General features: G+C 43.3%; 10 protein-coding genes across 12 annotated transcripts; 2 read left to right on the top strand and 8 right to left on the bottom strand.

The window, feature by feature from the left end:
- Window positions 1-1,718: 1,718 nt before the first annotated feature.
- arid6 (AT-rich interaction domain 6) lies at window positions 1,719-6,477 on the bottom strand. Its single transcript, XM_086135706.1, has 6 exons — window positions 6,122-6,477; window positions 4,954-5,116; window positions 4,599-4,651; window positions 4,428-4,525; window positions 4,182-4,341; window positions 1,719-3,170 (listed from the first exon to the last, which is right to left on the bottom strand). Exons 1-6 carry the CDS (start codon window positions 6,131-6,133, stop codon window positions 1,869-1,871), a joined length of 1,788 nt encoding a protein of 595 aa, XP_085991832.1. The 5' UTR covers window positions 6,134-6,477; the 3' UTR covers window positions 1,719-1,868.
- An 11,968-nt stretch (window positions 6,478-18,445) lies between these two features.
- LOC147192134 (histone H2B-like) lies at window positions 18,446-19,058 on the top strand. The gene has a single exon (XM_086135583.1). The coding sequence runs from the start codon at window positions 18,452-18,454 to the stop codon at window positions 18,824-18,826; it is 375 nt and encodes a 124-aa protein (XP_085991709.1). The 5' UTR covers window positions 18,446-18,451; the 3' UTR covers window positions 18,827-19,058.
- Window positions 19,059-20,091: 1,033 nt separating this feature from the next.
- Window positions 20,092-20,951, bottom strand: LOC147192133 (histone H4). Its single transcript, XM_086135584.1, has one exon. It carries the CDS (start codon window positions 20,598-20,600, stop codon window positions 20,289-20,291), a length of 312 nt encoding a protein of 103 aa, XP_085991710.1. The 5' UTR covers window positions 20,601-20,951; the 3' UTR covers window positions 20,092-20,288.
- Window positions 20,952-22,781: 1,830 nt separating this feature from the next.
- On the bottom strand, window positions 22,782-23,860 carry LOC147192132 (histone H4-like). Its single transcript, XM_086135101.1, is given in 2 exon segments — window positions 22,782-23,394; window positions 23,397-23,860. Coding segments are annotated over 2 exon segments (306 nt in total). The 5' UTR covers window positions 23,629-23,860; the 3' UTR covers window positions 22,782-23,320.
- A 616-nt stretch (window positions 23,861-24,476) lies between these two features.
- On the bottom strand, window positions 24,477-24,994 carry LOC147192131 (histone H2A-like). Its single transcript, XM_086134663.1, has one exon. The coding sequence runs from the start codon at window positions 24,969-24,971 to the stop codon at window positions 24,585-24,587; it is 387 nt and encodes a 128-aa protein (XP_085990789.1). The 5' UTR covers window positions 24,972-24,994; the 3' UTR covers window positions 24,477-24,584.
- A 1,934-nt stretch (window positions 24,995-26,928) lies between these two features.
- On the bottom strand, window positions 26,929-27,940 carry LOC147192130 (histone H2B 1/2). The gene has a single exon (XM_086135750.1). It carries the CDS (start codon window positions 27,920-27,922, stop codon window positions 27,548-27,550), a length of 375 nt encoding a protein of 124 aa, XP_085991876.1. The 5' UTR covers window positions 27,923-27,940; the 3' UTR covers window positions 26,929-27,547.
- Window positions 27,941-28,952: 1,012 nt separating this feature from the next.
- Window positions 28,953-34,897, bottom strand: LOC147192129 (bile salt-activated lipase-like). The gene is made up of 11 exons (XM_086135752.1): window positions 34,822-34,897; window positions 34,167-34,314; window positions 33,897-34,016; window positions 33,549-33,746; window positions 33,116-33,246; window positions 32,198-32,305; window positions 32,004-32,118; window positions 31,122-31,308; window positions 30,561-30,764; window positions 29,420-29,629; window positions 28,953-29,321 (listed from the first exon to the last, which is right to left on the bottom strand). The coding sequence occupies exons 1-11, from the start codon at window positions 34,885-34,887 to the stop codon at window positions 29,141-29,143; spliced, it is 1,668 nt and encodes a 555-aa protein (XP_085991878.1). The 5' UTR covers window positions 34,888-34,897; the 3' UTR covers window positions 28,953-29,140.
- A 2,166-nt stretch (window positions 34,898-37,063) lies between these two features.
- On the bottom strand, window positions 37,064-46,515 carry gtf3c5 (general transcription factor IIIC, polypeptide 5). The gene is made up of 11 exons (XM_086135207.1): window positions 46,206-46,515; window positions 45,616-45,814; window positions 45,049-45,247; window positions 44,681-44,867; window positions 43,055-43,159; window positions 41,870-41,984; window positions 40,264-40,344; window positions 40,094-40,182; window positions 39,800-39,882; window positions 38,125-38,267; window positions 37,064-37,386 (listed from the first exon to the last, which is right to left on the bottom strand). Exons 1-11 carry the CDS (start codon window positions 46,407-46,409, stop codon window positions 37,217-37,219), a joined length of 1,575 nt encoding a protein of 524 aa, XP_085991333.1. The 5' UTR covers window positions 46,410-46,515; the 3' UTR covers window positions 37,064-37,216.
- Window positions 46,516-51,496: 4,981 nt separating this feature from the next.
- gfi1b (growth factor independent 1B transcription repressor) lies at window positions 51,497-58,329 on the bottom strand. 2 transcript variants are annotated; one of them, XM_086135209.1, is made up of 8 exons: window positions 58,062-58,329; window positions 57,700-57,782; window positions 57,313-57,486; window positions 56,481-56,701; window positions 55,719-55,856; window positions 53,655-53,820; window positions 53,155-53,288; window positions 51,497-53,068 (listed from the first exon to the last, which is right to left on the bottom strand). In XM_086135209.1, exons 2-8 carry the CDS (start codon window positions 57,773-57,775, stop codon window positions 53,057-53,059), a joined length of 921 nt encoding a protein of 306 aa, XP_085991335.1. In that variant the 5' UTR covers window positions 57,776-57,782; window positions 58,062-58,329; the 3' UTR covers window positions 51,497-53,056. The 2 variants fall into 2 exon arrangements, with proteins under 2 accessions (XP_085991335.1, XP_085991334.1); XM_086135208.1 differs by having other exon boundaries at window positions 51,497-53,288; window positions 58,062-58,328.
- Window positions 58,330-59,530: 1,201 nt separating this feature from the next.
- Window positions 59,531-86,534, top strand: tsc1b (TSC complex subunit 1b). Of its 2 annotated transcripts, none has more exons than XM_086135035.1 (22): window positions 59,531-59,791; window positions 69,635-69,855; window positions 69,941-70,044; window positions 70,366-70,518; window positions 71,099-71,243; window positions 71,433-71,587; window positions 71,679-71,752; window positions 71,843-72,021; window positions 73,520-73,638; window positions 74,535-74,700; window positions 74,867-74,988; window positions 75,395-75,482; window positions 76,043-76,150; window positions 76,361-77,000; window positions 77,749-77,792; window positions 79,445-79,611; window positions 80,003-80,185; window positions 80,268-80,378; window positions 80,914-81,036; window positions 81,150-81,352; window positions 81,522-81,692; window positions 84,884-86,534. In XM_086135035.1, exons 2-22 carry the CDS (start codon window positions 69,747-69,749, stop codon window positions 85,557-85,559), a joined length of 3,840 nt encoding a protein of 1,279 aa, XP_085991161.1. In that variant the 5' UTR covers window positions 59,531-59,791; window positions 69,635-69,746; the 3' UTR covers window positions 85,560-86,534. The 2 variants fall into 2 exon arrangements, with proteins under 2 accessions (XP_085991161.1, XP_085991160.1); XM_086135034.1 differs by having other exon boundaries at window positions 84,881-86,534.
- The last annotated feature ends 34,870 nt before the right edge of the window (window positions 86,535-121,404 follow it).

Raw genomic sequence — 121,404 nt, 5'->3', positions numbered from 1 at the left:
TTGTCTGTTTCAGTGTCAGACCGTCCACTCCTGGTCCGCATATACAGTAGTCCTAAATTTGTGATACTGTATTTTGTTCGTATACTGCAGCTTTTGTGTTATAAAAAGTGTTTGGAGCATATATTTTTGCATTTCATTGCTTGTGTTGTTACACATGCATTTTGTACACATACTTGCATGTTCATAAAGGACACGTACCAAGCTCATTTCCCACATAAGGAAATTCTGTTATAAGGAAGGATTGGACAGCACAAATATGATTCCTTACAAGAGAATATTTACTGTATTTTTACCCATTAACTTTTGTTTTGACATACAAGGAAGGTCCTTTTCAGTGCGACAGATAGGGCCAAGTTGGGGCGCTACATTCATGCGCCCTGCAGCTCGGGCTCCATGTCTATGCGTACACAAGCAATATATTAGTGTAGAACTGCTGATCGCATCTTGAGCGGCACCTTTAGCGACACCCGCAAGCAGGTATTATCATAGATACCATTTCCATGACATCCAAAGACGCCTTCTTGAGTACGTCCACGCCGCAGCTGTATTGGATATGGTAAAGTGAAGCAAATTGTGAAGATGCTTCCTCCTTGGAGATGTATCGTCAAGCACAAACTCGCTGGATTAAAACGGAATTATTGCTTTTGATTGAATGATGTTATTTTTGCTCAGTTTTATGATATTGATTGATGTTATTTTTTGAGGTTTTTACAGAACACAGGCAAGTTGTATTTAGACTTGCTCATGCTAGTTGTTGCCACAGAGGAGAGATTATCTGCCTGTGAGTATTGTTTTATACCATTTGTGTGCCTTGCTTCTCCATACGTTTGAAAGCAGCAGTAGTTCTGAACTACTTAACTTAGTTCTTAAGATCTATGTTAACATACATTAACCCGCCAGTCAGGTTTCACAATATATGTTCATATTAATCGCACTTTTGTTCAACAAAATTGTTTTGGTTGAACATTGTGATGTTTGAATCCACAAGGCATGAATTTATTGTCCATGGCAAATTACTTAAAGCAAGCACGTTGCCTCTTATTTGGAGAACTGTGCAAGGGACGGTGTTTGGTCCCAGTGGCCCTTGTACATCCCATCCTGTAGACTTGGGGCCACCTGGCTCTTTATCTTAAGTCAACAGTCTCAAACTTGGGTCTTAAACTGGACAGTAATCTTAAATTGGACCGGCAAATTGGTGCCCTTGTTAAATCTAGCTTCTTTCATCTTAGGCAGCTGGATAAAGTCAAGCCTCTCCTTTTACATGAGCACTTTGAAACAGTCATCCATGCCTTCATCACATCCTGGCTGGATTACTGGAATGCACTTTACTTTGGAGTGAACCAATTCTCCATGAAGCGTTTCCAGTTGGTCCAGGATGCTGCTGCTCGCCTATTGACTGGTACTCATAAGAGGGAGCACAAAACTCCTACTGGCATCCCTTCACTGGCTCCCCATACATTTTAGAGTTCTTTTTAAGATCCTATTATTTGTTTTCAAATCTCTAAATGGCCTTGCTCCACCTTACCTCTCTCTGCTCCTCTGCCCTACGCACCTGCCCGTTGCCTCAAGTCTGCCGACCAGACACTACCCAGAACTGAGCGGAGGCACAGATTGTTTGTTTAAAGTACTCTATTAATACAGTTGAGTTGAGTTTCCTAAATGATATGGAATTGATTGTTTCCCTTTTCTTGACAGTGACAGAGGCAGGTGCAAAGGAATACTTGAAAGTGTGTTTAATTCGTTTCAATGTGTCTCGTAGGGTTAAAAAAATACAAACATTTTTTTTTCTTTTATGGTGTCTTGTATCCCCCGTGATAAAGGGGTGTTGTCAGTACTATATTTACACAGTCTTTACACTCATGTGAGTGTCACGTGGAGTTGGAGATGATTTTCTTGAGCTTCATCAGCTCCTCGCTGGTGAGCTGCAGCATAGAAGCGGCCGAGCTGGAATTCATCAGCAGCAAAGACGAGTCTATCTCCGGAGCCTTCCAACTCGGCTCGGTGTCTCTCTGGTGGCTCCTTGTCACCGTGAGATCATGTGGAACTGGACCGGGGCTCTGTTGCCCGTCCTTCGGTTGCCTGTCTTTCGAGGAGGCCTCCCAGTAAGACAGAGGTTTGGGGCCGCTTGATGGCGTCCTTTCTGTCTGGCAAAACTGAGTAGCGTCCTGACCGGTGCTGGGTTTCTGAGTGTTGTTGGAAGAAGAAGGTCCGGTGTAGCTGGTGAAATGATTCTGGATGGGGATGTGGTGCATACTGGACGTTTGGATGGTTGCGCTTGGGCTTGGCGTTTTTCTGCCAGGCATCCTGGGGTCTTCGATGCTGATGCTCCGTTGATGGGAGATGGGGTGAAATGGTAACGGTCCCGAGGGCATGTCTTTGCTCCTTTGGACCGCCTCCTGCAAGAGGCGAGGTAGCTGCTTGGCATCATAGGTCGCACCCGGGGGACCGTACATCCGCAGCCAGTTGTGGAACACCGACAGGGGTATCTCGATCTCCATTTTGTCATCGTTTTCGGGAGGCGGGCAAGGGTGGACGTGGCTGATGTTGCGCCTCTTCGCCGCTGGACCCTCCTCTTGCAATTCTGTCAGGTTCCGCTTTGCTACGCAGATCCCACTGTCGGTCCTCATTGTAAAGGCGGCGTCAAACTCTGGAGTACTGCTGGAGGTGAGGTCGACCACGGAGTCCTCTCTGGCCCTGGCGAGGTAGGGCATCGCTCCCACTGTGGCCGCCTCGACCGGCTTCTTGGTGCCATCCTTCCTCACTACCTGTGAGTACAGCCGCGTGTACAGCGAAGACGGTGTGTTCAGAAACTTTGGGTTCTTGCTGGCCAAGGGTGGGGAGAATGACGATTTTGGATTCCTCTCCACTCTCTGACTCTCGGCTTTAATGCTCAGGTTGAGAGGTTCACTCAGTCCGGAAGACGACTTGTACTGCTCGGCTAGGAAGCGCAAGTGCTCCAGAGGCCTCACTCGTTCTGTCAGGCCCGGACCACATGGGGGTAAGGTGAATTTGGGTGGGGGAGCTGTCTGCGGGCTGTGTGAAGTCATCATGGAAGCCGACATGGGGACATAAGGGGGCAGAATGGTGTGGCCTGAGTGGTAGTAGTGAGGGGGTTGCATTTGGAGAGGAAAGACGGTGCGAAGGGGGCCTGGGTGGAGGTTGGGATGATTCTGTTGGAGATAAAAGTGGTTAGTTGGGTGGGCCTTGAGCCCCTTGAACACATCATCGTCCTCTGATTCCACCAAACAGGAACTAGAAACCCAACCACAAACATACTCAACAGTCTAACCCAGGGGTCGAAAGAGCCATATTAAAGGACAAAAAAAATGCCCAAATATGTCTGGAGCCGCAAAAAAATAAAAGCCTTCTATAAAACATACAATGAAGGAAACCCATGCTGTATGTATGTAGGAGACTGGACTGTCTCAGAATTGTTTTTTTTATAAATTGTTTGTTATTCAGAATTTATTTTGTGGTTTTCTCACTTGATGTTTTGTTTTGGTGCATTATTTTCGCTTTTCTTAGTGTCAGTGAAGTGATAATTAATTTCCGTTTTTCGGAGGCTGTCTTTGAACGCCTCTCGAGTTGAACGAGAAGAGAGAAGGCACGGAGTCGGACGCAGACGTTTCTGTGTTTGTCGAGACTGTTAAAAGCATAAATAAAGTGTACGTTTTAAAAATCCAACATCACAGCTCTCCTTTTTTGGAGCCGCAACATGTATCTATATCTATTTGAGGTATATTAGCCTACTATCAAAATCTTTTTCCATTTTCAAAATTTTTTATAAAGCTCCAGGGAGCCACTAGATGTCGCTAAACAGCCGCATGCGGCTCTGGAGCCGCGTGTTGCCGACCCCCGGTCTAACCAGTCATTAGTATGAAGCATGTGGGTATGACCAGTTCTGGTTGTTAAAACGTCACACTCTAGACATGTCCCCTTTCCCACAGGCGGAATTCTTCCTTGTCTGGTCGATTCTCAGACACCTATAAGCACTCAGAAGCTACATTTGAAGCCCGCAGAGAGTGAGCCATGAAAAAGATGGCTTTGATGGCTAGTGTGAAAGGCGCTTAAAAGGTAGACCAGTCAATCATGTCCTCTCCCTGCCCTGACAGGAAATTGGCACTCCTGTAAACTAGCTTTCAACATCTTTCATCTCACCAGAAAGACACAACTTGACCAACCTGGTGGTGCAGCGGCAGTGACATCATCTTGCGTTTGACTGATCGTGGACCGTCCATGTCCTCCACGCCGTAGCCGTGATAGCGGTAGTGCTCGACCACATGCGGCGACACCACGTTCATTGACATTCCCTTCAGGTGGCACTCGTACGGCAGCAGCAACCTTGGAAAGTTGCCGATATGTTGGTGTCAAGTTAGTCTGACACATAACTGACAGCCCCTCGTTCCCTCATCTCCCCGGTGACTCACTTCTCGTAATGGCGGCGGGTACAAGTGGCTGCGCTCGTGCTGCGAGGGTTCCCCCCCAGCGAGTTGTAGACCTGCTTCCAGAGCTGCTGAGCTGTCACCTGTCCAGACAAAAGCTAGATCAGTCGTCTCCAGGCCACAAAGCTTTATTTTCAAACCTCTACAAGAACTTACCTGGTGGTAACCCCCCAAGTCTCTGACTGTCTTAAACATCACAAACAGATCAACTGGAAGGAAAGAACAATGACGTTTGAACGATTTGAATCATTTTCTTGAAAAACTGTCACCAGATTGATGTCATCAGACTAAAGCAGTGGCGGGAAGTGTCCAACCTCTGTTTGCCCAAAAACTATCAGACTGTAGACTCTTTATTAATTCCCAACATTTTTCCTCATTTCACAGTGTTCCTCTTCGCTGCATTGCCTCTAGTACATATATGTGGATACCAGTTTTTTTTTTTTGTCCAATTAGAGTTCCGCCGCTGAGTTGACAGATCAATCTAATGACAACTCCAAAACAACTCACGTACTTTGTTTGAAGCCCAGATGAGGGATCCTCTCGATGGGGGTATCTCGCTTCTTCATGAAAAGGTAGAGATTCGTCAGGAAAGCCTCCTCACTCATGCCCATCAACTCCCTACGATGCTGCTCTTGGACCCCTGGGACACCGAGGTGAGCCTTCGCCGCGTGTGCCTGGGAACGCCAAGAACGACAACAAGCGTTTGACAAAAGGCTCCCTGTTCTCATTTCTTATTGACGAACGGTCGTCAAACACGTAAATCAAATCTGAGCCATTGTGGCATCAATGCATCCTTTCAGGAAATTATCTGTTCACATAACCGCTTATTTGACTCCTACATGCCAACACCCGTTTTCAACCCACAAGCTACACCTTCACCCGAAATGAAGCCTAACCTACTCCCAACTGCAGCTGCAATGCCGACATGTAACCCTCATCCTTAACTTCACACCCTGATCCTATTTTAACCTGAAACCCAACCGCATGCTTAAAAGACCTGCCGCACCCTGAGTGACATCGTGGAGTATGACCGAACAGGTCAGTCGCCAACAAATTACAGCTGACTCACAAATGACTCACAACTGGCAAATGACCATCACAGTTGTGCAATATTGTTGACAGACTCCCCAATGCTTTGATTTTTGTAGTCCTAGTAGCGGACGTTACCTCATTGATAAAAAAGCAGTTCTAGAACCGCACATAGTACAGAATCCAAGCTCCTTACCCCAAATCCCAAGCCTGAACCTGCAGCCTTAACCACTATGCTACCCCAAAATCCTTGCCCCAACCTGAAAATTTCACTCTAATCCTAATCCCAACCCTCAACTCTCACCCTTGACTCCAAATCCTAATCCCAAACCCAAATCCTAACATGCAACTCTAAACCTACCCTAGACCACAATTTTTATCCCAAATTCTTGCCCCATGTTAAGATTTAAGAGTCGAGTTGCCTCAATTCAACCTTTTGTAAATTATCAATACATCGAATTGAAAAATGAATCTCGCAAACACATTGATCTTTCTTTTTTTTTTTAACTGTAATTGTGACAGAAAAGAGAAAAATGACTGCTAATGAAATCCTCACCTTAACCTGAAGCCCTATCCCTCCTCTATCCTAACCCTTCAAGTATTCCATGTTCAACTGACCAAAAGTCATGAAAACTACTTCCTGTACTCACCACTTCCATCATGAGTGCAAATGAGGGCGCTGATCAATTGGCGCCGGGCGCCATCCAAAACCACTGTAGCACACTAACACCCACAAGTTCGCAGAAACGCGTACGTCCCGGCAGCTGTTTGCAAATATTTGACAGCACGACAGAGGCTGCCTATTTCAACGTCTCACTGATGAGATTTGGACGGTCCAACTGGTCTGACCAGCTCTCGAACAACTGCAGCGCCGAAATCAACCGCACGGCACAATTTGGAATGAGAAGTCACCCAGCTAGCTCCAGTCGTGTCCCGAGCCTTGTTCAACAGGTCACTTTATGATCAGATTTTCACAGATGCGCGTGAGGATTTGATGAATTGTGAAGATAGTTCACTGAGCAAAAAAAAAAAAAAAAAAAAAAAAGACAGATTGCCACGCTAATATGTAAGCACTGCATGTCATGTCATGTCGTCATATTAACGATGACAATTATCTGCACGCGAACAGGAAATGTAACATTTCAACGGCTCCCCGTCTATTTTTGGCTCTCAGAGGTTATATTGTAGATGACGTTTCTCTTTCAAGTTTTAATTTGTTACAGGATTGTCTTTGCAAACCTGTTGTAAATGCTTTTTTGTTGCTTAAAAAAAAAGAAATTCATACATTATTTACACATACACAAAGGTTTAATTGTATTTGCCAACCACCCAACCATTTTCTGATCTGCTTTATCCTCACAAGGATCGTGGGGCACTCTGGAGCCTATCCCAGCTGCCTTCGGGCAGCAGGCAGGGGGGCACCCTGAACCAGTCACCAGCCAATCGCATGGCACACACAAACAACCATCTCTCCTCACACTCACACCTAGGGACAATGTAGAGAGTTCCATCCAACTGCCATGTGTGTTTGTGGAATGTGGGAGGAAACCGGAGTACCCGGAGAAAACCCATGCAGGCACAGGGAGAACATGCAAACTCCCCACAGGAAGGCCGGAGACAGAATCGACCCAGAAACCTCTGGACCGTGAGGCCGACGTGCTGCCACAAGGTGTTATATTGTTGCTTCATATGCTGTTATGTGATGTGAGAATGAAAACATTTCAAAACCCCCAAGAAAACCCCAACAGAAAATCAACAAAAAAATAATATTAAAACAATATTAGAAATAAAACACTAAAAGACAAAAATAAATTACATAAGCAGCCAACCATCCAACCATTTTCTGATCTGCTTTATCCTCACAAGGGTCGTGGGGCACTCTAGAGCCTATCCCAGCTGCCTTCGGGCAGCAGGCGGGGGGCACCCTGAACCGGTCACCAGCCAATCGCATGGCACACACAAACAACAATCTGTGCTCACACTCACACCTAGGGACAATTTAGTGTATTCAATCAGCCTGCCATGTATGTTTTTGGAATGCGGGAGGAAACCGGAGTACCCGGAGAAAACCCACGCAGGCCCGGGGAGAACATGGAAACTCCACACAGGAAGGCCGGAGACGGAATCGAACCCTGCACCTCTGCACTGTGAGGCCCAGGCACTAGCTAGGCGACCACCGGGCCACCCTTAAATTGAAATAAAAAAAGTAAAAAATAGCCGATGTCTTTTTTTTTTAAGTAACACAAACAACTGATATATAAATTAAATAGAAAGAATCAAATGTTGATTTTTCTGATTCTTTTTGGGCTCAAAGTTCTGCAGAAGCTGAACTAAGTCACACAGATACTACAGTAGGGTTAGAGTCAAAGTTGCCAAATATCAGCAGACGTCTATTTTTGTACATCTACGGGTAAGAATAGTTGGAGAGCGCACCATTGCTTCACTGGATGACGGATGAGCTGATATTTATCTATCGTCAGACGAAGATATGGAGATGCAATTTCATCTAATGTGGCTCAGCTGGTTTGACAGGAAGGAGATTCGGCAAGCGTCAATCAGATACAATAGAAAGACGCTCCATTCGACTGACATGATAATTACAAAGGCATGCTTCAACTTGGAGTAAATAGACATTCATTCAGCGCCTCTTCAAGGGCCTTTTGGAAAGAGTTACTTTCTTTTCCCACTCGGACCACAAAACTATTTCTCGGTTGTTATTATACAATACAATACAATACAATACAATACATGCTGATTTATATAGCATTACAGTTAATAAATGGTGAAAATAACACACAAACAGTCTCATTTTAAGAACAAGAAAGCTTTTTCTCGGGGCAAGAAAAGTAAAAAGTCAAGAAGTCAAAAGTAAAGCAGCCAAACAAAAATCTTAATAAATACCCCCCAAAAATGGAGAGAAAAAAATAACAAGGAAAAAGTCCAAAACAGAAGTAAAACTGTGAAAATTTAGAAATTAAATATGTAAGAAAATAACATTAAAAAATGAACACTAAAAAAGAAAATGGAAAAATAAAAAGTAAAAAATGAGAATCACCGAATAAAGTAGAACCTAAAAAGTAGATGTATAGAAAAAAAGAAAAAAGTACAAACTAAAAATGTATGACGGAAATTCCCCAAAATTAAAAAAGGAAAAAGGCAAAATTTAGAAGCATAACAAATATAAACAAAATAGGTAAGAACAGAGCAATAAATGCAAAAAATAATTTAAAATTTTTAAATATAAAAGTTAAAAAGTACAGAATTAAAAATAAGCCAAAGGCAACAACAAGTCAAAGTTTATTTTTCAATTGAGTAAATACAAAAAAAAATGTCAAAACCAAGTGAAAAAATGAAAAAGTAAAAGTTGATATGAAAATTATTTTAAAAATTCAAATTTACAATGATAATGAAGTTGAAACGAAAAAAGAAAACTAACATTAAATCCATTGTCGCAGCCTGTTATTTACGCAGGGCGGGTGGTAGTCAAGTTAAATTGAGGAGGGCCATCCGGTGCTGCTCTGGCACCTCAAAGTTCCTTTAAAAAAAAAAAAAAATTGAGGTCAAACTTTATTCACCAGTTCTTCACAGAATTACTTGTGGTTATGCAAGTGTGTCTTTGTTGACTGTAACCGCCTCTCAGCAAAACAAAGGCCACATTGGTACAGAAGGAAGTCCCAACGTGAAAGTCACGCTTAACCGTCTTCAGCTTTGGTTGCCACAGGAATCTTATATTGGGAAAGGGAGACGGCGTACTTCTAGCTGTCAGTCACAGCCTATTTTTATGATAAAACATCCTCACAAAAAGCCTGGGATATTAGGCTTCTGGGTGAAATTTTAGCTAAAATGAACTCTCAGCTTGACAGGTGACCTTTATATTGACCTTCTGTGAACTCTTGAATGTTTAGCTGTTCACCGGTTCAGTCCTTTTTGCACAACTTTGCTGTTCTCTAACAAGGAGCTCAGTGGTGAAATTCACACATCATTTTACAACCAATGCGTTATCGCGCAGAAATGAGAAGCCCCAATGGCTCTGATGCTGATAGAAAAAGTCTACACACCCCTGTTCAAATGCCAGGTGTTTATGACCTCCATCCAATATACCACAGATTCAAATTCGGCAGCCCTGTCCAACTCAAGTAGAACCCCCCCCCCCCCACTCCCCCCCCCCCCCCCCCACCAAAAAATTATGGTCAGAATCTTCCAAAAGTTCTTCCAGTTCCAAGGTTTGTAGCATTTTTAAAAAACAAATATTATATCTGAGGCTGCTATGACTTTTTTGTTTGTTACCTTGTTTGGTTTTGCTTGTGGTAAAACAACCGTGTGAATTAGAGCCCTGAAGCTAAGAGTATGTTAGCTCGCTTGCTAGTACTTTATGTTAATGTTTGAAACAAACACAATCATTAGTTCGCACTAATGAATAGCATCGGTGTCTCCATATTGTAACCCTTTCAGTACGGCTAGGATTGTTGCGACCCAAACTTGGGGCCACATAGAGAGAGCGATTGCGAAACTCTTACCAAAAGTCCCAACTTGTGACATTTGGAAACAGCGCACAGCCCCAAGCGTCAAATCCAGATATGGAATGCCATGGTGACAGCAAATACGACATTCGTAACCCAAGTGGAATAGCCGGCTTCAGCGCACAAAAGCTCTCGCATCGTCTGGGTGGTGACAATGTCAAGAATGGTGTCGGCCTGCGTGCTGATTTCACATGTGAAGATTCCTGTTACCGCACCATCATCAACATGTGTGGCACCTCTTTGAATTCTTTGTAAAGGGCATGCCTTTAATTGTTCCATACGTCTCATTTTAGTAGTCACCTTGTTTTTTTTTTAAGGCAACGGTTGTATCTTGGCACAGACTGAATACATTTGTATTATATGGATACAAATGTATTTGTACAAGAAAATGCATATGTGCATCTCGTCAAAGAAATTAGTTGTGTGCTTCTCCTGCTGTGCTCCTCACTCTGATATTTTCCTGGCATGAACATTCACTAACTGTCAGGGGTCCATGCTAAGGAATTTCTCTGCAGCTGATACACTAAAAACATTTCAAGTTTAACAAAAAGTCCAAAATGAAAAGTTGAAACTGAAGATCTAAAGTAAAAAAATAAAATAAAATAAAAAACGTAAAAAAAAATAGCAACAGAAAAGGCAAAAAATAATAAAAAGTAGTCGAAATTGAAAATGTTAAAACTAAAAAGCAACAAAAAAAAAAGTTAAGCGTCACAACAACAAGTTGAACAGTAAAGTGAAATTGAAAGTGAGTGAAAGCGAAAAGCTGAGATGAAAAAATGAAAAACAAAAGGGACAAACAAACAGAAAAGGAAAAGTAATCAAAATAAAGTCCAAATTATTATTTTTATCTATATAACGGCATTTAAACTGTTCTCAGGCCTAGAGATTGGGAGTTTGGGGTTGTTATAAAACAACAACATTCAAGGAAGCTGGCAGGATAAATGCTTCTATGAAGATGATGGAAAGCTGTCAAAAGATGATTACCGTGTCAAAAAGAAAAAGAAAAGAAAACCTTTATTAGTCTCGCAATGGAGAAATTCCCAATTCACAGCAGCAAAGTTATGAAAGGAAGAAGTAGAACAACAAAATATAGGAGCTGCTGGAAAGGCAGCCACTCTCGCGGCGCCATTTTGAAGTCAAAATAACAAAAATAACACAACACAACACAACACATAGGACACAGACAGTCGTGCAATCTTCACCAATTTTCTTCATACAGAAGAAAAATGAAAGACTGAGAAACAAAAAACTGAACGCCATCCATCCATTATCTGAGCCCGTATCCTCACGAGGGTCGCGGGTGTGCTGGAGCCTATCCCAGCTGTCTTCGGGCAGTAGGTGGGTTTACACAGAACTGGTCGCCAGCCAATCACGGGGCACACATAGACCAACAACCATTCCCGCTCACACTCGCATTGAGGGACAATTTGGAGTCTTCCATTAGCCCGCCACGCCCATTTTTGGAATGTGGGAGGAAACCGCAAGAAAAGCCAAGCAGGCAAACCCCACACAGAAAGGCAGGGGACCTGAATCGAATACACGACCGTTGCATTGTGAGGCCGACGTGCTAACCAGTCAAACACCGTGCCGCCAAACTGAAACATATAAAGGTGAAAAATGTAACGCCAGAGTAAAGAAAAGTTAAAAACACAAGAAAAATGTGAAAATTCAAAAAGGCAAATGGCGCCGCGAGAGTGGCTGCCTTTCCAGCAGCTCCTATATTTTGTTGTTCTACTTTTTCCTTTCATAACTTTGCTGCTGTGAATTGGGAATTTCTCCATTGCGAGACTAATAAAGGTTTTCTTATCTTCTTATCTTAAAAAAAATGTAATGAAAAAGATCAAAGAAACGCACAAAAAGGAAAAAAGTGAAACACAACAAAAAGAGAAAATTTTGAAATACTGAGAAAAAAAACCCTGCCAATTTAAAAAGGGGAAAAAATCTGAAAAACTCTGAAAATATACTGTATATATGAACAAAAATATAGGAAACAGAGTTTAAAAAGACCAAATGTCAAAGGTTGAAAATAATTTCTCCATCAAACTTTATTTATATTGCGCTTTTACAACCGCTGCAAAAGTGTAAACCCTTCATCAAAAATAAACAAGGAAACAAAAGTGCAAAATAAAAAAGCTGAAATTAAGGCAATTTCCTGGCAACAATGCCCCCCCCCACCCCTGACTTCCTTCCTACATGATGAAGTTAATGCTAATTTCCCTCTAATTAACACATTTAACCAAGAGTACAGTTGGTTCTGATTACCTGCCGAATGTCGGCCACACCTGAGCACAAACTAATGACAACGCTGTCTTTTCACCGCGCCTTTTGTCTGGCGCTAGCGTCAAACCTCCACGGGGTTCTTGAACCAATTACCCAAATTTCTCTTGTATTCCGTTTCACTGGACCAAATGTGACGGTGCAACTGTTGATTTCACAGAATATGATGATTGGGTGTTCTGGTCCCCATTGTGTCGGCAGTTCTTGTTTTCCTCATGATGCAGCTGATTGAGATTTTTGGGAGGGGTTTTCATCACATGGAGGATGGGGACGGATTACTAAGTGATGAATAGCAAATCACCATGTAATTGATGATTTGCTAAATTACATGTGTGACAAAAAGACGCCGTCAAGCCACATTCTTGGTATGGTAAAATTAGGGCGTCGGGAGCGGAGTCATTACATTGGCCCATTTCTGCCCGGAGGGGGCATCTGTGAATTATTTTGAAGGCGGGGCCTTCCTCTCACGGTGAGAAAGAGTGAATGCTCATTGGTTGTGCTCGACAGGTTCTATAGTAAAACCACAATAAGTGAAAATGTGTGATTATAGAAAGAAACCATGTAAAAAAACATTTTTTTTTCCCCCCCATGTCTTTTCAGCTACGGGTTTTTGAGACTTTTTTGCTGGTCTACTTATGATAGACATTTACCGTATTTCACATTACTTAATGAAACTGGCTTTGGTAGCTGATCCCCCCCCCCCCCCCCCCTGAAAAAATGGATAGAATTCCAAGAGCCCAAATGACAGAGTTCTTTCGTCTTTTCAGGCATGACTTGTTCAGCATTTTTTGTGGGTCTATTCATGATAGACACACTTACCATTTTTTATGTTGCTAAGGAAAATTGGTTTTGAACGCTGAACTTTACAAGATTCTACAAGAGTCAAAATAACTACTTGAGGCATGACCTCTTAAGATTTTTTTGTGGGTCTACTCATGATATACAAGATATGTTTAGTAAATTTCATGTTGCTAAGCAACACTGGCTTTGGTAGTTGCCCCCCCGCCCCCTAAAAATCTAGTTGGTAGAACTACAACAGCCAAAATGGCAGATTCTGTGTCTTTTCAGTCATGGCCTCCTCAGCATTTTTTGTGGATCTACTCATAATAGACATGTGTACCAAATCTCATGACATAAGTAAAACTGGTTTTGAGGGCTGATTTATTTATTTTGAATGTGGGCGGCGCTAGTGGAGCCAAAATGACTGCTTTTAACCCCAAATGGCAGACTTCCTGTTTGTTTTCAGGCATGACCGTCAACCAGCACCTGAGAGAGATTGTCACAATAAGATTGGTTATGATGCCAACATGTAAATTTCTTCAGCTGCAGGAACTGAGGTGAGTTACATCTTGATCTAATGACAGACAAATAGCTGCCGAAGGTGTGGCCACACATCCTCTTAAAAAAAAAAGTTTTAATTGTCCTCTTGTAATAAGTACAGTCTTTTGTCATAATAGCTGTGTGCTACATTCAGGCTCATCTGGTGTCATTACACCACTCCCAATTCCAAAGATACATAACTGCCTCAGCCAATTCAGCATTTCACACGTGGGCTTCGACCCCTCCTATATATGTTATTACTTATTTTAATAAGTATTGTCAAATCTAGAAAAGATATACTGTATGTGTAAAAGACATATAAGAGTATATGTAGTGCAGGACATCTAAATGTTGCGAACATTAGGACCACTGTTGTTTTTCTAGAGGGGTCGAAAGACTCACTAAGTTGGTAACACCGCAGACGAGTCGTAGCTCTCTCTCGCTACCCCTCTCGTACTTTGGTCTATGTCAGGGAGCTGTTCGGGAGTGCCGGATGTGACTCCTGGGCTGTACTTTGTCCAGCATTGTTTTAGTATGTTTGCCAGTGGTTTCGATTGCTTTTTGTAGTGTCGTTCATAGTGTAGTAAGTTTTAAATGGGACTTGACAAACAGTGACAGCTCCATCACTGGACTCCACAAGTGGGTTTTCCTGACTTGGTCTGTAAAAAATAAAGATTTGTCATGAAAATACATATATTCACTAATATTTATAATAAATTGGCAGCACAGTGGTCTGCTAGTTGGCACGTCCACCTCACAGTGCAGAGGTCATGGGTTCGATTCCAGGCCCCGGCCTGTCTGTGTGGAGTTTTCATGTTCTCCCTGTGCCTGCATGGGTTTTCTCCAGGTGCACCTGTTTCCTCCCACATTCCAAAAACGTCCATGGTAGTTTGGTTGAACGCTCTAAATTATCCCCACGCGTGACTGTGAGCGTGAACAGCTGTTTTGTCTGTGTGCCCTGGGATAGGCTCCAGTACGCTCACGACCCTGGTGAGGATAAGCGGCTCAGTTAATGGATGGATGCAAAAAAAAATGAAAAAGTTAAAGAAGAGTTGAAAGAGGAAAAAAAGCTAACATAATTCTAAAATAAGCATAAAAAAAAAAAATAAAGGAAATAAAATAGGCTCCAGCAACCCCCGCGACCCGAGTGAGGATGAAGCGGTTCGGAAGATGAATGAATGAATGAATGAATAAAAGAAAATGTCAAAAGTCAAGAAAATATGAGACCCAAACCAAAAGAGTCAAAAATCTACATTTACTAACGAAATGTGCATGGGTTTAAAGCCATCATTTTCCTAATGGGTTCTATAGAGAAGTAAATTTCCATCCATCCATCCATCTTCTACCGCTTATCCGGGGCCGGGTCGCGGGGGCAACAGCTTTAGCAGGGAAGCCCAGACTTCCCTCTCCCTAGCTACTTCTTCCAGCTCTCCCCGGGGGAACCCGAGGCGTTCCCAGGCCAGCTGGGTGACATAGTCTCTCCAGCGTGTCCTGGGTCTTCCTCGGGGTCTCCTCCCGGTGGGACATGCCTGGAACACCTCACCAGGGAGGCGTTGAGGAGTCATCCGAATCAGATGCCCAAGCCACCTCATCTGGCTCCTCTCGATGTGGAGGAGAAGCGGCTCGACTCTGAGCCCCTCCCGGATGACCGAGCTTCTCACCTTATCTCTAAGGGAGAGCCCGGACACCCTGCGGAGAAAACTCATTTCGGCTGCTTGTATCCGGGATCTCGTTCTTTCGGTCACGACCCATAGCTCGTGACCATAGATGAGGGTTGGAACGTAGATCGACCGGTAAATTGAGAGCTTCGCCCTTTGGCTCAGCTCCTTCTTTACCACGACAGACCGATACAACGTCCGCATCACAGCAGACGCTGCGCCGATCCGCCTGTCGATCTCTCGCTCCCTCCTGCCCTCACTCGTGAACAAGACCCCAAGATACTTAAACTCCTCCACTTGCGGCAAGATCTCCTCACCGACCCGGAGGGGCACTCCACCCGTTTCCGGCTGAGGACCATTGTTTCAGGTTTGGAGGTGCTGATTTTCATCCCAAGCACTTCACACTCGGCTGCGAAACGCTCCAGTGAGAGTTGGAGAGCCCTGCTTGAAGGAGCCAACAGTACCACATCATCTGCAAAAAGCAGAGATGCAATACTGAGGCCACCAAAACAGAACCCCTCAACGCTTCGGCTGCGCCTAGAAATTCTGTCCATAAAGGTTATGAACAGAATCGGCGACAAAGGGCAGCCTTGGCGGAGTCCTACCCTCACTGGAAACGATTCCGACTTACTGCCGGCAATGCGAACCAAACTCTGACATCGGTGGTATAGTGACCGAACAGCCCGTATCAGGGGGTTCGGTACCCCATACCCACGAAGCACCCCCGACAGAAGTCCCAGAGGGACACGGTCAAACGCCTTCTCCAAGTCCACAAAACACATGTAGACTGGTTGGGCGAATTCCCACATACCCTCAAGGACCCTGCTAAGGGTGTAGAGCTGGTCCACTGTTCCATGGCCGGGACGAAAACCACACTGCTCCTCCTCAATCTGAGGCTCGACTTCCTGACGGTCCCTCCTCTCCAGCACCCCTGAATAGACCTTAACAGGGAGGCTGAGGAGTGTGATCCCTCTGTAGTTGGAATACACCCTCCGGTCCCCCTTTTTAAAAAGAGGGACTACCACCCCGGTCTGCCAATCCAGAGGCACTCTCCCCGTTGACCACGCAATGTTGCAGAGGCGTATCAACCAGGACAGCCCCACAACATCCAGAGCCTTGAGGAACTCCGGGCGGCTCTCATCCACCCCTGGGGCCTTGCCACGAGGAGCTTTTTAACCACATCGGTGACTTCAACCACAGAGATAGGAGAGCCCACCTCAGGATCCTCAGACTCTGCTTCCTCCGAGGAAGGCGTGTGGTGGAGTTGAGGAGGTCTTCGAAGTACTCTGCCCACCGGTTCACAATGTCCCGAGTCGAAGTCAGCAGCGCCCCATCCCCACTATACACAGTGTTAGTGGTGCACTGCTTCCCCCTCCTGAGACGTCTGAAGGTGGACCAGAATTTCCTCGAAGCCGTCCGGAAGTCGGCTTCCATGGCCTCACCGAACTCTTCCCACGCCCGAGTTTTTGCCTCGGCGACCACCGAAGCTGCGTTACGCTTGGCCAGTCGATACCCGTCAGCTGCCTCTGGGGTCCCACAGGCCATAAAGGCCCGATAGGATTCCTTCTTCAGCTTGACGGCATCCCTTACTGCTGGTGTCCACCAGCGAGTACGGGGGTTGCCGCCACGACAGGCACCAACCACCTTACGTCCACAACTCAGATTGGCCGCCTCAACAATAGAGGCACGGAACATGGTCCATTCAGACTCAATGTCCCCCGCATCCCCCGGGACATGGGAAAAGCTCTGCCGGAGGTGGGAGTTGAAACTCTTTCTGACAGGGGATTCTGCCAGACGCTCCCAACAAACCCTCACAATACGTTTGGGTCTGCCAGGACGGACCGGCATCTTCCCCCACCATCGGAGCCTACTCACCACCAGGTGGTGATCAGTTGACAGCTCCGCCCCTCTCTTCACCCGAGTGTCCAAAACTTGCGGCCGCAAATCCGATGATACAACCACAAAGTCAATCATCGAACTGCGGCCTAGGGTGTCCTGGTGCCAAGTGCACATATGGACACCCTTATGTTTGAACAAGGTGTTCGTTATGGACAATCCGTGACGAGCACCGAGGCAACCCTCTCGTCTACCAGTGTGAACCCGAATGTACAGGCACTGAGCCGGGGGGCAATGAGTATGCCCACACCTGCTCTGCGCCTCTCACCGTGAGCAACTCCAGAGTGGAAGAGAGTGCAACCCCTCTCGAGAGAACTGGTACCAGAACCCAGGCTGTGTGTGGAGGCAAGTCCGACTATATCCAGTCAGAACTTCTCTGCCTTGCACACCAGCTCGGGCTCCTTCCCTGCCAGAGAGGCGACATTCCATGTCCCAAGAGCTAGCTTCTGCAGCCGAGGATCGGACTGCCAGAGTCCCCGCCTTTGGCTGCCGCCCAGCTCACATTGCACCCGACCCCTTTGGCCCCTCCCATGGGTTGTGAGACCATGAGAAGAGAAGTAAATTTATTCAATGAAATTACGGTACTCTAGAGAATGACAAAAACATAATTGTAAATGTCGTTTATAAAATAACAGTTAAATCCAAAAGCAAACAGAAAGAAAATAAAGGGTAACATAAAAAAAGAAAAACAACTTAAAATGATGGAAAGATTCTTAATTTAAAAAAAATGCAAAAATATATAAAAAGTCAAAATTAATTAAAATACACTTCAAAAATAACCCACAAAAAGCAAGAAAATAAGAATGAATCTGTAAAAAATGCAAAATAAATGCATTGACATGAAAAAAAGGAAAGTCGAGAGTAAAACATTTTTTTATGGGTGACGTTTGACCATCAGTGGCTGGTTCTTTGACGCCAAGCTGTTGTACACGTGATTTCCACTAAGTGGCGTTAAAGCCACGACTTAAATGCAACCGTAGCCATACTTGAAACATAATATGCCTTTATATCCGTACCAACCTCAACTAAATCAAGTGTTGTATTTCATACACGTGAATTTAAGTCTATAATAATTCTTTAAAAATATATAATTGTCTTCCATACATCCTCGTAAAATGTACGGTAGCTTGGAAATGCTTCGCATGTCAAACCACGTGATCACAAACCGCTATTTTAATTTGACCTGAAAACCTCACAGTGAGCGTCCAGATTCTAGCCAATCACGGAGTTGGCGTTCGCACAGTGAAATTTGCATGACATAGTGTATAAGATTACTGGCTCCTCCATTTTGTCCTCATTCGACCCCAACATGCCCGAGCCAGCAAAGTCTGCCCCTAAGAAGGGCTCCAAGAAAGCTGTCACCAAATCCACTGGGAAGCCCAACAAGAGGAGAAAGAAGGGGAGGAGAGAGAGCTACGCCATCTACGTGTACAAGGTGCTGAAGCAGGTGCACCCCGACACCGGCATCTCATCCAAGGCCATGAGCATCATGAACTCGTTCGTCAACGACATCTTCGAGCGAATCGCCTCCGAGGCTTCCCGCCTGGCTCATTACAACAAACGCTCGACCATCTCATCTAGGGAGATACAGACCGCCGTGCGGCTCCTTCTGCCGGGTGAGCTGGCCAAGCACGCAGTGTCTGAAGGCACAAAGGCGGTTACCAAATACACCAGCTCCAAGTAACCTACCCCGGTATCACCGTAACCCAAAGGCTCTTTTAAGAGCCATCCAAACCCTCAAGAGTCGGTCTTCCTAGGCGCTATTGGTGAAAGTTGTACGTTACAATTAAAGAAGCGATTTCTTTGAGGCTTGTAGTTGAAGAAATCTCAAATATTGTAGGCAAGAGTTATAATACATTTAATATCTAAGCGCCTTTCAAAACACTCAAGGACACCTTACAATCAAAACAAGAAAAATAAAACCGCAGAAAAAAATTTAATAAAAGGAGATGAATTTAAACTGAGTATGCGATTTTAAATAAGTGGGGTTTGAGATGTGATTTGAATGTGGGAAGAGAATCATTATTTCGGATCTTGGGTGGGAGTGAGTTCCAGAGTTTGGGGGCAGAGCGGCTGAAAGCACTGCACCCCATCGTGCTGAGACGGGCCGAGGGTACACAGAGGTGGAGGGAGGATGAAGACGGTCTTTGAGGATATCCTGGACAAGACAACCCCTCCCAGCAAGCGAACGAATGTCAAACAGTCCGAAGTCGACGCCGGCTACATCGCTGCCGTGAGGAGTATTAGCCGACCTAGGCAGACCGGCTTACACGCTGTGGTCCGTGGACCGGCCGCAGCCTCCGCCGCTGCCCCTGCGCGGCCGGCGGGAGGACGACCAAAAGGAGGCGATGCCCCCGGAGCCACCGAGGTGGAAGCCCCGACGAGACCCGCGGTGGATACACCTCCGGGAAGGACGAGGAGCGATGCCCGGAAAGTGGTGTAGCGCAGGTGGGGAGCCACCGAGCACTGCAGCAGACCCTCCGGGCAGACGGAGGAGCGACAGGACGGTCCACAGCAGCACGGCTCAGACACGGGCGCAGAGGGGCGGAGAAGACACGGGGGCCCGTCCGACAGCCGAACAGGCGACCGACGGCCCAAAACCACAATGAATTGTGACAGGAGTGTAGGGTTTTTCTTATGACGAAAGTAAACCGTAAAAACGCTTAAATTGCGGGTGAGCAGCGCCAGCGTTCACTCAACCCAGAAGTTATCCTCAAACCGGTGTCCCCTCCATATTCAAAGTTTCCTTTTTTTTCTAAACTAATGCTTATGTTAAATTGTTTTTTTTAAATTTTTGAACATTATATTATTTTATGTTATAGTTATATAAATTATATTGTTTAATAATTGTTGAAACATTCTTATGTTGCTTGCGTCTGCTTGGCTAAAGAGAAGCAGGAAGTGTTCTCGTTCATCCGTTCGGAGGTGCAGACGTTTTTTTCTTTCTCCTTTTAATAAACTGCATTAAAGGATTCCATCTCCCCTTTTGTCATTCGTAAAGAAGAGCCATCCACTGAAAAACAACGAAGCCCTCAACTTACACTTAAATTAATACTCATCACCAAAGTAAAAATGTTCTCTTAGAATGAGTTTAGTGGCCCTTAAAAGGGCCTTTGGGTTGGATCACCAATGGACGGCTTAAGCGTTTAACCGCCGAAGCCGTAGAGAGTGCGCCCTTGTCTCTTGAGAGCGTACACCACATCCATGGCAGTCACGGTCTTCCTTTTTGCGTGCTCAGTATAGGTGACGGCGTCACGAATGACGTTCTCCAGAAAAACTTTGAGCACACCGCGCGTCTCCTCGTAGATGAGTCCGGAGATTCGCTTGACCCCACCGCGCCGAGCCAGACGGCGGATGGCGGGCTTGGTGATGCCCTGGATATTGTCACGGAGAACTTTGCGGTGACGCTTAGCTCCTCCTTTCCCGAGACCTTTGCCTCCCTTTCCTCTGCCAGACATATTTCTTTAGTCGCTCAAAATAATCAACATAAACAACTGACTTGGGCGAAGTGGACTTTGTATTGCAGGACTGCGGACCTGAGAGAGGACAGTGAACAATTTATCTCGGGAAGGAGGGTTGGGGGAGGACCGTCACTCGGCAGCCTGCCCCCACCACTTCAGTCACCACACTACTTCCTTCCTTGAACATTTACATTAGAATATATTCGAACATTAGACGTTACATTAGAACAAGTTGTACTTTTTATCGTTTATGAGGGCATGGCAAAAGTTGACACTGCTTATCCTTGGTGGATGGCTGCTCGGTGATGTCGGCGATTGGCAATCTGAAGCGGGGAAACGGTTGACCAATCAGCGAAGAGATGTTAACACCGTGCTCTGATTTTGGTTGTTTCACATTTTACTGCTCTTGTTTGCTTTCAAAGGAGAGTCGTCAGCGTTGATGTGATCGTTCGAATTTCTCTTTGAGGGATTATAATGAGAATATTCTAATTTTTAAAATAATTTACACAAGAGTAGTCTGGAGCTTTGATACATACCATTCCGATAGATATTTGAAATACTTGTGAATATGCTATGCCAATTTTCAGGTCAGGGCGAGGGGGGGGGGGGTGGGTCACATACAGCAGCCAAGTTTGATATCAAGTATACTGAATCGGCAAAATAATAGGATAATTAATAAATACAAAGCCAGATGCTGGCAAGTGTATGGCCACTAAGATGCTATATTCAGCCTATTCAGCCTTGAACATGTATACTGTATACAGAAGTTACAAGTGCAGCAATCCCTTGTTTATCGCGGTTAATGGGGACCAAAACCACCCGCGATAAACGAAAATCCGCGAAATAGTGACCAATTAACATACAGTTAAAAAAAATAAAAGAATTTAAGTCCGCAAAAAGTCCGTGAGAAGCAGCAACACAACAGCGAGTCACATAGAGCAACATATACAGTACTGTACTCCATGCATAGGGACAAAAATTATGAATGTTTGAAAAAATCTGCGATGCACAGAATCCGCGATAAATGAACCACGAAATAGCGAGGGATCACTGTGTTTCATTTTTTTCTTCCTCTTAAAGTTAAGCTGCCGCCAATTGTAACATTTTCAGCACTTTATATGCTTTTTAATTTAAGTATTGTCCTCTTTCAGTAAAAGTTTCCCCGAGAGGCTTTGTTTCAGTTACAGCACTTTATATGGATACAATCCAGTAAGCCAGATCTATATGCTCAGGTTCAGGTTATTAAGTGTTTCATAAAGTTCATGTGGACAAACTTTGTGCTACTAACACACGACTCAACATACAACAGCAAAAGTTGATCATACTCAAATTATTTAAAACACTTTGTAAATTCAATTGAAGACCATCGGAAAATATTCAGCCTTCACCAAGACGAACAATGCTATGATTTTGTCTGTAGCATGTTGTGATAAACCTGTTGTGTGATGTACTTTTCACCTGTCGGAATCAAATGGTGTGTCGTTCGAAATAAGTTGCCACCCCTCCTGTTCTCAATAGAACATTGATGACTGTGCTCAATAAAGCTTTGGAAACACATAGACATTACATAAAGTGCATTGAACTGCTTTTTAAAAATGCTGCTGCTCATTTTTTTTACAAATGCATCAGGCATCCTTGGATGACATTGCTTCAAAATTGTGCTTCGGCGGTTGTAATCGTTCTGCTAATGTCACGTGACCAATTACGTTCGAGGCATTTGCGTCAGTTTGATGACCGTAAATGTTATTTGGTGCCCGCTGAGTAATCGCCAAACTATTAATTAGTGTGTTGTAGTAACTTCTATATTCATAATTCACCACCAACTGCAAACGTGTGAATGCAATGTTTTCATATGCTTGTCAGAGAGTTCATGATCATTTGGTAACGGGGTAGAAATAATTGCAGTCCCTTTAAGGACCGCCATGTTAGTCTGTTTGTTTCTATGGAAACCGACTTTCGGCGGGTCTCGTTTTGCGAGGGGAGTTTTTTTGGTGTGCTAATAAAAAAAAAAAAGAAAAAACGGCGGCCCGGTAGTCCAGTGGTTAGCACGTCGGCTTCACAGTGCAGAGGTACCGGGTTCGATTCCAGCTCCAGCCTCCCTGTGTGGAGTTTGCATGTTCTCCCCGGGCCTGCGTGGGTTTTCTCCGGGTGCTCCGGTTTCCTCCCACATTCCAAAAACATGCATGTCAGGCTGATTGGACGCTCTAAATTGTCCCTAGGTGTGAGTGTGGGCGTGGATGGTTGTTCGTCTCTGTGTGCCCTGCGATTGGCTGGCAACTGATTCAGGGTGTTCCCCGCCTACTGCCCGGAGATGGCTGGGATATGCTCCAGCACCCCCCGCGACCCTAGTGAGGATCAAGCGGTTCGGAAAATGGATGGTTGGATGGATAAAAAAAACGGAGTGCGAACGTGAGAAATTGTCGCTTTCTTCAAGTCTACAATTTCCAGTGTACGCTTTAATAACGACCAGTGAAAGGAACGCACAAAGTTAGCAGTCATTTTGATTTTATACCAGAGTAAGGTTGGCTTAAAGTGGCTTGCAGCATCTAAGATCGTACGGGCATTCAAATTGAGCCACAAAGTATCTATAATCAATACATCATTAATCTCGCCCTGTTCTGGGTAACTTGGGTAGAAACGTGAAAACGGAGGTGTGTGTGTGTGTGTGTGTGGTCCTCAAAAGGACCTTTGACCGTTTAAGATGCGGATTGGACACTTTAACCGCCGAAGCCATAGAGAGTGCGTCCTTGTCTTTTGAGAGCGTCCACCACATCCGCAGTAACGGTCTTCTTTTGGCGTGCTTGGTATACGTGACGGCATCACGGATTACATTTTCCCAGAAGACCTTGAGTACACCGCGGGTCTCCTCGTAGATGCGTCTCGAAATTCGTTTTACTCCCCCACGGCGAGCGAGACGGCGAATGGCGGGCTTGATAATTCCCTGGATATTGTCATGGAGGATTTTGCGGTGAAGTTTAGCGCCTCCTTTTCCGAGACCTTTGCCTCCCTTGTCTCTGCCAGGCATCGTGGATATTCTTGATAAATCGCCCTATGATGCATCCCGCTTTATCAGCCCTTTTTTATAAAGCAAGACTGCGGACCTGAAAGAGGACATCTGACCCAATTCAGTCCGAGTAAATTTAGCAGCCCTTCCCCCGCCTTGACCGAACTGAAATTGACCTTTCTCAGTAGTGAGTCGCTGATGGACTCAGTGACGATATGAAATGAGGGTGTGTATGGTTATTCGTATGCAAACAATCCCCAAGTAAAACAATTCTGCCACTCCATTCAGAACAAAGGCTGGTTTATGCTTTTATGAGCCATTCTGACGAGCTGCTCCGTATTTCAGTGAATGCGTGCATGTGTGCTGGTGGCTGGGCAGATACTAGGCAGTGGTCTGCTTGCTGCCAAGTTATTATGGAAGATGGCACAACACAGGAGGGGAAGAAATCAAAGTATGTCTGCTCCGAGTTGGTATCAATAATTACTTATACCAATCCATCCAACACTAAGAACGCCCATGAGAGTGTCAAGCTCATTTTCATCCCAGGCTGCATACTGAAGGAGTTATGATTTCCCTACAAGGGCCCATACAAAAATCTAAACAAAACTATTTCCACATCTAAAAATTTGCACCTGCATTTCATTGTGGTTACATTTAACATGTTAAATCAGAAGGGATGTCAAATTTTAAACGTCTGCAAGGACATTAGTGGGGAATTAAACACACGACTTACAATTTTGAAATGTTGAAGTCTGTACATTGAACAAGAAACGTGTGACTAAAGTAGCTTCATCCCCAATTTAGTTAAAATTACGATCTCTTACCCTAGTACGGTTAATTTCAGACTCACTAATGTAGGACAACGCATCGTCAGTATACAATCACGTTTTAATACAAAGTTGAGGAACATAACTCATTACGGAACAAATAGGTGGCTCTGAAAAGAGCCGTTTAATGGCGGTTGTAGATGACGGCTTTTACTTTGACTTGGCTGCCTTCTCAGTCTTCTTAGGCAAAAGAACTGCCTGGATGTTTGGCAGCACGCCACCCTGGGCGATGGTGACGCCGCCGAGAAGTTTGTTGAGTTCCTCGTCGTTGCGGACGGCCAGCTGCAGGTGACGAGGGATAATTCTGGTTTTCTTGTTATCGCGAGCCGCATTGCCAGCCAATTCCAAAATCTCAGCGGTCAAATACTCGAGGACGGCCGCCAAATAGACAGGAGCCCCAGCACCAATACGCTCGCCATAGTTGCCTTTACGGAGAAGCCTGTGGACACGTCCCACTGGGAATTGAAGTCCAGCACGCGAAGAACGAGTCTTCGCCTTAGCTCTAGCTTTGCCGCCGGTTTTGCCACGACCAGACATATTCACACAAGCGGTATTGAGATGCGATTCACAAATAGAACTGGCCTGTCACGCACAAGAGGTGTTATATAGAGGCCATTGCGGCTCATTGATTGGTCAGCTGAAGCAGGGATTTGGTTGTCCAATCACGAGAGAGGTGTACTCTTTTCAAAAGGCTGATGTCATGGTTTATATGGATACTATACGACATTAACTAACGTCTCCAACGCCATAAACAATACACACCAGTTCACTTCACATGATATTATTGTAATGCCGTTATGTTTAAAATCAAATTGCGTTATACGCGTGTGACTTAAATACAGTAACATTAAAATTAAATGCATGGTTTTTTTTAAATGTATGCTGCAAACACTATTAACATCGAGTATGGCTGGCTGCCATTATAATTAAGTTAGCCAACAACATTTCTTATCTTGTAAAAATACATTTGTGGTAATTTTGCTAGTTTTGTCTGCCTCTAGGTATGTGGATTTCTGTAACCTTTAGCTTGTGGTATGCATGGGGTTATTTTCATATACTGTAACCTGATAACATCCCAAGTCAATTAAAATTTTAGAACACTTAATTTCACTAACCCAGGTGTGGATAATCAGTTGAGAAACTGGCTGTCTGGATGGAAAATGTCACTGGTCAACAGCAGAATTTCATCAGAGATGGCTTTATGTGTCTCTAAAAGTGATTTTAATGCTGATTTTAAAAAGCTCTTGAACTTTACATACATGTTTGTTTTTAAAGCATGACCCTGAAAAGCTTGCACAATACAGCTATTATGTGTTGTAATTTATATTTAAAAAAATATTGTAATTTATCATTTATATAAGATATCGCAGTGTGGGACAAATAAAGGATATCTTATCTGATCTTATCTTATACCACATTAAAAAATATCCACCTGCTGCTGAACCTAAACTTGAACTAAATATATTGCTAAATATATGCTAGAGAGAAAAAAGTAAGATAATCTTTTCTTGTCCCACACTGAGGAAATTTGCAGTCTACAGCAACAAAATTGGGGGGTGGTGACCCCCCAAAGTGTTTCATTGCATGAAATAAATTTAATGTAAATAGTGAATATAGTAAATATAATGTAAATGAAAATTTTATTTTTAATTAAGGAACTAACAGATGACCATCATTGCATGAAATAAATGTAATGTAAATAGTGAATACAGTAAATATAATGTAAATGAAAATCCATCCATCCATCCATTTCCCGAACCGCTCGATCCTCACTAGGGTCGCGGGGGTGCTGGAGCCTATCCCAGCTGTCTTCGGGCAGTAGGCGGTGGACACCCTGAATCGGTTGCCAGCCAATCGCAGGGCACACAGAGACCAACAACCATCCACGCTCACATTCACACCTAGGGAGAATTTAGAGCGTTCAATCAGCCTGCCATGCATGTTTTTGGAATGTGGGAGGAAACCGGAGTACCCGGAGAAAACCCACACAGGCCCGGGGAGAACATGCAAACTCCACACAGGGAGGCCGGAGCTGGAATCGAACCCGGTACCTCTGCACTATGAAGTCGACGTGCTAACCACTGGACTACCGGGCCGCCAGTAAATGAAAATTTTATTTTTAATTTAGGAACTAACAGATGACCAACCATCCAGAAATCCTATATTTGAGTTCTGGATACAAGTACTATCTTAACGGTCTACCTTGTTGTCCCATGCCAACACGAGTGCTGGGATTTCACATTTCTTTCTATTTTGGCTTCAATTTATTAAGTCAAGACACATGAACCAAAAAATAAAATGGGAACAATATTGAATCATCAACTGCCAGGCTCTGACTGTCCGATTACGTCATTTCTAGGTGACAGCTGTTGTAAAACAGCTTCTACATACATACTGAAATTGAAACAATTGATTCCCGAAATGTTTAATATTTGTTTTGAAGTTCTAATCATGAGCAACTTATTTTTAAAAGTAAAAATCAAATGAGGCAAAGTTCAATGAAAGGAAGAATTTTATTACATTTTTGTGCAGTTGTTCCTGAGTAATATATGGGGAGGGGGGGGGGCATTTTTTCTTATCTCTGTGCCCTTAGAGAGAAAAAAAAAACATTGACAACATGCCTGGGGTGTCGCTAGCATTTTATACTTAACAATAAAATGCCCCAATTATGCCCCGGCTTTTAATTAGTGTAATAACGTAACGTGAAATATCACAAAAGCACGTAAAGGTCATTGGGTGCACACATCCTTAATTCCTGTGAAACAAAAATCGACGATGCTGGCTCCAGGACCAAAATACAGTATCACACCAATAATTACATTAATCCAAGGTTGGGGCAGGGGCAAACACGCTTGAAGATAAATTTCAGATTCAGCAATCTCATTGTGCAGATAAAAATAAATGACACTAGATGTTTATTCATAATTGTGACGGTAAATACTTGGTACACTTCGTTCGAGGTAAGCAGAGTATCTTTTAGGTTTTACTTAGCACATTTATAGTCTCAAATTTTTAAGAACGTTGCCACCAGAAATGTTCACCCTAACGCGGAGGTGTGCGTGGCTCTGAAAAGAGCCTTTGGGTTGGATTGAGATTGATGGAGGAGCAGCCGGCTACTTTGAACTGGTATACTTTGTAACGGCCTTGGTGCCTTCGGACACGGCGTGCTTGGCCAGCTCACCGGGCAGAAGAAGGCGCACAGCGGTCTGAATCTCCCTGGAGGTGATGGTTGAACGTTTGTTGTAATGAGCCAGGCGAGAAGCTTCAGAGGCGATTCGCTCGAAGATGTCGTTGACGAACGAATTCATGATGCTCATAGCCTTGGATGAAATGCCGGTGTCGGGATGCACCTGTTTCAGCACCTTGTACACATAGATGGCGTAGCTCTCCTTCCTGGTTCTCTTCCTCTTCTTACCGGGCTTGCTTGCAGACTTAGTGACAGCTTTCTTTGAGCCCTTCTTGGGCGCGGTCTTTGCGGGTTCTGGCATTGTGGGCAGTCGGGGGTAATCTCCAAATGACTGATGGTACGGCCGTTCATTCGGGGTATTTATAGACATTTGATGCAAATATGCCTGTGAAATCGCCCTTCGCCGATTGGCTGACACCATCTGCAGCGCTCGCTCGAATGCGTCGTTGGGTTTTCTTTGGTTGAATGCCTGCGGACCTAAAGGAGGATAGGTAATACAATTTGGAGACGTACTCGTTGACCCCGCGTATGCGTTCGTGAAGCAAAAATCTTTGTTCTATTTTATAAAAATAAATGTAATCGATATTTCACCGGGTGTCATCAAGAAAATGTAGGGGTTATTGTAACGGCACTATAATAGGATAAAATCACGTCGATTTGATCAAATTATAGTAACGTTCCAAAATTCCGCGTTTTTCCTGCATTGATGTCTTGAACAACAAGCTCTTACAATAAATGTTTTTTTGTTTGTTTGTTTGTTAATTACACTTGCCTACAATCGTTTGTAGATCTCAAACAATTTAGTCAGAGAGGAAGGACCCGTCACAGTAGATCAAATATGTACAATGGTTGTTTTCTTTAGGCAGATTCCTAACCGTGGCAATTGTATCATTTGTCAAATCCAAGGAATACCCAATGAACCATTGTTCTGAGGATAAGACACAGTATTTATTAATCGACTGTTCCAAATATTAAGGAGGTTTGGGCAGCCATGCAAAGCATGGGATGAAATATGAAGATAAATTACATAACCCTGTGAGACTGAGACAAGTCGCGCCCCCTGTTCCCCAAAATAACAGTTTCAAATTATTATGTGTTACTTACTTGTATGAAACTGTTGAATTCCAGATGTGCCATGTCAAGCCATGAGATTACTGTTGACAATAAAACCGTAGTCAAAAAAATCACTGTGTTCTCAGGAGAACTTTGACCAGGTGGTGCTCTTCCAAGGTTTCCCTGATTGTGTTTTGTGCGCTTTTGTGAACCCTTGCTCCGTATATATTTGTCGTATTTATGTTTTGTGTTCAAATAAAGCTCTTTAACAAGCAAAAGGGTGTGAAAATGTTTATTGTGTTATCACTTCACGGTGATGTCAATGCATCGCATTATGTGAGGCTTTTATTTTTAACATCTTGCCTCTGTGACGTCTATCTTCTCTTCCTTGCATTTCTTCACATGTTTTATATACATATTCAATTTATACAATATTATGGATGACGCATTCTGAATGTTTTGGTCTTTATTCCAGGATGCTTATTGGGAGGTTGGGCAAAACGCTGGTCCAAAAATGGACATAACGCATCCGCATCTTCTGTCTTACATAGTTCTTGTCCATCTTATTATTGATCTCCAGGTATTGGTGTCCATTGGTAAATTTAGGCCAGGTGGCGGGTACGCTCAAGTCTCCATTGTTGGGATCCCTGTGGACATAAAGAAACCATCACAAGCAAATGAACAGGGGACTCGATTACTTGGATTTTTTCATGCACTTTTTTTGTATTTTGGTCACAAGAAGTACCCAGTTTTGGCAAAGTTGGTCCAGTAGGCAATCATATAGCGAGCAAGATCACGGTGGCGAGGCCAGTATCCCAGCGGTGTGGTGAGAGGCTTTCCAAAGACGTACTGTAGGTCATCCGCGTGGTCAGCACCCACCCAGCTAGGATATGGCCTTCCGATGCCAGCCATACGGTTGGGCTCAGAGAAGAGATAGGAGTAGGTGCGACCAGATCTTTTGTGAGAAAAGAAAAGAAAAGAAAAACAAAATTGTTGTTAAAGTGCATTTAAATTGTAATTGCAACTCAAATTGAATCCCAAGTAAAATTCATGAACTGTGACTAATTTCTTTCGATGCATCCACAGTGATGACTTGAGATGCGAGAAACGTGATTTACAAGTTTTGTGGAGATACAAGCCATCCTTTGGACGATGCTTTTCCTGTGACTTGCAAGCAAAAACGTGCGATACACTTCACAACATACAGCGGTTTGGAAGATCTCTCTCAAATAAATTCTTAAATAAGAATCTTTGAGATGTATACTGGAACTCCGAGTTTAAGTTTACTGTCAAACACAACATAAATTAAACACAAAGACAATTACACTTTGCGCATTTAAAAAAAATAACCCCACAAAGCTTTGCCTTAATAAAGTCCATTTAGCTTCATGCTAACAAACAAAGCAAAACGCAAGTGCGAACTAAAAGCATTGGTGTCGCTAAGTTGCAAACCGTTAAGCAATGGATATTTGAACACAAACAGTGGAGCAACACAGACAGACAATGCGGCAACACTGTAAGGCATATATTCTTTATCCTTCTCAAAAAACGACTTATATAACGGCTGCATGTGGATTCACTTGTGAATTACTCTGTGTTATGCCTTTTGTATATATTATACTGCCGCCAGGTAGCCAACCCGTGCACACCAGAAGGAGCAGTACAATGTCTGTGGAACTGAAGCAAAAAAGGTGGCAAAATTTGTTTCATTCTTTACATTCGATTTCATTATGTAATGATCCTATGTTTTATAAAGTATAATATTATGGAGTAATATTTTTCTTTTTAAAATGTACACTCCCATTTTTTTTTCTCGGTGGGAATGAATTGTAAAGACGTAAAATATAATGGACAATAACAAGTGAAAAGCAAAACTGTATGCTCACTTGGCATTAGCAGCATGAAGGTAAAGGGCAGCCTGTGTAGGAACCAAGAAGATGTAATCTGTTCCAATATCCACAATTGTTCTCTTTATGTCCTCCTTGCTGGGATTGGATGCCCATGTTGAAGTGTACGTGGAGTATGCTTCATCCAGACCGGCCTTGCCCGTCTCTCGAGTATATGAAGCCAGCAGCCGCTTCATGTCCTCACTGGCAATAGGAGGGTGCAAGAAGAAAGGTGATGTCAATTGAAGCAAAAAAACTAACAAAAAAAACCTGACAGAGGTCCTGAAATACGTGGACAGTGACATGATTTGGATGCTCTATACCCCACCATCATGGATTTGAAATAGAAGTGTTGACAATAAAAAGGCGATTTACCACAAAGGAATGACATCCATTTCGGCAGATGATGTTAATTTTCAGGGTCTCAAAACTGACATTCGACATGAGTGCAAATATAACAGAGTGAAAATGTTGTTGGCAAATTATTTTCTAAATCAGCGGCCCCTAGACAAATACTTCGCGACCTCATTGTGTATTCCGATAACTGCAGCAAATCCTTACATGGGCGTTTCTACAAGGTGGGAGTTGATTGAAGGGACGTCGAATGCAGTGAAAAAATGTCCATCCATGTCATTGACTCCTGCAATGTAGTCGATATCAGCGGCATTGTGGAACAACTTGGAAGGTGCATCGGGCAGGAAATCCCCATCAATTACAGCTGACAGGACCAAGTTGTTTACAAGGGGGGCTGAAGGAAAGAGAAACACTTTAGACACTTTTCCTTCAAAGTATATGTAGCTACGTGTAGCTTTCCAACTTTAAATTAAAATACACAGTGTACAGTATAAGAATATTATTTCTGATCATTGATTCAAATTCTTTCGAAAACAATGTTCTTTTTTTTCCAGCATTGAAATAATCAGATTCATTCCTTTCATGGCCCAATTCAATGACTTGCTTATTGATTGATTGACTGATTTTGACCGGTTTGTGTTCTCTGGCTTTGCCGCAAGAGTGGAATGCACCACGAAACACACGGTGACCCCAACTGGTCTTGAGGCCATGATTAATCAACCAGTTAGAAAAAATGCACTTTAATTAAGACTTTCATGCACCCTGTAACCTGATAACACGATAAGATGTCCACTGTAGTAACCGCTGTCCCTGAACGGGTTAATTGTGGTACTAAAATCTTGTGACCTTAACTAACCTCTGTGGCAGCATAAAATAAATAAATAAATAAATAAATGAAATTCAAGGAATGCCCAAGGCCAGCAAACCAAAGGCTCTTGAAATTAGAAGTGTGTGTTTGGTGTGGTTTCGGAATAAAATAACTTTGGATTGAATTCTGCTTGCTTGTTGATCTACTTACAGTATCAAGTAAGGCAGAATATGGCCACTAAGAGTGAATCAGCAGTAAGTGATGTGAGCTGGGTTCTTTACCATCTGGTGAGCCGGACAAATTGAGAGGGCCAGCTTTTGTGAGGAGCACGGGATCGGTCATCTTCAAACAGGCGGACATTCGGTCATCAGTGGGACAGTTGACCTTAAGAGCAACCTGAGGAGAGCGGCGAGAATCATTCTGTCACTGTTTTACAGCCAGAAAAACAAAAATGACAGAAAGGAGTTATGTGTACCTCTTCTGCGATCTTGCGGGGGTTCTTGATGATCCCCCAGGGGCAAAGAGCAACGCCACTTTGGGAGATGGCTCTCTTGATGAGGCCTTTGTTGTGGGGAGTGAGGGTCTGTGAATGGACACATGTCAAAATTATGACTTCTAGTGTGTTCCTTTCGGTGTAGGAATCCACATGACGAGTGATGAATGTTATTGGGCTGCTTGATGATGATGTGCTGCCTCCGTGAGTGGAAAATACGATGCGGCCCATCACAGGAGTGGAGGGCGGCGTTTGTACTGGCTCATTTGCATGTGACTGGACTGCCATTATTTCAAAAGTGCTGTGGAATTAGTCGTCCTTGGGGTATTTTGATGAAAGCTCATACACTAAGACACCAGGGAACGGTTTTAATTGAAAAATTCTCCTGTAATATGGGAATTATGCGACAGTAAAAGGCAGACAATGCTGCATTGATACAATAAATGAGAGGTGAATGAGTGATATTGAGAAAAAAATAAAATAAAATCAAGAATTAAACAATTCTCAAAGGGAGATTAATGCCGCATTTCATAAATAATGGACCAGCTTTGTCTTATAAATCTGAACCACAATTACTGCATATTCAGTCACCATAAATGTAAAGTTTGAAGGTGTGTGTTGCTTTGTAGCAGATTTAGTACTGGCGCGTACTGTGCCTGAAAAAAAAATCAATATGAAATAAAAAACTGGTCAAGTTAAATGGCCCACAATTTACTACAATATGAAATTTTAAACTTCCCATTTTGTGTTACATTTTTCAAATGTTCATTCTATACTGACAAATATTTCCAACCCACACCTTGAAAAAAATTCCACTTTTGCTAGCTAGTAGTTGAGAATTACTGGATGCATTTGTTCATGAAAAGATGCGAGTGAAAGACAAACAAGTAAGCATCCCACCTGGAAGCTCACGCTAGCGCCACCTGCAGACTCCCCAAAGATAGTTATGTTGTCTGGGTCTCCTCCAAATGAGCGGATGTTCCTGTGAACCCAGGCAATGGCAGCCTGTTGATCCCAGAGACCGTAGTTCCCTGTCAAAGGCCATACAAAAAGGATTTGAAAATGTTTTTCTAATTTTGCGCTGCATTCTGCACTGTGAGGCCGACATGCTAACCAGTTGACCATCACATTGGTCTAAATTTGACAGCATTAAAAAAAAAAATAGTCAAGTTCAAACATTGCGACTGCAATGACGATGAAATCATTTATTAGCAATTAATTTGCTAGCCTGGTAGCACTTAAATCCGTACCCAAGCAAGAGTTCACTTTTCAAAATGGTATCTGACCCTACTCTAGTGCCTCGAGAAGAAGAAGAAAAATCACCGCCTAGTACCTGGTAAACTAGAGTCTCCAGTGCTGAGGAAGCCCAAAGTTCCCACTCGGTATCCCAGAGTGACCACTATGACGTTTCCTCTATCTGCAATCTCCTGCCCATCGTAGAGATAATTATTCAGGAAGTTAGCACCCATCGACCCTCCAGCCAGGAAGCCGCCTCCATAGATCCAGACCATGACTGGAAGATTCGTTGACACTAGGAAGTAAAGATAATTATCATTCACTCGGGTCCTTTACACGACCCAAAAAGTCACCTTGAAGATTTGCTAATTAGGCTTTGGGCGGCCTGGGCACGACGGTGCGTTAGGAGACTTGTTGCTTAGCACGGGCTTCACTCATGACTTACCCGATCGGCCATGAGGAACCCAGATGTTAAGGTAGAGACAGTCCTCACTTCCTCTCGTGTCAGTCATGAGTAAGGTCAACTGAAGGCACCGCTTCCTGTATTCAGTGGCCTTCAGAACACCTGATTATAGACATGTTAAAGTTAGGACATGGAACTCTGTGGGGGTCATTACAGACAGTGACATCCATTTTTTTGTTTTCATTTGTTCCCAAAATTAATTCTGGATAATTTTTGTTTTTTTTTAGTTTAGTCTATATTCAATCAACTCACCGTCCCAACCAGGATGACGCTGTGGTTTCTCAAACCTTCCGGGAATGTCGGCAAACGGAACCCCTTTGAAGATGTCCATATGGTGACGGTACCCAAGACGGATGTTCTCGCCCTCCACCATGCCGCCCTCAGTGTACACCACCCCAAGCTAAAGATGCAAATGACCATCAGACATTGATGTATTTTGGAAGTTCGTCAACAGTTAATAATCTCTTCATTTGATTCTGTCAGTCTGAATTAAATTTCACATTTTAAATATTTGAAATTGAGTATTTGGGAATCTGTTACATGCATTTTATTTGCCATTCAAAAATATATGTATTCATTATTTTCTCAGCCTTCCTATGTATTGGTCAAGCCCCACTTGAGCCCGGGAGAGAAAAAAAAAATCCTGGATCCTTTTGGCCAAAGTCAGGCTACATCCTGGACTCGTTGTAAGTCAGTCACGGGTCACATCTATCAAGTATCAAATACAACTTTATTGTCAAATGTGCTGCATGTGCAACACACAGCACAGATGAAATTTCTTCCCTCTCAAGACAACATTAAACAAGAGTTTAGACTCTTCTAGACTAGACTTTCAACTTTCTTTCCCAACCACTGACTCCATTAAATCTAATATATATTATCGAATAAAAGACATTTTGTCACTTACAGAAGTGGCAGACACCATCTCCAGAAAAACAGCAACGGTGACCAAGATCCCCAGCTTCTCCATCATGACCAAACTGAGATCCTCGATGATTGGCCACTGCGCTTTTATAATGTGGACACTCCCCCGGACCCACCTATGAACGTGTGATTTGTTTTCGCTGCATTTGTAGTGATGTGGGGCAAGGGAAGTTGACACAGCTGTGTTTTTAACTCAAAGTCACACTGCAAAGTTAATCATCACACCCATAGTTTTATGAGATTAACAGCATTTCTTCGTATATACATATTTTGATGTCACATTATGCGATTTTATTAATAAATAAACATTTCGGACAAGGAACCAGACCGAGAATGCATATCAGTCGGACAAAGGCAACCCATTTTGCATTTTTCAATAACTATTTTGTTTAATAATTCTAAACACGCGGCCCCGGTGGGCAACTGGTTAGCATGTCGGCCTCACAGTGCAGAGGTGCAGGGTTCGATTACGACTCCGGTATTCCAGTGTGGAGTTTGCATGTTCTTCCCGTGCCTTTGTGGGTTTTCTCCGGGTACTCCGGTTTCCTCCCACATTCCAAAAACATGCATGGCAGGTTGATGGGACATGCTAAATTGTCACTAAGTGTGAGTGTGAGCACGAATGGTTGTTTGTCAATGTGTGCCCTGCGATTGGCTGGCAACCAGTTCAGGGTGTGCCCCGCCTACTGCCTGATGACAGCTGGGAGAGGATCCAGTACACCTGCGACCCTTGTGAGGATAAGAGGATTAGAATATGGATGGATGAATTATCAACACTGGACAACAGCAAATTTTGATCAGAGATTGCTTTATGTGTCCTTAATGTATTTTTGATGCTGATTTAAAATGTGTCTTTACTTTCTCTGTAGCACGTCAGGTTTTTGAGATATTTTCATTTTTTGGTTATAAGTTTGACCTGTGAAAGCTTGTGCAGTATAGATTTTATAGCAGCTGTTGATTTAGGAAGTAACTGGCAGCAAACATTTTAAATTTGTAATATTTACACTAATGTCAAATGTCAGTTTTGTAATTTACAGCAGAAGGGGTGTGTAAACCTTTTATATGCACTATGTATGCAATCATACACCACAACAAAATGATCGGTACCCCCCCACTCCCCTGAAAAAACAAAACAACAATGGCCAGAGGGCAGAGACTAAAGATTGAAAAGTTTTTCTATGCCCCTTACAATGCATACATGTCAAAAAGTGATTCAATCGTTGGTATACATCACTTTCATCACGAAATACAATTCAGAATGTGTTGTCTGCGCCTTGAATCTTGCACCGTCTTGTCTTTGCGTATTTCTGGGGCGGAGACGTCACAGAAGACAATTTAGTGGCTGTTGTGTCACACATGGAAACTGTACAGTTTCGCAATGATGTTACGTGCTGTTCGGCGACTAAAACATCATTTCTCGTAACCCTAGTGGTAGAATAAAGTAACTACACCCACTATGCCTCAGGCTTCCGGCGAGTTGGGAAAAACACGTTTTTTAAAAATCTGTGGTTGACAACTTGCAGGAAGTGATGTGTATGTACGGTATTACAAAACATATTACCATTGAGAATATGGATTTTAATAGACTCAGAAAAATCGTTGGAATCTGACCTATAAAAATAAATGAACATCAGATTTGAAAATCAGATATTGTTGTAATTTTGTGGTCCAACCAACAAGAACTAGCCTAAAAAAAATCTAACCAACAACAACAACAACAAAAAACGGATTCTGTAACTCTCAGACTTGTGCATTTGTCCACAACTATTTTGCTCCACCTCTCAACTTCTCAGGTTTGAAGGCTGCTTTCTCCAGACTGCGTGCTTCAGTTCCTCCCAGCTGTTCTTAAGGACGCCTCCAGGATAATGACTTAAAACACAGCTAAATACATCCAACAACTCAAGCTAAGACCCACATTTTTCCATCGTGACCTTTCCTGAACCCTGATCTGAATTCTATTGCGGAAGGATCTGAAACATGCTGACAACAGACAGCTGGAGCAGTTCGCTAAACAGGAGAGAACCAAAATACCAGTGGGCAGTTGCACAAGCCTCGTTGACGAAGAGGAATCATTTGTTTGCTTCAAAAGGTTGCATAAGAAAATGTGAAGTCGACCGTCATTTTTGTCCAGGTCAGTTTAATGTGTTAAGTTTTTTTTTCAACGCATTGATAGAAACAATTCGACTCATTTATGAATATTACAGTTTTCTTTGGGTCAGATGAAAGCAATTTAAACCACACGTAAGCTATCACAAAAAAAAAAAAAAATCTGAATGTGGTCCACAATGAATGTGATACAAAACAAGCAACAATGTTTTTTTTATTTTTTTATTTCGAGTAGAAGAAAAATAAGATAATTGGTAAGGTATTATCATTTGTTACATATAATCCAGTATTTCTGTCTCCATCTCATTTTCGCTTCCCTCTGATGGCTGATAATCCTCCTCCTCCTCCTCTTCATCCTCATAATCATCGCCTTCGTCATCATCGCCTTCAACTTTTGAACTGCTGCCCGTTCGTCTCGGTCGCGTGGAGCTTTCTTGCAACGCTGCGGGAGAAATACTCTTCATCAAAGGGCTACAAGTTCAGTCTTTTCAAAATACAGAAGTGCACTTATTGAAATACATTTCAAAAAGTTCTGCATAGGTCTCCTCAGCTTTGTGACCCATCTTTTTTTAAAAGCATCTATTAGGTTTTATATCCGTCTGACATTTACTAGAACGGACCGCTGCCAATGGCATCCCTCCCCTAAGCAGTATTTATACTTGACATATTTAAGACAAAGACTACAGCGTTACACGTGTTTACTTAAATCTTTAATCATAAAACATTATACAGTACCGGTATTAAAATTCATCAGCATTGCCCTCTGAGAGAGGTAAAGAGACTTGGGTAACAAAGCGTATGAGGGAAAAGTGGTTAGGACTGCACGACTGTCTGTGTTTTATAATGTTATGTGTTGTATTTATTATTTTACTTTATGTTAACTGTTTTGTTAAGCGCTTTGTTACAACTGCGGCTGTTGTGAAAGTGCTATATAAATCAGGATGTATTATATTGGATTGGATTGTGTTGGTGGCGTAAAGGCGGCTCTCACTTTACGCTCTGACGGTGTAGCCGTCGTTAGCCACCAGCTAGCCCCTGGTTAGCTATCCCCACGCTTGAATACAGCGTGGGGATACAGTACTTTGGGGGGAAAAACACGATGTACTGAAGCCGGGATACATATAGCGCAATATAGCGAGGGATCACTGTATTTGCTTTCAATGCGTACTAATTCCCTTACGTGGTTTTTGTGCTCTGATAACCTTTTTGACCATGGCTGAGATGATGTCCCTCAGCTTGTCCGTGGTGCCCACAGCACACCAGCCATCGCGCTCATCGCACACTTGCTCCGTACCGCTGTTCCGCTTGATGACTTCCTGGATACTGGACGCAGACGGGAAAAAAAAAAAAATCATTCACTGAATGAATACAGCTAAGGTTGCAGCTATGCAATGGACAGTAACTTTACACACACATGTCAACAACAATTCTGATGGTAACGATAATGATAAGAACACAGCAAAGCAGAGAAATTGCATTGAAGGTGGTGGCTCAATGCTACCCCGAGGTTCGTGGGGTGCTGCTAGGCCTGATTTAGTTGTTCATGCTACGGCGGTTAGTGCTTCAGTGTTTCCTGAGCTTATGTCCACGCAGTACCAACACAAACGAACTGTTGGAAAAAGGGCGACCAATGTTGCACTTCCACTGGTTTTTAATGCAGTGTTTAGTCGTAGCTTGGCGAAACTATTGAAAGTCAAAGTTGACATTGGTGCCGTCACGTTGAGTAGTGGTCCCCAACATTTTAATGTCACGGACCAGTTGAGAAAAGTCCACGCTGTTCGGGAACCGGCAACCATTTTTTCCCCCATTGCTTTTAAATTGACAGTTTTAAAGCACTGGTACTGACAACAAAGATGTTGATTGATTGATTGAACAATTCATGAACATAGATTTTTTTTCATTAATTTAAAACTATTATTCTACTGTAATACAAAATGAAACAACACAATAAAACAGAAAGAAATGGACCAATCAGGAATAAGAAATAAGCCTTATAAAGTAAACACAATCATTTTTAAGTCGCTGTATGATCCTATATACGGCGTTAGCATCATTGGTACTTGCAAATGTGACTGAACAGAAGATGACGCGATTGCCGACTAGTAATTAGCGACTAAATTGCTCATGACAGGCTGTGCAAACTGCTTGCATTTCCATGCTTTCCACTTGATCACTTGAGTGCTACTTGTGCAAATGATTCAACAGGTTTCTTGCGTTGCCTTGTTTTTGACGACATACCACGCACAACAGCTTCCTCATGTATCTGTCACGGTCCCGTCTGTCAGGGTTCACTTTAAAAACTCAACAACCATTGGTTGAAGCTTCCTTTAATTAAAATAAGATCGTCAATGTCAACCGGCAATGCCAACGAAAACTGCCGCGTGTTTGTGTTACGTCAAATGTAGCGCATGCAGTCAGCTGTCAACCTGACTTCACATTTAACAATCTAAACTACATATATTTGCAAAACAACAGCCAATCCAAATATTTATATCACCTGGTTATTAGTGAGTTTTGCTTTGAGCGTCAAGCTCACAGAGTTGTTACATCTGGCCAGTAAATCATCACCTTCACCCTAATGGACAAATGCAATCTGTGTGATGCTACGTGAGCAATGTTTGTTTAAGCATTAAACATGCTAGGGAATAAATAAATAAATATATTTAATGTTAGGAAATCACAGTTAAAAAGGAAAAAAAAGCAGCGGGTGAATTGGTGAATGCTGAGAATGCAGGGATCCACTGTGGACTAAAATGTAAGGACATGACACAAAAGGTGAGCATGAGCACAAGGAACAAAAAAATTGTGTTCAACAGACAAAAGAAAAGCAGTGACTGCACAGCGCAGGAGTCTACCTTGGCACATCCAGGTCACAAAGCTGGTAAAACATCTGCCGGTGGAGAGGCAGCATGCCCTCTCTGAAAATATAGGATGAATCCTATCGGCATCAAATAAAGCAGACATTAGTATCAACTTTTTCATTCCACATCTCACGGTGTATATCTTAACCACCAAAATTATAAACGGTAATGGCACAGTAAATAATATTAACTCTGTATTCAAAACAAAACACCTTCTTTCATATCAGGAAATTAGTTCAATCCAAATTGAGCGTCGCACAGTAATGCCATCCTATGATGTCACCTGACCTTTAGCTGATAAGAGATTGGGACTGGATCTCTACTGGTGCTTGAAGCCTCCTGAGTTCGAAGTTCGGACACACTGGCTGGAGGTGGACCTGGGCACCGATATAAAAAAGAAAATCAAGGACACGGGCATAAAAGGCTCAGTTAAGAACTTGCTAGGAAGGTCCACTGACCGGTCTTGTTGATTGCTATTGGTAGGGTGTAGTTCAGGGTACTCCTCTTGGGTTTCACCACCAGATCAGAAATTTTATATGCTTAACATGCAAGAGACAGGGAGACAGACAAGTCAATACCTAGTAATCAGAATCAGAATCATCTTTATTGGCCAAGTATGTAGAACACACAAGGAATTTGTCTCCGGTATAATACGCTGCATTAGTATCATCGTAAACAAGGACATGACAAATAGGTATGGAAGGACATTTCGTACCACCCAGTGACAACTGTGAGACAATGTGCAAAGTATCAAGCAGAGCTAAAGTGATCAGTGGTAGAATACAATACTATGACAGTTGTACAGTTGGTGCAGAAAATCATTGAACCATTTTAGAGTGACCAGGAGCAGTATTTGTTGTACAAGAAGAGTGACTACGTCAGTGACTGTTTAAGGAGTTAATGGCTAGAGGGAAGAAGCTGTTTAAGTGTCTGCTGGATTTGGTGCGCATGGATCTGTAGCGCCTGCCTGAGGGGAGTAGCTGGAAAAGGTGGTGGGCAGGGTGCGGGGGATCCAGGAGGATTTTCCGTGCCCTTGTTTTGATTCTTGCAGTGTGCAAGTCCTCAAGAGTGGGTAGGGCGGTGCCAATGATGATAATATACAATGATGTGTACATTTTCAGGGTGGGAAAAAAACAAGTCTGTAATGTACGGCATCACTGAAGCATCTCTATCTGCATCTTACTTTAAGACTGTATTAGATATAGCAGTGCCTGAAGATACGAGATTAATTTGTTCCGTGACCATGCTCGTAACTCACTCATATCGAAAATCATCTTTCCTGATTGAAATGAATGGAAATGCCATTAATCCTTTACAGCCTCCCCCTTGTATTTTTTTAAATTAGGAAAAACAGCATTCTATATTCTTGTACTGTATTTAAAAAAAAAAAAAAAAAACGAGTGAAGACTTTCTTCAACAATTTGTGCCATGCTGCTCCTTCAGTTGTGCCCACCTTGGCCACCAGGAGGCAGTATAATACTTTACAGTCATGCAAACACAAACAAAGAAGAGCATACTTCCACTACCACTAATGTAAGTGACCATGTTAAATTGTTTAATATTACAATTTTTTTGTTCAGGATCGGTAACATGCCTTTCAGTATTATATTATCTGTCTAAACGTGGTGTTCCATATTTTGTGTTCTAAAACTGCAACTATTGATGCAAACCATTAGCATGTTTGCAGCATGTTGCATTGTTTGTTAGCATTTGTGCTAGCAGACTTTCCTTGGGCAAAGCTATGTTGTTTTAAAGTACATCAGATGTAATTCTCTGTTTTATTTTTAGTGTGACTGTAAACAGAATGAGGGAAGCCTCTTTTGGATAAATTGCTCAACGGTTACCAAGCTGCTGCTTATTGTGAAGCGATATGAATTGATTTCCTAAGTTTGAACTGGCAAGTCAAACCAAAAACAACAACAAAAAAATCAGAAGGACGGCTGTATTCAATATTTTAACATGACACCACTGTAAGACAACGCAGTGCTTCAAAACTTTTTATAGGAAGCCAAAAGCTTTTCCTGCACAGATCAGCATGATATCCAATTGCAACTCTTTTCTGACCTTTTTTGGTGCTACAGCGCATCCTGTAGTCGAGCATCTGGTAAATCTTGGCCTCGACTGTCTTTCGAGGGTCATATCCAAACTTCACCCACAGAGTTCTCCATGGTCCTGTCACCTGAATAAAAAAAATGGTCCGATGTAATTTATTTGATCACATTCCTAGATAGCACTTAGCACAAAACTTGACATAGATAACAGAGGACACATTCAAAAAACAGTCCACCGCAGTGTAACAATGGCACAAATAAAATTTAATCTCCTCGGTTTGTGCTTCTAAATGAAACGAGGGAAGTTAGGAGTTTTGCACACTTGACGAGGCAATTCAATTTTGATAGCTATTGCATATAAATGCTGAAATGCTGATGCTATAGACAAATGCGACAGAATGAATTGAAATAATAATATAACGTGACACTTGGAATGGTTTAGTCTGTCAAAGAATGTGGAAGCTAGAGACATATCCCGAACATAAAAACACAAACAAACAGAATGTGAATTGTTCCCGAGATGAGTTGAACATACTGAATTTGGAATGGTTTGAATCATATCAATAAAAGTAGATTTTAGCGGTAAATATGAAAACGATGTTAATTCTGTCATTTTACTGATGAAAATAGTACCCAAAGTAATTTTTTATGAACTAAATATTTTGAATTTGGTAAATGGGAATGATGTGGAACATTTGGTGTTGAATGTCTGATTGTGAAAGAATTCTGGAAAAACTGGTCCATTGAGGGAATGTGAAAAAAGAACAGGAATAAAGTGTCAGAATGCCAGCACATGTTTTGATCAAATTTGTTCAAACAACTGAATATTCTTTGACTCATTTACATTTTTGATCCACTGAAACGTTTGAGACCTTTAAAATCCATTAAAGAGCAATTCAGTGTTTAAAAAACCCATACAAATTACAAGAATACCCCTAAAGTATCAACATTATAAACACTATCAGAGAATCTGTAAATGCTTTGATTGTATTAGTTTTTGTTGTTGTTGTTGAAGACTGCATCCATAAGAATATAGAATAAGTAATAGAATTGTGACTATTGGTGAATATCAAAAGGCCTGAACACAACTTACTACCATTTGTCTTTTTCCTGACTACCTTAGGTTGATTGTGGGTTAAAAAAAAAGCATGCACCAATGTTTATTCTGTATCAGGCACACAGTGTCCTTTGAACTCACCATGTAGTACGCCAAGACAGGCAGGAGCATTTTGAGTTTGTCCGGGTGGATATTAAGGTTGGCCTTGACAGCATTCCGTGACCAGATGGGCCGGCTCTCAAACATCTAAAAACAAAATTTAGCTTTGAGATAAGATAAAAGCTGAATTATGGAAAGTTATGCCTGCTTGCCATTATACAATATTGCAAAACCAAGGACACTGATGGTGCACTCGCTTGACTTTCATGAAGTGCGATAGAGTCCACTATATAGATATACACACACACACACACACAACACACACAAATCCATCCATCCATTTTCCAATCCGCTTATCCTCACAAATGTGGCCGGCGTGCTGGAGCCTATCCCAGCTGTCTTTGGGCAGTAGGCGGGGGACACCCTAAACTTATTGGCAACCAATCGCAGTATTATTATGTGTGTGTGTGAGAGAGAGAGATCGAGTGTACCGGTATATGTATTTATCGCTCTCCTGTGTTTGCACTGTGGTTGAAGAAATTTCACATAGAGCATATTTGACAATAAAGTTGACTTGACTTGATGTGTGTATATGTATACAGTATACTTATGGATATATATACTGTATGTACCGGAATATATGCGTTTATGTGTGTCTAATGGTAAGCATGCTTCTGTCTGGTGCTAATGCGAGTGGGGTATATTTATTATTTTTTGCTTTCAATTTTTACTTGTTCGTTTGAGATTATCTGTCTGCCGCAGCGTTCCGCAATTCCCGGGCCACGGACCGGTACCGGTCCGTACAGAAAGAAGAAGGAATTTACATTACTTCTGTTTTATTTATTTTGAAATCTAAAATGTTTTATTTTGAAAGAATACCGGATTCTCTGTTACATCTGACTAAAGTATGTCACTCTTGACACAGGTCAAGGCGTGCTTCTCGGTCATGTGATAGGTTACCGCTAAAATGAAACATAGAAGCTAGAAAAATGAGTAAAAACCAAACGATTTTGGGAAGGGGAAATGGCCCAGCCAGGACACAGAAGAGAAGCCTAAGCCTTTCAAGAAAAAGAAGGCTACATCTAAAAGACAGTATCAGGAGCCCTAATTAAAATATGGATTTATCTCAATGGGAGATCCCCACGCACCAAGCCCACTCTACATAATATGCAGTGATGGTAGGTCGTATTTTTCATGCACTTTGTATTTGCGTACATCTTATTTTGAAGGCACGTTTAAACGTTACCATAGCGACCAGAGAGTATTGCAGTCAGATAGGACGTTCGTTGTGTCATGATTCGTGTTCATTATTATGTTTAGAAAATACCACCGTTTTCATAGAGGTCATGTCATATTATTTTGTTGTATTTATCCGTCACACCTTTAAATGCTGGCCCTTGAAAAAATTGTCTGATGAACCGGTCCGTGGGGCAAAAAAGGTTGGGGACCGCTGGTCAAATACACAGTATTTGTACTCAACTTCTATGACGTGCTGAAATTTATATTTTAATTTTGCATTTCTCCCTTGAAGAGTTGAGAGAAAAAAATAACCTGTGTAATGTCGTTGAGGCCCTCCTGTGGAATATATACTGTATATTGACATAATTCCTCACAGGACAGTGTAAATTGTCAATCAGTAGGCAGGTGGTTAACATCATTTAAAAATACCGCAAGTAGTTTTTCCTCGGCTTGCTTGTCATGCTCCCTCGAGCCGATTTTTTTCCAATGAATCTTAGCTGCCTCCAGAGCTTCGGTAGGAACAACAGGATCGGTGTAGGTGACGAAAATGGCATTGTGGGGCCGACGGGGTCTGTTCAAACCAATGAAAGATGTCTTGCTCGGGACATCCGTTTGTCTGTACAAAGATAAAAGCAGAAACGAAATCATTTCTGATCCTCTTTTGTTAATGAAGCTCGAATCTCCACAGCAGACAGTAAGCAAAAATGAAACAATCAAAAAGTGTACATATTTAAAGTATTTAGATGAGTAAAAGATGTGGCGTTGAAGAGGTCTATTTGGCCACACAAGGTACTGACTGTTTTTGAGGAACATCAGCTCGGTAGAAATAATCAACTGGACTGTCGAGACGTGAGAAGATGGCCGGGGGAAGGAAATACGGCATGGGCTGCTTAAAAAAGTCTTGCTTCTCTGTTTTCCGAAGGATGATTTTGTCATACAATGATGTGTGCTTTCCATCTTGACAATGCACAGCAAGGCACTGATAGTCTGCCATCCCTGGAAGAGACAAAGATAGCTTCCTGAATGTCAAGTATAGACACCAGAAATAATTCTGACTGGCATTGTCCAAGATGGTTTCATGTGATAACATGTTTATCATTGTGGGTGCAGGTTGTTGTGGTGCACAAGTTTACTGTCAATAATTGGCCCAAAGTGTGTAGTTGGCTAATCTCACGCATAAATAAATTCAACTGCATGAATAAAACATCACAATAGCTTCGTGACAAATTTCATTTAAAAGTTAGCAATTTTATCTTTTCATCTCTTCTAGTTTTTAATACAGCTCTTTCCCCTGGTTTTACTCGACAGTAGAAGCAAGTAAAATGATTATTAAAAACGAAATGGGCAAGGATTTACAATCACACCTTGAAATTTGTATGTTGTTCCAATAACTCCCAGTATTTCCATGTTGATCTCAGCAACTTTGGAGTCTCTTTTCCTGACTCTTCTTCGCACACGGAGGAGAAGGTTGCTGGACGAGAAGCGGTTTCCGCACAGAGAATGACAAAAAGGGTCCTGGGGTCGGTAGCGCAGCTCGAGCCGCAGATTCGGTTGAGTGAAGGTCTAATGAAATGGAGGAAGAAAATATTAATAACCAAACCGACGACAATTGTTTGTCTGAAGATTCTAATTCAACATCAATAACCACGACCAATGCCATTCAAATAAAGACGTTTTCAAACTTAAATACGGAGACCATCCAAATAAGGGTCACATCAGACACCGGGGAGTTTTCTTAGATGCTTGAGTTTAGCTCGTGAAAAATGGGAGCAAAACCCGAAGTGGTGCGTTTACATTTTGTTCAGTAAACGTGCACCCTATTAGAATGGAAACTTCATTTGTAGCCCATGTACCAAATGTTTTGTGGTCCATTTTTATTTGCATCACAAACAACTACTTAAACACGCGGGAGATGTACAGTATCTCGCCGTTTCCTTCGTTCCAATTTACTTACGTCAGACACAGTTTTTTCACCGCCAAGAGTCTCGAGCATCTTGTCCACTCTGGAAACGAGTGCTGGATACTCCACGCATACCAGTTTATTGTCCCGCAGCTCGAGTGTCGACGAGTTTCCAGGCACAATATCTCGTTCGTTGGAACCGGAAAATGTCAATTCTTTCAACGTGAAACCCAATTTTAAATCTTTGGGATCCTCCATCGTTAATAATCAATGATATATATAATATGATCTCAATAGCCAGAAAAAGTGTAACGAAGAAACAAAGCGAAACGCTTCCACAGTTTCAAGCTCGCTTGCATGTCGGGAGGCAGCAAAACAATTCCGACTAGAAACGATTGATATAGTATGTCCTTCCGTAACCGATATTGTTACGATAAACCACGATAGACATTATTTTAGGTTGGATTGAGCCACCATTATTTTATTTATACGTATGTATATTTCTGCTTTGTTATTGATCCCTCCAAGATACACAAAACAGTCAAATTCAGAATCCTATCAAAATTACAATATAAATATAACCTCTTTTTGTGTACAAAATCCCCCCAGTGTATTATCTATGCAAACACAATTAATTAACATTGAAACCTGACTATTTTTCTCTTTACATTAAAAGAAAATATCGACCTGAAAGCGGCATTATCGCAATATCGCATCTGGCCACACGATGGCAATGCAAACCTTAAAAAAATGAAAGGCGCCCTACGATATGGACTCTAATAGTGTCAGTTATGATTATTTTCAATGTATTGTATTAAACTGTCACTTAGTTATGAATGTTGGTGTTTTTTCTCAAATCCTTGACATCCAAAAATAATACAAAGACAAAGACGAGATTAAGTTCGAGACAAGTAATTGAATCATCCATGTTGGCTTTGAGGCCGGAAAATAAAGAATCCGAAAGAATATATATAAATCATCTATATGAGTTTATTTCACTCACTACACTGCTGGCTTTTCTCAAAGACATTGAATGTGCTCTACATTGTTGTCTGGGAGGTGCCATCCCCTATTGACAGAAGAACTTCAGAAAAAGAGGATTTGTGGTTTGTCCCTCCTGGAATCTGTTAATACACTCACATCCCCCCAGAGAAAAAAGGAAACAGTTGTGTCTATGTTTACCGAGTTATTAAAATGTTCCTAATATATGGGCACTTACTTTAGTGGAACTTAAGAGTTTGCTTTGATTCCAGTCCGACTTCTTTTCATTGCCTGGGGTATTGTAAAGCATAACACTTTGGTAATTCTATGTTCCCCTTTTTGTTACCATCTTGCATGATGTTGATAAAGTGAACACTCACGCAAAGGCTCCAATGTCAAACTGAAGCACCGGGATCTTATCATTTTATGTGGCCTGCTCAAGCAAATCTTTCTAATCGATTACACTTGCTTCCTAAAAAGGCTAAATAGTCTTCTATCAATTTTTCTTGCTGTAATGATATGATGAGGCATTTCTGCACTTATATGGTGTAGCCCATGAAAAAAAAAATAGCTTTTTACATTCATGCCCACAATTTCAACATTCAAAGTGCAGAAATTAACTTAAATATCAATTTTACATGTTACTCTACAAAGCTCAGCAAAGTGTTTAACATTGGCCGATAAATGACATTGCAATTCAGTGCAAGCATTGGCGGATTGGTGTAGGATATGTCAAGAGGCTACCAAAGGCACTGACTGACAATCAGTTGCGTGCTGTGGTGACATGTTGACGTGATGAGCTACTCTTTTAGTTTAGTTTCGAAGGAAATGTTTGACACTCCTACGTCTTTTGGTGCTATCTCTCTCAAAGCCTTGTCCGCTCCTCCCTGCCTCTTGGCTGGCCCGGTCCAACCGTTAAAGTGTGTGCAGGCCATGATAGCATTATCAGACACACTTTGCTGCCTGGCATTCACTGGAAGAGCCTGTGGCACTCAGATTTCATGTTTCTTTTTTTTTTCTTTTTTTGCTTACACTTGCTTCTCATGCGGCACACTCCCCTATGACTTGTCGAAGCGTTTGCACGGCCAGCCTCTGAACTTGCAGCTGGCTGTTTGACAGTTGGGAAGATAAAATGTGGTAAATCTGCCCATATTTGGTGTGTGATGTGTACGTGTGTAAGGTCACGCTGCAAAATTTGGATCGCTTAAGCAATGTTTCCCAACCTGTATTGAGCCAAGGCACCCATTTCACATACATTAGAATCTTATGGCAACCCGTCGGACAAAAATGTCTCAAAAAAAAAAGTACGCACTAAAACACAGACCAAGGATGATTTTGACTCAATCCACTCACATATCAATTTAGATTGAAATGCAACATTAAGACAATTATTTTTCCTTGTTTATTGTTGAACACGTGTTGTTCAGAATGTCTGAAAATAGGCACAAAAAAAGGTTGATCATTATAAAAGCAAATGAATATAAATGTCTTATTTTGATGAAACACAATGTTAATCCATCTGTTTTCAAAGAGGACGAAAGAAATCTGAGATTATTTACTGTCTTGAGGCTGAAATTATTCTCTCTAAATGATTAATTGATTATCAGAAATAATTTGCGATTAACTTAATAATTAATTAGGTCTTGATTAATCTAATAATCACCATCCCACTAGTATATGCGCGTACACACACGTGTGTGTGTGTGTGTGTGTGTGTGTGTGTGTGTGTGTGTGTGTGTGTGTGTGTGTGTGTGTGTGTGTGTGTGTGTGTGTGTGTATATATACATATACATATACATATATATACCCATGATGTAATACGCTATACAGCGACGGTCATGTTGCATGTCTTCTGTTTGGTGACTAAACAGGAAGTTTGGATCTTCCCCTGCCGTCACTCACTGCAGCAGTGTCCTTCAGCCATGTCATTGTTGCACTTATCTGTGGACATGCTGGGCCACAACACAGTGAGACTGGCAATCAAACAGTATCACATCTGCACATGACTGCGACTACAGCAGACACGATCATACGGCAACTTCCTTTGTCTCGTCATATGGAGGAAATCTGCTGACAGTTTGTCTTCTATTTGTATGGACGAACACTGATGAATACAAACAAATTCCTAAATTCCTGACCACAAAAGTGTAAAAGCGACATTCAATTTGTTTCCACTGGCGAGATCGAGCAACATTGCATATTTGTTATGACCCCTTTGTTGAGTTAAGCTTCTTCTCGGATTTTCCGCTCTGCGTTCCATGAATTTGACATCCCTCGGGCACATGCTTGCACAAACCAGGTACTGCTCATTTGCATGGAGAACATTTGCAAGACAAATTTGCATCTAAGATCCATCTCCTGGGCTGTTGCGGGTGTCTTGTGTTTCTGAAGGAGATCGGAGGCACAATGCTCAAGTTGGATGAAGGTGTCACTATTATAAAATGCCACAGACTCGAAATCTTGTCGTTGCAATAATCCTTACCTTTTCAGATTTTACTTTCTTAAAGTGACAGCGGTTACTACAGTGGACATCTTATCAGGTTATCAGGATACAGGTTATCATTATTTGTGCATGAAAGGGTTAGATTTATAAACCAGCGTCCCAAAAAGGATGAACCTTTTGCCCTTATCTGCAGTGTCACAAGTGAACCTTTTCGTGGCACGCAGCTGCACAGTTACAAAGCAAATCAAGCACAATATATTTGCAACTTTTACAACACCTGGAGCAACATGCAAATGTGAAGGGGTGTAACATCTATATGAACAGAGTTTTAAATGCAGCAAGTATCTCCGCTTTATTCAGCAGAAAAAAAATCTAATATATTATTACATAACGTTTTTATCCCAGCAGTGGAAAGGGAATGTTCTTGGTGAATGCCGCATGTCTTTTGGCCTTTTTTCTCCCGTTTTTCCTGAGGCTACACACGACCCCTCCCCTCTTCACAACCTGTGTCCTGTTTGCACGTCCCTCCCACAATGATCCTCCTCCTCTCTTTTCTGTTGGTTACATGTGTTGGCTTTTGATTAGCTCAGTCCCACTCCGACCAGGATGTCCCCGCAGTGACTGTTGCACAGACACAGGGGGCCTTGTTTCCTCTGTGATATCCACAAAATTTGCATAAAGACCTCAGATTTGTTTGCCAGACAGTAAGCCTCCACATCTGCTCCATTGCCCACGTCTACACTGATTTCTGCAAAAAAAAAATCATACACACCTTGAAAGACTTTGCAGGAAACTGTTTTTGTTTCACTACCATGGTTTCTTCTTCGGCTGGGCCTTAAACCATGCTGAATCCATTTTAGAGCAGATTCATGACGCTGACTGTTATCATAATGTGGCGGCAGCAATGCCGAAATGCTTATTCCCATCTGACCCCGTCACTAATTGCGCGTACCCAGCGAAATTTAATGCATTTAAAAATACATGCACGAAAATTACTGTAGCCGGTGGTTGGTGGCAAAGCTTCCAACGATGCCTCATCCTGTTTCTTCGAGTAAACAAACCCTGGTAATGATCAGATTTGCCCGAAGCATCTTAAAAGTGTTAACTGGTTTGGTGTTTGAGAAAGGTGGTGAGTTTTCCTTCGAGACTGTTTGTAAAAGTAAATCCAATGTGCTGGCTGGGTGTGGCGACAGTTGACTGAGCAATCAATCCCTTTTTCAGAGCCCATGAGCTAATCCCTGTATCCCAGTCACCTCAGTGCACTTTTCAGACCAAGCAACAACAGTGGACGTGTGCAGGTGTGGGTGGCCAAACTTTAATAAAGGCTCACCTGATGGTTTGTGTAATTCTGATTTAATTCTGTGATTACAGTTCGAGTTGTCAGTATAAGAGAAGGAAGGAATGGAACTTTTTTTTGTTTGGCTATTTTTGTGTCATTTGAATGCAAGATTGCATCTTTTTCAAAAAAGAAAATCTCTTCACAAAGATTATGAGTTATTGTTTTCACCACATTTTTTATTCTGGCTTTTGTGTTTCCAGTGTTTCGTATTGTTTGCAATATTTTGCTCCAGATCACAATTGTGAACAACCTCATAGGATGCGGTGCAAAACTGCAAAACAGATTGCTCAATAGAAACAATTTCTGAAACAGTGAGACCTCCCAAATAAAAAAAGAACACCTTGCATGTTGTGCATTTTGATTAAACGTCCAGTCAGGACGGCGAAAATACATCGAGAAGTCTTTTCATTTTACTGGCTGGGCGGGCGTGACCTTTTCCAGGCCTAATGAGTGAGCTCAAACGCTTTGAAGCAAACCAGAATGAGCTGGAAGAGACGTGTTGACAGAGTTTATCACATCATTTTACTAGACCAACAGTCGACATGTATTTTACCCTGGAGGGAACAGGACAGAACAACCACAGCCTCAGCCCATTCTTTATTTTCATAGATTCACAATTCTCATGTTACATCCAATTTAAACACGCCAGCAAAGAGCTCACGTGCAGTTATAATCCTGGATCCTAAAAGACACCAACACATCCCCCCAAAATGTATACAACATTTGAAAGCAGAAAACTTCTCATATATGAACTCGATACAGAAGTAATTTCATTGTTTTTTTTGAACATTTGCTTCCAACAACGAGAAACGTAGGGAGTCCAATGTAGTTTTATTTTGACTGGCACATCATTAAAAATAAAAATAAAAAACGCCTCTGTTGGCAGCACAGGAACTCGTAATGGCTCATGGCACTTGTTGAAATCAAGTTTCAGGGCAGATTTTATGACCAGAGTCTGTGACGCAGTATTCGGACTTGAAATTCGTGTTCGTCTTGAGGTTGTTTGGTTAGCCTCGGAGGGCCGTGAGTGTTGTGGCCTCCATGGGAAAAAAGTACATTTGGCAAAGTGTGCCAGTTTGCGAAATTGAAATTTCAGAGTTAGTGAGTTCCCCATAATAGCAGATGTGCTTCAGACGTTGCAATATTATGATCAGATGTATCTGATGTAAAGACAGCAATGTGAGATAAGGTCAGCATCTCTTTAATGTGCCTTTGGTTTCATCATCAGCCACATACCAGTACAATGATTTGCCTCTCGCTCTTTCTCCCCCCCATTGGATGTACTGTTTATGATTTGGGCATATCCCATACACTGCTCTACTAACTGCAATGTTAGCATTTTTTAACTTGATTTATTGTCCATAAGAGGTTATTTGATGAAAAAAAAAAAAAAACAAATAAATAAATCATTTCATCATGTATATTCTATTTTCATGAGTGTATTGAACATTTTGTAGGTGTCTTGAAATTGCCATTGTCATCACGGGATAACTGGCCCTTAAAAAAATAACAATAATGAATGATGTCTTCAGTGACATTATGATGAGCATTTTGTCTTCATCTAATGAAGGCTGAAGCAGTGGATGGTCGCAAAATAAATATATACCCTTATATTCCGTTATCTTCATCATAGGTGAAAGCGCTATAATCAACAAGGATGTATTGTATTATATTGTATATTATGTGTGGTTGGATGTTGCTAAGCTTAATGTCCACTTAGGTATCGTGATTAAAGAAAAAAAAATACTGTCAAGTGTGGGACCTTGAGCAAAATGCATTTCTAACAGGCATCGACTTAACGCAACGAATATGACTATATATATCGTGGGGAATCGCAATTTTTCTAGAAATAGGGAAGTTGTAAAGGCACCTTATTTACTCAATAAATACATTTTAAGTCTACCTCAGGTTTCATCAACTAGAGGGCCCAGCCCCAAACAGGTGGCTCATAATGAAGCCTGCTGCTATTATTTATTTTGAATTATTTTTTAAACACTACAACAAATAACAAAAACTAAGTCATTAAGTTCAGTTACATTGTAAATGGGTACCAAATGGCAACATATTGTACGCTTGAGATCCTGGGTCGGGGTGGAGGGGGTTGCTGAGCAGTCGTCAAGGTCAGAGCTGAGACGTCAGAGCTTAGACGTGCCCCTGGACATATACAGCACGTATAGAAGGTGGCTGCGGACATGTCATTTAATACTGTGCTGGCTCTCGTGGTGCCTGCGAAGGTCCACCTTGCGCTGGAAGCCTTTGGAGCAAATGCCGCAGCCGAATGGTTTGAAGCCCGTGTGTTTCCTACTGTGGGTGATCAGGTTGGAGCTCTGGCTGAACGCTTTGCCACACACTTGGCATTTGTGGGGTTTCTCACCTGAGAACACAGACAAATGATTAAAAAAAAACCCAAAACACACATGCACCATAAAATCTTGAATTATTTTCTAATTATTTGTTTAAAGGAGCAGGTGTATGCTTTATACAAATCACTCTGCTTCTGGAAAATCAGGTTTTGTCATTACACCTGAGGTGGGAGCAACCATTAAGATAATGTTTACATTTGTATCTAATTCTTGAACCACATCTATTGCAATGGCAGCTGCTTGAAAGGTGAGATTTTGCTCATCTGTCTTTTTTTTTTTTTGTTCTCGACTTCATCAGTCGTGACAATACTCTTGGAAACACTACTTTTACAATCAGACACACGCTTCATTTTCTAACCTTGTCGGCCAAGTCATACCTGTGTGAATATATGTATGCTTCTTCATGTCAGACTTCTGATGAAACCTCTTCCCACAGAACTGGCACGGGTACGGCCTCGTGTCAGAGTGGATGAGGAGGTGCGTGGACAGAGTGGAGGAGCGCTTGAAAGACTTCCCGCACATCTTGCACTCAAAACTTTTTTCCTGTGCGAAGGCAGACACACAAAATGTGGAAGTCGTTTTTCATGGCCTCCGCAAACTCCTCCCACGTCGTGTTTTTGCTTTAGCAACCACTGAGGCTGTGTTCCGCTTGGCCAGCCGGTACCTGTCAAACGCCTCCGGAGTCCCACACACCACAATAGGACTCTTTCTTCAGCTTGATAGCGTCCCTTACCGCCGGTGTCCACCAGAGTTTCTCGGATTGCCACCACGACAGGCACCGACTACCTTAGGCCACACAGCTCCAATCGGCCACTTCAACAAGGGAGGTACAAAACATGGTCCACTCGCACTCGAGGTCCCTTGCCTCGAGATGTGGGCAAAGTTCTGCCAGAGGTGGGAGTTTAAACTCTTTCTGACAAGGGGATTCTGCCAGGCACTCCTAGCAAACCCTCACAATACTTTTGGGTCTGCCAGGTCAGACCGGTATTTTCCCCCACCAGCGGGTGCTGATCATTGGACAGCTCCGCCCCTCTCTTCACCGGAGTGTCCAAAATGGCTGCAAATCCGATGACATGTCTACAAAGACGATCATTGAACTGCAACCAAGGGTGTCCTGGTGCCAAGTGTACGTATTGATATCCTTAGGTTTAAAAATGGTGCTCATTATGGATAATCACGCCATTCCAGGTCTCACTGTCATTGCCCACGTGAGCATTGAAGTCCCGCAGTAAAGTGATGGAGTCCCCAGGGGGAGCGCTCTCCAGCACATCCTTCAAGAACTCCAACAAGGGTGCGTACTCTGAACTGCTATTTGGTTCATAGGCACAAACAACATTCAGGACCCGTCTCCCCACTCGAAGGTGGAGGAAGGCTACCCTCCCGTCCACCGAGGTGAACCCCAATGTACAGGCACCAAGCCGGGAAGCGTAAGTATGCCCACACCTGCTTGGCGCCTCTCACTTTGGGCAATTCCAGAATGAAGAGTGTCCAACCCCTCTCAAGAGGACTGGTACCGGAGCCTAAGATGGGCATGGAGGCAAGCCCGACTATATCGAGTCGGGACTTCTCAGCCTCACACACAAACTCAGGCTCAGGCAGAGTTTGTGAGAGGTGACATTCCATGTCCTTAGTTTCTGTAGCCGGGTCTCGGACCCCGAAGGTCACAGGGCACCCGACCCCTTTTCCTCCTCCCACAGGTGGTGAGCCCACGGGAAGGGGGACAGACGTTGCCTTTTCGGACTGAGCCCGGCCGGGGTGCAGGCCTGGCCACCAGGCGCTCACCAGCAAGTGTTCCAAATTTGTCAATCATCATAAGGGATCTCTGAGCCATGCTTTGTCTGGTCCCTCGCCCAGTACCTGTTTGCCATGGGTGACCCTGCCAGGGGCCTAAATCCCCAGACAGTTTAGCTCCTCGGATCATTGGGACACACAAACCCCTCTACTATGGTAAGATGACGGCTCATGGAGGGGATGAACGAGATGGGCTTTATTTATTTCTTTATTTGTTTCTTGATTTGTTTTTGTATTTATTTATTTAAATTATGAAAACTAAACAAAAATACAACTGAAATGAGTTCAGCCACTGAGTAAATGTGATCATGTTGGAAAGTTTTATAGTTCTAATTAGAAGTGATACGGCGTTTCAATTGTCTCCACTGTGAATGGTTGCGACCAAATCTGTTGTTTTGGGGATTTTTTTTCCAATCCAAGCCCGGATACATTTTGAGAAGATCAATATCAGTGTTTCAACTGCTGATACGAAGATGCCCGTCCAGAACATACAGTACAAAACTGCCAAATGTGGCCCTATTAGCATGCAATGCCAATTACTTCTCAGTATGTCACGTACAAAAGAGTGATCTGACCCATGATAAAATACAATCTGCATTCTATCACTTTCAACATTTTTGATCTTATCATCAGTCTTTCAGCGATTATACCTGGGAGTGGACGTTCATGTGTTGCTCAAGACTGACTGCGTGGCCGAAGGTTTTCCTGCAGATGCTGCAGCCAAAAGGTCTCGTTCCACTGTGGGACCTCCTGACATGAACCTCCAGGCCATGAGGCGTTGAGAACACCTGGAGCACAGGTGATATATGTCAACGGACTTGGCGGACAACTTTAAGATGGTGCGCGCGCGCACATGTGTGTGTGTGTATGTAAATATATATACACATTATATCTATACAGTGTGTATAAATATATATACATAATATATATAGTATATATATAGTATATAGTATACACACAATCTTTGTATATGTGCAGGTTGATCGCATGACCCACACTGAGGAGGAAAACTTGTAGTTTGGGTGTGTAATATAACTTAAATGACACGAGTCCTGGAACTTGATCGCCACACGTATATATATATATATATATATATATATATATATATATATATAGTATATATATATTATATATATATTTTTCCAGTTTCATATATATATATATATATGAAACTGGAAAAATTTGAGATATGTGGTATAGGCTTTTCACGCGTGACATTAAGTGGTAGTAGCAGATGCTGACAACATTTAAGTTGTCAAATAATGAACTCAAACTTACTGATGCACCCTGTTTTTTCCAAATGTTGAAATAGGATTTACCAAGCGTTAATAATGTCATTTCACCTAAATATATTTATTCTTTAATCCAAGGGCCAAATCTCCTAAATTGGATGGGTTTCACAGTTAACCTACCTTATCACAGGTGATACAGTGGTAGGTGTTGGAGCTTGGCGAGTAGTGTGTACTACAGTCCAGAGGCTGCGGGTGCTGTGGGCTGCGGCTGATGTGCGTGTTGTACAAACTGGCGGCATGCTGCAGCACCGAGGGGCTGAAACCCAACTGATAACGAGAGGGAACCTGCTCCCAGGAATATGTCGGTTTATAGTAGGAAGGACATTCTCCCATCTGAGGATCTGAGGAGCAAAGAAAAGAAATGTACTGACAAGGTGTGATGGAAAGGGTCCAGGATTCTTGTCAAAAGATATACTGTAGTTCAGACACAATTTTCCCCGAATGCACCGAGAGTCCATTGCACTTTCTCAGCCTTCTCTAATAGGCCTTCATTCATCTCTGGAAGGATTCTTCCGGGATCCTGCGCAACTCAATTGTCATGGAAATCTTGATGCGGTCAAGGTCCTCCAAACAGGTTCCCTTGACTACCCTTTAGCTTGGTCAAGAGAGGTAAAAACAAACAAAAAAATAATCACACTGAGCCAGGTTGGGTGAGTGGGGATATTCTTCTTGGATGCTCAGAACATTGTGAGAAGGTGTTTTGTCATGGGGAAGTGTGAGCTACGAGTTGTTGTAACACAACACGCTCCTCTTCTCGTGCATTGAACGAAGCAAATGCCACACAATCTTTGTATATGTGCAGGTTGATCGCATGACCCACACTGAGGAGGAAAACTTGTAGTTTGGGTGTGTAATATAACTTAAATGACACGAGTCCTGGAACTTGATCGCCACACGTTGTCGTTTAACATCTGTAATTATAGTCATGCCTGCACGAAAATGCGGTGCTCACCTGTTTGGTAGTAGGGCTTTGTGTGTGCCTCAGGGGAGCTGGTGGGCTCTGCATGCACAGGTAAAGGACTCTGAAATTCTTCCTCCTCTTGTTCTAATAATTTTTTGTCTGTTTGGGAATGCAGGCTCTCCGACTGAGGCCTATCTGGAGAGTCTGTGCTCTGAAGTGAGACACCTTTAAATCCAAAACAATGCAGTTTGGTTAACTTTGATTATTCAATAAAAACCCGGAGCTACTGAATTCAACCAAATTTGTAATTTCATCCAAATTGAGATAATTTGGTCAAAAATGAGGGTGAACTGGACTGTGGTGAACATTGATGAGAGGACTAAAAATAGCTAACTTATGGCAATATTTCTTTTTCTATAACAAATGTTTCAAACTTACCTGTCTCATCTTCATACAATCTATGCACATTAAATGACGTGCTCCGTTTGTTTTTCACCAGGAATGATCGTGGCATGTTGTCTCTATAAGCACAAATAACACGTTGCTTTGTGCTAAAAGGAAGTCTTAAGTAAATAATTATTTCGATTTCCGTTAAACACTGCTCATGTTTTGTCAAAACGAAAATGTTTTGTCAAGGTTTTAATTGGAAACAATGTTATTAAAAATAGCATGCAAATCAATGAAAACGCTATTTGTTTTAATTGATCATATACATTACATCTTAAAATGTCACATTTTAGACCATAAAGTAAGGCGAAAAATAAATGTGTGGAAACCTTTCCGTTATAGCAACAACTCACCTCAACAAGATCCAGTTAAAAAAAATAATTAATATATTTTTTTCGTCGTTCAGCCCTTATAATGTGTCCCGCAACAAGAAGAAGAAAATCCTTTCCTTCAAGCCCCAAAAGCAAACCAGAGTAAAAGCATCGCACTTAATTGTTGCTCTTTCTTTTTCTCCCCTCTCTGATTTCCAATCAGATAATTTCGTCGGGGAATCTGACTGTGGTTTCAACCAATGGCAGAGCCAACCCAGAAAAGGCAATTTGCGTAGAAGACGCACGGGGCCTCCTGCTTGTACAGTTACACTGAACACACAGCTGGAGGGGGGAATAGAAAAAGGAAACTGCTGAAGTTATACAAACTTGGCAAAATTTAATACAGAGGCCGATGAGTCACTGCTGGCAAATGGAGCTTTAGGTACATGTTGTTTTTTAAATAATATATATTGCTTATTTCGACTGCATTTCTGCATATACAGCAACGGGTACAGACAAACAATGTATTGTCGCCCGAAACACTTTTGTTGTGATTTCAATTTTTGATTGACAACTGTACCACACGCTACTATTATGAAAGTCTTGTACGTGAGATTTAAATGCCATCAAGGTCACATGAGACCGAGCACCTCCAAAGATACACAAACCAAACCAGTCTGGGGGAATGTGTTGACTTTTAAATTCTCTATTTACTGGTTTATACAATCGTCAAATGTAAGGCGCTTCAGTCTATTTTGCCGGACGCAAGGAATAATTTACAAGTGGCGTACCCCGCAACGAAAATAGATTAAAGAGGAATTGGTAGTGATAACTACTACCTCGTTCCAGCATTTACAAATTAAATTACTTATTACATTTTGAAAATTTGCAGGGATTCGCGGCAAACCTAATAATTGAATGTGAGCGTCAACTGGGAGAAGTATAAGGGCGACATCCTGTGGACATATTTGATACTCTGGCTTGTACTCAATTTGCAGCACTAAACTGGAGTGCACTTTAAAAAAAACCGCAGCCGAAACGGTACTGTACCTCAATAAAAATCCAACATGAAACCTAATTAAAATAAATAATACACACACACGCACACACATGCACGCACACACATTTTTAAAATTACATTTTGCATTGGAGATGCAAATAAACATTTGTTAATTTTGTTTTGTTTTGTTTTTGCGCAGATTCCGAATCTAAAAAAATGTGTTGACCGGTGTAACTTGAAAATTCCACTGAAGTAGTCCAAACTAACTCTCTCAAGTAAAGAGTATCATATCTATTCTTCGTTACTTCGCACCACTGCATATAACTTTTTATTTTTCAAAATTTGCACATCCATTTTGTAGAGGGTTTATTGGATTTAAATTTGTTCGTACCACTCATTGATCACCAAACGGTGTGATCGGTGAAGTGTCTGCGCGTGCGCTGTCAACATGTGGGTCACGCGAAACCGCATCACTCAAACTTCAGACATCCGCCAAAAAGCCGATGGGACAAACAGTCGCTTCCTGACAGGGAGTGAATGATTTTATTCAGCGTGGATTAAAAATAATTTCAACGAGAATTTGCCATTGCCACGTGTTTGATTCTTAGTGATTAATAGGAAATGAGTTGACTTGGTTTCGCGGAGAGTATTTCGGGGCGTTAGTTTGTGGGATTAATTTCCATGCAGTCTTTCAGCGGAAGCCGATCATGGAGGGATGGGCTGTGAGGTGTTCAAGATGGCGGCGCCCTGTGGAGTGAAGCTACTCTAACAGGTAAACAGCAGCGATTATTTGAATTCCCGATTCTAAAAATAATCTCTACGTGTTTGTGTTGCTTTATGAACTCCTGATTGTGTGGCTCGCCCTCCAACGATTTACGATGACTGACAGGCAAAATTAAATCCCGAGCGAGTCTGGGTCGCTGCTGCCAGCTAACGTTAGCTCTTGGCGGTAGGACTGACTTGTTTTTGTAAAGAACCGCGGTAATGGTTTATCACCACAGGTTGATCCTTAACATTTCGTGCCACTTTCCCTACGTGTGGTGTTGGGTTTGAGGCTGTTCCCACGTTGCGGATTGACGGTGGCTCCACATTTGTATAATCGGATGATGGAAAGCAAACCCTGGCCATTGTTCTCTGCGAGTTGTTTACGCCAAGCAGCAGCAGGCAGTGGTCAGTGCACACACGCGCTTGTCACATATGCAAAACACATTGCAGTCTAGCCTTATGTATCACCTTCAAGATCGTCTATATATATATATACGTATATGTATGTGTGTGTGTGTGTGTGTGTATATATATATATATATATATGTGTGTGTATTTTTATCTATATATATATATATATATATGTGTGTGTGTGTGTATAAGCCTCTTTTTGGCTGCACATAACTCTGTTGTTGCATTCATCGCTTGCATCATTGCTGTGATATTTGAGCTCTTCTCCAAATTAGCGTGACAGGTGTTAGCCTTTTTTTTTTATGGGAGATGAAACCTAATGAGGATTCACATTAATAAATGGTTATCAAATATCCCGGAAATCAGTAATATCACAGTATTTTGAAAAATAAATGTAAATGTTTTATTTTGCATGCAAGACCAAAAACAATTAACTCGGGGGGGGTTTTGTACATTATACACAGCAACAACTCAAATTTGTTTTAATGCATTTAAGATTTATTTTGATCAGTATTGTAATCATTAATATTAATTAGTGCTGTCAAGCGATTAAAAATTGTGAGATTATGATCTGTAATTAATTGATCTAATTTATATTTTAACCTCATCTAAAAAGTGCTGAGAAAACCCCTATTTTCATTTTTAATTCATTACATTATTAAGGCAATGTAAAGACAAAAAAAGTGGCATTATAAAGTCTTTCATTGTTTGTAAACAGACTTGAACAGATGCAGTCCTAGCCATTCACTTGCTGCTGTAGTTGAGACTAGTCCCAAGTCCAACCTGCAACCTTTAGTTTTGACCACCAGAGTGAATATCACCATTTTGTTCATTTTTGTCAATCTCCAAATAATTACAAAATAAAAATAGAACATCAGGTCCATAAAAAGTGCTTAGGTTAACATATCAAAAACAGTAAGAACATTTTTCCGAGCAATACAATTACTTAACACTGAACTTGCTTTGGATAAAAAAAAAAAAAAAAGAGACTCTTCAATCACTGTGCTGTAAGTTAGCACTTCAGAAATAACACTGTTCATCATGAGAAAATAAAGCGCGGAAATAAACATCAACCAATTCTGGTAGGCTACTGAGGACACAGCAACTCTGCTGACTTCATACCTCGTACGCAGGGTGTTCTCCTCGAGTTGAGTTTGGCTTTAGCTCGCGATATTGCTAACGCTTTCGTTGCTAACATTAACTGTGGATTTATTCACACCTGGGTGCTTTGCATTAATGTGGGAGGCTAAATTTGAGCTGCTTCGGTGGTCAGCAAACTCCTTCTTACAAATTAGGCACACCACTCTACTTTTATCAAGAGTGCCATCGGGGTGTTTTTGAAGAGTAAATTTTCCATTCATTGTGCCCAGAACTCTCGCATGCTCCTCCATTTTCACCTCTCCTCTCCTCACCGCTGTTTACTTAACCCGCCCAACTCCAATAGGAGCCAATCAGCTTATGCTAAAAAAGCCCAAACATAATGACAGCTAATCAATGTCCGCTTCAGGCTGTGACTGACAGTTGTTTCCCCACCCTCAACTACTCGAAAACAGGAAGCCAACACATGAAAGGGGATATTAAGAAAAGGCAACCAACTTACAGAAACAATAAAGTTAGAGATGAAAATTTAGATCAACGCGATTAAAAAACATAATATGCTAAATATTCATTCATTCATCTTCCAAACCGCTTTATCCTCACTAGGATCGCGGGGTGCTGGAGCCTATCCCAGCTGTCTCCGGGCAGTAGGCGGGGGAGACCCCGAAATGGTTGCCAGCCAATCGCAGGGCACACACAGATGAACAACCATGCACGCCCACACTCACACCTAGGGACAATTTAAAGTGTCCAATCAGCCTGCCATGCATGTTGTTGGAATGTTGGAGGAAACCGGAGTACCCGGAGAAAACCCACGCAGGCCCGGGGAGAACATGCAAACTCCACACAGGGAGGCCGGAGCTGGAAATGAACCCGGTACCTCTGCACTGTGTAGTCGACGTGCTAACCACTGGACTACCGGGCCGCCCTTGCACTAAATATGACCCCTCTAATATTAATCACAATTATTCATGACACAAAATGGAACTTTGAAATAAATTGCTTCTCATTTTAGAAAAAAAAACGGAATAATGACAAATCATTAAATCATCAAAAAAAAAATCATTGAGGATGTTTTTCCACCTGAGGTATTTGTTTATTTGGTGCACACCTTAGAGATGGCAGTCAAGCGAGCCACAGCTGTTGCTGACACAGGTTACTGTTCCTACTGATCTTTTTATTATTGATTCATTTTCCGAACCGCTTTATCCTCACTAAGGTTGTGGGGGGTGCTGGAGCCTATCCCAGCTGTCATCGGGCAGTAGGCGGGGGACACCCTGAATCAGTTGCCAGCCAATCGCAGGGCACACAGAAACAAACAACCATTCACACTCACACCTAGGGATTTTTTTGACTGTTCAATCAGCCTGCCATGCATGTTTTTGGAATGTGGGAGGAAACCGGAGTACCCGGAGAAAATCCATGCAGGCCCGGGGAGAACATGCAAACTCCACACAGGGAGGCCGGAGCTGGAATCGAACCCGGTACCACTGCGCTATGAAGTCGATGTGCTAACCACTGGACTACCGGGCCGCAAGTCGTAAACAAACCTGGCCAATTTGATTGGTCAAAAATAACAAAAGTCAATAAGATGAAGCTTTCGAATCTTGAAAAATTTAAACTGTTCTTGGACTTTTCATTTTGTCGTATGCTGGTAGATATCATTTCGTCTGCGACAAAGATTTGCTGCCTGCCATGTTTTTGCGGTGCTCCACTTCAGTCCTGCGTGGCCTCAGGAACTCACAATTGAGCCACTGATGCAATAGTATCCAGCTGCAGACTCGATGGAGGTAGCTTTAGACAATGGTAGACATACGCCGGAAGTGGCTGTGGTAAGTTTAGGCAAATGGATTTTCAAAATAAAGCCCCAAAGTGGCTGTGGTAAGTTTAGGCATTTATCTTAACTATACAGTACACTTATCAAGACCTCTCTCTCTCTATGTGTGTATATATATATATATATATGTATGTATGTATACGACTGCAAATGAAAGTGAAATGTTCATTAATTATAATAGGGAATTTAAATTATTTTATCTTTCTTTAAAAGTTAAGATTATTAATTTTTTTCTATCAAACTAATTTGAGATAGAATTACTTTGACTTATTTGATAACCTACTTTGCAATACAACTAAAATTAGTAGCTCTTAATAATAATAATAATAATACATCACATTTGCAAGCGCCTTTCATCACACTCAAGGACACTGTACAACCAAGAGCAATAGTAAAACACAGATAAAATAATAAACAAAAAGAAAGATTTAAGGCGGGTAGGCAAGTCTGAATAGGTGGGTTTTGAGCTGGGTTTTGAATATGGAAAGAGGGTCAATATTACGAATGTTGGGAGGAAGTGAGTTCCAGAGTTTGGGGGCAGAGCGACTGAAGGCTCTGCACCCCATTGTACTGAGACGGGCAGAGGGTAGAAAAAGGTGGAGGGAGGATGAGGACCTGAGTGAGCGAGAGGGAATGGAGATTTGAAGAAGATCTGACAGATAGGGGGGCGCAAGGTTATGGATGGCTTTGAATGTATAGAGAAGTAATTTGAAGTTGATTCTAAGTTTGACAGGAAGCCAGTGGAGCTGTCGGAGGATGGGGGTGGGGGGTCTTAGTCTTAGTCTCAAACCTGTTATGTTAACCACGGAGTCTAAGACTCCGTGGTTAACATAACAGGTTTGATGAGTAGAATCAATAATTCATAAGGTTTTAATATAATACAATAATTACAAAACACCTGGCTTTCTATGCATTATCCATCCATCCATTTTCCGAACCGCTTGATCCTCACTAGGGTCGCGGGGGGTGCTGGAGCCTATCCCAGCCGTCTTCGGGCAGTAGGCGGGGACACCCTGAATCAGTTGCCATCCAATCGCAGGGCACACAGAGACGAACAACCATTCACACCCACACTCACACCTAGGGACAATTTAGAGCGTCCAATCAGCCTGCCATGCATGTTTTTGGAATGTGGGAGGAAACCGGAGCACCCGGAGAAAACCCACGCAGGCCCGGGGAGAACATGCAAACTCCACACAGGGAGGCCGGAGCTGGAATTGAACCCGGTACCTCTGCACTGTGAAGCCGACGTGCTAACCACTGGACTACCGGGCCGCCTCTATGCATTATAATAAATAAAACAAATTCTGAAAATATCAATATCACACTACTTCAAACCAGCATGTATGAAGCTTGATGGAACTGTTCTTAAGTTTAACAAAAAATAGATAAAATAAAACCAGATTCTGTATCCCTGCCAAAATGTATACCTATATTACCTAAATGGTCCGTGGCCATTTCTAAAGCACTGTAGGATTCAAAAATAAAACACAAAGTATTTTTGAAAAAGCACTTTATTGCTCACTCACTCACTTCCCTTGTTGTCGCAACTCCTTTTCGATCCTCTGCTCAAATTCCTCTCTCTCACACTTAAGGTTGTAAAACATGAAATGCAACAGAAACTGAAATGTTTTGAAATGTATTATTTGGTACATGAGAAAGGGTGTAAGGATTTCATTGCATTTTGGTTGAAAGAGAATTACAGTTTACTCTTACTTTGTGTGTAACGTTTATCCAACAATAAATAAGTGTTCGGCATGTGCCACTGAGACCTTGTGGGTCACGGCGAGACCATAAATAATAGCCTAATAAGAGAAAAGGATTTGTACATTGTGTAAATATTTTCTAAAATATTTCAATCTACAAATACAAAAAAAATCTATATTTTTGTATCTATTTTGAAAGTGTGGGGCAGCTGGGGATAACATTACCTCTGGGAATAGAACATCCATCAAAAAGTCCACCTCATTCACAATGTTGTTGGGAGCTCCTTCTGGATCCACGATCCCCCTCAGATGTCTAAAAAGGACATCCCGGTGTTCCTCTGTGTCCAAGTAGACAGGCAGCTTCAGGCACTCATGTTTAAAATATCTTGGCTTGTCGTTGAGTACATCCTATTGACAATTTTGTGGAAATTGCATAAGTGGCCTGTGTGGTCATTTTGTGAATTCAAATAGGCATCAAATGCCAGTTCCTTTTAAACCATTTAGAAATGACAAAGCTTGATAAACAAGTCACATATTTTTCTGTTGGTAGCTAATAACATTCCTCAATATACAATGTAAATCTTCAGTTAAGGTTAAAAAAAAAGGGCATTTGCAAAATACCACTACAAGTACCACAGTGAGACTTTGAAACAGCATATATTCCATTAATGGGATCGATGCACTCATTCTCGAGCTGGTGCATTGTTGTCACATCCTTTTGCCTTTTAGTGTGCTTTCTTTCAATATGCTCTTTAATGTTTTTCTTATTGAACATATTACGGCAGATGGGACATTTTTGAGTCATCTGTTGATGACGGATTTTTTTCATCCGTCCACCTTGCGGTATGGGCACTGTAGGTGGCGAGGCACTGTGTGGGGCAGAAGCAGGCAGCACAGAGGATGCAGCAGCACATGGCGCAGTAGCAAGAGGTGCAGTGGAGAGTGGGGCAACAGATGGGGCAATGGATGATGCAGCCACATCAGGCAGCACAGACGGTGGTGCATCAGCAGGTGGCATAGCAGTAGAAAGTCCAGCGGTAGAAGGTCCAGCAGAGGGATGGGCAGCGATGGGTGGGGCAGCAAAAGGTGAGACAGCGGTGGGTCGTGGGGATGCAGGCGTCTGAGCAGCAGCAGCAGAGACCATCAAAGCAGGGTGCTTTTCCTTACACATGCGAAGGTGATTTATGAAGGGCATTATTATCCCACGGCAATAGATGCAATGAAAGTGCAGTTTTGGTCGGCATTGTAGCCCACATCAATGAATGGTATACCCTGTAATAGAAAATAGAGCTTAAACGTTTTAAATAATCATTTACAATGATCATAGACAACATCTTTACAAATGATCAGCTACAACAGGTCACTGAGTGATTGGTTAGGAGCCATCCAAATAAAAATGATCTATACTGTGACTCACACAAATTGTGTCTCACAAACTTACCTTCATGTGATACTGCTCGGTTAAAATGGCCCTCCACATGGTCCTTTACCTTGCAGTAGTATGAGGGTTTAAACCATGCGGGCTGGCAGAATGGACAGTGGTACATACTGCAACATGTGTTGCATTTTTGCAGCTCAGGGACAGATATCCCTCGTTGTATTGTGACATGCATCTGGAAAATAAAGAGAATGAATTGTGAAATCTACGATGTCAATATAATTCTACAGAAAATTAAGGCCATAACAATAAACCTATGATTTTTTTTTTAATTGCTACTGTCAAAAGTATTAGGGATCCCATACGACGTTGCTTGTTTTTCCCAGTGCTTTTTAAAGTCACAAAGAAACGAGGAGGACATTAATATAGAGGTACAGCGAAAATAATGTTACGTAGAATTCTGCATTCGCACAGATGCATTTAAATCTAATATTTTAAACTGATCAACATAACACAATGCGCAGTCAATTTTTAATTGAATGCACATATTTTGCGCATTTAGCACTTCTTTGACGTAGCCCAAAGCCCTTTAAAAATGACCAGTATTTACCCATTCACAAACATACACATATTCATCCGAAATTAAATTATTAATGTCAACGTCGTTTTGACATTATCATCTAATTAATAAACAACTAGGAGTGCTAAAACATTTCATCCTCACTTGCGCTATACTGTATATTCTTTCGTCGAGAGAATGTGAGCGTAGCCGGGATTCAAGTTAGCATAAAGTTTTCACTGACGCTCGTCGACTGAACCCGTCGTAGTTGTTGTCGTGTATTAAAATAACACGACTCCGTTTTACTTTTAGTTGATTTTGCTGTTAAATTATCTTACAATTACAGGGCCTTTTAAACTTTTTACGATCCACATACAACTTACCTCGGAATCGGGCATCATCGTTCTGACGTCATATCCGGCGCAACGTTACTTGCCTAAACCTACCTTTTCCTGAATCGGCCTCCTCCGGGTCTGCAGCTGGACCCTTCTCCACTGATGCAATGAAGTTACCTTCTTGTCGGATGGGGGAGGGAAGATTCCTGCTCAAGGCCCAAGTGTGTCACCGGGCGGCCCAAAAAAACAACTGGGAACTGATATGGTGAAGAACAGTTTGAAGCTACTGTAATGTCGTAATCAACTGCTCTCTGCAGTTGATTACGACATAGTTTCGTCTTTGCGCCAATTTGCAGCAATTATCTTCAAACATGTATTTAGAGACAAATCTTTGAATTCACTTGACAGGTGAAGTTGATATTTTACATTGCTAACATACTGTATATGGCCGTGCATCAACAAACCTCTCCAAGATGATGTTGAATCGCTCATTTATGATGCTGTCATTGATTAAATTGCTCTGCACTCGTATCAAGCCCACTCAAAGTCACCTTTACCTCATAGCTGACTCTACTTCAAAGAGTATCTTAGCTCAAATGTATCTTATCATACTTGTTCTTGTCGAAAAACCAAGCCATCGTGAGGCCATATGATGAGATAAAAGTCTCCTGAGGATATCCACCGGACTGGCAGTTCTTCATTTCTTATTTTGTCTTTGTTATCTACTATATGTGGTCCTTCTATAGAGCTCCCACTAGTGTTCAAATTGAGATACCCCATAACTGAAATGTCTGGTTACGCACCATATTTAAGTAAAATGTCTGGCAAATCTGGCAAAACATGCAGTTGTAACTAAACTACAAGGATGTACTGTTCGGGAAATAAATCCAGTACTGCCGAAGTACCACCGTACTGTAACTGTAACAGGATTTTGAATCATTTCAGTCGACAGTCTTCAGAACAAAATGAAATACACACGCCCACATTTCTGCCCTAGTCGCTTCTCGAGGCGAAAATTGATTGAGGGTCGTCTTAGTTTTCTTAGTCAAGTCTTATTTTTTTTTGCATTTGGCATCGCCTTCTGCAGTCCTCGTTGTTATTTTGCTCCATTTGTTTGCTTTGTGGCTCAATAGGATTAAGTTAAAATTGACATCCGTTACGCGTATGCACATGTTTGTGTTTTCTGTATACAATGTGTTTCATAAGTTAATGGAGGAAATAAAAGACATTCCAATTAACTTCATATTTTAATCACACACACACACATGCATATATATAGTACATTTAATTATTAACATTCATGGCAACAACGGTAGCTAGTAAAAAAACAAAGCAAGCAAGTTGTTTGCTCCAAAGCAATTTTCTGACTTTAATACAAGGGATAACTGTTTACTCTTATTTCTTTATTGTGAAATACAGGGAACGCCAATTCGCACAACAGCAAAACATTTTGTTGAATGGCATAAATTCACAAATTCACCAACTTTTTTTTTTTTTTTTTTTGCAGTGTAGTCGAAAAATCACATTGTAAAAAAAAGTTGGGTGAACACAAAATTTGACAGCAACAAACTTTAAATTGGGAAATTTAATAAAATATTTGAAGTTTTGCTCAAAGAGTGAGAATTGGCTTTCTTGCATTTTCAACAAAGAAATAAGAAATTGCAGAACTAATTGTCCTTTGCATTGTACTCCAACCTGAAGATATAAATAAAAACAACTCAGAAAATTGTTTTGGAGCAAACAACCTCCTTGCTTTGTTTTACTAGCTCCCACTGTTGCCATTAATGTCAGTCATTTATATTTCAAAGTTGAATGACTGTTTTAGACTGGTTTTATTTATTTTTTACAGTGAAGTGCCCTTATGAGCTGTTTGTGAGTAAGCGAAGGAGGTTGTTGCGAACAGCTCACACTCAGCCAAATGTAATCGGTAAATAAGGGCCCTTTTTGTCTTCCCAAGCATTCCTAGGCTGTCCGAGATTAGAGCGAGGGCGTCTCTTGTTGGTTCTACTGACCTGTTGCTGCCTGTTGCTCGCTTCCAAGGTCCAAAGTGACCATGACAACCAATTCCTCCCAATATGCAAATCTTGACTGAGCTCTAAATTGGTAACCGCGAATGAACTTCACCCTGACCTCACTCTGTGAATTCACCCACCCAAGTGTTGATTATCAGCTTTGGTTCAGGGGAATAATGACATGCTTACTGTCATTTTCCCAAGGGGACTTTTTTGCCTGATTTGTGCCTTCAGTGGATAAAGGTTAAATCTGATGGATTTAGGGCTGTGCGTTTCGGCTTCAGAATCAAATCTGAGATTTTTGGGGGCGGGGCAAATTCAATTTTTTCAAATTTTCCAAAGAAACGTAACCGTAGCCACTGAAAATGCAGATGAAATCCGGCATACATCATATAGCAGATACTTGTCTGCCTTTGATCAACATTTTTGAGGAAGGTAAGTGAGACTCTCCTTAACCCCGAGTCCTCTCTTGACTAAATAGTGAGCTTTTTTGGCATCATTGATTGTGATCCAGAGGTGCCTGGAGACTGAATTGGTGGGTGGCCCCAAGAGAGTCCTCCAGGCAGGAAGGAAGGCCCAGACACAGTGTGAGAAGGACACCGCCCTCCACCAAGAGCACTGCCACCATGGCAAGGGAACAGCCAAGCATGGGGGACCTCCTCCCGCTCTTGGAGACCTCCGACCTCCATCAGCTGGAAGAGATCAGAGGCCTTATTAATGAGCAACTCAGCACTGGTATAATAATCACTTTTCTTCTTTAAAAAAAAAAAAAACACTATCTGCTTGAATGTGTGTCATGGCTGTGTCAATATATTTGCAGAACGAGGGTCTGTGCTGCTCAACGGGCTGGTGGACTACTTTTTAGAAACAAACTCATCAGAGGCCATGCATATCCTCTGCTCAGTCAGAGAGCCGCACGACAAGGTGACAAAAGTCGGATGTTTATTCACGCCACTTCATTTGAATTAAGCGGCAGTTACTTCAAATGCAACGCCAATGAGAGTGGGATGACAAAAAAAATCTATTGATTTGGCCCATCACCACCTTTCATTACCTTCTTTCAAAATTGACTATGTGGGTACATGTGTGAAGCTCCTTTGTGCCTTTACATGCAAGGTCATTACCCAAAATGTTTTTTAAAAAGGTTCTTGAATTACAATGATATAATAGTGTAATTTGATTTATGGGGGAAAATAAAATGCTACCCATAAGTGTCGGCCTGATTTGCCCGACTTGCCACCGCAGCACCTTCTGGACAAGATGAACGAGTGTATGACCAAACAGGCCTGTCGGCTGCCCACCCTCACCATGCTCGGCCACGTCATCCGCAAGCAGCCGTCCTGGATCCACAAGATTGCCCGATACCCTCTTCTGCTATCACTGCTCAAATGCCTAAAGGTACCGCTAAAATGTGCGAGACGATATGACCAACATTTCTCACCGTCTCAGATGATGTGCAGATTTAAAAAATAGACTTTGAACAACAACTGCATTAATGTTTGATGCTACTCTACCAAAAACAAAAGCATTGAGCTAAAACAATCTGAAATAGAATATCATTTCCTAGAGTGGAAATGTTTATGAAAATCAATCAAAGCTATGAGCACCGTTTGAATTGCAAGTGGATGACGAAGTTGTTCAAAAAGGATGGGAAAAAAAACAATACAACCTTACTATTAAAATAAATAAATAAATAAAAATCTGTGCCAACGGTTCCTTTGTGACTCAAATGACGAGGAGAGACAACAACGGTAATTCCCTAAACAAGTCGGGCTGGCCGCTTCATAAATTTTATCGACTAACTTTAGTTCATCATCCAGACAAGGGTAATTAACCCTTTGAGGGACATCGGCTACTAGCTCATCGTGTTATCAGGTTACAGGGTGCATGAGAGGGTTAAGCAAAAAAAAAAAAAAATCCTATTTTTTTGAATAGCGTTTCAAAGCTCAGTTATATCCGCATTTGATTCCCTTGTCAGACTGATGCAGATGTGGTGGTGCTGATAACTGGGGTGCTGGTGTTGATCACGCTGCTTCCAATGATTCCTCAAGCAGGAAAACAACACCTGTGGGAGTACTTTGACATATTTGGCCGCTTGGCATCCTGGAACCTCAAGAATCCGGGTGAGATACGCATTCCATTTCCTGCAAAACAGTTCACTTCCGCCCACCGTTATTTGCACCCACAATATTCGAGAAACCGCAGTCCATCAGGGGAGATAATAAAAGCTTAAGCTGCAAAATCTCATGGGTCTTGCTTGCCCTCTTGCATATGAGTGTTGTGGTTTTTTTCCCCCCTTTAAATCCATCCAGGTCATGTTTCTGAGGTTTACTTGATCCACTTACACGCCAGCGTTTATTCGCTCTTCCACCGCTTGTATGGCATGTACCCTTGCAACTTTGTGTCCTACCTGCGCTCTCACTACAGCATGAAGGAAAACATGGAAACATTTGAAGAAGTGGTCAAGGTGAGGGCGTACCATACTGCCTGTCCTTGAGAACGTGATCAGTTTTCTTTTGGTGACATTGATCGAAATTGCTTCAAACCTCTTTACTCAGCCAATGCTTGAACATGTGCGTATCCACCCTGAACTGGTGACAGGAACCAAGGATCACGAGCTTGACCCCACCAGGTAAGACTCACATCGTCTTGCAGCATTTTCCAGGCATGTCGAATGTTTGGTTGGGGATCTTGATTTGTTTTTATTTATTTTTTGCTGTAGGTGGAAAAAGTATGAAATCCACGATATCGTCATTGAATGTGCCAAAGTGTCTCTCGACCCGAAGGAGGCCTCCTGTGAGGAGGGATATGCCGCCATGCCTGACAACTTTTACCCTCAAATTCACCTGCGACCACAAGACTGCACTTCCAGCCCCTACACAGACCTCTACAGCAGCTATGGTTAGTTTAAAAAGAGTGTTTGGGTGGAGGGGGGTGATATTATGTATACATGTGAATACAATGCATTCAATTTTTTATTTTTTGTTTTGTTTTGCTTTTGCCATGTAAAAGACACCCGCACGGAGAAGCTTTTGCATAGGAATGATCTTTTTAATGATAACATGTAATCATCCTTCAATTGTCTATTTTATACAAACATAGGCACTTACCTACATTGATATTTCATGACTACGATGACTGATTGATTACTTGCTTTTCTGAATCGAAAGATCTTTCTAACTTCTAAGAGAAGTCCAGTGCCATCTCATAATTGTAGCTACAAAAAAATGCTGAATTATCCTTTCGGGCACAGCGGTTACTGAAGTGGGCAGCTTATCATGTTATCAAGTTACATGGTGCATGAAAGGGTTAATAATCCTGATTCCAGTTCGAAATATTCCAGTGTTGAGAGCTCGCTAAAAATGAAAGTGTCTCTCAATTCAACTCAGCTGTATTGATAGAGCACTTTAAAACAACCATCGCTGTATACGAAGTGCTGTACATGGAGCCAATATATATACAACAATAAAAAATAAATTAATAACAAAGACGGTAGAAAGCACCAAACAGTAAATCTAAGATCAAATCTGAGTCATGCCGAGTCAAATGTCAAAGAGTAACAAATGAGTTTTGAGATGAGTTTTAAAGATGCAGCATTCTGGGCCAACTGGAGATGCTTCATGGAGGACTGGCTGACTCCAAAGTAAAATGCATTACAGTAAAGTGCTCGTGAGAAAGAAGGAGAGGTTTTACTTTAGTCAGCTGTCTACGATGAAAGAAGCTGGATTTAACAACGGCACCAATTTGCCGGTCCAGTTTAAAATCACTGTCCAGTTTCAGACCCAGGTTTGAGACTGTTGACTTAAGATCAGGAGTCAGGGGGGCGAAGTCTGTCTGTGTAAAAGCACTTTATATTAGGTATTATTCGTCTAACCAATAATATGATTTTTGAAGTGTTAAAAGAGGACGTTTCAGTCAGTAACAGAAAGGTCTTCCTAAGAAAAAGTGTTCAGTATATTCACTTTGAAAAGTGATTCATTACAAACACGGAGTAATTACAGTAAGTAACAAAATATTTGTGTTGACACCTACATTTTTTCTTCTGACGGTGGTAGCTTTGACAAGGATTGTCATTATTAAATGTATTATGTTCAAACCAAATTTTAATTCCACAATTCTTATCATGAACAATGCTTTAATCAAAGGAGCTGTCAATTATCAAAAGGATTTGGTAAATTTAACTTACCCTCTTGTAGTCATGTAAATGAAATGTGTTTGGAAATATGCACTATTTAGCACCATTGCACATGTATATATTTTTTTCTCCCCGAGTACCGTATTACAATTTTGCATGTTTACAGTGGCGCCTTTTAAAATTTGGTTCGTTAACAGTCAGCCGAAAATATCATGGGAACCATCGACGAAATGCTTTGAAAACTCTTTGTCTACTTGACAACAGGAAGCTCTTCATCAACTCCGTTCTCCACTCCACGGCAGCCGCTGCCTCCGCCCCTGTCTTTGCCCCCCTTCTCAGGGACACAGTCAACCAACCGTAGCCCACAGACCACCAAACGGCAGGTAAGAACATCAGGAAATGAAGGCTCATAATCAGGGGCGGTTCTGGATCAATTTCACTGAGGGGGCCGGGCTGGGGCCAGGGGTTTTGATGGGGGGGGGCACATTCAACCCAGGGCTAAAAAGACAGATTCGAAATCTTATTTGACTTTTTATTTCTTCAGACTTTGAAATTGTAGTCATAACATTACAGTGATGAGAAAAAAACAGTATTAGGAGGGCTAAAATGTCTGCAAGCGTAACAATATGCCGTGTCCGTCTGTTGAGAATATTCAAGCCAGGGGATGATATGGTACCAGCCTGCCGGGGACAGAAATTGCAAATACACTGAAGCTAGATGTTTTACATGCATATAATTATCCAAATTTAAAAAGGCAATGTCTTATATATTGATCCTGTTAAATAAAAATTAAAATAAAAAGGGAGACTAAAAAAGTTACACGCACACACACGCGCGCACACACTCACGCACACACAAACACGCGCACACACGCAAATAGCACTCGTGTCGTGGTAATTTCCTTCTCTGCGGACTGCTTCTCATTTTCCCGCTCATTTTTAAGTGGGGCAGCGCACTAAAGGGTCCGACTAGAATGTTAAATCACGCACTTTGGTTCCACATTTCGCGTCAGCGACTCGGCACGACTGCGTAATCTGCGCTCGGAGGGGGGGCCACAGGGGGGGCCAGAATCGGTGCTACAGGGGCACTGGCCCCCATTGCCCCTCCCCACCCTCCCCAGAACCGCCACTGCTCATAATCCTCAAGGGTGGAGAGGTCAAGAGATATGTACCGCGCAATATTATCTTTGTAAAGGCAGGCCGGTTTATCGCAGGGAATACGTTACAGACAGTTCCCACCCACCATTGATGAAAAGAGCTTTTTATTTATTTACTTACAGAGCTCCACCTGTGACCCTAACTCCTCCTATGGTGGGAAGGACCCACTGTGGAGCCCCTCCTCTTTGTGTGGAATGGCTACGCCCCCTTCATCCAGGGGCATGTCGCCCAACTTTGAGCTCTCCCACAGTGCCTCGCACCTTCCCAGCCGCTTCCACTGCACTTCAGGTGAATCCATTCCCAAGACATTGAAACAAATGTCCTTAATAAGTTGTATTCATGAATTACTTTTGAAGTGATGAACCCACCAATAGCTGGTTTAAGTTTGATTTGGAGTAAGAACTCTTTAGAATGATCCTTTTAATGTCGCCGTTTGCGTGTTTCATGTGAGCAGGCGGGAAAGGAACGTCTGCCTCCAGTACTCCAGCCACTTCATCGCCACCACCCACTCTAGCAGATGACTTTCCGATCATCTCCTTGCCAGGCAACACAGTCCAGTCCAGTCCACCGAGAAAAGTAAGCTAAAACACACATGCACATACAGACTGACTTTTCGTAACTAGTCTTGGATAAAGTCTTTTGAAAAGAAAAATCACGGTTGGTTGTTCACAAACTATTTGTGTTATTTCATGAATGAATGCTTTTTTCTTTCATTCTTTGCAACATATTTTAGCAATTATTTTGAACTGAGAAGAGAAGTCTGGAGGGTTTTTCTCCCATATACTGTATGTCTATTCTTGATACTTTAGCACACAATACAAATAAGAGGAAAAAAGTGGCGATGGGTGTAAAATACTGGTTGATTGTGTACACTTTAGTCAACAAGGGCTTGTGAAGCCCTTTGTGAGCCTTTTGTGATAAAAATAGCAAATATAAATAAATGTAACAGTCGTGTAGTCAAAAACAAACTGTGACTTTTCAGGATCGCAGACACGTCGACAGTGGTAAACCTGCACTGGTGAGACAGGAACCTGTGAAAGACTCTGAGAAAAGCGCCGCCACAAACAGAGGTTTGTTACGATGCATCACATGTACACAAAGTAATGAAGCAGCTCAGAATGGAAATTCTCAGCATAAGTTCCTGATCTCGAAGACCGGCCGCCAAGTGTGGTCAGCAGTCTGCTTTGCTGTGATTTTGCGCCGGTTTCGCCCAAAAACTTTTTCAACACTCTAAATTGGTCATGGGTGTGAATATGGTCCATCTGTGCCCTGCGACTGACTGGTTAGCCGCGGTTCTCGCACACAAAGTCAGCTGGGATAGGCTTCAGCTCAGCCATAACTTAATGAGGACAAGTGGTATCGAAACTGGATGGGTGGATGACTGAGCAATTATTAAGATGACACTTAAGTGTCGAGTCAGGGTCTTCATCGGCCTACGACTGAAATATTGAATCTTGTCTGGCTCGTAGACAAGTGGCAGTCAGTTCCTATTTTAGTGCTGCCAAATAAGTTTTGATTCTGTCACGTTCAAAGATTTGACCACCTTTCACAACATCCTGAACCCTTGTCATTCCTGAAATCTATCGCAAGAGTGACTCACGTTTTTATTTATTTATTTATTTTAAATCAGATGCTGCCGATGCTGCGAATGTGTCCATGACCCTGACCGAGCTCTCGGTTTTCATGAAGAAACAGGAGTTGGAGCTTCAGCTGAGAACGGAAAAAGAAAAAGAGGAGGGTGAGAGCAGACCTTTTTATGCTTTTTCAGAACTTCATTTGTTTTTCTTGAGTCACATGGGTAGACTTCTTGGACAGATATCACAAAAGCGGAATGCTCAGTTTCTGTGTGTTGCACCATTTCTTGGCACCTACTCAAAATCCTTCTGTCTCTCTTTCTCTCTTTTTTCTCTCGCTTTCCCATTTTTATTTTATTTTTTTAAATTTGTAGCGGCTATCACAGAGGAGCTGCTCAAGATTACAGAGGATAAACAGGATCGTTCAGGCCTGAGGGGTTTCGACTCTCCTTTCTACCGAACCACTGAGACCCTGACTGGCTGTCAGACACAAGACAAGATCGTCACCAACAGCCAACTGGGCGGGTCCGTCCCGGACACACGCCATGCGGTGTCTACGCCAGACAAAGCGGAGAATACCACAAGCGCCAGCGATGTTGGGAGCGAACAAGGAGGGGGAGCGGGAGACAGTCGCAGTTTAGCCATCGGCCTCGATCAGTCCTGGCCCTTCCTGTCAGGTTTTACCCCGATTGACCACCACCTGCACCGGAGCCCCTCGGCCCCAGAAGAGGAGGTGTCAAAGTTTGGGATGTTCTCACCTAGTCCCTGTGGCAAGACGCCTGCATCGGTGCCATACGAAGTGTTATTTGACCTGGCTTTGCCCAGGGCGGCCTCTCTCTACGTAGGCCAGAAGACATCTGAGGCCGTTCACAAAGCGGCACTGGAGAGGCTCTCAAGACGTGAAGAGGGGCTGGAGGACGGGGAAGAGGATGGGCTTCTGACTGCTTCACCACTGGAGGTGCTGGATCGCCTTGTTCAGCAGGGGAGTGACGCCCACGATAAAGTCCTCAAGCGGTGAGGTGTCATAGCTACAATTTTGTTTGTTTTTGTCATTAGTAACACCGAGTCACTTACAGAAAAGGAATATGGAGTCACTCTTCTGTGAAAGTGAGCTTCACTCATCCACAGAAGAGCATTTGTGAGGTTGGGGTCAACAACTAATCCATCCCAAACATGTTTGATGGGGTTGAGGTCAATGGCTCTCATATTCTTCCACACCAAACTCATCTGCAAGTATACAATTGAGTGTCTTGGAAATCCACGGAATTAACATTCTACGAGAACTGAAGGGCCCCAGCGTGATACTATAGTCATTTCACTGTATCTTTTCAAGTGTGCCTATTGATTGGACTTGACGAAGTATAATCCCTCAAGAGGAAATCCAAATGTAATGGAAATGTAGCCAGCCAAGGTGAATTTATCATGCACAGGTTCACATCATAATCTCAAAAGAAATGATCAAATGTTTAAAAACAACACAAGTGTCGCCACTCTTTGTCAGAGTTCAGTTCACATTCTAACTGTGACCGGGCTTCTCAAACAATGTCATCAGTTGTGTTACCGAGAAACCGAAACAAAGAGGTGTCACAGTTGTTTAGCATCAGCATTTATTTGTATTTGTGGGTCTTATTTCGCAACTGGTAACAAAAACTCGCATTCCCAGCTTGTTATGTTTGGTCGTCATGATCATGACCGACATCATTTGAATTCCAGAGGAGACAAAACATCTGCAGAAATGTTTTTCTCCCTTCCTCTCCTCCAGATTACCTCTGCCAAGTAAATCGGCTGACTGGACGCACTTTGGAGGTAATTCGCTCACTCTTCTACACTGTTGCTCACGGATAGAAGAAGCTACCGTACTCCGAATGCTGTGATGGGGCGTTAGTCAGCATGACTAGTGATGCGTCATGAGTTTTGGGACGTGTCTTGGAAATTCTAATTGGGGGGGCATTTGTTCAGTGTTTCACACTACATGTCTTGGAAATCCAAAGCATAAGGCCACATACAGCACAATCTCATTATTTTTATTATTATTATTTTTATTATTGATTATTCCGAAGTGGGCCAGTGGTTAGCGCGTTGACCTCACAGTGCAGAGGTACTGGGTTCGATCCTGGCTCTGACCTTCCTGTTTGGAGTTTGCATGTTCTCCCCATGCCTGTGTGGGTTTTCTCCAGGTACTCGGGTTTCCTCCCACATTCCAAAAAACATGCATGGCAGGCTGATTGAACATTCAAAATTGTCCCTAGGTGTGAGTGTGAGTGCGGATGGTTGTTCGTCTCTTTGTGCCCGGCGATTGGCTGGCAACCGATTCAAGGTGTCCCCCCGCCTACTGCCCGAAGACAGCTGGGATGGGCTCCAGCACCCGCCGCGAGCCTTGTGAGGATAAAGCGGATCGGAAAATGGATGGATGGAAGGAAGGATGGATGGATGGATATTCCGAAGTGGAACAAATGGTGCTTCAAAGTTAAGATGGATAATGACTCTCCTGCAAAAGCAAGTCCAAATTTTTTGAAGGCAAAGAAGAGGACTATTCTTGAGTGACCAAGTATGACGTGAATTTAGTCATGTATAAAAGTCTCTTAATGAAGAGACAAGCTGGCTGGCGAAGTAACTTTAAAGACGCTTAGAACTTGTTGATGCTCGTGGGCACCAGGTTTCAGGCAATCCATGACCAAAAATGTTTTTTGTTTTTTTTTAAGTATTAACAAATGGGGTTATATTTGCAGTTATCCCAATTTAAATATGTTCAAGCCTCTGAAGATTCAGCAAGTCTGTATAAAATAACTGTTGTTCTTAATTGGCAAATGCCGTATGTTTGTGACTCGTCAAAGTTCTGTACGCCCTCCAATCACAAATTGATTCTTTTGTTTTGAATTCATTGTGGTGGTGTGCATATGCAAATGTAAACGCATTACACATTACAATTTTTTTTCTTTTTCTTTTTAAACAATACTGTACATCAGTTTTCTACACCACTTATGCAACACTGATGTTTTCGATTTCGAAGAGTACAAGCTGATGGCATATTTATGCAATACTGAATGTTTGTAAAGTTACCATAAGTTATATAATCTTCGAATTTATGAAATGCGTGAACTGCAGCAGTCTAAAGTAGGGGTTATCATTCACATAAAGCGAAGCAATGAGGATTTTCTTCCCCGTGACCTCATGGTTGCCGTGTACTGAGCTGCATTACAAACATATTATCTCATATTTTTAAACAGATGTGAAAGCATATACGTCTGGATTTATGGAGGTTGAATGTCCATCTTGGTTATCAACAAAACATTGCAAAATATGAAAACCCACACAAGATGGCATGACGAGTCAACTCAATTCTGAGCCACATTAGACATAGTCAATTAAAATGGGCCCAAAACATAGGAGCTCCTTTGCTGTTCTGTATGAATGTTGTCGTTTTTTTTTTGTTTTTTTTAATTTCCCTTTTGAATCAGGGTCGGCTCCATCTGACGAGCTTCACATGCTGCGGAGCCAGCTGCTCCTGCTGCACAACCAGCTGCTGTACGAGCGCTACAAGCGAGAGCAGCACGCCGTCCGCAACAGACGCCTCCTGCGACGCATCATCAACGCCACCGCACTCGAAGAGCAGAACAATGCCATGGTCAGTGTGCATGAGCCGTGTCGCTGATCGTAAATCAGAATAGCAGACAATTGTCTGTGCATTCCAAACAATGAGACCCACAAATGTGTTTTTAAGTCTTATACGCCGCAGTCATTTTGACAGCACTGTTTTCCTTCCCTTCTTTGCATTCCCGAGTAGCGCATAAAGCTGGAAGGCTTGGTTCAAAATCAAGACTTTATTCTTTGCTCAATCGAAGTCATGGGAAGCGCATTGACACTGAGCGCTTCATTTGCACAATGACTGTTTATGTTGACTCAAATGTTGTGTGCTTTTAATCACACTTCGCATTTTGGCTGTCACATAGTGTCGATCTGATCTAGGGAGTCGCCGTATTTCCTTAACCTACATAAAGTCGCTCGAATCTCTGTAGAAGGACCAGCTGAACCTGCAAAGCGTGGACATCTCGTCTTTGAGGGAGAGTTTGCAGGTGGAGCAGCAACGCTACAGGCAGCTGTGGGACGACCGAGAGACTGTGGTGACCCGTCTGCACAGTCAGATCAGACAGCTGCAGCAGGGGCGAGACGAGTACTACACCAAGAACCAAGACCTCCAGGTATGTGCGATCATACACACTGTGTCCGCTGATTGTCGAGCTTTAGAATTCTTTCTCAGGCCTTCTTTTTCTGTGTCCGCAGAGCAAGTTACAGGAGTGTCAGAAAAGGCTGGGTGAGTTAGAGGCAGAGCTTCAGGGGGCAAATAACAGAGTCTGTCACAGTGGGCACCTGCTCAAACAGATGAGCATCAAGGTAAACGTTTTTAACGTGTGGTTCACTGTTGTATGTTTGCGTCAGAATGACCGTTTGTCAGCAGTGGTTTGCCATTTCATTGTTTTGGAGGCGCATTTTTAGGATGCAGACGTGAAAACCATCCTAATGAGATGACCAAAGGTTGCCTGAGTTTCTTTCTCCGGAGGGGAAAAAAAAATAAAAAAAGAAAGCAATGGCTGGGACAGTAACGAGGCAAGCAGTCGTTTTGCCTCATATTTTTCATCCAGCTAATCTACAGACAGCAGATAGTCTCGGGCAGGTTCGGTTGCCTTGGCGAGGCCCCTTATTCTGTGATTTGGGGTCAACCACAATTATTATTTTTTGCTTCTGAGGTTTTGTGTTATTCTCGAGCATGTGTTGATTCAGGAAATGTGTGTGTGTGTGTGCGCGCGCGCGTGTGTTTTTTTAAAAGACACAAATGTGAACCCGTGAATGGTGAACAGAGTGTGCGGGGGTCAACTGCCGTTTACTTATTGACCTCTGTCATCTTTTTTTTTTCTGATGCATCCTTCAGTTGAACAACAGTGAGAGCACCCAGCAGCGAATGAGCTTCCTGAACAAACAGTTGCTGCTCCTCGGGGAGGCACACAAACTGTCCATGCAGGAACTGCAGTATGTAGGCGCAGATAATACCAAGGTGGGCTGACAAGATGGCTTCTTCAAGGATATGGATTGTCGTAGAGAATAACATGTACACACAAGGCATTTATTCTTTTTTTTTTCCCCTCCCACATTTCCTGTGACGCGCAGCAACCCACCTCTCATGAAGCCCAGATGCTGCAGGTGTCCTATAGAGAGGAGATGGAGTCTCTGAGACAGAACCTGCTGGTTCAGGGCCAGAAACTTGAGGCAGCACACCAGAGAGCCTCTGAGCTGGAGACCCTCCTCTCCAAGAAGGAACACCTCATTGCAGAGCAGAAGAAGTTTCTGGAGGATGTGAAATGTCAAGCAAAGTGAGTTGTCAGTTTTCCCAATGTAAAATCTACAACCTCTTCAAATGTCGCACACGATTAAAGTCAACGCCCTATTTATGCTTTTTCCTTAATTGAGCTTGTCCTTACTTTTCAAGTTCAACCACTTTTATTTTATTTTTTTTGTCACATCTTCTGCTTTTTACATCAGGGCAGAGCTGCAGGCCTCCGACAGCAGGTACCAGGCTCAGCAGAGAATCACGCAACTGCTACAGATTGAAATCCTGCAACTGTACAGCAAAGTGGAGATGGAGGCTCCGGTTAACAGTGCTGGTTTGCCACAAGGGGTTAAATCTGACCGACACACACCTGCTGATTCCAGGTTTGGGAGCAGAACTCAGTACAGCAAAGCTGAATTTCATTGTATTGCAGTCAAATACACTGGATTTTCTGCATCTTACTCTAATCGTAAAAAGTGTGTCCTCTTGAAGGATTGATCTTTCTCATTTCTCAATTTGGAAATTATGCACTAATTTTGCTTTTATCCATTTGCGTCACAGAAAATAGAAGTACCGGTAAATCCAAATGTTGTCCAGTGGGATCATTAGTTGGTTGGTCAAATTAATAAAAAAAAAAAAGCGGGAAAAAAAAGTAAAGGCATTTTTAAAATCAACATCAAAACTAAGTTTGTGGCTGTATAAACTCATCTGGGATTAAATTTTATTTTTAACTCTTATATTAGTTAGAGGTGTCAAATTATCACGTTAATTGTGAATAATTAATTACGGTGATATTTAGCGCATTGTGTTTTTTAATCGCGTTAACCTAAATTTTAATCTATAACTTTGTTGTTTCTGTAAGTGGGTTGCTTTTTTCTCATATCCTTTTTATGTGTTGGCTTCTTGTGTTCGAGTTGTTGAGGGTGGAGAAACAACTGTCAGTCACAGCCTTAAGCGAACATTGATTGGCTGTCATTATATTTGGGCTTGTTTTGCATAAACTGATTGGCTCCCATTGCAGTTGGGCGGGCTAAGTAAGCAGCGGTGAGGAGAGGTGAAAATGCAGGAGCATGTGAGAGTTCTCGGCACAATGAATGGACAATTTACATTCCAAAAACGCCCTGACGGCACTATTGATAAAGCTAGAGTGTTGTGCCTAATTTGTAAGGAGTTTGCTTACCACCGAAGCAGCTCAAGTTTAGCCTTCTACATCAATGCAAAGCACCCAGTCGCGAGTTCAGCCACGGCTAACGTTAGCACAGAAAGCGTTGGCACTAGACGGAGCCATAGCAAAGCTCTTCACCAAACTAAACTCGCGGAGAACGAGAGTATGAGGCATGAAGTCAGCATAGCTGCTGTGTGCTCTGTAGCCTATAAGAAGTGGTTGATGTTTATTTCAGCACTTTATTTTGTCAGGCGGCCCGGTAGTCCAGTGGTTAGCACGTCGGCTTCACAGTGCAGAGGTACCGGGTTCAATTCCAGCTCCGGCCTCCCTGTGTGGAGTTTGCATGTTCTCCCCGGGCCTGCGTGGGTTTTCTCCGGGTGCTCCGGTTTCCTCCCACATTCCAAAAACATGCATGGCAGGCTGATTGGACGCTCTAAATTGTCCCTAGGTGTGAGTGTGGGCGTGAATGGTTGTTCGTCTCTGTGTGCCCTGCGATTGGCTGGCAACTGATTCAGGGTCTCCCCGCCTACTGCCCGAAGACGGCTGGGATAGGCTCCAGCACCCCCCGCGACCCTAGTGAGGATCAAGCGGTTCGGAAAATGGATGGATGGATTTATTTTGTCATGATGAACGGTGTTCTTTCTGAAGTGCTAACTTACAGCACTGTGCTTTAACGGTCTATTTTATTTATCATCTGAAGCAAGTTCCATGTTCAGTACTTGTATTGCTCAGAAAAGAGTTTTTATTGTTTTTGATTTGTTAACCTAAGCACTTTTTATGGACCTGGTGTTCTCTTTTATTTTTGTTTTGTAATTGGAGACAAAAACAAACAGTGATATTCCACCTGGTGGTCGAAACTAAATGTTGCAGGTAGGATTTGGATTAGTCTCAAATACAGCAGAAAGTAAATGGCTTGGACTGCATCTGTTCCAAGTCTGTTTAAAAACAATAAAATACTTTATCATACCCCTTTTTGGTGATGTGAATCTTTTGATCTGCCTCAATGCTCAATAACGTAATGAATTTAAAACGAAAATACAGTGAAACTCCTCTACAACGAAATCATGTTTGCAGCAAGAAATTTTTCACAACGGGGTTTTTCACTTTACCAAATTTGATCTCAAATGTAAACACACACAAACGTATGTGTACACGCACACAAAATCGTATGTGTACTCTTTATTTTTATTCCAATAGTGCATAAGTATGAGCACACACTTATTTGACACTTCATATAGTTAGTGTAGAAAGAAAAAAGGGAAAGAAATTGCGAAATTTACGATTCAGCATTCACTTTCACTTACTGTACATCAATTTCTTAGATAATGTCTTTTATTTTGCTTCCTCCGTCTTTCATTTTGATCACTTTTACCTTCTCTTCCAGCGTCAGAGCGCTTCTTGTCTTAGCTGCTTGACATCCAAAGGTCCGTTTTGTAGCCATTTTAGCAATGCAACGTTCATGCTGTGTCTGAATCTAACAATAACAGATACTTCCTGGCTTTTCTTTCCACTCTCTCACTGTCTCTAACTCGACCTCCCCTTGATCGCCACCCAAGACGGCGTTGCTCAGCTGATGTCATGCAATGAACTTTTAAGCCAGCCACAAGACGCTTCGTAGTCCTCGATAGCCATAGTTAGCGCGATGGAACTCGCTTTCTCTCTAATTAGCGCTCCAGTTAGCGTAAGGTTTTTAGCAAGATAACAAGTAAAGCATTCGAGGAAACGTTCGTTTATTTGAATGTCCGTCGAGCCATAAGCAATTTACTCTGAGCAGCTAATCGGATGCATTCCACTCTATCTTCCACGGATCTAGCTTCAGTATGTACACACATAGACAGTGAGGTCCCTCTTGGCCAATCGGAGGACAGGATGATGCTCGGTAAGCCAATGGCAGAGCAGCTTTGAGTATGTTGTGTTCAGGAAACTTGGAGCTGTGACCGAAATAAACATCGTTCACTATGTAAACCAGTGTGGTGGTTGCTGTTGCCGTTTCCGAACGAAGCAGTAGAGGTCGCTGTTGGATTAGATTTCGTTGTAGTGAATCTGTTCGCGAGGCTAGAGCAGAGAAAATGATTTCGTATAACGCAAGAGGGGTTTTTTTGTTGTATGGGGGGCGGGAGAATGGGAATGGTGTTAATGCATGAAGATTTTTTCACATTAGGGGATATTTTCGCCCATGTAGATTTCGTTCTAGAGGAGTTTCACTGTAGGGGTTTTCTCAGCAATTTTTAGATGAAGTTAAAATATAGATTAATTTGCTCAATTAATTACAGATCATAATTAATCTCACCTTTTTTTAATCTCTTGACAGCACTAATATTGGTATTTTTAACTCGCAACCATGACTTTGATCCTATTTACAAAATGTTCCAAATTCTGTAGTTGAATGTCTATTTTTCTCCCTAGCAGCATCCTGGTGCCCGATGGACCAAGTCAAACTTGCACCAATGAAGAGAGGGACAGCAGAGCACCACATGACTCGCATTGCGGCAACGGCAGCACTTTATTACCAGGGCAACTCAAGGCAAGCAAAACTTCCAAGACCACTGCCAACTCGGTCAATGGCAGCAAGGAGTCAGGCCCGTCCCTCATGGTGGACCTCCCCCTGTCCTGCCCCCGCACCAACCGGCTTGCCACTCTGACACCATCTGACGCACCCCTTACCGTGGGCTCCTACCCCAGTGCCAAGAGCTTCCTTGGCATGAGGGCACGCGAGCTCTTTCGCAACAAAAGCGAGAGTCAGTGCTGCGACGAGGACGAGGAGGACGAGCATCTGCAGCCGCCACGGCTTGCCGGCCTTGCCCACAGTCTGAAGACTGAGCTGTTCGCAGAGCCGCCGTGCCCGGGTTCGGTCGCCCACCTCGGCCTCGCGTCCCCTTCCACTCCAACCATCCTGACTCCGACTCCATCCTTGGCTACTCCTCTCCATGCACCCGCCAAGAAATCCCTGGAGCCCAGACAGCAGGCCCCCAGTCAGGAAAGCCCCCGAAGGAGGATAGGGCGGGTCCCGTTGGGAACTGCGCGGCCCCGGCAGCAACAGCTCAAGATCATGGACTACAATGAAACGCATCATGAGCACAGTTAAGAGACACAACTGAGCCGCAACGTCCAAAGCTAAAGTTTGAGAGGATTTACAAATCGGTCAAAGAGTCATACGTCAGTAACTCTTTGAAAGTCAGTATTATTTGCGCCATTCCTCTGAGTGGACAACAGGATCCAGCCCCCCAACCCCACTTGTTTTTTTTTGTTGTTTTTTTTTTTTTTTTTAAATAGCAGTTCATCCTGAATTCGGTTATGCCCAAGATGCTCTTAGATAACACAAGTAGAACGTGATCAGAAGATTTAACTTCCACTTGGAGATTCGGGCACTTTTTAAATGGTCAGTTCAACGACGATTCCAAAATGTTTTTATCTTTCCATTTTGTTCCATTCAAACAAAGCATCTCTGGCCCCGGCCTACACCATGATCTTGTGGGTTCTAATGTTCACAATGCAAACAGATGACACAAACATTTCAAATTTTATTGACTGAACAAAGGATCGGTGTTAGGATAGCCCCTCACCTCCCTTCCCAAGATCAGTTATTTAAAGCAAAACAAGGATCATTATTTTCTTTCACCGACAAACCCAGACCATATCATTGTCGGTAATTATGAAGTCACATTCCCATTCGTAATTCCAAGGTTACTGATCAAAATCTGTCTGAAGGAGTATGTTTGTTTGCACTTTGTCGGGGATGCCCACACCTTGGCATCCAAACGCTTTCTTTCACTGCTGCACCAATAGTCGGTGACTTTCTTGTCTTCTCTCTAAATCCTGTTGTCCACAAGGATCTCCTGCTGTCATGTCCTTCTGCAACGCTTTCTGCAGCATGTTCACTGATCCACTTTAAATGCCAACCGTAGTAATTACAGCAACCTAAGGCGGAAGGTACAATCTGCACAAACTGAAGAGACGGGGACTCTTGAATGGATGACATGGCAAAAAAGGAAGTTCTTAAAGCAGTGGCTTGTGTTTAACTGTGAACAATAAAGGTCGTCTTCAATGTTTTGCACTACAATAGTGTTTTGTCTTGTTGCCCCTCAAATGTGTAGCGTACACTATTTTTCAGTTCTGCCGTTTTCGTAAGGCATCCGTTCCATCCCTGCTGACTTCTGGTCGCCAGCCAATCGCAGTGCACATAGAGAGACCAACAACCATTCAGATTCACACCTGTGGACAATTAGTCTCAAATTAAACTGCGTGCCATGTTTTTGGAAGGAAGCCAGAATACCCGGAGAAAACACACACACACACTCACACACAAGCATTGGAAGCATCTGCAAGCTGTACTCATGATGGCCGGAGCTGAGATTTGAACCCGCAACCTCAGAAGTGTGAAGCAAGTGTGCTAACCGCTTGTGTTTGATGTGTCACTCAAATGGAAAATAAAATGTCTAGTTGGATTTTGACGCCCCCTATAATCGCCATCAAGCGCTGGTAGGTTTTGTGTTATTTTCTGACAAGCAGAAATGCCTGTATAGCAACTATTCTCTGGTGTGGTACAGGTACGCAAAAGACTCATTGCAAAGGTACCATTCAATTTGTGTTCATGTTTAAGAGGACGAAAAAAACTGTATTTTGGTACAATCCAATTCCTTTTAATTGACTTGTAATTTCATTAGTTAAAAAAATACAACGTTTAAACTGTGCACAATATTACGGCGACTTAAAATATTACACGTTTGAGGACCACTGACCAATAACTGAGAATCGGGTCGGACCTGTGGACCAAAACAGTAAAGTTGTGGAATAAAATATTCTGTGTAGCGTTTTGAACATTAGTACATGTTGGGCTTTTCCTCACTTCACTTTCTCGAACTTGAAAATTTGGTTTGCAGGCTCATTTGTTTTGGCAGGCCCAAAAGACCTTTCTCGTGTATTTTGCGAGCAATTAAAAATGATGGGGAGGGATATGGATAATTTAGGTGATTTTGCTAATTATGTTTATGGCGTTGGATGAATTTTTCTTGGCAGATATTTTCTGTGCCATGTCGGTGGAAAAATGTAGGCTATTAATTAGCCTTGTAGCCTGTATGCTAAGCAATGCTAATCCATTTGCAATGCATATACAGTACTTGATTTTACACACATCCGTGTTAAAAAAAAAAGGTATAAAATCCGAATTTTTAAAAATGTTAACACTGTAAATCTACATATATTTGGAAGAAAGCGTATTTCCACCAGTGTCTTTTATCAACAAAGCCCTGCTTAGTTACCAGTTCATTTCAATGTCTGTTAATGTGACCACATTTGCAACGTTCAACACTCACTTTGCTTTTGGTATGCAGTATCTCTTACTGACCATTTCCTTCTCGAGAGGAAATTACTTGTGGCATTGCCTATTCTTGATGCGTGTTGGTTTCTTTATTTCCAGCAGAGGGCACTGTCGCTTTAATAACTGACGCCAAATCTTTAACATTGTTCATGGGATCAGCAGGTTGGGTCAGGTCATTACGGTATGATGTGAAGCACGTAATTGTTGATAATTTGAGAACTCCGCACAGCGTGAATTATAGTAAACCGAATATTCAACGGCATTATTCATTTTATTTATAAGAAGTTAATGTACACCCCCTTGACCTCTTCATTGTGTACAAAATAATGGTCAGACATCAGTAATGGGTCAGGGGAAAAAACAAAATTTAAAAAGCAGCTATATTTAAAGAAGAAGTCTTGAATTAAATTATATATATTTTTCTCCCTTTCCTTTTTTCAGCCCCCGAATCCCAATTAGGCCTCTGGTACACTCGTTCTGCTGTTGAGATGAAATATACTTTTTTTTTTTTTTTTTTTTTTTTTTTTGCATAACCAAGTATGATTACTTTATCAAACGCCTGCATATGTGTTTTATGAGAGTCCAAAAAAGTGCTATGATTAATTTACCAGCATTCCACCAGGTCAAGAAAATTGATGCAGGATAATTGGGCACATAGGGAATCCGTGGCAATTTGTGCTTTCAGGCACTACTTGAGAAATTAGATGTCAGTGCAAATGTGAAATTGCTCCTCAATGTTCTCAAAGATTCCATGAAAATTTAAATATAAATCTTAAGTACTTCCAGCAAAAGGATTTTTTTTTACTTTTTAGTGTATGCCAACTTGAAATGAAGCCCTGTGAAAATGATCTGAATGAAATGAAAATACAGAATATGAGGTGTTGAAAAAGACATCCAACTTGTGTAAAGTTGGAACGGCGCTACATGGAAGGCGTCGGTGCTCATGCTCTTGGTAAAACTCTCATGCAAGAATTCATTAAATTCTTTTTGACAGAAAGTTTTGAATTCATCTGAAGATGTGTGATTATAATATTGAATATTCTGTATGTACACCTTTGGTGGAAAATATAAATCAGGCGTCACTATGTAACCTACTATTTTTACTCATTGTGTAGAAGTTACAAATGTATTTCACCGATGAATAAGAATGAGCTACGTACACTATGTTTCAATAATTAATAGGACGTAGAGTATACTGTACTTGTTAAGTTCAGGAGGTTATTGATCAATGAAGTTGTTCTGTTTCTCAAAGTTCGGAAGAAATTGGAATATTTTTGCTGTCAAAGGCCGTGACTAAATTCATGCAGTGGTCAACCATTAAAAATATCACATTTTAGCTTTGGTTACAAATTTCAGTAACAATGAATAAATCATCATCATCTCGTGAAAAGTTGTATAGGGTTTGATACGAATGTGAGCCTGAGATCAACTGATTTCCTCTCAAATGCAAGTTGCTGTGGATTTGAAATGTGAGTGTTTATTCCTCACGGACAGCCAGCGCAAAAGAAAATGCTCAACAAGAATATTTGTGGTAAGCATACTACATACTGACACGCTGGAAAAACGGCTTCATTTGTCCTCATTAAAAGCTTAAAAGTTCATGAATAAATAATCATTAGAGCAAAGCATACTTTCTCCCATTTTTAATCTTCAGGCTCATATAAAACATGCAGACTCGAAAAAAAATTGATATATATGTCTGCCGTATAAATGCTATTTAGAAATACTGTATGCCCTACCCCCCTCCATTTCCATTTTGATGTGACGGCCCTGAACCTCTAAGATCAGGTCTTACATTGGTCATTGGCATTGGAGGGGGAGCAAAAAAAAAACAATTGGACCTCCGAGAGTCAACTGAATGCATTTAAGTGAAGATGATGAGCCTGCCTCTCTCTTGAGTAAGCAAGCTAGGCAGAATTCAAAGTTAAAGGGAGAAGAAAAGAAAGAAACCGGAGACTCGCATGCACGGTCTGGTCCCAGCGGTTTAATTATTTTAATTATCGCTCCTCTTTCAGCTTTCCTTAAAAAAAAAAAAGGACGGCCATTAAAGGATGCCCGTTTGGGTTAATCTGATTACAAAAAAACAAGATGGAGGAAGAGATGAAAGGCTGCAGATGTCGGTGCTAATCAGGGAGTTAAAACTGCTATTTGTGAACTGGGCCGAATGTGGATGCAGTGAGATATTTTTTTGGGGGGGGGGGGGGTTAAAATATGCTCTTTCCTCACTTCAATAATAATAATAATAATAATACATTTTATTTATAAGCGCCTTTCAAGACACCCAAGGACACTTTACAATAACAAAAACCACAAAACAATACAATAATGTCAACAGACTGTATTGATAAACTCATGTACTTCCTCAAACAACCACCGTGTTCGATTCTCTCACAAAACGGAAAGACACAATTTGAAGTTTCGTCAATGTCATTTTCATCCCTGTCAACCTTTCGGAGCGCCAACCTGTATAAACTACCAAAAAAATCCTTATAAAGAGCAAAAAATCCTTATAACATACCAAAGCATTTTATATGTCAAAATAACAGCAGAAAAAAACCCACGAAATGTTCAATGATATTTATTGTAGATCTCCATAATACAATGTCTGGTTAATGTCTAATCATCATTCTACTTAGTGGCATTACTGTGTTCAGAGTTGTATTCCTGCGTTACTTTTTTCACCAACTTCAAATCATTTGGAGTTGACCACAAAATCCGTATGAACTGTGGCTAAACCGTATGAGTTGACAGGTATGCATTTTATTGACATTTGAGCAATTGCAGATTTTGAATTGGCCAATTATTGTCCTCTGTTTTTTTTGGGGGGGGGGGGTGCAAATTCAATATTAGGGCAGTCTGTGTTTCTAGCAACTTTGTTTAATGAGATAATTCTATCTTTTTGATCTGGCTTAAAGCAGCCACAGTTTGGGGGAGGAGGCTTTTCGACGTTTGCTACTTTTATATCTGAACTCAGACTGGAAGGAAGAACATTTTATGTTCTTGGCGTAAGTCGCCATGTGCCAGGCCCAAGGCAACACTGTCAGCTGCCATAATGCAGCTGCTTGCTAAAGTTCCTCTGACTGCAGAGCTTGACATTTGTTCAGGCAAGAATGAGCACAAAACCAGCACAGGTGTTGAGCTGCTCCATGGCGAGAGGAGGGGCTGGAGGTGGAAAAAAAAACTCCCAACAACAACAAAGATTTACTTTCAAACTAAATCAAGCAGAAGGAATGTCCTAAGTGTGCAGAGAGATGGACGGGAGCCCATGCAATATTAAAGCGGCGTGTCTGGCTATGCCAAGCATGCCACTCCTCTCTGCCGCTCCCGCCCTCCTGGCTTCCTGGCCATCGGCTCTTCCCTCAAGGTGACACTTCAAAGCGGGCACGCAGACGCGGCAGGCCGAGCTGTCGGCATGAAGCCAGCATGCCCCCCCCCTCCTTGTTCCCATCACCTGTCCAACAGCACCCCCCCCCCCCCCCCAAGAGCCTTCCTATCAATACCACCTCAAAGCCCCGCAGTCGCTCTCCCTGCTGGGTCAGGTCAGCGCCAAGATCCACGTTACTTGTTGCCTCGGGAGCCCCTGTCAGAAAAATTGCACCCCACCAGTTTAATTAATAATGGGCCATTCCGAAGGCAAACATTTTGAATACTCCCAGTCCTGTCGGCGAGTTGTGAGGCCTCAACAGAAGACAGGCAAGAAGAGGTGAGCTGGTCGGGGAGGTGTTCAAATCATTTGAATTGCGATGATTGGATTCCACATGCATTATTCTGTGTTGTGTATTTTCTATGTTGCAGTGTTCCCGCCTGTCTGCCCGGGCGTTTCTTCAGAGATGTCTCTCTCTTCCACCGATGATTGGAGAGACCTGAACAAAACAATGTGGGTCCGCTTTCCTCGCCCGGTGTGACAGGTGGGTTATGAAAATCCAAAATGTATACTCACACACACACACCTACACGGTCTGCTTCTGGGTCCTGAGGCTCATAATCACCCCACAAAGCCCAGTGGGAGGATTTTACGTGCCGTGATCGATATTTGCCGATCTGTCTGCCCGCATCAACCTCAAAACCAGATAGCAGGAGACAAGGTGGCGCTGGCAGGTCATGGTTCTGCGGCGCCGACGTTTGATGTCTGCCAAAGTGCTCATCAGTGTGTAGAAGCGGCTTCATCTCGACACGCCGGGTCACTGCAACCTCACCCCGAGTAGCACATGGCTGATTGTCTCTCTGTCAGGGTGAGCAGGGTTGTTGTTTTTCCCGAGGTGAGGCGATGGATCGTGTCCGACTTGCTGGGCTTCAGCTTTTTAATAGGGCCTCAGCTCTGGTACCTGGCAGACCCGTTCACATCTTGCCCCACCTCTCCTCATCCCGACAGTCCTGAACTCGTGTTGTTATAAGATAAGATAAGAAAACCTTTATTAGTCTCGCAATGGAGAAATTCCCAATTCACAGCAGCAAAGTTATGAAAGGAAGAAGTAGAACTACAAAATATAGGAGCTGCTGGAAAGGCAGCCACTCTCGCGGCGCCATTTTGAAGTCAAAATAACAAAAATAACACAACACATAGGACACAGACAGTCGTGCAATCTTCACCACTTTTCTGCATACGCTTTGTTGTCTGAAGCAGTTCTAGATGAAAGAGGAGAGGATCAAAGTGTCCTTTCACAAGTGGATCAGAGACGTCATGCTGAAAATGTGCACACGTCTGCTACAAGCTAAGTTTTGAAAGCAAACACGCAGCTGTAGCGTCCATTGACGAAAAGAGATTGGTTCACTTCTCCTGTCCCACGTAATCCGCTTCAAACTCCAAGCCGCGACTCCCAGTTCCAAATCCGCATCGGCGCTCCGCGCTAACGCTCCTTTCTTCTCATCGTCGGCTCCTCAAGCCCTACATCCATCCAGCCGCAGACCGTTCAACAGCACCGATCTCTCCGCTGAACAAAGCGGGGCTGTGAAAAATGCTGCCCATAACAGGCGCAAGACACAAGCGCCCCGGGACTGTCCAGCAACGACAGTCAAATGGCGCCGACATTCCTCCCAGTCAAAAACAGTGCTGGTATACCCATGCTGCCGAGAAGGCGCAACCACCGAGCACAGAGTCTCCTCCTTGATGAATGTCGTGGCCAAAAAATGCTGAGAAAAGTCCACATCAGGTCCACACGACGTAAACAACACAAAGTGACAAAACAAACACAAAAACAACAAAAAAAAGCAAGGCTCGTGAGAGCACTTGCTGACGGCTGCCTACTCGGGCGCCATCTTGACTTATGTTATTATTATTTTTTTTTTTTTATATACATAGAACTCCCTGCCTCATCCTTTGCTTCCCGAATGGACTAAGCAGGAACAAGAGCGGGTGAACAACTTAAGCCGTTATTTCCAAGGTGATGAATTTAATTGAAACAGTTGTAACCCTGATCTGATTTGTTTCCTCTGTGGTTTGTGTATGCCGCATAGCGATACAAGGTAGCAGCACTAAAAAGCATCAATCAAAAGGGGAGTGTGCAGTCTTAAAACCTGCTTTGAATGTAGCCTCCCTTCACTCATCCTTTCCCGTCTCTCTGACCAAAGTCCCCCCCTCGCCTTCACTTACATGCACTAGATGTGCCTTTTACGTAATGTGCAGTGAAAGCGAGCCGACATTAACCACAGCTGCCAACTTTGGTATAGGATGAGGAATTATAAGTAAGTCTTCCTATAAAACTAAGAGCACAGTTTTCATGCCAAGTGCAAAGCACAGTCTAATAGTGTGCACGCATTTTCTTACTTTTGGTATTTTGGTCGACGGCGCAGATAGAAGGGGGTGTTTGTGTTGTGGGAAGGAATGCAGCTGAATTGTTTGCCATCCAATAGAAGCGGCTCACCTCATTCTCTATCAATTCAGCGCAGAGAAAGGTGCACGGTCGCTATGGCAGAAAGACTCGGTGGAGTCCATCTTAGGCGGTTGATGCATGGAAAATATATTTTAAAGAAACTGCAAGATTTCCACTTGCGGATGATGTTAAATTGGCCACTGTGGAGTGAGCACTTTGAGACTACCACCACCCCAGATTATGCGTCCTTCTGCATCCTGGATCAAATCCATCAAAGTTGTATTACACCACCCGCGCCAAAACTTAGCTGTTTCTAAATCCAAACGAAATCAGAGGTCAACCAGCCTCTACAAACAAATGGTGTTCCACTTTTGTTCGACTATAAACTGGAACAGATGTGTTAATTTAGTTCCATTTGCAACAGTTGACATGAAGCTGTAAATAAATTGAACGAACAGCTGCTCGGCTGATTGAAAAGAGTATGTGATGAAAGTTTACACGGCATGGAAAGGGGAATATCAGCCATGAGGAAATTATGGCATTTAGGGCAAGGAGCAGGTTAGCTGACGCACTGATATAATTAGGTCGTAATAAATAAAAAAGGCAATGGGGAGTGAGGGTGCATCTCAACTATGGCCATTAGAGAAATCTCATAGGATGCTCATAATGAAAAAAAGTCACCTGTCTGCCTGGAAATACACACACTTTCTCTTTTTTGCAGCTCAGCTTCGTGCACATTTATCTAGTGTCCTACTTACAAAAGTCATTCTCGATGTTAAACCCTCGAATCGTGACCCTTAAAAAAAAAAAAAAGCGAACTGGGTTTGTAGTTTCCTCAAACCACACTTCATTATACATCTCCCGCTCAGCAAGGGCAGGTTGCAAAGCAAATCTCTGCCCTCAACTGTAACCTCCGACAATGCTACCATCATTAACGCCATTAAATTTTCCATATCGTTCTAAAGCTGGACAAAAGAAATCTGTCTGTGTGTGGTGAAAAACGTTGGACTATGAACAATGGCAGCACGGAGAATGCGAACAAGATTGCAGGGTTTTTTGTTGTTGTTTTTTTTTGGCTTGCAGATGCGATCGATGATGTCAAATTATGACGTTACAATCGATCAGCGATTTTGCATGAGACGCAGTCATCGGAACGGTGTCGAGTTTAGTCGACGAAGCCTTTTGGTCTGTGTTGAGACAAGAAATGTTTCCCGTCGAAATGGGTAAAGCCGTCTGTTTCATCTCCAGCAATGTTGCAACTGCACCAACGTCGGCCCTACCTGCTGTTCATCTTGGCGACAGGCACCGTGTGCATGAGCGGGCTGTAATGAGTCAGGAATTGGCTTTTAATAAGCACAGCTTTACCCGCAGATCCCTCTGTGATTTGCATCCATGTCGGACACGAGGCGTAAAGCGGCGTGATTGATTCATGGCTTCTTCCCGTATTGCGGCGAGGGAGGGGAAAGAAAGATGGAGGAAGGCTGTAGATTTATTATCAAGCTCGGTGACAAAAGGAAGGAAGGGAGTGTGCATATGTTAATCCGCGGGCTGAACGATGATCAAAGACTGGAACAAGCTGAGCTCCGCTGATCGCCTCGGGGCAAATGATACTCTCCAAGCAGCTGTGAAAGTATGCAGATCAGGAGTAAACAGATATGGCGCAAAATCAATAGCTCAGGTTCAGGCATTGGCTCGGTGAGAAGGTCAAAGGAGGAGGAAGTCTGAGAGCTACTGGGTGATGCTTTTTTATTTTTTATTTTGAAGCGTCATGTCAGAAAATTGCTATGAACAGTCACCAAAATATGCATGCCCACTACGACCTCTGAAAATATCCAAACAATCACCACAGTGTTTTGGATTTCAATGGCCATTCAACATTTTGTGTTCTCCATACGTTCACTGCAAGGAAAAATCTCAACGTCACTTAATGTAAGAAAACTACAACCAGTTGGTACCAGTTGGTTCACGCGTACATCTCTACGTATGCCCGCAACCAATCACTGATGGTGAGCGTTTCATTTATTTATTTTATTATTTATTTATTTATTTTTTATGGAGAGGAAAACACTCAATGCCCATAAAATCCCAAACATTGGGGACGATTGATACTTCGGTTTCCTCCCGCATTCCAAAAACATGCATGGCAGGCTGATTGAACACTCTAAATTGTCCCTGGGTGTGAGTGTGAACGCGGATGGTTGTTTATCTCTGTGTGCCCTGCGATTGGCTGGCAACCGGTTCAGAGTGTCCCCCGCCTACTGCCCGAAGACGGCTGGGATGGGCTCCAGCACCCCCCGCGATCCTTGTGAGGATAAGTGGATCGGAAAATGGACGGATGGATGGATGAAGTGGGCGTGAGTCGAGATGAGCATGTGAATTTTGGTGACAATTCATAGCAGTTTTGTGACATTGGGCGATGTTGACCTTTTTTTTGTTGTTTTTTTCAATTTTTTTATTTTAATTTTAATTTTTTTACCTTTCTGGCCAGTTTGGGCGGGATTTAGAGCCGTGTTCTATCCAAGCTTGACAGGTTCAATCCAAGGTTAAAACAAAAAACAACCCCCCCCCCCCCAAAAAAAACATCATAAAGAAAACCCCCCCAAAAAACTGTCAATTTATTTGAAACATTTGATTCATGGGTTTGGAGAGAGGACCTGCTCATCTGGATTTCAAAGCAAAGTCTCATTTGTTCTTTATCAGTTATCGGCCCTCTCTCTGCAGACTGACCCAAAGTATTCCCCTAAGGTGTCCGTCGCGGGCAACAGTCCCCGATGGCAGCTGAGGGAATACTCGGTTTACTAGTGATCCGCTTCCAGTGGCTCCTTTGTCGTTTGCAAATTGAAAATCTCCGTGCCGGCGAACATGTGATTCGCCCACATGTCAACATGTAAAAAAATGTGCAAAGACAAGCACTTTCTCTTTGATCAAAACACTCAGCCCTCCTTGTCATAGTGCAGAATATCTGGAAAAAAAATCGCATCTGTCACTATTCTGTTGATTAGGAATTCGTGTCTTTGTTTTCCAGTAGCTAAATAATTACAATTACTTAGCTCTTTACCCTCAGGCTTTGGCATCTTTTGACTTCCTCTACTTCAGTAGCGGATTGTTTTTCCTGATTAGTCACTTTGTTTAATCTACTAACGATGGCGTCCCCTCAGGCTAAATGCCTGATTCGGCTTCCCGGTTTATTTATTCATTTGTACTTTTGACGTGTTAATCTGCATAAATGGCGCAGCGCACCATCAGGACCCCAGCAGGTCTCTCCGCACCTGTCACTTACAACAAATCCGAGACTGTGGCAATCAGCCACCCTGGACTTCTGCGCCTTGATGGAGGGAGAAGTCAGCCTGTCAATCCACTCGGATGAGCTGTGGCTTGTCAAGGAGTTTGTTGAGATTCAGCCTTTTATCACCGCCCCAGTCTGCAAAGATAATTGAATACAACTACAGCTAATTGAGATTGATTGAGAATGTTCATTGCTGCGTATAAATAGACAACACGGGGCCATGCGTTGTCACAGTCATTATTGGTGGCATTGAAGAAAAATCCCAATTTGAGCTCCTTTCTTCGTGTTTGCCTATTTAGTGGGAACAAATTTACATAGTTTTGACCTTTTTTTTCTAGCAGAAGCTTAAAGGTTTTGTGCCAACACTGACTGCTATTTGAAACTGTTCATAATTCCCACGTGGCAAAGTTCCCTTTTCGGCTGTAAAACACATGAGTCTTGCTTTCAGACTTGGCTCCCTCTGGTGGCATCACAAGAAAAGTCACCAGTGGGATTCATTCTTTGGGCACTGAGCCGGTGTATCACAAGTCATGCACGCGGAGGCCAAGTAGGATTTGCTGAGGTCTCGTGTCAAGACGGGCATGATCGCAGTTGGAACTTGGATGATTTGCTCGGGTAATGTTGGTCTATTTGCAATTTGTACTTTTATGTCCTGTAATGAGTTTGCATGTTCTCCCCGGGCCTGTGTGGGTTTTTTCCGGGTACTCCGGTTTCCTCCCACATTCCAAAAACATGCATGGCAGGCTGATTGAACACTCTAAATTATCCCTTGGTGTGAGCGTGAGCATGGATTGTTCGTCTCTGTGTGCCCTCCGATTGGCTGGCAACTGGTCCAGGGTGCCCCCAGCCTACTGCCCAAAGACAGCTGGGATAGGCTCCAGCACGCCCCTTGACCCTTGTGAGGATAATGCAGAGCAGAACGTAGATGGATGTCCTGTCATGTTTCCCTAATGTATAATTTGTCGGCGTCTTAGAGTCCAGCACTTCTTTTAGGGTCTATCGTAATTTTTCTTGTCTTCCTGTAAAGTTGCTTGCAGAGCCACCAAGCCCACATTTTGCTGATGTGCACCAGTTCATCACAAAAGACCATTGTTTGCGTGTGTGTGAGTATGTGCGTGTGTGTGTGTGTGGTGGGGGGGGGGGATGTCTACTTTTACTTACACAGTACGAAGTTTCTAAGTTATGTTTCAAGGTACGCAAAATTGAACCGGGTATTACCTGATCAGTCCTGGGTACGACGTTAAACTGCATCCAACTGGTCCTCCAGGTTGGGGGTTGGGCGTGAGGTTAACAACCTCACCCTGTAAAACAAAACCTGTTACAGAAACGACGAGAGGAAGCCATTCCGGTAAACCACGGCAAAGAAGAGACGGCACATCCTTGGATGTATGTATGACGGGGCCGGGTGAAATCCAGCAGGAAGCCCGACCCCTGATGACCCCGATCTTTGGAACCAAAACCAACACCAGAGTAGGCACCTGGAATGTGCGCACAATGTTCCAGTCTGGTCGCATGGACCAGGTGCTGAAGAATATGAGGGACTATCGCCTGGACATCTTAGGCGTTAGTGAAATGAGGTGGACGGGGCAAGGGCGTCTCGTGGTTGATGGAGCAACTTTTCTGTACTCTGGGAAGCAAGACCACCATTCCCATGGAGTCGGCATCATCCTCTCCAATAGTGCAGCAAAAGCATTGATTGGATGGAAGCCGGTGAATGAACGGATTATTACAGCAAGGCTCTACACCAGATATGCCAAAGTAACCATCGTACAAGTCTATGCCCCAACCGAAGCTGCCTCAGCGGACGATAAAGACACCTTCTACAACCAGCTCCAGACCGTGCTTGGGGAGATCCCCAGACATGACATCAAAATGCTGATTGGAGACTTCAACGCAAAACTGGATAATGACAGAAGGGGCCTGAATGCCACTGTTGGACCACATGGGTCTGCAGGCTCCACGAACGACAACGGGGAGAGACTGTTGATGCTAACCAGTACCAACGGCCTCAGCATTGGCAACACCTTTTTTGAGCACAAGCGGATCCACAAAGTAACCTGGGTTTCACCTGGTGGCGGGACCCAGAACGAACTGGACTACATCTGCATCAACACAAGGTGGCGCTCGTCATTGCTCGACGTTCGCTCCCACAGAGGTGCAGATGTGGGTTCAGACCACTTCCTTGTGGTGAGTAAAATCAAGCTGAAGCTGAAGAAGGTGAAAAAGGTGCAGCCCAAGAGACCTTACGCAGTGGACAAGCTAAAGGATAACAACATCTCAGAAAGCTTGTGTGAGGAGTTGAGTAGGAAGCTCAAGGTATCACAACACCTTGCAAACATTGAGGAGCAGTGGAGTATGTTCTCTTGTGCCATTGCTGAAACTGCAGAAGCAGTTATCGGCAGAAAGAGGGGTACCAACAAAGAGAGATGGATAACAGACAACACCTGGAAGTTGATTGATGAAAGGAAAGTGGCCAAGATAAAAAGAGAACAAAAGAGGAGGCTCCGGAGCTGGAGGATGGAAGACGAGGAGTACAGGCGCTTGGACAGGGCAGTGAAGAAGAGTTGCAGGAAGGATAAAAGACAGTGGCTAGAAGAGAAAGCAAGAGAGGCACAGGAAGCAGCCGAGAACAACAACACGACGACCCTATACAAGATCGTGCGGGAGCTAACCAACTCCAGGAGCAGCTCTAGCGTGCCAATCAGGAGCAAGGATGGCAGGACACTTCTAAGCGACGAGGAGCAAGAAGCAAGATGGCTGGAACACTTCAGGGAGGTTCTCAACCAACCAATGCCTCCCGTGCTCTTCAATTTCGATCAAGAGACACCAGCTCCAGCTCTAAATATTACATCGAAAGAGATATCCAAGACTGAGGTTGCCAGAGCAATCAAGGGCCTTAAGAACAACAAGGCACCGGGACTCGATGAGGTAGCTGCCGAGATGTTGAAACACGGCCAAGACGCTGTTGTGGAGAGCCTTACCCACCTGTTCAACCTGATTTGGCATGCTGAAGAGGTTCCTGCCGACTGGAGACGTGGGGTCATTGTCACGCTTCCTAAGAAGGGAAACCTCGCAGACTGCAATAACTGGCGGGGCATTACACTGCTGTCAATCCCCAGCAAGGTATTCTGCAGTGTCCTGCTACATCGCCTTAAAGATGAAGTGGATAACATCTTGAGGGAAGAGCAAGCCGGTTTCAGGAAGGGAAGGTCTTGCGCCGAACAGATCTTTACCCTTCGAAACATCATAGAGCAGTGCCAAGAACTTCAGACACCACTCATGATCAACTATATCGATTTCAAGAAAGCCTTCGACAGCATCCACCGGGAGTCACTGTGGCAGATCGTCCAGCTGTATGGTGTACCCCTCAAGTACATCAACATCTTCAGGTCATTGTACCACAACTCAACCTGTTGTGTCAAAACCAACAGTGGCACAACTGATGATTTTGACATTGTCACTGGTGTAAGACAGGGTTGCATTCTGTCACCCCTACTCTTCATCATCATAATTGACTTTGTGATGAGGAAGTCCATCACAGGGGAAAAAGTTGGTATCAAGTGGGGAGGGAGCAGACTAGCTGACCTGGAATTTGCAGATGATTTGGCTCTGTTAAGTCACACCCAGCCCGCACTCCAGGAGTTGACCAACAATCTGCATGAGCACGGAGTTAAGGTCGGTTTACGAATTAGCCAGGAAAAGACCAAGGCCATGGCCGTCGGACAGCACCAACACCTTCAACCACTCACTCTACACCAACATGACATAGAGTACATTGACAGCTTCACATATCTTGGGAGTAACATCTCAAATACAGGTGGTGTGGAGAAAGACGTCAACAGTAGACTTGGTAAAGCTGCGGGAGTGTTCCAACGCCTCCGCAACATCTGGTCATCGAAAGCCATCACTACGACCACCAAGCTACGCCTCTATATGTCAGTGGTTATCCCAACAGCGATTTACGCCTGTGAGACATGGATGAAGACAGCCAACATTACCAACAAGTTAGATGTCTTTCATCGGCGTTGCCTGAGATCCATCCTGAGGATCTCATGGAGAGACCACATCACCAACGAGGAGGTGATGAAGAGGGCAGGAGTGGCTGAACTGTCAGACATTGTCTCTGAAAGGAGAAGGAAAATGATCGGCCACGTACTCCGGCTGCCAAGAGAGAGACCGGCAAGTGTGGCCATGGACTGGATGCCAGAGGGTGGAAAGAGGAAGAGAGGTAGGCCAAAGAAGACCTCAGTGAGATGGGTGTCAGCTGGCATGGAGCAAGAAGGGTCGCCAGTGACCGGAACAAATGGAGAAGGCTCGTCGCCCAATGTTCCAAATAGGAGCGGGCGGAACTAACTAACTAACTAACTAACTTACCTGATACTCACTTTCAAATTTTTCTTAGTGTGTTTTTCAAACTTTGTTTGTGTGCAGATGTCACTTATGTGTTTGTAACAAAGTTCTCACACAGGAATCAACGTGGTCATCGAGGTGACTTGTCAAAAGCAGCCAACTGATCCCCAACAGTGCAGCCCGGCCATTAGCTTTACCCTTTGTCAAATAAATATTTGGACAGCTGTAGCCTTATCATCTCGAGCGGCGCGGACCATTTAGCCCCGCAGACGTCCGCTGTTTTTCCGACGCCAACCAATTCAGTCAGACCGAATAGTGGAAATATCAACAAGCTCTGAGTAATTGCCGTTGATAAAAAATGCATGGAGGTTGTTGTTCAGCGCTCGCTTCCCACAGATGCCGGGAAGTTAACTCTCATTACTGGCACTGTGATAAAGTGCGGTGACTTTGCTGTCAAACAGAGCAACGCGTTCGGTTCATCTAATAAAGCCTTGCGCCTACTATGCACTTGCCAGTGATTCATTTGCAGCAGTTTGTTCCAGGAGAAATATTGTTACTGGCGACATCAATTAATTGTCTCTATTTCTGCTTTGACGCTTGTATGTGTAGTTAAAAAAAAGTCTGGATGTTTTATTCACTCAAAAACTTAATTTATATACAAGCAAGTGGCCGTGCACTTTCTGAGTATTCGACGCTAACAGCCCCCGCAGCACACTTCAAAAGAAGAATTTGTTGAGTTCTTCATTGGCGCACTGCGGATTGATCGTGTTATCAGTTTAAAGCGCTACCGGTTAACTGCCCCACGTTTCACTCTAATTCAAGAGCGTCTTGAATCTTTCCGCCACCTGAGTTTGTGCGCGAGCCAGTGATTCAATGTGACATGCAAAGCAGCTGTTTGGCTCCCAGAAATCTGAATAATAAAGATGACGACATGACAGCTGTGGGTGGCGAGCACAGCCGGGAAGTCAAACTCCACCCCCCCCCCCCCCCCAAAAAAACCACCAGACGAAACAATGGTGGCCGTTGCACGGCAAGGAGCGAGCTTTCTCTGTTGTGTATGTTTCACAGAAAATTTCAAAACTACTCATGAGGAATTGTAGAAAAGGAGCTGAAAACATGCTGTAAAATTCATGTCAATGTCCAATTGAAGGACTGTATTTAATGAACTATTAATCCACTGTAAATCAATTTTGAATCAGTAAGAAAAAAAAAGATTCACCCAGACATGCACATTTTAACAAAAATGTCTTTAACTCATTCACTCCCAAAGACGTTTTTAAACGTCTTTTAAGACTTGGTCCAGAATTGGCTGGTACTGAATGAGTTAAACTCGGGGCTGACTTCAGTTCTGTTGCCATCTTATTCCATTTCTGTGCAGCAGAACAAGAAAATACTGATGCACCATGTTTTTTTTTTTTAACTCTGGGCTCCACAAATGGACACGTGGCTGCTGGCATCAGAGCCCTACTTGGTTGATATTGCATGACCATTTCTTGATTTGGGACCTAAGCTGTTCCGTGGTTCATCGAGCGGCCGCATAATCTTAAAATATATCATGCGGCTGATTGGAAGCCAGTGTTTAAGTCTTCAGGACTGGAGTAAGATGTTCTGTAAATAAAACCTCGTACAATACGAATTTAACCCCATTTTGTAATTCATAACTATGTCCAAGCAGACGAAAGGACCATTAGCCATTCAGGAAGAAGAAGGAACCCCCCGCCCCCCGTCACTTTTCAATAGGGGTTAATGCTTGTGGCAGTGAACTGGCGTCAACAGCTGTTCTCAAACAAGCCCTTTGATGACTCATTGACAGCAGAAGCTCCCGATTGCCGCGTTCACTAACCGGGGGAGTGTCAGCATCTGTGCTCAGCTCAGGCTGATCACAGTCCCTGCGCAAGTCCCGCCTGCCAGAAGGAGCCCGTGATGAAATATCTCCAGTGTTAATGGATGCGAGAGCAACGGTGACCCTCTCTCCGAAAGAGCAGCTTCTCTCGCACCATTCAAAAAAAATGTCTTTGCTTTGGTCTGGATCAGAGCCTTGGTTCTCTCCGTGCCACTGGGACTAAGTCAGACTAAAGTAATTGTTCACCTCGCCTGCTCCTCCGCCTCCCCGTCAGGACTCGGGGGAGTGCCTGTAGAGGACACTGATTTGAAAATGGAAGGAAACACACACACACAGACGCGTCATGATTAGCTTATTAGCACCAAGCTGACTAATTATCTTGTCGTGTCAAAGCAGGAAGCGTCTGGGAGCCTTGTTGCAAGGTGAGCAGAGGTGGAATGTTTGGAGAGACTGGTTCATCTCTCCTCCTTCCCCAGGCTGGGCCGCAGGGCTGGCTCCCTCGCTTCGGCTCTTTCCCTGCGGCTCCCTCCGCCCCCGAGCCTGCTGTTCAGGTCCCGGTGACATCTGCTCGTAGCATGCCACGTCCTGCCCGCACACTCTCCTCCGAGGCCGAAGTCCCCCCCACCCCCCGTCCAACACATACATACGCATACCCCCTGCACGTCCCCCTGTGCAGATGTTTTGCTCCCCGGGTCCTGCCCGCGCAGAGAGCGTCGCGCGTGTTTGATGTGTGATGAAACAGAATCCAGCGAGCCACTCTGGGGCTCGGGGAGCAGAGGAGGTGAGGGAAGGATACTGGGAAAGATGGGCCAAAGGGAGGAGGGGCTGGGGGGGTGAAAGTATAGGAAAGAAGGGATGTTAGGACGAGTCTCATAAGATAAACCAGAGGCCAAGGTTACACGGTGTCCCGGCGGTGGAGGTCGGAAATCTAGAGAGAAAGCAGGCGGGACCAGATCGTTCATATTAAGGGGAGACGAGAGGTGACCTGACGTGGATAAACGGTGATGGTTGTTAACAAAATGGGGGAAATAAGAAGCGAAAATGGTCATTTATACGAGATGTAGAGTAAAAATGTACATGGAAACAAAGGTTGATGACATGGTGAGAGAGCAGAGAAAAAAAAAAAATGCAACACCCTCAGACCTGAATGAGGCCTTGCTAAGTTCGTCTGATCTCGACCAACACCAGAGTTGAAACAGTCATTTAAGTTGGATCACTTTTGAAATAGAAACATTTGTCATTTAGGGTAACAATGTTAGCACAAAAAAAAAAGAAGCAAGTTTTAACTCCAAAATATCTGATTAGCTGATTTGTTTTTAGCTTATATCGTGAAGTAGTTGGGGGAACATACAAGGCACACTTTGTTCTGTAAACTAGCATTTCTCTGTTGTGAAATAACGGCAAAACAATTTTCACAACAGCAAAACTTCTTTTTTGAATCGGTTTGTTGCCTTGAAGTTTTGTGTTCACTCAACATTTTCTTTTTTTGTCGTGCAGTTCATGTTGCATTAGCCACCGATTTCTAAAAATCTGAAAACTCTTTCTAATTTACATAATTCCAGCCCCCGGACCAAGTTTCCACCCGTGACTTGGCAGCCAGGCTTTACCAGTACATCGTCTGAAACACTCCATTGAAAGGTAAGCAGAGCTGCATTGAGTATTGTGTGATGCACAAATAGCTAACAGCTAGCTATAGCTTCTGATAAGCTGCATGACTATTTTTCTTGCTAAAGTTGGGAGGGGGTGCATATCTGCTGCATGCTGCATGCATATCTGCTGCATGCACCACATATACTGATCAGTGATGCATCTACAAAGTAACTGTTTTTTTTGGGGGGGGGGGGGTGGCATGAGCTTGTGCATACTTGTATGAGACAAAATAGCTTGCAGAAAGCGTTTTTGTTCCTTAGGGTATTTTGAGAAAAGCGGCTCGCTGACAAGGCCCCTGGGAAGTGTTTTAAATTTGGGAGGGGGGAAAAAATGAGTACAGGGGAGTAACAATTGCAAATGGTGGTCAGTGGAGTAATTCTGAGCTTTAACCCTCAGGGGCTCAGTTGGGGGGTGGGGGTAGTTTGGTGGCTTGTAAAGCAATGTGAAACATGAAATCAAAGATGCATTCAAGGTGAGAATGGAGAAAATGACAAACTCTGAGGACGCCGACACTCGAATCGGGAGACGCAATTGGATGAAAGAGGGCAGAGGAAGAATGGGTGACACTACAAGCAGATTAGTGAGGAGGAGAGCAAATGATGGGATGGGGGAAAAATGGGGATTGGAAGAAAATGGGGAAAAAAGCAGTGAAAGTACAGTAGTATATATAGCATGTGGGGTCTCTCTCTCTCTCTGTCTCTCTTCTTTCATTGTTCCTCCCCTCTCTTCCCTCCTTTCCTCTCACTTCCTGCTGCGTAAGATGGCCCCCACCGTACCGCAAGTTAATTATTGTTGTGGAAGAAACGAGTCCGACCGCAGAGGAGGGTGATGATGATGTGATTATAGTTGCCACTGAGAGCGGGCAGTGCTTTGGCGCACCTTGCGCGAGCAAATTTTCAAAGGAGGAAGCAGGTGAGGCGGCGCTAACAGGGGTGGGGATGGGGGAGGGGGGGGGGGATCAGGTGAAGTGATGGATAGGTTAGCAGTTAAAGATCAAAGGGAAAAACAAAGGCAGATTTCAAACGGGCCCAGAGAGCTTGGCAACAAACCCGCGGCTCCTCTGATAATACTTAGATCTATAAATGTTTCCCCGTTTATTTATTTATTTTCTTATTTATTTTCCAAATGTATTCATCGCCATCATAATTTGGGCCTAACAAGCACTTGAGGGAGCCGGCTTGCTTTTTGCATCTCTCGCCTCCGTTTCTTTTAGTTCCCCGCGCCGTGGTGCGCGGAGCTTGGGGATTTGGGGGCACTATTAGAGAGAATTTCTTTTATTTGCTGCTAATGAATGATATGCATGATACCATTTCTCTTTTTTCTTGTGTACTTTGTGGGGGTAACGGCGAGGATTGGGGCAGGAGCTCGAGAATTGTACTCTTCTTTTGTGAGGCTTTGTTCATTTAGCCCTCTTCTTGCCTTCCGAGTGCGTGCACTCGGTTGTTATTGTCGCTTTGCCGGATTTCCAATTCAAATATGCTATCATACTCCGCTTGGCACTCGCGATATGGCAAAGTTTGACTTTGTTTTGCCGTCTTCAAGTGCCCTCTGTGTCGAAGAAATTTGGGTTAATTGGATCGAAAACATGTGAGCGGCACTGCACGTCTGTAAACATCTCCGGGAAACAACCGCGCTGTCGTCGTTCTTTATTGTACTTTATCGGCCACATGCTGCCAAATCAAACCAGTTTTCACATGATAGTTTACAGCGGCACCTTTTCATCTGCCCGCACAGCCAACCCTCCTCCCGTTGCACTTGCGACTCACGTTAAATGCAAAACATCCCAAACTATGGCTATGATGATAAGCGATGAGACTATATGAGGTAGTGGCTGTTTTAAGCTGGCCAGTTTGAAACTGTGCCTTGCTAAATTCTATCTTGAGTTTTTCCTGCATTGGTGTTGAGAAGCAGGACTCGGACTTGAAGTGTGCTTTGTCGGCCCTCCTGTCCGTCCCTCTTGTCTGCTTTTCTTCTTCTTCTGTGTGATGTGCGCATTGACTCAGTCCCCACCCGTTCTCTCCCGGAAACGTTGACGTTGAACTTGATGACTGTTTAAGCAGAGGTGATAAAGCTGCACTTCACATGCCGAGAGTCATGCCAGAGGCCTCGTGCCTCACCGGTCAGGATGGGGCGAGTCCAGCCCGGGCCACCGTCATCTTTGCCTCCCCGCTGTAGGCTGTATTGAAATGGGATGTCGGGGAACCGCAAGTCTCAAGGTTGACTCTTGATCCAAAGACTCACACCCATACCTGCTCTTTTCTTGATGGCAAGCCAAAACAAAAGCCCTCGGTGCGAATGCCGAGAACTCGTGTTGAGATTTAATTGATCATGAGAAACAACCATGAATTACTATGATAATATATATATATATATATATTATATTATTGGCCCGAATATAAGACGGACCTGATTATAAGACGACCCCCTCTTTTTCCAGAGTCAAGTTTGAAAAAAGAATTTTTGAACACCACATTAATTTTTACACAGAAAATAATTACAGTACATCCGAAACAAATGCTGATAACAATATATTTGAGAGAAAAAGCAAGTGATTTTGTCTCATTCAAATCTTAATATCTGAACATTTAAATATGTACACTAAAGTGGAATCACATTCGTAAATGAATGGCTTCTGGTTTTTGAAATGTAAATGACATCATAACTTCTCCTCAGCTGCCGTTACCCTGGCCGATCTTAGACCCACTTTTCTCCAGATTGTTGCTACGTTTCTCCATTTTCTGTTATCTCTTCTATTATTTTCTTCTCTTTTCTTTCTTACCGCTATTTTTTATTTTTCTTCTTCGTGCTACCACTATTTTTATTTTTATTCTTCGTGACAGGGGTTCGCTTTGGCCTGGGAGTCAAGTTCAGCATTCGCTTCAATGATATCTGGCACCATCTAGCGTCGTGAATGGGTATAATGTCTAGACCCCGAATATAAGACGACCCCACTTTTTCAGTCTTATTTCAATGCAAAAAGCACCGTCTTGTATTTGGGCCAATACGGTAGTAAACTCCACAGTTCCTTCATCTACATGTTGCACGGGTGTTTAATCTCGTATCCGTGATGTCTACACATGCTCAAGGCCGACTGAAAAACGACTGCAGACGACTCAATTCGAACCAACACGGGCAGCAATCGCTCTCAGGTGCGTACGTGGTAATATGGAATCCTAGTGTTTCTGTGCTGCCGCGCAGCTTGTTAAGCGTCCCCTCCAACCTCGCTCCGAACATCTGTGCAGAGGGAGGGGCTGATGGCCCGCCACATGGGGAGGCCCTTCGTGCCCTCAGTCTGCCAGCCCACCTGACTGCTGCTGCGCCAGCCCAGCCCAAGGCAAGACCACAGGCTAGGCCCTCTTGCGGCCCCCCCCCAGCCGGGCCTGCCGCTCTCCCAGAGCCCATTAGAGCACCCTCCTCCTCCCACCCAACCTAACCCAACACCCCCCCCCCTCCCCTTGCCTTGAGATGCCATTGCTTAGTTGTCTTCCACAGTTTGCTACTTTTGTCAAATTGCGTTGTTTCATTCCTTTCCTGCCTCAGCTTCGTTTGTATTTTGGCGGCAGTGGTTGGAAATCCTGGTCAGATTTGCGCTCCCATCTCGGGATGCGGGCTGGATGGTGACAGCTGGGTGGGCGTACGTCAAGGTGTTGTGTGATCTCGCGTTGAGAAGCCTTGCGCGATTCTCCGGTATATTAAATGTTTTCAAAAAATGGCGACAGAGCAGCCCCGCGGTGCGTTTGCAATCATTCGCTGATTTAACATGTGAGCTGCGGAAATATCTGGAGAGCAAGTTGTTGAACCACGGTTGTGGATGCAATTTGTGAACGTGAGTTTTCGAAGCGCGCTGTAATGATTCAATTTATAATTAATCATATTTGATTTGCCAGATTGCTATAAAATTGGGGAGTGAAAATCTGTGGGCATTGGGAATTTTTTTAAAGCATTAAGAATTCATGATCCTTGATGCATATGTAAACTGTGGTAAACCCGTTGCCTTGAATATTGATTATCCTAAATTAAAGTTTGATAAGAGAATTTGTAGCTATTTCTGGTCAGCCCCCCCCCCCCCCCCATGCGCTGCAATTTATTTCTTAAATTTGTGACCGGCAAGCGGCGTTTCCCAGCATACAAGCTCCGAATGCTAATTAGAGAACTGCGGAGCCCTTTAATGAGTAGGTCATTAGCTTTGATTAGGCTGTGCTTAATCAGGAGGCATTAAAAGGCAAAACCCATCGTGTTGTAAAAGGGTGATGTTAAGCCTCAATGAAAACAGCGAGTTACTCTCCTGAGAGGGTCAAACTGTAAACATATCATCCTCGGAGCACACTTCCACGTACACGTACACAAAAAGAGCCGTAGGCATTCGGATCAGCAATTTCCTCTGTCAAGCAGAATACGCCATACTCTTGCCTATTATCAGTTGTGTTGAGCAGTATTTGTGGACAAAGCATCACATTTTAGACACACTGCTCGCTTAACTTGCCTGCTCTAAGAATCAGTGAAGGTGCAGCTTTTGCCATTTTTAATGGACAATATGCCACTCTTTTTTTTCCTGAACATGAGTGACGTCTAAACAAATCCCAAACTGTTCCAACGTTTTCAATTGGTATCCGAATCAACTTCTTATTACTGGTTACGACGCGACTCTGTACTCATTCATTCCTTTTACTGTGCTTTAAACTGTGTGGACGCTGAGCGTCTACAGCGCGACGCCCGGCGTCGAGAGAGTTCATGTAGGTTGTCCCAATGCATTGAAATGAGACGAGTCATTGGATGAATGCTGGTTTTGTCCCGCCCATCGGACGCTCAGCGTCTCTGGGAGTCTATGGACAGTGGGCGTTTATCAGCTGGCCCGGGAGCTGAGCTTTTCTGCATGATGATTGGATGATCTGTCTGAGGTGGAATCTCTTTTTGATTGACAGCAAAATGAGCCAATCACCGATCTTTTGGTGTAGGCATCGTCAAAGCATTTTTCAATTCTCATTCTGTTCTGAGTTGAACTGGAGACTTCTTCTAATCATCTGGGCGACACTCTCTTGTTGAAAACGACTAGCGACAATTTAATCTTTCATTTCTGGTGGGTTTTATTGTAGTTGCTGTAGTTGGAGGACACTAGTTAAGTCTTTGGAAGAGACGCCTTGTTGGTATGACACGGTCACAGATCATTTTCTTGAAAAGGAATGGAGAGTAGAATCCACGTATAAATAAACGGACACATTTTATGATGTAGGCCGACATTGAGCTTCCCCTCCTTGACAGACCAGCATCCGCCACTGCATGTCACTAACCTTTCATCTGGGAAAACAGACCTCTCGCCGAGCCCATTTGTAGCCACTTATTTCTTCATCGTACATTTTCAGCAAATACTCAACACAAGCCACTGAGATAAAACCACGATCCAACACAGTTTGACGTGAAGCTTTTTTTTTTCCTAGCTTCCCCAAACCAGTTTTCCAGCGCTTTAGTGAAAGTCTCATCTTTTAACAGCTGTTAAACTGTTGAACCAAAACATCGTTTTCAGTCATTTATCTTGACGCTATCCGACGTTTCCTTTGTAGGAGAAGTTGTTCAGCGCAAATGGAGGATCTGAATCTCCTTTCCCACAAGTTGAAATAGTTGTCAGAAAGCTTTTTTTTCTTTTTTCTTTTTTCTTTTTTTTGCTAATGTGCGCGGCGGGATAAAGGAAGAGGAGGGAGGATGATGGCAGGGCGGCGGGGTGTCGCGCAGGTGCACGGCGAACATGACAGAAAGGTACACAGATGGAAACGGAGTGGTATGAAACGCGGGAAGAGAAAAGATAAAGAGGAAGAAGGAAATCATCGAGAGACACTGGTAATGTGGGTCCCGGTATAAATCGACTTGTGTTCCTCCTCTTGCTGCCTTGTGTTTGACATGAGAGTGAGTGAGGTAATGTGCAAGGTTGAGGGCGTACACGGGCGCTGCTCCCATCTGGGCTTTGAACCTTTTGCTTCACCTCTCGCTCTGCCTCCCGTGCGCAGAGCAATGCCGAAGCTTGTCAGACAAAGAAATTCAAGATGGCACTTTACGGGAGGGGGGGGGGAAAACACTCGGCGCTTTCCGTAATGCACACGAAGCTAACAAATTGATTTAAAAGGGCTGAAATACATTCCCCACCCCACCAAAGGATTCCCTGTCACCTTTTTAAAACATCCTCACCTCTCCGTCTGTTCTGCCTTTGTCTCTTTGGGAACGTTGCCATCGCGTGGTGAACGTTTGTCTCTTTGCATCTTGTAGTTACACGCGTTCATTTTTTTTAATGCTGCGTTAGAGATCATTTGCTGCGATTGCTATCGGCGAGGGGATTTTTTTTTCCCCCTGCTTGTTTGCATGAGCGATTATGCAGAGCTGCATGGAATATGAGTGTTTTGAAAGTGTTGTGCGTCGAGCACAACACTTGTGTGTGTGTGTATGTGTGTGTTTTCAAAAGCAAGGCCCGCCACTGTTCTTTTGTTGCTCACAGCTGTCCCACATTTGGGATCAGCCGCAATTCCCCAGGCACTAAAGGGTTTTCAGAAGGACTGCTAATTGGCTATAATCTCCCTTTTAAACTTGAAAGCCGGCAAGCTTCCATCCATCCTGGCAGGTTTTTGGAATCCGTTCACGCAAGAAACGCCATTTCCGGTCACAACCCGTCCGTGTCCTCTTTCCGTGCTTTCTTCTTGTCGAGCTCTCATCGTTGTCGCGGCGCCGACTGACACCTCCTGCAACGGTAGGCCCCGGAGTAAACAGCTACTCAGTAGTGCGGCCTTCTGGGGACGAGGCGTGACGGGCGGGATTTGGTGAGAATCTTGAAGTGTCCGTGGGGATGATGGCGGCGTTCGGGGAACGAAGGGGTTTGCGTCTTAGGCACTGATGAAATAATAATGCTCCGAGTTGGCGAGGGCTAAAAATTTGCACATGAAAATCCTCTCCCTTCGCATTCCTTGCATCTAATGTGCCGCCGATGACAATCCCTGCCTCTCACAGTTTATATGCAAATACGCTCGCTCAGCTTTCGCCTCCTCAGAGAGGCGAGTGATGGGGAAAGAAAGTGGAAGGCACAGAGTGGGGCTTTTTTGTTATGTTTTGTTTGGGTTTGTCTTGTTTATTTTTGAAAGGACTTTTAAAAGATGATAATATATTTTAATTTTTCCCTTTGTTTTGTTTTTTCCCCCCCTCCCTGAAAGTCGGCATGCAGATTTCTCAGAAGAGTTTGAAAAGCCAGACTTTTCTATTGAGTTTAATTGGAACATAATAATAGTAGTCTAAGTGTTTGTGTGAAGTCAGAAATGATTGTATAATGGCTAACAAAAGTGACTCATCTTTCCCACAAGAGTCCCCTCTGCTCCTGCCTGATTAATATTCTTTTTTGCTACAAATCTTTCTCTCTTCTGCAGAGTTCATGTCTTTCTTGACTAATTTGGGAATTTACTTGAAAAGCTTTGTTTTTTTTTTGTTTTGTTTTTTGCTGCTGCAAGGCAAAGTGAATTGGAAATACTGTTCCCTCACATTTTAAGCATTTTGAAATCGTGGCACACTGGAGCATTTTTGGCAAAAATGCAGTCAGGGGCCGCACATGTCGACAGCAAGTCGCCATCTTGACGGTGTCAGAACATACCGTATTGGCCCGAATATAAGACGGCCCTGATTATAAGATCTACTTATAATACTTATAAAAATACTTTTTGAACACCAAATTCATTTTTATACAGAAAATAATTACAGTACATCTGAAACAAATGATTATAACAATATATTTGAGAGAAAAAGCATGTTATTTTGCCTCATTCTAATCTAAAGTGCAATCACATTCGTAAATGAATGGCTTTCGGTTTTTGAAATGTAAATTACATCAAAACTTCTCCTCAGCTGCCGGTTAACCTGGCCGATCTTCGACCCACTTTTCTCCAGATTGTCACGACGTTTCGTCATTTTCTGTTATCTCTTCTATTATTTTCTGCTCTTTTCCTTCTTACCGCTATTTTTTATTTTTCTTCTTTGTGCTACCGCTATTTTTATTTTTATTCTTCGCGGCAGGGGTTCACTTTGGCCTGGGGAGTCAAGTTCAGCATTCACTTCAATGATATCTGGCGCCATCTAGCGTCGCGAATGGGTATAACATCTAGACCCCGAATATAAGACGACCCCCACTTTTTCAGTCTTATTCAGTGCAAAAAACACCATCTTATATTCAGGCCAATACGGTTTTTAACTTTTCAAAGGTTAAAAACCGTATAACCCACAGAACCATTGAGGGCTTGCAATAGAATCTCCAGTCCGTGCACTCCAGCGATGGAAGCGTGTAGCTCGAAGAGAATACATTGAAGGATTTGGGGGAAAGCGTTCTTGGTGTCAACCGGAGCTCCTCAAGTCACGGACACTTAGTTCAAGCAAATGAGGGAATGGAGGAATGCGCCAGTCGCAGCCGAGCCCCGGGCATCCATTTGTGCAGCCTGCCTTAAGCAACTTTTAATTCATTTAAGAAACATCCCGCAGAGATGGAGCCACGTGGACGTTCGTGGCCTCTCAGTCCCCAAATCAGCGCCGCTCAAGCCAAATGAGATCCGCCTCGTGCACATGTTCATCAAACAACACGTGCAGGACACAAGCGTGCAAGGCCCCCTTAGGTTCATTAAGACGTCCATGTGCAAAGTGTTGCCAAATTGCAGAAGAAAGATGTTCTGCTTTCAGTCTGCCTCTCCCTTCTTAAAAGTTACATACTGGAGGTACTATGCAGTATATGAAATCATTTTAAAGGTACTGTATATTATCTGCTCCAAACGAAACACGGTGTAAGCAAACTCAGACAAGTTGACGTTTCAACATGAAATGTGACTTGATATAAAATGCAGTAAAGCCGAGGGGAGTAAACCGAGATATACTGTATCTCTCCATTGTCATCACTCGATTGCTCTTCAGAGTCGCTGGCGTGCATCTGCTTTTCAACCGAAGTGGGTGCTTTGGAGTTTTGAGAGAGAATGACAGAAATCACCGGCAATGTGTTTTCCTAGATTCAGGAGAAATGATGGCGGATCACTCGAAGTCAATAAATCACCAAAAAACGAATCGGGTCACAATTTTACTACAAGACGCGTGATGCATTTTCTCGAGATTATTTCCAGAAAAGTTTGGAACCCGCACACTCAAGTTTGGTGCCGAGCCAATGTGCGTTTTTGAATAGTCATCGGATCAGGAAGAGAAAGTATGCGATGCTAGCTGCACATTCATGCTCAACTCCATTCAAGCAAACTCAAACTTTCCCGCTAATTTTATGAAAACATATTTTCGAAGGAGTGCGATGACTTTACTTTCAAATAACATCTTCAAAATGCTCCGAGACCGCCTCTTTCTTGGAGTGACTCTTCTCGCATTCGTTTTTTACACGCCTTATACGGTGAATATGTCATCTGGTTGACAGTCTGTCATGTTGCTTCTGCCTTCGTGGGGATGCGCATTCCAACTAACGAGTACAGAGATTCTTCCCTACTTCTGGTTCAGGAATTTGAGGCAAACCACAACACTGATTTGACTCGTCACGATGTTTTGGTCAGTGAGCGTTTCACCTGTGGTCTGTCGGAGACCACCAAAAATTCAGGAAATACTGATGATCTCACTTTGTCAGGTTTTTTTTTTCCTGCCGCTGCTACTTATGACGGGTGTCAATGGGAATAATTAGTCTGGCCGTGCCTTCCTCTCGACTGATGACGAGCGTCTGCAGCGGGAGGGACCAGAGGAAGAAAGGGCTGAAGCATGCTCACAAACATCATCATCATCATCATCATCATCATCATCATCATCACCGTGGCCATACTGCTCAGGGGAAATGCTGCCTCCTGTCAAACAGTAAAAGTCTGATGTGTGTGTGTATCTGTGTGTGTGTGTGTGTGCGTGCGGAGGCATTGTGCTGTCTAGATAACCCCCCCTGCCCCCCTCCAGCCTCGCCTGACTGTTTCTCTTCCTTTACCTCAGCCTCCATCTTCCCCTTGCTCCTTCCCTCACAGTTGCACTCCATATATTCATGAATGCCTGTTTATCATGAAAAGTTATGCATTGAAATCGAGGGTGGCATGGGGGAAAAACAACAACGGCAACAAAACAAACAAGGGTGAATGCTGATGGGGAGGTTTTGTCTCGTCTGGGTGAGGCACCAGGCAGCCCCGTCCTCGGGGGACATATGCAGGAAGGCCCCGATTACTATTTTATTTTATTTATTTTTTGCTTTTTCTCACACACCTTGCCGTTTCCCCGCTTCGTATCCATCATTCAGCTCCCCATCGCTTGAGCCTCCACGTCACCCTCACCCGTCGCCTCTTCTCTTCTGTCTCCCCTTCTCGCGGTGTCAAAACCAGTTACAGGCAGAGGAGCTCTCCTTCTTAAATAATTCACAAGTTGATTAATAGACTCACAAGGGTATAATTAGGCAGGGGAGAGACAGTGGCTAGTGTAACCAGTACAGTGCTTAGGGGAATTAGAGAGCGGGGTTATTGAGGAAAGGGAGAGTATCAGTTAAAAAAAAAAAGAAGAAAGAGGGGGAAAAAAGTGGCAGCGGCGGTGGACTCAGGATGAAGCAGCAGGGGGAGGATGAGGTGGTGCTTATGGAACGGTGGTGGTGGGAAGGGGGAGGTGGGGGGTCTCTCTTTCTGAAGCTAGGTGTTAGAAATGAGGCAGCCTCTCCAGGAGCATGGAGCCCGGCGTTTGTTTGATGTGGAAATTGGACAGTTTGAATCCGTCTGCTTTAATTTTTCACAACTAACACGCGCCCCATGGGCACCTCACATTCTTCTTATAGGATATAAATTAGATGTGTGTGTGTGTGTGTGTGTGTGTGTGTTCTGTCCATCTTTAAACCTCCTTTTTGTCTTTAACTTTTACAAATAATCCAGGTACCCCGCTGAAAGGACTTGGAAGTTTTTCACCCGATGTTTGTCACGCAGTCAGTCATCAGCATAAAACTTCACTTGTGTTGCCTCTAAGGCATCTTTTGTATTCTGAAAGGGATGTGCCGCGTGTGCTGCCAGACCGCTCTTCAAAACAAACAAACAGAACAATGGATCAACAGATCTCTCCTCTCAGTTCAGACAACGCATTTCTGTTGCGGTGATCTCTGTCTGCCTCGCTTGTGCTGTTAAAATAAAATGAAAAGGGCCGACAGAATGGCACCTCGACAGCTCCAACGTCTCTCTGCGTCTTCAGCTTGGTGTCGTTCTTCGCCGCTCCTTTCTCTAAGAGTTAAAGCCGTCGTATCGGGTACACGCCGACGCTTGTTTTGGTGTGCTTCGCCGTTGATGGCTCAGATTGCTTCCCATGGTCCTCCATTTGCTGCGTGTTTTCTCACGCGTTGGATTTCCCGGTATCCCAATGAGTCCACCCGTGGGTGCCGTCCACTCTGTGTGCTTGTGCGGCGAATCTCACGCAGCCTCCCCTTTCTCTTCTACACTATTAATCTCTGCTCGCCAAAATGTCACATGCACCGACCGATGGGCAAATTCCATTCAGACGTGCCGGAGGACTCGCAGCCCAATCTCGCGAGCTCATATCTTGACAACCCGTCTGATGTCATTTCAGATGATTTAGCTGGGCTGAATCCACACGAACAAAAATCTTGGCTAAATCTCGTCTTTTCTCATCTGCCTTTTGTATTAATCATCCTTTGCGTACCTTTGTTGTGCCCTAGTAGACAACGAATGACTCCTCGAGCCCTTTTTGGCTGTGCGGATGCCCCGCCACCAGGAGGTGCTGCAAAGTGCGGGACCCCTCTGTGTTGATTTATTTATCTGTGTCTGGATTAAAGCCCGTATACCTGATGAAGGGGATGTCAGAGGAGCTTTGACAGCCACAGAGGCAGCAGAGTGTGTGCGATTTGGTTGCTGCACCGGCAGAAACAAGGAGTGTCGATGGCATCTTTGAAGTCTTGACAGACGAGAGCCTCTGAACATCCCCTTAATCTTGCCTTCCCTTCAGAAAGGCGCGCAAGCAGGAAGGTTCTGAGTGTGCTCGGCTCCCTGTTTGCCTTATTCTCTTAATGACACAAAGCATTCATCGGCCGCGCGTGATAGCATTTCATCTGCTGTAATGTGCGCTGGCTGCTGACTTCAAACACCCCCCCCCAGCACCACCCCGCATGAAGCCAGCTGGAGACGGCAAGAGTTGGGACATGAACACGCGAGGCTTTTGCGAAGAGCGGCTTGATGGGATGTCTGTTTGATTGTGCTGATTGTTTTCGTGAGCCCACCAAAAGCAAATACAAAGAATCTGCCGTGTATGATTGTCTGGAAATCAGATCACTGGCAGAGGGGGATATGTTTCGCACCTGTCTGCCTCAAGTTGTTCGCAGTGCTTATAATGACCCTTGAACCTTGAACCTTGAACTGGATGCCATTGTGTTCTGTGCTGCACAGTGTGTTTCTACACAAGGCAAGAAAAAAACACTCAACACTTAAGTATTTCTGACCAGAAAAACAATCAATCACTGGCTTGACAGCTAACAGGAGGTGCACCGCGGTTGAATAAGTGAGCGCAGACCCGTGCCGATTCTGAACGATCCTGCTGCTTCAGACAAGTCTTGTTTTAAAGCATTGTAACTGGATCATCTGGACATGTTATTTAGTGTTAATAATGCCCTGATTGGTCAAAATCGGATGATAGCAGACATTTCCAGATGAAACAAATTGCACATTTTCGCGATATGCATATTGCACAGTCCACTATTGCGATGACTATCAGTTTTCGATATATTGTGCAGCCCTAATCGATCTCTGTCTGTCTGTCTGTCTGGGGGTGGGGGGGGGGGGGGACTTGATCCACCCATTTGTCATTTTACACGTGGTGGCAAGAAAACTGTGCGGCAATGAAAGGGAAGACTCTAGATGGGCTCGATGGTGAAGACCAGAGCTGCTGGGCAGGAGGTGGCGTAGGGGTTAATTACTCTATTACTGAGCAGCTCAGCCAGGAGCTGTTTAAACAAGCCAAAGTCAGCGGGGGATTAGGCCTCATTACGCCGGCTAAAGTTGCGCCCACGACCCTTCCCCACTGCATTTCATTGTGGGTATGTCAGGCGTTTCGGGGAATATTCATATGTAGTAAGGCAAGGATATAAGAGAGGAAAAAGCGATTAATACTAAGCAGCGGGGGCAGGACATGTGAGAGGAAGACGAGCAAACCGATGTGAACGACAGGGCTTATCTCCCAGGGATCGCCTGCATCTCACCTGAGCTCAGCCGACGCTACAATTATCCCCGAAAATGTCACAGCGTAGTAAGATTAGCATCGCGGCTCGGGTTACCCTCCTTCCCGTCAACGTTAACGTCCATCCTTCAGACATCCTCAGCCACCGCCTCGTCGCCGCGCTCGTCTCTCTCCAGGTGTCTGATGGCACTCCGATAATGACGCTGCTCCCGTTTGCGGCAATCGTGGGATGATTGAAAATTAGGTTGTGATGTTAGTATGAGCAGAGTGCCATGGGTCAATTTACCAGGTCTGTAGTGCATGAAATACTTGGGGTTACAATGACATGCAGTCAGTCAAGCTGTCGGAGATCAGCTTGTCCACATTAAATGGACTTGGGGGTGGCGCAATACGGTATGTCTGAGAACGATTGGTTCAATGATTTGTTGTTTACGATGATACTAATGCAGCGTGTTATACCGGAGACAAATTCCTTGTGTGTTCTACATACTTGGCCAATAAAGACGATTCTGATTCTGATTCTGATTCTGATATACACTTCATTCACGTTTATAGGCTTTCTTATTAATATCAGATTGTCTTTAATAGTCTCTCAGGTCCATCTTTTTAGATGACTTTTCAAATATGTGTCACCTGGATATCACCTGAAATCAGTCTGCTTCTGTTACTTAGTAGCAATGTGAGAACGTCGTTTATTTCAGTCGAGGGTGTAATCCGCCTTTATCCCAAATTCAGCTTCAGCCCACCTGCGATCCTTGTGACAATAAGGGCTAAAGAAAATGGATTGGTGGAAATTTTTAGCACGCCCTGACACCTGACAATTTGGTGACAGAAAGTAGGCTAGAATTTGGAGCAGCTAAAAGCAGGTCTAAGTTGTGGCACAGGTGGTGTCGCGGGATTTTGGTGGATTTGATTAAGGTGGAGTAGGACGGGGTGCCCATGCTTTCCCCTAGAGATAAGGTGTCGAGCCACTTCTCTTCCACGTCAAGAGGAGCCAGATGAGGTGGCTCGGGCAACTGATTAGGGTGCCTCCTGGATGGCTTCCTGGTGAGGTCCCATTGGCAGAAGGCCCCAGGAATGACCCAGGACACGCTGAAGAGACTATGTCTCCCAGCTAGCCTGGGAATGTCTCGGGATTCCCCGGGAAGAGCTGGAACAAGTGGCTGGGGAGAGGGAAGTCTAGGCTTCCATGCTAAAGCTCTTGCCCCCGCGACCCGACCCGATAAGCCAGGGGTGTCAAACTCATTTTAGTCACTGGCTAGTTTGGAGTTACACCTTCCCTCGGAGGGCCGTTATGACAGTGAAACTACAACATTATCACTTGTACACAACAAATTAATAGATTACTAGTTTTGAAATAAGTCAAGTCAGTTATAATAGTGTGCTCAATTATTGTTCAAGTGAGTATAAACAGGGTCACAAAATTATTGAAAAATCTCAACGTTATGTATCACCCATGACAAGTTGATATTTCGGTCCAGATTTGAGCAAGTTGAAATCACTCATGATTTGCTTTTGCGGGCCACATAAAATGACCTGGCGGGCTGGATCTGGCCCCCGGGCCTTTAGTTTGGCACATGTGCAATAAGCGGTAGAAAATAGATGGATGGATGGAATCGACAGATTCTGATCTCTGCGACGTGTGTGGTGGCTGTCATCGTATTTCATTGATAAATATGACAGCGGTGTACCTAAGTCCCTTGGAATCATTGTAGATATCAATTAATTGAATCAATTATCATTTTTGAGTCCTTCCGCCCTGTAGCCTACGCACCTCTCATGCGCTGAATTTATTGGGAATGAGGGGAGCCTCCTCAATTGGATGGCAAATGGCCATTGTGTTCCTTCCCACAATCTCAACCTGCGCCTATTTACCGAAATACCAAAAGAAAGAAAATTCCAGCTTTGCGCAAGGTTCTCCTGCACTTTGCACTAGACTTTCACGGGGCACGAAAATAGGGCTCTAAAACTTTTCTCGAGAACTCCTTTGCAGCACTTTTTTCATGGTGATGGTCAATGTTAAATTGTTTTGCAGTTTTTTTGTTTCTTCAAACTCCGAAACTTATCTCCTACTTTTCAGTGTCTCTATACATTTTCTTCTGGCAGTACCCTGCTCCATTGACAAAATAGCAATCAAAAGGTGGTCAGTTTTATCTTGAAGTGGCCTCAAATCTTCAAAGTAGACCAAAAAACTAATCATTCTTTGTGTTGTATTGACAGGCGGATCCAGTATAGTGAGAAACCTGCAAAAAAAACTGCAGGCTTCTTATTGATAATCCTGGCACAACAAACATGTTTTGGGTGTCCATTGTTGCCAATGGATTACTTCCAATCCAAAAAGTCAACCGCATAGAGAGCAAATTTATTGCCGGGTCACTTACTTTTTAGTTGTGCCAGCTTGAATCGAACACTTGCAGGAATGCGATTTTCATATTCAATTGCCGCTTTGTCTTTATGGTCAGTCACCTTAAGCAAGAAAAGATCAAACAAGACAGACACTTGGAGCATTATGTCGTAGCGCACATCTCTCCAGAGGGCCTGCCAAAGCAGTCGATGAAACCCCCATTTCATGAGTCAAAAAAGCTTTCTTGATTTATAGGGCATGCTCACAAAACTGTGATGTGCGTTCAAATCCGCAACAGTGATTCTATTATATAATTGAGGGCAAGAAAAAGAAAGAAAATCAATGAAAGCAGCAGGATGTGGCCGGCACAGCTCCCACATCCATATTGAGATTGTACTTTCTTCGATCTGTGTCTGGTTTGCGCTGAGCTTCGGCAGCCTAATCACACAAGGCGCAGGTCGATCGCAAGACTTAGCCAGTGGCGCTGCTCGGCCTATCGCGTGGCAAATGTTTACACGAGCCGGTTTTTGACTTGGGGATGGGGGGGCATGCACCTGATATCCTCGGTCGTTCAGAGCTTTAAAAAGGTGGAGGGTGGGGATTATTTTAAACATAGCCTGAGGTTAGAGCGAGATTCTCTGCTCTGTTACCAGAGCGAGCTGGAGGTGCCGCTAAGTACAAGGGAGGCAAACAGGATATTTATCCTATTGATTTTCTCAAGTTGAAACAAGAAGATTTAGAGGGGCTTGACTCTTAAAATTCCCAAGGAAGCTGCCCACTCTTCAGTTCCATGGCCACGGACACACACACACACACACGCGCGCGGGCGCAGAGACGAAAACATCTTGGCAATGAGGTTTAGGGGCCCTGAGCTGCTGCAAAGTTATGGTGTGCTGTGGAATGATGCGCCCCAATGTGTGTCAGAGGGATCATTACAGCTCATGGGAGCCCGCCGATGGTGGATGCGTATGCGAAGGTGTGAGTCACGTAGCTGGAGGTGTGGGCACACAACAGACACAAAGGTTCCGTGCCTTGAGCTTTCGTCTCTGCTCCTGAGTGGGAGGGGCTGGGGGGGCGGGGGGGGGGGGGGGGGCGCTGCAAATTAACAACAAATCAAGTGTGACAGAAAACGTGTGGGGGACTGT

Source organism: Hippocampus guttulatus, chromosome 17 (genome assembly GCF_054856545.1).
Source record: "Hippocampus guttulatus isolate MCC_2025c chromosome 17, RoL_Hgut_1.0, whole genome shotgun sequence".
In the NCBI taxonomy this organism is placed as follows: Eukaryota; Metazoa; Chordata; class Actinopteri; order Syngnathiformes; family Syngnathidae; genus Hippocampus; species Hippocampus guttulatus.
The sequence above is the reverse complement of the archived record's forward strand: the minus strand, read 5'-3'. Positions and strand labels throughout refer to the sequence as shown.

What these genes read in the sequence shown, in the direction of transcription:
- arid6 (XM_086135706.1), bottom strand. An exon ending in TCATCTGGGCTTCAAACAAA is followed by an intron (nt 4,652 to 4,953) that starts GTACGTGAGTTG and finishes CTTTCCTTCCAG; the next exon opens with TTGATCTGTTTGTGATGTTT. An exon ending in ACTTGGGGGGTTACCACCAG is followed by an intron (nt 4,526 to 4,598) that starts GTAAGTTCTTGT and finishes TTGTCTGGACAG; the next exon opens with GTGACAGCTCAGCAGCTCTG.
- LOC147192134 (XM_086135583.1), top strand. Translation starts at nt 18,452, where the DNA reads ATGCCCGAGCCAGCAAAGTCTGCCCCTAAGAAGGGCTCCAAGAAAGCT.
- LOC147192133 (XM_086135584.1), bottom strand. Translation starts at nt 20,600, where the DNA reads ATGTCTGGCAGAGGAAAGGGAGGCAAAGGTCTCGGGAAAGGAGGAGCT.
- LOC147192131 (XM_086134663.1), bottom strand. Translation starts at nt 24,971, where the DNA reads ATGTCTGGTCGTGGCAAAACCGGCGGCAAAGCTAGAGCTAAGGCGAAG.
- LOC147192130 (XM_086135750.1), bottom strand. Translation starts at nt 27,922, where the DNA reads ATGCCAGAACCCGCAAAGACCGCGCCCAAGAAGGGCTCAAAGAAAGCT.
- LOC147192129 (XM_086135752.1), bottom strand. Translation starts at nt 34,887, where the DNA reads ATGATGGAGAAGCTGGGGATCTTGGTCACCGTTGCTGTTTTTCTGGAG. An exon ending in GCGCTAGCGTGAGCTTCCAG is followed by an intron (nt 32,306 to 33,115) that starts GTGGGATGCTTA and finishes GTCCATTCACAG; the next exon opens with ACCCTCACTCCCCACAACAA. An exon ending in CTTCATGCTGCTAATGCCAA is followed by an intron (nt 29,630 to 30,560) that starts GTGAGCATACAG and finishes TTCTCACAAAAG; the next exon opens with ATCTGGTCGCACCTACTCCT.
- gtf3c5 (XM_086135207.1), bottom strand. Translation starts at nt 46,409, where the DNA reads ATGGAGGATCCCAAAGATTTAAAATTGGGTTTCACGTTGAAAGAATTG. An exon ending in AACAACATACAAATTTCAAG is followed by an intron (nt 45,248 to 45,615) that starts GTGTGATTGTAA and finishes TGTCTCTTCCAG; the next exon opens with GGATGGCAGACTATCAGTGC. An exon ending in CTGTCTTGGCGTACTACATG is followed by an intron (nt 41,985 to 43,054) that starts GTGAGTTCAAAG and finishes TTTTTTATTCAG; the next exon opens with GTGACAGGACCATGGAGAAC.
- gfi1b (XM_086135208.1), bottom strand. Translation starts at nt 57,775, where the DNA reads ATGCCACGATCATTCCTGGTGAAAAACAAACGGAGCACGTCATTTAAT. An exon ending in ACTGTATCACCTGTGATAAG is followed by an intron (nt 55,857 to 56,480) that starts GTAGGTTAACTG and finishes CCTGTGCTCCAG; the next exon opens with GTGTTCTCAACGCCTCATGG. An exon ending in ACATGAACGTCCACTCCCAG is followed by an intron (nt 53,821 to 55,718) that starts GTATAATCGCTG and finishes GCCTTCGCACAG; the next exon opens with GAAAAAAGTTTTGAGTGCAA.
- tsc1b (XM_086135034.1), top strand. Translation starts at nt 69,747, where the DNA reads ATGGCAAGGGAACAGCCAAGCATGGGGGACCTCCTCCCGCTCTTGGAG. An exon ending in AGACCTCTACAGCAGCTATG is followed by an intron (nt 72,022 to 73,519) that starts GTTAGTTTAAAA and finishes ACTTGACAACAG; the next exon opens with GAAGCTCTTCATCAACTCCG. An exon ending in CACAGACCACCAAACGGCAG is followed by an intron (nt 73,639 to 74,534) that starts GTAAGAACATCA and finishes ATTTACTTACAG; the next exon opens with AGCTCCACCTGTGACCCTAA.